The sequence below is a fragment of the Mesoplodon mirus genome (assembly GCF_964341445.2).
Source record: "Mesoplodon mirus genome assembly, chromosome: 2".
Classification (NCBI taxonomy): Eukaryota; Metazoa; Chordata; class Mammalia; order Artiodactyla; family Ziphiidae; genus Mesoplodon; species Mesoplodon mirus.
The window spans coordinates 120713184-120857362 of NC_138977.1; the positions used below are offsets into that span (position 1 = coordinate 120713184).

Below are 144179 nucleotides of genomic sequence, written 5' to 3' on the forward strand. Positions count from 1 at the left end.
CTTTGCCAGGCAAAGGGGAACACAGCGGGGTCAGGCCCCTCAAAAAGTATGTGTCCCGGGCTTCCCTGGTGGCGCAGTGGTTGAGAGTCCGCCTGCCGATGCAGGAGACACGGGTTCGAGCCCCGGTCCGGGAAGATCCCACGTGCCACGGAGCGGCTGGGCCCGTGAGCCATGGCCGCTGAGCCTGCGCGTCCGGAGCCTGTGCTCCACAGCGGGAGAGGCCACAACAGTGAGAGGCCCACGTACCGCAAAAAAAAAAAAAAAAAAAAAAAAAAGTATGTGTCCCAAGCCGGGAGGTTTTGGTGAGGAGTTTTATAGCAAATAGTTCAAGGGTGGGGTTGCTGATAAGATTAGGGTGTATGCAGGACCTGCACTCCTTTAATCTGGCCCCAGGTGGTCTCCAGATAAGCTTCTCTGGTTTTCCGAGGCTATCAATCCAGTGACCTTCTCTCTGGAAGGAGGATTGCTTCATCTTCCATTTATTGGAGTTTTAGTTCTATAAAGAGTCCAAAAGATATTGTTGTGTGAATCCCTTGAGGGGGAACCAGAACCCTGTCCCAAGGCTGCACTGTTGTTTCTTGGCTGCTCCTCCCTTGTCTCTGCATCCCCTTCCTTCCCTGATTAGCAACTGCTTGGATCTGCCCATTGGAACTCAGGGAAGGTCATGGAGGCTGAATGAAGGCTGTTTCCTGTAATCAAAGAAATAGGGGGACACAGAAAGGCTTTGTGCCCAGGAGTCCCACAGGGCTCTGCTCGGTATCACAAACATAGCCTAATCCCTCTGTCTAGGGATGCAAAGCAAGGAATTAAATCTCTAATAGATTCCCCTTTTTTTAATTGAAGTATAGTTGGTATACAATATTGTATATGTTACAGGTACACAGTACAGTGATTCACAATTTTTAAAGGTTATACTCCATTTATAGTTATTATAAAATATTGGCCATATTCCCTGTGGTGTACAATATAGCTTATATATTGTAGCTTATATAATAGACTCCCTTTTGAAGCAGGGTATACTAGTCTTTATTTCCTCACCCTGTAACATCCCAATCTTGCCAACAGAGAAAGAAGTCAAACTTGATTCTGACAGGAACCAAATCTATCAATTTGTACAAGATGCAAGAGCCAAAAACTCTTTTGCAATTCCTTGACATCCTGTGGTCCCTGGTCCAGCTGTTATTCTCACAGAAATAATTCCTGCTGACGCAGACTCCTGCTTTACAGTAATTTACCTCTGTTCAGTTTTCTTCTCAAACTCTTTGCACTCTGACTCGCATTCTCTCTTTTTTTTTTTTTTGGATTTACCTTTAAAGGGAGACAATTAATATGGACTCTCATACCTCATGGATATTGTGAGTCTCCCTCAGCATTTTCCCAAGTCTTTAAGGCAAACCAGATCCTGTAGTCTTTACCCAAGTCTCCAATGTTTGTTCAGTATGTTGACCTTTTACTTTGTTTTCTTTAAAAAAATATTTATTTAATTTAATTATTTGGTTGCGCCTGGTCTTAGTTGCAGCAGGCAGGCTCTCTGGCTCCTTAGTTGAGGCAAGTGGACTCTTAGTTGCGGTATGTGGACTCTTAGTTGAGGCATGTGGGATCTAGTTCCCGGACCAGGGATCGAACCTGGGGCCCCTGCATTGGGAGCGTGGAGTCTTAACCGTTGTAGCACCAGGGAAGTCTCAACCTTTTACCTTGTGATCAGCTCTTACAGACTCCCTTGTTCTCCTAAAGGGACCAGCTGAACGAGGCCATAAAGCCTCCAGATCTAAACTTCAATGGGTGCAAACCACTGTTACCTACTCAAGACATGAGATATTTCAGGGCATTCAAAGGCTCACTCCAAACACCTGGAGAGTCATTGTTGTCCATCCCTCTCCCTAAAACGAAAAAATGGTTACGTAAGTTTTTAGGGGCGGCTGGTGGCTACTGCTGCCGATAGATGCCTAATTCTGCAGCCCTTGCTAAGCCTCTGTAGGCACGCCTCCCAGATGCCACTCCAGAGCCCATTTCCTGGCCTCCAGAGCCATGCACCTCCTTTGAAGCCTTAAAATATTAAGCTTTATCCACACCCCCAGCTCTTACCTACTTTTGACAAACTTCCTCATCTATACCACCATGAAAATGATGGGATTGCTGCAGGCATTGTAGGACAGGCTTGTGCCTCTCGGATCATTTCTCATGGCAGTTGCATCCCATAGCATCAGATTTGCCCCATATGATGGCTGCAGCTGCCACCAGTGCTGTAACCTTAGACCGCATCCGTCTCCGTGTTCCCCAGGCTGTGTCTGCCGTCTTACGCGTCCATAGGACACGCACCTCTCTACACAGCACAGACCACTTCTGGGCAGGCTCTTCTAACTAACCCTCCATCCTCTCAGTCTTGTAACCCGCTGACCCCAGGTCCTCTGCTGCACCTCCCAGATTACAGAGAACCCACTCTCTCCCATATGATCACCCTGCAACCACAGAAGTGGTCTCTAAGCCACGAGATGATGTCTCAGACGGCCCTTTAAACAATCCAGACTCACTTCTGTTTCATGAGGACTCCTCTAAGCGAAATTTCCGGGGAAACATAATACCTGGTTATGCCATAGCTTCCCTGATGAAACTCTTGAGGCTTATTCTTCGTCGACTGTGAAATCAGCCCAAGCTGCTGAACCCATAGCTCTTCCTAGAGCTTGTACATTAGCGAGAGGGAGAACTGCCGCTATTTGCCCAGACTCCAGAGACGCTTTTGGAGTCTGCCATGCTGTTGCCACAACTGGAAATCCCGCGGATCATTAACTCCTATAGCTAATGCGCATGTAATTGCTGCCCTATTACAAGCTATTCACCTGCCTTCTAAAATTCCTATTGTTCCTTGCTCAGCCCCTACTAAGGACACAGATGCTGTATCTTTAGGAAGTGATAGGGCAGACAGAGCTGCTAAATATGCAGCTCTATAGGGAGCCCCAGATCCTTTCCCCACCCAATTTTTAAACCAGCCTTTATCCCTGACTGACATTATTGACTATGGGGCAAATGCCCTGCAATCTGAAAAAGACAAATGGATACAAAAGGGTGCCAAATGAGGGACCTCCCTGGCAGTCCAGTGGTTAAGATTTCACCTTCCAATGCAGGGGGCCTGGGTTCAATCCCTAGTCTGGGAACTAGATTCCCACATGCATGCCACAACTAAGAGTTCACATGCCACAACTAAGGAGCCCACGTGCTGCAAATAAGACCCAGTGCAACCAAATTAAAACAAAAAATTTTCATACCCATATCATCCTCAATCATCGGGGCAAGTGGAACATAAAAATGTAGACATAAAAAGACTTGAGGGAAGTTTTGTCAAGAAACTGGACTTAAATGGCCAGAAGCTTTGCCCTTGGCCCTTGTAGAGATCAGAAAACTCCAAATAGGAGGCATGGATTGATGTCTTTTGAACTAGTGTTTGGACAACCAATGCCTACTGGCATCTGTAAACCTTCCATTCCTGGATTAAATGAATATTATGGAGTCTTACATGAACAATCAATGCTATGACTAGCTAGATACAAGAACTAACAAGTGTACTTGAAGCACATCACCAACAGATAAGAGGGGCATGGCCGCCACCGACTGACAAGGCTCGCCATCCCTTTAGATCAGGAGACTGGGTGTACATCAGGGTCTTTAGAAGAAAATACACTCCAGGAGAGGTCCAGTGTCATGTTCTGTCTTCTTTGTGGATGGTCATTTGGACCCCAGAAAACTCTATAGAAGCCCAAGGACTGTCTGTCCCTTACCCAGATAAGGGCCATAGGTGGAAACTTTCCCCTTTGCATTGAAAACAAACATGACCCTGGACCTTTCTTGGGTGACATTCCAGGACAATATTGCAATCAAACTCTGCAGTTTGAGCCCACAGGTGGCATCCTCAAACCTCTCAAGAAAGCTGTGAGTGACTCTAACACAAACGTCTGCCAAATCACCACATGTTCCAAATGGCTCACAGCCACCCTTGAACAACTTAGGTATTGTAGCTACCCCCCATGATTAAACTGTCCAATACCCAAACTATATATGGGTGGATCAACAATCTGGACTTGGGCCTTCTCTGGTTGTCCAGTGGTTAAGAATCCGCCTTCCAATGCAAGGGACGCGGGTTCGATCCCTGGTCAGAGAACTAAGAGCCCACGTGCTGTGGGGCAGCTAAGCCCACGCGCCACAACTACTAAGCCCATGCACTCTGGAGTCCACATGACACAACTAGAGAGAAGCCCGCCCTCCATAGCTAGAGAAGCCCACATGCCACAACAAAGACCCGACACAGTGGGTCAGTGGGCCTCAACTAAGACCCAACACAGCTAAATAAATAAATAAATAAATAAATATTTTTTTAAAAACCTGGACTTAACTTGGTTAGGTGGCAGAACCAAACTTTACAGCTGCCAAAACCAGATGACAGGCCTCTTGTACTGGCTCTTTTGCATTCTGTTTTTTTCTCAAAGATTGACAGAAGCACATGGGAAATGGAGGTTTGGGGACACCAATGACAAAGGCCATAGAATGCTCCAGACACTGGGAATTACAGATTCCATTCTAACCTTGTCTGCAAACCACACTGGTTTTTTAATTTTATGTGGCAACAAAGTATATAAGGTGTTCCCACCTCAATGGTCTGGATGATGTAGACTTGGGCACTTGGCTTCTTCTGTCACCAAATCCTCTACACCAAATGCCAGCCAAGTTACAAACCTGGGCTTCTTTGTTCATGAAGTTCTGCTGCATAAATGTGCCAGTCAAGAAACTGTAGAGAATCTCCTTGTGTATCACTACTCCAAGTTCTTTTCAGCATTGAGGGTCTTATTCCCAAGCTTTAGAGGTTATGAATTGGAAAAGGTAATCTTAAATCTCTCCATGGTAATAGAACAAGAGTTCAATACCAGTATGCAAACTTTGAAAATACTCCAGTTCGAAGTTAACAACCTGGCCTCTGGGGTGCTCCAAAACAGCATGCCCCAGATACACTGCCCAGCAAGGAGGAGCTTGTGTAATCATTGTGGAAAAAGTTGATTTTATGTGAATCAAACAGGGCAAGTAGTGTCTAAATTACATCTACCAAAAAAAAGTTTATATCATCTTTAATTTCTTTCATCAGTATCTTATAGTTTTCTGCATACAGGTCTTTGTCTCCTTAAGTAGGTTTATTCCTAGGTATTTTATTCTTTTTGTTGCAATGGTAAATGGGAGTGTTTCCTTAGTTTCTCTTTCAGATTTTTCATGATTAGTGTATAGGAATGAAAGAGATTTCTGTGCTTTAATTTTGTATCCTACTTTACCAAATTCATTGATTAGCTCTAGTAGTTTTCTGGCAGCATCTTTATGATTCTCTGTGTATAGTATCAGGTCATCTGCAAACAGTGACAGCTTTACTTCTTCTTTCGTGATTTGGATTCCTTTTATTTCTTTTTCTTCTCTGATTGCTGTGGCTAAAACTTCCAAAACTATCTTGAATAATAGTGGTGAAATTGATACAGCCACTATGGAGAACTGTATGGAGGTTCCTTAAAAAACCAAAAATAGAACTACCATACGACACAGCAATCCCACTACTGGGTATATACCCTGAGAAAACCATAATTCAAAAAGAGTCATGTACCACAATGTTCATTGCAGCTCTATTTACAATAGCCAGGACATGGAACCTAAGTGTCCATCAGCAGATGAATGGATAAAGAAGATGTGGCACATATATACAATGGAATATTACTCAGCCATAAAAAGAAATGAAATGGAGTTATTTGTAGTGAGGTGGATGGACCTAGAGTCTGTCCTACAGAACGAAGTAAGTCAGAAAGAGAAAAACAAATACCGTATGCTAACACATACATGTGGAATCTTAAAAAAAAAGAAACATTGTTCTGAAGAACCTAGGGGCAGGACAGGGATAAAGACGCAGACATAGAGAATGGACTTGAGGATACGGGGAGTGGGAAGGGGTAAGCTGGGACAAAGTGAGAGAGTGGCATGGACATATATACACTACCAAATGTAAGATAGATAGCTAGTGGGAAGCAGCCGCATAGCACAGGGAGATCAGCTCGGTGCTTTGTGACCACCTAGAGGGGTGGGATAGGGAGGGTTGGAGGGAGGGAGATGCAAGAGGGAAGAGATATGGAAACATATGTATATGTATAACTGATTCACTTTGTTATAAAGCAGAAACTAACACACCATTGTAAAGCAATTATACTCCAATAAAGATGTTAAAAACATTTTAGCATTTTCCATTAGATAAATGAAGCTGAAACATTTCATTGGACTGGCCCATTCCCAGGGTAAGGCCTAGGTCAGTGGGGTGTAAGGAAATGTGCTCTGGCGGCTGAAAAAAAAATGCACAAGGGACTTCCCTAATGGCGCAGTGGATACGACTCCATGCTCCCAATGCAGGGGGCCTGGGTTTCATACCTGGTCCGGGAACTAGATCCCACATGCATGCCACAACTAAGGAGCCCACCTGTTGCAACTAAGGAGCTGGCGAGCCACAACTAAGACCTGGTGCAACCAAATAAATCATTTTTTTTTTTAATGCACAGTATGAGAGTCGTGAGTTAAGTTTTATTTGGGGCAAAATGAGGACTATAGCCCAGGAGACAGTGTCTCACATAGCTCTGAGGAACTGATCCGAAGAAGTAGGGGAGAAAGTCAATATACATGTGATTTTAGTGAAGGGGGTGTGTGCACTTTAGCACACATTTCGGCAGAAGGCTGTTAGTCATGGGGAGCAAATGTTTCTGTTAGTGATGTTAGTGTTTCTCTAGATGTGAGAAGATGCTAGAATTGGGCTCATAAAATCTTCTGCTGAAAATATTTATCTGAAACCCTGCTCTGCCAGTTTTTCCCAGAGCACAGAGAGCCGCATTCCTGATCTCTGCCCTGAACTCTTTCCGGGGGGTGTTGAAGGTCAGCGATGGCAGTGGCCAGTGACGTCATCCTTGTAGAGGCAGATGACAAGGGACAGTCTTTAGGTGGCAACTCTGTTCTTTTCTGCTGGTTGATCCTCATTCCAATCTACGTTTTTTTCTCCCTCGGCAGATTCCTTACCACTTGGTTATATACCATTTTTCTCTCCACAGCCACCAGCTCTGCTTTTTGTGTGTGAAGCTTCCAGGGAAGTTTCAGAGGAGGGAACTGATGGGGCTCAGGGCCGCCACCCGAAGATGTGTCATTCCGGCTTGCAGATTATTTTGAGATGAAAACAATGAAGGCACAAAAGACTCAGGAAGAACCTTTGAACGTCCCCCCTTGCTGCCTGAAAGAGGAAAGTCACTCCTTCAAAGCCTTCCTATTTTCACACAATAAGCAAAGATACCATTTTGGTACGACTGGGTTTATTAAACTGTGGCAAATGAGACAGCCTTTGGGATGTAGGTAAATGCACACAAATTGCTTAGTAAGAGAAACAGCCTCACGACCAAAGGTGATCACTGGGTACCAGTTCCTGCCAGTATTTGTCACAGATGCCAGCTGTCACAGAAGTGCGCCTGGAAACATCTAGTAAAGAGTTGAGTTTGGGAATTGATAGTAATATTCTATCATTTCCATTGGAAGGAGTTTTCACAACAAGGGGCTGACTTTTTTTTTTTTTTGTCATTTGGTTGTTTTGGTTTTTTTTTACATCTTTATTGGAGTATAATTTCTTAACAATGGTGTGTTAGTTTCTGCTTTATAACAAATTTAATCAGTTATACATATACATATGTTCCCATATCCCCTCCCTTTTGCGTCTCCCTCCCACCCTCCCTATCCCACCCCTCCAGGCGGTCACAAAGCACTGAGCTGATCTCCCTGTGAAGGGGCTGACTTTTAATGGGCCAATTGCTCATTTGAGCCCATGAGAGACTGGTTTTAGGGGCCTCTCTGCAGTTGTGCTGACCCGGCTTAGCCCTCAACCAGTTCACCAGAAAGCCCAGGCTGCCTGCCCCAGCTCTACCCGCCCTGCGACTTGGTGGGCACACCAGTTCTTGGGCTTACCTTTAGGCAGACACTGCTCTAGATGTGGCAATATTGCAACGAACAAAATCACTCCTCAGGGAGCTCACTGAGCTCAGACATAAATTATTAACCCAGACATCAATAATGCAATTCCTGTGATGACAATGATTGTAAAGAAGGTAAGGTTGGGACTTCCCTGGCGATCCAGTGGTTAAGACTCCACACCACCAATGCAGGGGCACAGGTTCGATCCCTGGTTGGGGAACTGAGATCCCACATGCCGCACGGCACGGCCAAAAATCTTTTTAAATTTTTAAAAATCAGGTAAGGCTGTCCTGAGAGGGGAGAGGTGGGCAGGGCTCCCCTGGGGTGCGATTCCAGCTGAGATTCAAGTGGTGAGGGACCTCTGCTCCAGACTGAGGAGAAAGCACGCTGGGGGCGGGGGTACGGGACAGCACTGAGAGTCTGTGTTCAGGGGACAGAGACGGTCAGCATGGCTGGAGCCCAGCGGTCAGGGACGGGCGCAGGGTGAGGCTTACAGAGAGGCAGCAGCTGGCTCATGGGAATGGCTGCCTTTGGGGACTTTGACTCCGGGAGGGAATATGATGTGATTTGATTTACACCGAGAGCTGAGTGAGTAACAGATGGACGGGGCAGCAGGGGAAGCAGGGGGCCTAGTCAGGAGGCCTGCGGGACGAGCCAGGCACACACGAGGCCGAGTTTTGGGGCACTGCTGGGGACAAAGTGCCAGCAGTGCCAGCATGGGATGCTGTGCTTGGTAGAGAGGACGTCTGGATTCTCCCAACCCAGACGTCCTCTCTACCAAGCAGTTGGGAAAGCAAACACTTTTATTATTGAATAAGCATTTAAACCAGAGTGTGATGGGCATCACAGGCGTTCCGCTAAGGGACTGCAAAGACAGGAAGCAACCTTGACTTTTTATGCAGATGAGCAGATACAACCAATCACACATATGTTCTCATGATAAACAGTAACTAGTCCTCCCGTGAGGGGGCCTGACTGCGCCACTGGTCACACAGAGTTCATCCCAGCTTTACCTGGTATTTGGAGAGCCATCTGTGTTGGCTACTTGGCCTCATCCAGAGGAAAAACAAACTCTCACATCTTTATGGCAGGAAGTGGTTTTGCAGCTTGGAGCCAGGTGCCCACTGAACTGGAGGATAGGGCACCATCTCCCTTAATGCTTGTATTTCAAAAGGAAGAGAAGGTATTTACAGTGATGCGTTTTCTAAGGTAAATGCCCTGAGGAGAAGGATGGGAGGGGACTCTCTTCCCCATTCTCAACAGGAAGAATTTTAGACTTTTACCTGTCCTTACACAGGGTCCGCTGCGTGTTGGGAACCAGGGTCAGGGGCGCAGGGAGCAAGCATCATCAATTTCCTGTTGAATGGGGGTGAAAGGCCAGGGAGCGGGTGGGAAGTGGCAGCCAAAGGGCAGTGGGAGCCCTGCAAGGTAGTTGATGGAGAAATTGCAGAAGCCGTGGGCTCCAGGTCGGGGGAGGGTCAGGCTGCCTTTGCTTTGCCGTTGCTGTGAGCCTGGACGAGTTAGGTCCGCGGGGCCCTCCTCTCTTTCCCCAGCTTGCTGGCTGAGAACCACGCCACCAGCTGACCTTTCATGAGTGAGGGCAGCTAATGCTTAAACTACACTCCCTGCAAGCCAGGCTCTGTTCCAAAGCCTTGCGTGTGCTCACTAATTTAATCCTCAGAACAAACCAGAGACAGGAATTTTTCTACTGGGGATTACAGGGTATACAGAAATGTGCCAGGTATGTTCCCGGACCTTAATTAAAGAATATAGGATGCAAGAGCAAAAATAATCCCTGCCCTGAAAGAGCTACAGGGCAAATAGCACACGCTATACTTGTTCTGTGTACCGTGTTATGGAGAATGAAATGAAGAAGTAGATGTGAAGTGCTTGGTAAAGACGTCAAGTACATCAAAAGTGCTTGGTAAGTGCCAGTATCTTATTAGTGTTGCTAATATTTCACTGGTTACATCTTCGTGTGTATAAATATTACCTCTCCAGCTTGACGTAAGACCCTTGAAGGCTGGAGAACTTCCTGTATTATATGCCTCCCGGCATTAGGTCAAGATCTTATACAGAGTAGGTGCTCGATAATTATTCACAGAAGAGGAGAATTGTTGGTTCCTTACAAGTGGAGAGAACTTGCCATTTTCCCACTCAGGCATGGTGTCTTTTGGGGGGTAGAACTTTGACTGAACTTTTTATGCCCTCCTCCGTTATTTACTTAGCATTTCTATTTCTTCTTGAGCCTGTATTGATTATGTGGATTTTGCTAGAGAAATGTGACATGTCATTTAGGTTTTCCCCCTTCATGGCATGAAGCTGTATATAGTATTAGCTCCCAGTTTTCCAATCTCTTCTGTAACTGTGGTCTGTTTATATGTGCTCAGTAAATATTTGTTAACAGTTGATTGATAGTTTTAGATTATGATCGTGGAAGAACTGAGTGCAGTTGGATATCTGCCTCCTGGGGAAGACATCTGGGATTCCCAATTTGGATGGTTGGTGCTATGAGATGCTCTCTCTGCCCTGGCCTGGGGGACCGCCCAGTTGGGCTCATGTACGAGAAGCAGTTCCTGGCACGGGGGATCACTAATGTTCTGGGGCAGGGAGCTAAGGGGAGTTGTATTTTCCTACTGTCTAGAATCTTTAGGAGGAGAGATAGTCCTTTCTGGGTATCATACCTGGGCACCACTGGTGTGGTTTTCGGGCTCTCCAAGGCCCACTGGGGTGCCTGGAAGTGCCACCATCCATCATTCAAGGTACAGACAATGGAGAGGGCAACCTTGACTTGAGAAGGACTCCATGACATGACCATCTAGGAGAGAGAGAGAGAAGGGAGGACTTTCAGGTGTTTTGTCCAAATTACTTATTCCTTACTCAGATAGCCCAGGTGTCTTCTTGGAAAATATTTTGAGATCCAAGGGAATGGTGAGGTGGGAAGACAAGTGTTGGGGAGACATGGTAGCTGGGCTCAGTGAGGCCCTGTTGTGGGAAGAGTAGGGGAGACAAATCTGAAGACAGGAGAAAGAAGGGGATGGCTGACCCTGGGTCATCTGGACCTCTGTGAGTCTTTCAGTTTGAAGAACACCCACAGATGACTCTTTATTGAATTATGGAACAAGGATGTTTAGAAAGGATGCCAGAAGAGATTTATTCACCCATCAGACATCCTACTGCTGTTTAAGGATATAATAAAATAATGTAAGTGGTCAATCGAACTAACTGTTTTCGTTTGGTGTTGCTTTTTAAAATATTGTAAGTGCAAACCAAATCGAGCTCTCTCCCACCTTGGCTGGTAGGGTGACATGTAAGGCCAAGCCTTATGTCCAGTTGGCTTGACCATCTGCCATTGAACCAGTTGTAAGGCAGCTGGGCCCTCTCATGGTGAAGAGGAGCAAAGGGACTGTGGTGGGTGCTCTCCTCACACAGATGTTCAGGCAGGAGGAACCATTTAGCTCTCTGCACAACAGCATGGGGGTTGGGGGCACCCAGTGGTGCCTGGGAACCCCCCTCCCTGCTGCTGTGGCCGCCAGCCTCCCCCACAGACCCACAGTGACGGGCTCCCCCAGGCTGAGTCCTCCGACTTCTCCTCCTTTGCAGTAGGAAGGCACTAATATGTCTCTTTCCAAATCTCTCTGCCATGTTCTTCCTAGAAGAGAAACCGATCATTAAATAAATATTATTTCTGGAGCTTGGTTTCATAAGAGATAGCATCTCAGGCTCACAGCACAGAATTTCTACCATCACAATGCTGCGCTTCAGTGGAAAAACGGTGACAACATTTTTCCATTTCAACAGCCACGTCTTATCTAAACTTATTAAATGGTGAGTGGAACTGTCCTCCGTAGACTTTTCCCAGCTGCGTGAGTGCCAAAGCAAACACCTGGCGTTCAGCCACCTTGCTTGCAGTAGTATAAGGGCAAGAGAATCTGAATGGAGAAATGGATTTAGAAATAGTACTTTCTGTATCTGCTTTCACAGCACCTCACTCTACTGACACAGAAATGTCTCCCCAGGCCTGTCCAGGGCCATTCCTGAACTAAGGAGGCACCCACAAAACAAGCAGAATACCTGAGAATGTGCCATTTTATTATATTTTTTAATAAATTTATTTATGTATTTATTTTTTGGCTGCGTTGGGTCTTCGTTGCTGCACGCGGGCTTTCTCTAGTTGCAGTGAGCGGGCTTCTCATTGCAGTGGCTTCTCTTGCTGTGGAGCACGGGCTCTAGGCACACGGGTTTCAGTAGTTGTGGCATGCGGGCCCAGTAGTTGTGGAGCACGGGCTCAGTAGTTGTGGCGCACGGGCTTAGTTGCTCCGTGGCATGTGGGATCTTCCTGGACCAGGGCTTGAACCCATGTCTCCTGTATTGGCAGGCAGATTCTTAACCACTGCGCCACAAGGGAAGTCTCGCCATTTTAAATAAGAATATTGTATGCACTTTTATATGACTCCTGATGAATTTTCCTTGAAAAATGTATTTTCTGGAACAAAATCCATTAAGCCAATTTAATTCCTTAATCAATTTCTATATACTTGGTTAAATCATTTTTATTTTTCTAAAATTAATTAATGAAACATTTTCCATTTTGATTTTTCAAAAGTACTTTTCATCAGGATAAATTCTTTTCTGTTTAGAGTTTATAATGAAGAGCTGATTAATCAATTAGCTTTTGTCCTTATCAAATTTTCCTGATTATAACTTCTGCCACTGAAAGTTTTCTTTTATGGCCAGATACAAAATTTCCTTTTGTTTTTCTTTGTTTCCCACCCCACCTTGGTCAAATCCAGTTTCTAAGGCTTAAATTTTTTTAAATCAATTTTTTACTTTTTAAAATCAATTTTCAGTTGGTGACAAAGTATGTAACATGCAGTTTTAGCCATTGTCTGTGGATAGGCTGTGTAGACTATTTCTACCTGTCATATTCGTTATGAGTTGAATAAAATATGTTATCTAATTTGTGCGTGTCATTATATTCAGAATTCCCTGAGTAGTCATCCCTTCATGTAGGAATGAAATAATTAAATTATACATGAAATAAGTGCTGTAAATACAGTACATGTTTACAATGCTGATTTTTAAATAAAAGGAGAGAATATACAAGTCTAGATTTATCGCCTCTGTCACTGGCAATCTGAATTAACAGAATAGGGGGTTAATTAGGGGTTAGGGGTTAGGGGTCAGCAAGATTTTTCTGTAAAGGGCCAGGTAATAAATATTTTAGTCTTTGCAGGTCATACGTTCTCTGTGACAACCATTCAAGTCTGCTGTTGTAGCCTGAAAGCAGCCATAGACCGTATGAAAACTACTGAGCATGGTTGTGTTCCAATAAAACTTTATTTACACATGGTCCAGATATGGCCCTTGGGCTATAGTTTGCCAATCCCTGGAATAGATGTTCATTCTATTTGCTTTATAAAAGTATCCTTTCTGGGCTTCCCTGGTGGCGCGGTGGTTGGGGGTCTGCCTGCTGATGCAGGGGACATGGGTTCGTGCCCCAGTCTGGGAAGATCCCACATGCCGCGGAGCGGCTGGGCCCGTGAGCCATGGCCACTGAGCCTGCGCATCCGGAGCCTGTGCTCCGCAATGGGAGAGGCCACAACAGTGAGAGGCCTGCATACCACACACACACACACAAAGTATCCTTTCTTTGCCAAGATTGACCATAGACTACTATAAATAGGGAGGTCCTGGAATACACATTAGAAATGGTTTCTTTTCACCCAGTCATTCAGGATGGCAGCTGTTATTAGAAGACTGTACGCCAGCAATGTGTGCATTGTCAGAGTCATACCTAGTTTTCTTAGAAGACCTCAACACCTTGCAGTGCTAAATTAAGAACTATAAACCTCCTGGGAATGGATATAGGGAAGGTAACCATATTCCCATCTTACTGAAAGTGAAGGCAGAACGATTGTCCAGACCCTCATCACAGGGTTAATTATATGATAAAATAAAAACTAATAGCAAAGCAAGGTATGACTTACCTTGTTATTCATTCAAGGTTTAGAGTCATTAACCTCATCTGTGCATAGCAGATTAAGTTCTGAACTTAATTGGGAAATTGCTACACTTCATTATACTTTGCATGCGTCCTCAAAATTAAAACCAACTGAAACAAATATGAAACAGAAAACCCATTCCAAAGAGGCTGAAATTTGACAGGAAATATGCTATACTCCACAGAGTTGAATTTTTAAAGAATGCTCTTCTGGCCTCTGGGTGGGAGTAAACGTTGTATTCTTTAGGGGTGTTTTCAGCTGCACATAACCGTCTAAACATGCCCCTAGTTGGTCCAGACAAGTAGAGGTCAGAGACGGGCAGTTGTTGGTACTAGTGTAGCAGCTCTATATGTCGATCAAAAGGCCAGGTGTTTTCCAGCGCTCCACTCAGTCATTCTTGACTTGTTGGCCTTTGGTCCTTACGTTTGTTGTTTCATGGTTGCGGGATGGCTGCTCTGTCTCCAGACATTACAGCAACATTTTTTTTTTTTTTTTTTTTTTTTTTTTTTTGCAGTACGCGGGCCTCTCACTGCTGTGGCCTCTCCCGTTGCGGAGCACAGGCTCCGGACGCGCAGGCTCAGCGGCCATGGCTCACGGGGCCCAGCCGCTCCGCAGCATGTGGGATCCTCCCGGACCGGGGCACGAACCCGTATCCCCTGCATCGGCAGGCGGACTCTCAACCACTGCGCCACCAGGGAGGCCCTACAGCAACATTTGAGGGAGGAAGAAGAGGTAGAGTCTGAGCCAGTGACTCTGCTAATAAAGGAAAGCAAAAAGCACTTCCAGAGCCCTCAACAGATTTCTGTTTATGTCCCACTGGCCAGAACTCTTTTATTTGGCCACTAACGGTTACAGAGGAGGCTAAGAAAGTGAGTATTTACTTTTCTCAATTTCTATGTGGATGTGGACAAAGGAGAAAGGTGTAGGGGGAGAATGTGTTTTTGGGGTGCATGTGTTTTTTTGAATTATGGTTTTCTCTGAAAAGTGGTAATAAAGTTTATGCCAAGCACTATTTACAATAGCCAGGTCATGGAAGCAACCTAAATGTCCATCAACAGACGAATGGATAAAGAAGATGTGGTACATATATACAATGGAATATTACTTAGCCATAAAAAGGAATGAAATTGGGTCATTTGTAGAGACGTGGATGGACCTAGAGACTGTCATACAGAATGAAGTAAGTCAGAAAGAGAAAAACAAATATCGTATATAAACGCATGGATGTGGAGTCTAGAAAAATGGTACAGGTGAACCACTTTGCAGGGAAGAAATAGAGACATAGATGTAGAGAACAGACGTATGGACACCAAGGGGGGAAAGCGGGGGAGGGGGTAGGATGAACTGGGAGATTGGGATTGACATATATACACTAATATGTATAAAACAGAGAACTAATGAGAACACACTGTATAGCACAGGAAACTCTACATCACTGCACGGTAGAAACTAACACAACATTGTAAAACAACTATACCCCAATTAAAAAAATACTTTATTACTACTTTTCAAAAGAACATGCAACTAAATTCACTAATTGTATCACCTCATGTTAAAATTATAGGGTCAAACAACCCCCTTCTTATTTATAAAACTGTAATTGGCGACCAAGAAAAGCCATCAGTGTGGCTATAACTCCTGAAACATGGTCCAATCACAAAATTTCCCAGATCTCATTATCCCAAATCACCATCTTCTCCACTCCATGGTTTGCTGTGTCCGAAGTGGCAGCCACACTTCTGCCAGACAAAGGCGGCCTGCAGCAGTCTGCAGGGCACGGCCCGGAGCATCCTGAGATGTCTAAAAGGGCTACATGGGGAGCAGATTCCTCCTGGGGGAATGGGGGAGCTGGGACTGTTTTGTTTTATTTACCAGAAATCTAAAGCTCATTTGAGCCAACTGAGAAAACTCTTTGTATGTGAGTGTTCTTTATGAGAAAGAAGTGGACTTTCCCCTAAAGAGCCCAGGTTACAAATGCAGAGCCCTCTGGTCTGCCCCAGCTCTCCTGATGCAAGGGAGCAGCAATGAGGACTCAGGAGGAGTGGAAACTGTCCTTGTCATAAAGGGAAAACCTTGGACGTAGGACAGCGAGCCCCTCCCCACCCTCTGGTTCCAGTAAATGATGAGTTTAGTGGCCACGTGTCTTGCACAAGGCACGTTCATGGTAAAACAGTCTGATCCAGGCAGAAACAAATCCCCTGTGAAACAATTAGATTTTTCCTAGACGCAAAAATGGAAACCCAGTTCCTGTGTTGACCTCTCCTTGTTTCCTTACCTCGTGCAAGCTGGTTCCAAGCAGGATTGCCTCACATATATCAATAAAACACCTCCTTCTCTCCTGGTTTGGCTCTGTTTTACTTCCCAGCAGGAGTCTATGTGTGTTTGTCCCATGACTAGCTGGTTGGTCAGGAGCTGGGAAGGCGGGGATTCTGGCTTAGATCAACCTTTATCTCACAACCACAGAATAGACTTGAGCCACACAGACATGAACATCATCAGCCCGAGGGGCACCTTCTGACCAGTATGTCACCACATCTGCCGACTGTATCCATGGCTGGGTCCCCGGTCCGACTCTGAGAGAAGTCTCCTCCACAGCCAGCGCTTACTTTCATTCAAGTCTTTATTTAGCCACAGATAAACTGTCCCCAACGTCCACTGCTGGAATGAAAGCACAAGAAATAGTACCTATTGGAAAGAAGTTGTCCTAAATCTGACTGGGTCAGAAGTCTGTGGTTTGTTGGAAGTGGCTGCTCTTTCCAGGGATAATTTACATTCTTGATAAAATGCTCTAGCAATTTTCTGATTTATTTTAATGAGTTTAAAAGTCTCGCTTAGAAAACCCACCCAGCTGATAGTCACCCTTGAAGGTTGATTAAGGGCCTTGAACCAATCCTGCAGAAAATACAGGCAGACGTCCTTTTATTGTGTCCAACCCGACAACGATTATTTCCTGTCATGTCATTACCAAGAGAGAATTTTCTGCCTTGTTTTAGAGCCCCACTCCTCATGACAAGGCTGAAATGAACTTTGACCTGGGTTGTGATCCCTGAGAAGCTGCTGCAAATATAGTAAAAGATGTATGATCGTGCGGCAGGCTCCCTCAGGGCTGAGGGGGGCCCTCGCCAAGCGGAGTTACACCAGGGCAGGGTTTGCAGAAGCTCCCGGAGCAGCTGGAGGTGACCTGGGTCTGGGGGGTGGGTGGGCATGGCCGAGGCTAGAGGTGGGGAGGAGAGCCTTTGGTCTGAGGGCTCAGAGGACTGGCCTCCCAGCACAGGCAGGAGCTGGTCCAGGCTTGAACTGGGGAACCAGCGAATCCACAAACAATAAGATGGATAGATGGGGCAGGACCAGCAGAGCCTGGACCCAGGGAAAGCCTGGAGAAGAGAGGAGGGAACTGGGCAACGTGGTGTCTATTCGCCTCCAGCCGACAGAGAGGCTGGGGAAGAGGCCGGGAGCCAAAATTCTGGGTTGGAGACCCAGGGAGGCGACGTGTGCACAGAAGAGACACGGGATGGGCAAACACCAGTCAATATGCCTAGCTCTCCACCACTGCACACATCACAACACACACACACACCCTACTGCACACGTACATACACACAAAAACATACACACACCACACACATACACACACACCCCACCACACACATACACACACACCCCACCACACACATCACGTACCACATCACACACACAGACCATCACATACCACACCCCACCCACACCCAAACGTATACACATGCGTCACACCATACCCACACACCACTCATATGTACACACACCACACATGTGCACACACACCCCCACACACATCCTGCTACACACATACAGTGAAGGAAACCTTGTGCCAGGCAGCAAGAATGATCCCGTTAGTAGATGGCCTTCCTAGAACTGGGATACTCCATAGGCAAAAGTCCTGGAACTACTTGGACATCTGGTCAACCCCTGGTGTCACTTGGGGGATGAGTGCACTGAAGGGGAGAAACAGCAACCAGGGGCCACACAGGTCATGATCCTGCCACCCTGCCGGTCCCAGGCACCAGAGAGCTTAGAACACTTAGAGGAAGGTGCCCTGGAGCGTGGCTTGTGGGATCTAAGGGTGGCGCTGTCGGGAGGCCCCTTCTAGTTCTGTGGTCCCAAGATTCAACTCTTCACACCTCAGTTTTCCCACTGCCGTTGGGCCATTTTGAGATGATGCAGTAAAACCTAGTTGCACACTTATTTGGGGTTCAGGGCCCCTCCCCAAATTCACTAGTTTAATTAAAAAAACCTGTGCATTATGATTTGTCTAGATAGCGGATGTCTTCCACCACCTCTTGATACCGTCATTTTTGTGAAACATTTGTGGTCCTTTGAGAGCTGGGCTAAGACCCATTTCAATGCCACATCAACAAGCACAATCTAAATTTTATCTGTAATGCCCAAACTAAGTGCCTGAGGGGCAAGTGGACTGCCCAGTGGGAGAGCACTTTTCTCAGCCCAGACCTTCCCCTGGGCTGGGTGCATCTTTCTCTCAGTGCAGGGAAATCTGTGCGGCCAGGTGAGTTGACAGGCAGGTAAGGGACTCCTAGGGCTAGAAGGGTGCTTGTGGTCACTCAGGGCAGAGAGAGGAGTGAGGGGCAGCTCCCAGCCCAGCAGGACAGAGACCTGCCCAGAGGACTATGTCGTCCCTTGGTCCGTCCTGTCTCTGCGAGAGTCGTAGACTATTAGACGTGGGTCCAGGTTGACCCCGGCCAGTGCAGGTCAGGGCCCCACCAACACTGCTCCCGTGGCCACTCCCGCTCACCCTCAAGGCCTTGCCCTGTCTTCTCCTTTCTCAGAGTGAGTCTCCCTGACCATACAGGCTAGATCAGGCTTCCTGTTCTATCCTCAGGTTGCACACGACTCTTCTTCTTCCTAACGTGTATCCAAACTGCAAATAAATCATTATTTATGCAATTACGGATTAATTCTGACACTTTGCAAAACTGTAGGTTTCATGAGGGTGGCGACTGTGCCTGATTTGTTTCCAGTTGTCACCTCAGAGATGAGTCCCATTCTTGGCATGTATTCTAATAGGTTTTCCATAAATAGTTGTTGGGCAAATGAACAAAAGTGGTAAGAAAAGAATGGGTGTTGGGGTCAGACAGACCTGGATTCCTTCTGGGTGACGTTTAGCAAATAGCTGAGCCTCTTTGGACCTCAGTTTTCTCTCCCTAGGTGGTGGGTAGAGTAAAATTTATACTGCAGCCATGTTGAAAGATTTATATACCTGGCATGCAGCAGCTGCTCCATAACTATTAATTCTCTCTTCCTTCTCTTTTAGAGTTGAGAATACAGAATAATGCCTCTTCTTTCATTATCACGTTTCAATAAAGAGGAGCTCATGGGATTTCCCTGGCGGTCCAGTGGTTAAGACTTCACCTTCCAGTGCAGGGGTTGTGGGTTCGATCCCTGGTCAGGGAGCTAAGATCCCACATGCCTCGTGGCCAAGAAAACCAAAACATCAAACAGAAGCAATATTGTAACAAATTCAATAAAGACTTTAAAGATGGTCCACATCAAAAAAAAAATCTAAAAGAAAAAAAAAAAAGGAGCTCACAGTTCAATCTGCCCACTTCTACTTCCACTGTCTTCTCAAACCATCTGCGCCTGGTCCCTCCCTCATCTTTCCCTGAGGCCGCTCTCCAACTTGCCCATGACCTCAACCCACCTCCTCTTGGCCTTTGACGAGCGCTAAAGGGTTAGTAAATGATTGATCAAAAATGCTTTGTGTGGACACATCTCAGTACCAATGAGTCTAAGCCATTATGACATGCTGCTCAGAAGACCTCTTTCAGGCCATAACTCCTCACTTCTCAGAACTGCCCCCTGGCCTCTGGAACTCCACCTCGTGCTTCTTGCACTGCCCCCTTGGACCCCTCCTAGGCTGGCTGACTCCTATCCCATCCCCCCTCCCCCTGGATTTCCCTAGCGGCTCCTCTCCTCACTTTGACTCTCCCTGGGTAAAACACCTCCTCCCACTGGCCTTGGATTACATGCTGGTGGTACGCTTGTCTCCCGCGTCTGCGTCCCCAGCCTGGACCGCCCTCTGGAGCGTCAGAAACGTCTCCCCAAGTGCTCAGCACTGGGTTCCGATAGACACCTCAAAAGAAACCCATCCAAACTCAAACTCTGCACAGTCCTTCCCCAGAGCTCTTGTACCTTCCGTGTCCCTCTCGGGGGTTATTGGTTTCATCATTCTCTCAGTAGCCTGAGCTTGGAAATGTGATGCCTGTACCTTCTTCATATTTCCTCCAGACCTCCTATGACGGTATCGCTGTTAGAGTGAATTTTTTGAAGGAGAAGTCCAGCATCATGCCCCCCGCTTTGCTCAGAGGTCTTCAATCCCTCCCTCTCCGGGCGTTGCCTCTACCCTCCGAAGTGGTCTTCGGGCTCTAACCAGCATCCTTCCTTCCCTGTCACTCACTTTACATGGCCCAGAACCAGGATGGCATCTTGTGTGTCAACTCCAGTTCCTGCAGAGTTTGGCCTGAAACTCTGTGTCTGGGGGATTCTCGGTGGGGGGGTGCAGCCCAGGAGCAGCAGCCGTTTGGCTGCCATCACTGCCCCCTGCTTCCAGCCCCTGGGCTGGCTGGTGACCCCCAGACAAGCCCCATGCTTCCCCACCTCTGTTACTGTCATATCTGTCTCCACCCTTGAAAAGCGCTTCTTTAACCTCCAAGTCCAACTTATTTATCCTTCAAGGTTTGACTCGAGTGACAGGGAGAATCCTGAGACCCTCCCCAGCTTTAAGGGATTGATCTGTCTCACAATCTGAAAGTATTTTGTGGGCACCTTCCCACCTGTCTGAGTCTAGTTGGTGTCTAATGGTCTCCCCAGATAAATCACAAGCTTCTAGAAGATGCTTTTGCTTGGTTGTGTGTTGCTGCCCACGCCTGTCAGAGGTCCTCGCGTGGAGTGGGCGCCCAGTGGCTATTTGGACAACAGCTGGGCCGCTCAAGGCCGTTGGGTCAGGCCACCCCCAGGCCACCTGAGCGGGCCTTTCCCCTTCCCGCTGTGCCCATGAACCCGCACATTCTTGGGGCCTCTAAGAAGCACACCCCAAGGGGACTCCAGCCCAAGGCTTGGGGGTCTGGCCTCAGGCCAGCACATCTGGGGGCCGAGACGCATCACACCACCACACGGGACACTCCGCAACAGCCTCTGCTTGGGAGAACTTCAGTAAATGTGTAACTCGACCATGTACCGGCTCAGTCTGTCAGAGGCAACAGCGTGCATCGATCTCCCTGGCTTCCTGGATGGAGGCCCAGCATAAGAGTTGCCTGGCCTGGCGTCTGTCCCTCTAGGCGGGCAGCTGCCTGAGGCTCCCACCCCCATGGCCCGGCGCCGTGATGCAACCCCTCCCCCGAGCCTGAGCACAGGGCGGCCTGGGAACAGCACGGTCCCCACCCTTCAGACATAAATAGGGCCTCAGTGGCCCAGCCAGAGGAAGAGGCCACCCCCGTCTTGGGGACGAGAGCAGAAGGTAAGCGGGAGCCTTCTCCACACCTACCCCTCCCCAGCTCTCTCCCTGTGGGGGGCTTGTCCGCTGTGGGAAGAAAGCTGGGGGCTCTGTTGGGGGCAGGGGAAGAGCTGCTGGAAGGCCACGGCTAAACAGCACCCAGGACGCAGGCGCCAGGGGCCAGTGGTGACCTGGGCTGCGGCAGACATTAGCACTGAAGGCGCTGAGGCTGTCTCTTCCCCCAGGCCTGGGCTGTCCTTCCTCTGAGCCTACCCTGGGTCTCACCAGGGGACCTGCTCCCCTCAGCGACAGGCAGGATGGCCGAGTCCTCCGCACCCTCTGAGCAGGGCTGGGTCCTGCGGGGCTGGCCTGGGAGAAGACTCACTGGGGTCAACAGTCCACTGGGTCCTCTTCTGGCCAGAGGGGCAGCAAGGCTTGTGCAGGCACTGGAGCAGGCTCAGTGAGCCCGGGGCTGCGTCCGCACAGGGCTCAGGGGAGCAGTGGCCTCGTCTCCTGCAGCTCTGTTGAGGCAGTGCTGGCTCTGGTCCCAGGCTCCCTGAGCCTTGGTTTGCTCATCTATAAAATGGAACCAATGGCAACACCTGGCCTCCCTTGCTCAGGGACTGTGCTATAAATTAAAGCGCTAATACCACCTGAAAGTGCTTCATAAACTTTAGAATAAACGAAAAAGACACGGTCTTATTATTTTGACTCATGAGTAGTATAGATTAGTGCTTAAGAGTGTGGGCTGTGGAGTCAGGGGCTCTGGGTTTGAATACTAGATCTGTCTCTTACTGGCTGCGTGACCTTGAGCAAGTCTCTGAACCTCTCTGTTCCTCTGCAAAACAGCACTAACCCATTCATTTAGTCACTACTTGTTGAGTACTTGTTGGCACATTTTGGGGAATGTGGGACACATCAGTGAACAAAACAGAGCAAGAACCTCACTCTTGTGGGATTTGCATCCATTGTTTAGTGTGGCAGTACACGCTAAACAGAAGAAATAAAAGAAAAACAGTGATACAGAGTGTTGTAGGTGACCAGTGCCTTGGGGAAGGGAAAGGAGGGCAGGGGGGGGGTGAGTTCAGAGTGCCAGGCATGTCGGGGCCAGTCGCAGCATGAAATCTGGCAGCGGCGAGGCGTGGGCAGGAAGGTAGGGCTGCTGTGAGGGTTGGAGGACTTGATCCTTGAAATCGCTAGAACAGCGATGCTCCTTATATACGCCTTAGCTGCCGTCCTCACGATTATCCTTACACATGGGGCCCTGAGAAGTAGAAAAGCCTAGGAGGAGGGGCTGGTGAAGGGGGAGGCCAAGGACGGGTGGGTGGAAGAGAATGGAACCCAAGGAGAGGGCGTCAGGCCAGGCCGGCCGGGTGCGGACTTAGAACCAGGGCTGCAGCCACGGACCACAGTGAGAGCCAGAAGCAGCCTCGGAAATCACCTGAAACGGTGCTGTGCCTCCAGGAAGCCAGCATGGGGCTGCGATTACCTGCCTGGCCCCCACCCGGGACCCTCAGGCCTGTCACTGAAGGAGTGCTCCACGCTCGGGCCCCAGCGGTTTCCCCGACGACTTGACTTACTGTGGCCTTTTATATCCTTTTACACGAGACGTCAGCTGGCAACTTGGACCCGCTTAACAGGAAGGCCTATGAAGAGGGGAGAATCTTCTGTCCCTTGTTTCCGTGTCATGTGGTTCCTCGTGAGAACAGTGGGTTGTGTCAAATGCCTTGGAAGGAGGGGAGGCAGGGGCTGAGACCAGAGGTCAAAGTTCCCTTGGCAACTCGGCGCCTAGAGCAGGGCGAGCACACAGTGCGTGGGGGCTGGATGCCGAGAGCAGGTGCAGTCAGCACGCCTGGGGCAGGAATGCACGCTGGCCGGCCGGGCATGGGTTTGCAGGAACCGTCCAGGCCTCAAGGTGACCTGGAGGCGGTGGTCACGTCCCACAGCTCCAAGGAGGCCCAGGCCAGCTCTGGGAGGGCAGCAGGGAGGGAGGGGAAGGCTGAGCAGTAGCCTGCTAGCACAGCACACACCCCTTCAGAACCACGAGGGAGGTGTCATGTAAAAATGGCTAGAACTGAATGAAGCCGTCCAGGCAGCATTTGTCCTCTCCGTGAGAACCATCACAGAATAAACGAGCAGAGCTGGCCCAGGGGCCTCCTGTCCCAGGGCTTCGGCCCACTCCCGTGCTCTTGGCCAGAGGTGAGACTGGGGCAGAATCGCATGGCTCTTGAGCCAGAAGGGTGCTGGAGACTGTCCCGCCCGCCCAGGGTGACCCGTGTCTAGGGAGAGGTTCTAAACCATTGCGGCACATCCGTGTCGCCTGGGAGAACGCGACACAGATGAGTGAGATCCGGCTGTTGGTGGGTGGGGCTTGGCAGGGTGACAGAACTCCTCAGTGATTCCACTGGCAGGGAAGAGGGAGCTGGTGTGGGCTGGACGCAGGTGAGGGATGCCTGGGCTTCCCCGGGCTGAGCCCACGGTGCTCAGTCCCAGCTGCATGTTGAGACCACTGGGAGACTAAAATCCCCTTCCCAGACCCCTCCCCAGGGCCACTTAGCTAGCATCTCTGGGGGTGAGGCCCAGGTTTTCACAGTTTCTAAGGCTTCCTGGGTGAGTCCCTTGAGCACCGGGGGAGAGTAAAGTAGGTTGGAATCGGTGGTCTGTTACATCCTTGCTGTATGACCTTGGGAACATTTCTCCACACCTTAGAACTCCCCTTTGTGTGTCTGCAAAGGAGGGAAACAATTCCTTCCTTACGCGATCGTGTAACGGTTAGATAGGATGATCTATGGGAAAGGGCTTTTGTGAACTGCCCCATACCGAATAAATATGAGGTCTCCATTCTTGGATTATACACCATACCTGGGAAACGAGGGGAACATTCCCCAGAGGATACTACACAGCTGGATTGTTCTTGCCAGGCTGACTTATAACACAGGAAAAACCTCTGTGTGTGTTAGTCTTGTACTCCAAGCTGGTTTACCACCTACCCTGGGGCTTGGAGGCCCACAAAGGCCTGCTGTCTGCCCCACGTTTTGTTCTCTGGGGAAAACTGATAGCCATAACCATGTGGGCATATTAGCGCCGTGGGCTGCCACAAGTACCACACGCTGGGGTCTTAAACAATGGAAATCTATTTTCTCATGATTCTGGAGGCTGGAAGTCCAAGATCAAGGTGTTGGCAAGGGTGGCTTCTTCTGAGGCCTCTCTCCTTGGCCTGCAGGCGGTCGGTCTCCTGGCCGTCTTCTCCTTGTATTTTTGAGCGGCCCTCCCTCTGTCTGTGTTTTAATCTCCTCTTCGTATAAGGACACCAGTCAGATTGGATTAGGGCCACCCTGATGGCCTCATTTAACCTACACTACCTCTTTAAAGACTCTGTCTCCAAATATAGTCACTTAAAAAATTTTTTTAATATTTATTTATTTTTATTTTTTTGTTTTGGCCGCGTCGGGTCTGAGTTGCAGCACATGGGATCTTTCGTTGCTGCGAGTGGGCTTCTCGCTAGTCATGGCGCGTGGGCTTAGTTGCCTCACAGCGCGTGGGATCTTACTTCCCCGACCAGGGATCGAACCTGCGTCCCCTGCACTGAGAGTCGGATTCTTAACCACTGGACCACCAGGGAAGTCCCTAAATATAGTCACACTTTGAGGCACTGGGGGTCAGGACTTTGTTGACGAAAATAATCAATAAACAATCTATATTAGGAATAGAAAACTCTTTGATTTGAGCCAAACGGAGGACTATAGCAGGGAGACATGGATACAGGAAGCACTTGAATTGGGTTCTACCAGGCAACAAAATAGAGGAGGCTTGTAAAGGCAAAAACTGCAAAATTACATAAGCTGTTTGTCAAGAATTAGGATTGGAACTGGCAAGAAGTAAGGGTGTTTGTTTAGCAAGGGTTGGTTGGGGTCCAAAAAGGTTGCAAAGTTACAAGGGGAGACCTTGAGACCATAAGGTTGCAGCTGGCAGCTGCTAGCTGATATTATTTTGAGAATGGCTGGTGGTGTCCTTGAGTCTGATAGAGTTCAGAAAATTCAAGTTCTCAGTGATGCAGGAACATGTCTGAAACCACATCTGCAGTGGCCACCCAGCTCCATTTTGGATAAGCCAGAATGACTTCCCCATATCTCAGTATGTAAACATTTCTCCCATCAACTTCAACATTTGAATTTTTAAATTTTTGCATAAATATCATGATACTTTTTTACTCAAAGTGTTCCTTTCAAAATAAGTTAAAATGTTTCCATATTACTCTTCTGTTAAACATGTAATTATTGACTAAAGCATCATATCACTAATTAGCACAAGGTAAAAATAATATAAGCTACTCACATTCTTGAAGAAAAATGCTTGCGATATTTTGTGAAAACATTTGTTTACATTTTTTACTTGACTTAATGAACCATTTCATATTTTTTCTTTAAAATCTACAAATGTCTTCATATTCAGGCATCCTCACCACTCTAAACTTTAAACAAAACAAAACCCAAACCCAACCCCAAAATAAAACCCCACGAAAGCACAACTCAGCCCATGACAGTGCAGTTTGCACCTGGATCATATACATAGATATTTTCCACAGAGCTTTGAACCACTTCCTCTCTGACATTTGTAAGACATGGATGGATTTCTCCTGTGCTGACTGGTTGTAGGGAATATTGCTAGAGGGCATTCAATAATCCTCTTTTACCCTTCACAAAATATTTCAGGGTCCGCAGAAGTGAGCACCCCGTCAGAGATGGCTCCTGCTGGCCTGAGCCTGGGGGCCTCCGTCCTTTGCCTCTTGGCCTGGGCTCGCCTGGCCACTGCAGACCGGGTGTATATACACCCCTTCCACCTCCTTGTTTACAGCAAGAGCAGCTGTGACCAGCTGGAGAAACCCAGGGTGGAGTCACCCCCAGACCTGACCTTCACACCTGTCCCGATTCAGGCCAAGTCGTCCGCCGTGGACGAGCAGGCCCTGCGGGAACAGCTGGTTCAAGCCACCCAGAAGCTGGAGGCCGAAGACCGGCTGCGGGCCGTGAAGGTGGGGATGTTGCTCAACTTCATGGGCTTCCACATGTACAAGATGCTGAGCGAGACACGGACCGCGGCCAGCGGGGCTGTACTCTCCCCGGTGGCTCTCTTTGGCACCCTGACCTCTTTCTACCTGGGGGCCTTGGACCCCACGGCCAGCAGACTACAGGCGTTCCTGGGTGTCCCAGGGGAGGATCAGGGCTGCACCTCCCGGCTGGATGGTCACAAGGTCCTATCCGCCCTGCAGACCATCCAGGGCCTCCTGGTGGCCCAGGGTGGGGCCGGCAGCCGGGCCAGACTGCTCCTGTCCACGGTGGTCGGGCTGTTCACGGCCCCTGGCCTGCGCCTGAAGCAGCCATTCGTGCAGGGCCTATCTTCCATCACCCCTGTCACCCTCTCCCGCTCGCTAGACTTGTCCATGGACCCAGATCTCGCTGCTGAGAAGATCAACAGGTTCATGCAGGCTGTGACGGGGTGGGAGATGGGCAGGCCCCTGACAGCGGTCAGCCCAGACAGTACCCTGCTCTTCAACGCTTACGTCCACTTCCAAGGTAAGGCCAGCCCTCGGGGGGGCTCTGCCCTCGGCCAGTGCAGGAGGGTGGCAGTTCTTTGTATGGACTTAATGTCCGATGTCTCAGTTCAGCTGAGCAGGGCTGGGCCTGGAGAGGGGCAGGGTGGTAGATACGGAGAAGTACCTGGGGCCACCCTCACGGAGGACGAAGTGGCTGCCCCACTGGGCTCCTTGGATGGCACTGGCCGAGCATCTGCCTCCCCTGCTGCTGCCCTCCTATGTGCAGCTACTGCACTGCATCCTTTTACTTTCATCACTGAATCCCCTCGTGATGCGGTGAGAGGTGTGATTTGCCTTTGTTTACCAGTGAGGAAACAGACTCACAGAAACAAAGGGACCGCTCCCGATGGTAGAGCCACAAGCGGGGGTGCCGGGTTCTAAACTCACGTCTCGTGGCCCTGTGGCCCAGCTCCATGCTCAGAAGGGATGGGTTCCTGTCTCTTGAGAAGCTCAAGGGTTCTCGTCCTTGAGAAGGTCACTGTCCCATGTAAAAATAACCAGTTTGCTTACATCACTTTCATATTGGGAGAGGTTATTATCAAAAAAAATCCCTAAGACACAGGTTGTTCATTCATTCAAAAACAATCGTTGAGGATGTAGTACTTGTAAGACTCTGAGCTGGCGCCTCAGAGGGGACAAGCAGGGAGGCTGCACAGGCCCCGCCCTCAACTTGCTGACTGTGGTTTACCAGAAAGCTGGATCCCGCGGGCCAGTGCCTCAGCCCCAGAGCTGCAGGTAAGGTGCTCTGGGAAGGTGGCCCAGGGCTCAGCGCACTCGGCAAGGGGCGTCACCTGGGAGAGGACAGAAGGAAGGCCTGGGAAGTGGCACAAGGCTGCCGGTCAGGGCAAGGAACCAGAACAGGAGCGGCTTTGTTTGGCCCGAGCTCAGAAGGAGAGAATGGGACCAGTGTTAGGCAAGGCCACAATGATGGGTCAGGGCCAGGTTTGAGACTTTGGATGTGATGCTGGGAGTTTGGAGCTGTGGGTGTCTGGGAGCTGAGTGGCAGACTTTCTGCTCAGAGGTCATCCCTGGCCTGCACTGCGGGGACTGGAGGCCGGGAAAATGGTTGGAAGGTTATGCAATCGCCCAGCAAACTCTCCTGGGAGCAGGCCCTGAGGTCTCAGCTCTGTGAACGGAGCGGTGGGCTGAGGAGGGCTGCGCGTGAGGTGCTATCAGGACGCACAACCTAGCAGAGCCGAGAGACAAGGAAGCAGGTGGTCGGAGGGCAGGGCCGTGGGGACAGGGGAAGGCTGAACAGAGTGTGGTCCTTTCCTTACTCTGACAATATCCTGGAAGGCTGAAAATCTGCAAAGAAAAGGCCTCCAGCCTGCCTTTGGGAGCAGGGGGAAGGTGCTAACCCCAGGAGGGCTCAGGTCCCCGCGCTGACAGGTCCCAGGAGCAGAGTCCAGGCAGGGGCCATGCAGCCAGGGGTGGCTGCACCCCAAGGAGGGTGGAGGGGGCCTGTGAGCTCGGCCCGCTGTCCCTAAGAGGAGCCTGGAAGGAGAGCTCAGTGCGAAAGGCCTGCCCCCCAAAAGGCAGAGGCAGAGAGCCAGTGGCGCCAGAAAGGGCCACACCAGCTTTCCTAACCTGGCGAGACGTCCTGAATCTCTGGATGAGGACAGGGTGCTCTGGTCTCAGTGGCGCAGAGGGCAGCGGGCAGCCACCTTCGTGTCAGACTTCCGTATCCTTTTTGGAGGCAGCATCCTTCTTTCCCTCTTAGTTTGCCGGGGGGAAAATTTAGTCCTTCTCTCCCTATACACTAGCAAGCCTCCTGCCAGGTCTGTGGGCCGGCGTGGAGGTCCCCTGGGGAGCCAGAGGACGGACACTGCAGCTCCTCCTGAGCAGCCCTCCCGGAAGCCGAGCTTGTCTGTAGACACAGGGCTCCGAGGGTGGAGGATAGGGCAGAGGCTGGGTGCCCTGGCCACTCCCTCCTCACAAGACCCAGGCTCCTGCCCCCAGCTCCCTCCCCCCTCTCTCCTTGGAGACCTCGGGCTCAATAAAAAGGGACCCCTGACTCATTTAAGTCGCCTCTGCTCAGATCTCCAAGTGCCAGGTGCCCCGGGGCCACTCTGCGATGGGCTCATCTCTCAACCTCACCTGTTCTCCCAGGAACAACCACACACTGGGCTGTTCAAGGGGACTGGGATGACCGCAGAGGGAGGGATATGCTGGTGCGCCCCCAGGTGCCAGCGCCTTCAGCAAGCTGCTCAATAACAGCTGAGCCGGCTGGCAGCTCAGCTCCGCAACCCCCATGCCACAGCCCGCCCCTGGGGGTGGCAGGGGACAGGGAGGGCTCGCCCCCCTCAGGGCGCAGCACAGAGGTAGCACGTAGCACTTCCGCTCACATCCACTGGTCACCGGATTGTCTGTCTGTCCCTAGCAGCAAGCAGTACCGAGAAACGTGAAACGATTCCGTACGCTAGTGTAACGGTGGACACGTCATTGAGTGTTTGTCCAAACCTGTAAAACGTCCAGCACCAGGCGTGAACTGTGTGAACTCTGGAACTCTGGGTGACGATGATGTGGCCACGTCGGTTCCTCAGTGTTACCCAACGTACCGTCTAGCGGGGATGCTGGTCGTAGGGGGGCTGTGTGCTGGGGAGGGGGCAGTAGCGGACATATGGTGAAGACCTGCACTTTTCTCGTAATTTTGCCGTGAACTTAAAACGGCTCTAAGAAATAAAGTGGTTCTTCTGGTTTGTTGTTTGTTTTTTAAAGTGAGCATGGCAGAGCCCAGGCTTGGGGCCAGGAGAGCTCTGGGTCTGAGTTTACCTGGTTATTAGCGTGGTAGGATCCTCGAGCTGGTTTCCTTTGTGGGCCTCAGGTTGGGGCCTGGTGTGGACTACGCCTTCAACATTGGCAGTTGGTGGATTTTGCAGGAGGAAGAATTGATGGTCGGGGGTCCTGGGGCTGGTGAACTTCGGGGGCCAGGAAAGTACAGAGCAGCCTGGAGCTGGGGCAGGGGCGAGGCTTTGGCGGGGAGGGGGAGGGGGAGGGGAGGGGAGGGGGAGGGGAGGAGGAGGGAGGGGAGGGGGAGGAGAGGGGGTTTGCGGCCCAGCCCTGCCTCCCGACTTCCCTCTCCCGACTCTTCCCTTCCTGTCTCCTGCTGGGTCCCCAGGAAAGATGAAGGGGTTCTCCCTGCTGCCGGGGCTCCAGGAGTTCTGGGTGGACAACACCACCTCAGTGTCGGTCCCTATGCTCTTGGGCACCGGCACCTTCCACTACTGGAGCGACACCCAGAACCACCTCTCCGTGACCCGTGTGCCCCTCAGCGCCAATGCCTGCCTGCTGCTCATCCAGCCGCACCGTGCTCCCGACCTGCGGCAGGTGGAGGCCCTCACCTTCCAGCACAGCTTCCTGACCTGGATGAAGAATCTCTCTCCCCGGTACGGCTCCGGGAAACTGCTTGGACCCTCCTGGGCTGCACCCCTGGAGTGGGGAGCTGCATGGACGGCTCTGCCCGGGGCAGTGGGGGGCACAGGTGGGCACGGGTGCAGTGTGGGCCGAGCCCTGGGTACCCAGCGGGTAGGGTGGCGATGGTGCCTGAGCACCCTCCACCTGCCAGTGCTCCCTCCATCCGTGGACCCAGCTCTTGATTTCTCTTCTTTCTCTGGGTGCAGGAGAGGTAGGGGAGGAGGAGGCCCGCTTTTCCCCATGCTTCCATTTACCCACAGGCTTGGGAGGCCCACGGTCAATATGCCCTCTGAGAGGGGACCTCTGCTGTGTGTGATCCGCTGCATTCCAACAGCTTCCTGGGGACTGACTTTCCAGGAGCACTGGGACCCCTTCAAGAGCCTTGGGAGTAGGCGGGCTTTCTCGGGGTGCTACTCTTGACTCCAGGACTCCCCTAGTTTGCTGCCTGGGCCATCTGTTCCTCTTCCCTACTGCGACGGGAATAAAGTAATTCCCCTCCACTGGGGCATCAGACTTGCTTACGTATCAGGCCCAGAGCAGCGGGTCCAGAACTCTGTTCTGAGACAGGCGCCAAGGGGCACAGAGGGCCTCCTGAGGGCAACTCTTTTTAAGTCATTTTTTAAAAATTATGGTAAACACATAACATAGAATTTACCACCCGAGCCATTTTTTAGTGTATATCTCTGTGGCATCAATACCTTCAGATTTTTGTGCTACCAACCATCCCTCTCCAGAAACTTTTCATCTTCCCAAACTGAAGCTCTGTCCCCATTAATCACTAACAACTCACTTCCCCTCCCTGCAGACCCTGGCGACCACCCTTCTACTTTGTCTCTCTGAATTCGACTCCTCTGTGTCCCTCCTATAAGTGGTATCATATAGTATTTGTCCTTTTGTGTTGGGCTTATTTCACTAAGCATAATGTCCTCAAGCCTCACGCACGTTGTATCATGGGTCAGAATGTCCTTCTTTGAAGCTGCATAGTATTCCATTGTGGCATCTGCCACAGTCTGTTTATCCATCCATCCGTTGATGTACACCTGGGTCACTTCCACCTTTTGGCTGTTGTGAATAGTGCTGCTCTGGACATGGGTGTACTGTCAACCCTGTAAGGGTTTGGTGCATCGCTGGAAACATCTACGGGCTCTCAGGGTTGCCCAAGGAAGGCAGAGGTAGTACATGGAGGTGAACTGACTTGACATAAGTGACATGCCCGGCACAGAGGCTGACATGGTGCCTTCTCCCCCTCCCACGGGGAGCTCACCACTGAAAGGTAGTCAGTAAGAAACAACGCGTTACTTTAGAGGACAGCGTTTTAAAATTAACCAACGAGTACGCTTTCAATGCAGCCAACCTAAAAAAGGAGTAGAAAAAAGAATAGACAACTATTCACATCAACCCCCAGAGAGCACTGTTGTTAAATACTGCACATACCTCCTACAGAATTTCAAAGAAAATGAAGGTTTTTTTAATTGTATTTGTTGCTGAAAATTTTCCCGAGACACCCTAGATGGGTGAGGCTGGCAAATGCCCCCTCCTTCGGGGACACATGCCACCTGGCTTCCCAGGGTCTTCCGTGAGTCCAGTGTGGCCTGGGGCTTCACAGCAGGAGCTTGGTAACCGTGTGTCATCTCCCCAGGGCCATCCGCCTGACAGTGCCCCAGCTGACACTGAAAGGGTCCTATGACCTGCAGGACCTGCTTGCCCAGACCAAGCTGCCCGCCCTGCTGGGCGCCGAGGCGAACCTGGGCAAAATCAGCGATGCCAACCTCAGAGTTGGAAAGGTACCGTGCCACCGGCGTCCGTGCCTGACGTGGGCTGTGTGTGTTCCTGGAGTCGGGAGGCACGGGTGGGAGGGACACAGAGGCAGCCCAGGGGCAGGTGGAGAGAGAGGAGGGCGTGGCCGGGCAGCTGGGGGCCCAGGGTGGCAGAGAAGTGACCAGAGCTCTCTGAGGCTTGCCAGGGACAGCTGGAGAACGGCCAACCTCTCCCCACATGTTCTGGGCTCTGCCCCGCCTGCCCAGCCTCGGGTCCTCCTCAGATCCTACAGCAGGGTTGGGACCAGGACCCGGGGAGCAGTGCCTCTAGGCCGGCTGCCGGCCCTGCCACACGGCTCCTGGCTTCAGGGATGCACTTAGCAGTAGACGGACGGTCCAGGGGCACAGGGGGTGACGGACGCCCGCAACCGAGAAATGCCTGCACGCTGGGAGGGAGGGGAGGCCAGGTGACTCACAGTCCTGGGCCCCGAGCCCTCTGTGCCGAGTTCGCAGAGAGAAGCACCTGCCAGGGACAGCAGGGGAAGGTGGAAATGGGCGGGTTTGGGGGACACTTCGGGGAGGAACCGTCACATTGCGTGAGTCGGGCCGAGGGCGGGCGGGCAGGCTGGAGAGTGGTCCTCCCCCAGGCCCGGGCCTTCAGGAGCGACCCCCTGGCTCGCTGCTTTGCAGGTGCTGCACAGCGTTCTCTTTGAGCTAAAAGCAGACGAGGGAGAGCAGCCCGTGGAGTCCGCACCACAGCCGGCTGGGCCCGAGGTCTTGGAGGTGACCCTGAACAGCCCATTCCTGTTGGCCGTCTTGGAGCGAGACTCGGCCGCCCTGCACTTCCTGGGCCGCGTGTCCAACCCGCTGAGCGCCGCGTGAGGCCTGCCGCCCGTGTATCACCGCCGGTGTCACCACCCGTCCCCGTTCTCTTCCACGGGGTCCACCTGGGGCCGAGAGCGGCCGCTCCTCCTGGGAAATGCGCGCTGTGTCCCATGAGCATCCTTCTCGGGTGGCTGGGGGGATGCAGGGCCATGAGCCCGTGTTCGGTACAGGCCACTGCTCCTGAAAGAGCTTGAATACACCAGCTTGTTTCTGAAACCGAAAATAGTTTCCTTTTTCATCGAGGACAGAAATCGGGCTCTAAAATTAAAACATCCCTTTCTCATTGCCCCAGGCTCACCTTTGGCTTATTGAGTGTGACGATGACCTGCAAGTGGTTCACGATGCGTTCCTTTCTCTGGGTTTCTGTTTTTCTTTCCCCTAATACTTGCGGTTTTTGAAAAACACATTACAAAAAAACCCACAAGCGTCTGAATGTACGTTAGACTGTAATCCCATGGCTGACTATCCCTCCGTTATTAATAAATGTCTTTCAACAATAAGCAAAAATGAAAAACTCTTTCACTCGGCAGCAGCAGGACAAATGTGTGCAAGGTAGCTGACAGGCTGTACGGACAAAAGGGCCTTTTAGGCTTTGGAGCCGTGTCTGGATGGGGCTTTCATGGAAAGCACAGGCTGTCCTCAGCCTCATCTGGACAAGTTCCAGGTGATGCTGACCAGCTGCGCAGAGGCTGCCGGGAAGCACTGGGCGGCGGACAGCCAGCGCTCGTCCTCCTGGACACCTCCCAGGATTGCTGCTCACACAGTGCCTGGGGTTGGAAGATGGAGAGAGAAATCTTCACCCATGAACGTGGGCACAGCCCTCTCTGTCTGCTGAGTGCCTGGCTGTCCCCCAACTTTCTAAATCTCAGGCAGAGCCCGAGAGGGAGGTGGGCCCTCGCAGGCTGGCCCATGCTGCTCGCCCCGATCTGTGAAATGCACGCAGAGCACCTTTGGTCCCTGCCTTCCATGAACACTGAAAGGACTAAGCTGTCTTGAAGCGTGGCCACTATCCATAAGGGCCAAGGAGCAGGGGAGGGAGCCGGAGGTTTGAGGGCTGGGAGTGGGCAGCATCTTTGCTCTGCTTGTAGGAGCTGCCCCGCCCACCCCAGACTGGGCCCCTGCAGCCGCTCTAAGGGCCCGGCTCTTCCAGACAGAACTGTGGCGACGGGGTGGGCGTCTGCTCCTCAGACCACCGAGGCCAGCAGGGGACAGCAGCTCAGCTTCTCTCCCCACACGCCCAAGCCCCCCTCTGTAGTCTAAACACCTCTCCCTAATTTCGATGTCAGGGGAGACCACTGTCCTTCCCAGCCGTCCAGTCTGCTGCACCGGGCACATGAGAGGCGTTCCAGAGATGGGTGGCGGGGCAGGAAGCCCAGCTCCAACACTTACGAACTGCTGTGTGCCCCAGATCCAGCTACTTTGCCTCTCTGGGCCTCCCTGCCTTTATTTGTAAAATGGGAAACACCTGAATGAATAACTGAACAATAACCACCAATACGTCAGTGGCCCTCAGTCCACACAAAGGTCACGACCTCCCTGTCTGGAAGTCCTGCTCCACAAAAGTACGGCAGGAAGGGGGGTGCCTATCTGTGCGCAACTGTGGCAGGCTAAGTAATGGCACCCAAAGACACCCAGGTCCCAATCCCTAGAACCTCTGAATGTGACCTTAGATGGCAAAGGGGGCTTTGCAGATGTGATTAAAGGTCTTCAGGCGAGATGGTGATCCTGGATTATGTGGGTGGGCCCTGGGTGCAGTCACAGGCCTCCTTGTAAGAGGGAGGAACAGAGAGACTGGAGGAGGAGAAGGGAGATGTGACACGGGGCCACAGGGCAAGGAGTGAGGACAGCCCCGAGAAGCTGCACAGGAAGGTCAGGGTCCTCCGCTATCGTCCGGGGGAGCACTGCCCTGGTAGCCCAGGAGAAAGGCAGGCCCGCAGGCCCCGCCCAGACCTCCTGAGTCGGAATCTGTATCTTTGCAGGAGGCCCGGGGATCACCTAGAATTTAGGAAGCACTGCTTTAAGCGATGCTCAAAACCTCCCCTCCAAGCACATGCTTCTAGATGGGAACGTGGCTACCACCTGTCAGGACCCACCACTTGGAGTTAGGGTCTCGAGGGGACAGACACATCTGCAAATGAGAACCACAACCATCACGGTGTCTTCTGTAATTCCTAAAACAACTTCAGGCGAAATACGGTTTTTATTTTCAAAACAGGTGCTGACTACTGGATTCAGAGCTGCCTTTCAAAACAATCCCCCCAGCACATGCCTTCTTGCATCTGACAAATATTTGTGAGGGCCGCTGGGTGCCCAGCTTTGGGCTGAAGTCGCCTGGATAGACCTGGGGCAGCCCCACCACGGCAGCCAGAGGAAGAGGATGTTTGTGCTCTGGCCTTATTTCCAAAAGCAACTGGCAGTACACTAATGGACTTGCTGCTCTGGAGCTCTTTTACAAATGCGAAGTTGGCTCAGGATGCTACAAGGATACTCAGAACTGACGTCTTGTGGATCACTTGACACAAAAATATTAACGGATTAATGGTAGGGGTTTGTTTCTCTTACACATTTCTGCAGCCAACCGTGCGTCTTCCTGGGGTTGTGAAGTGCTTATCCAGTGACAAGGTCATCATCTGACAACTACAGGTCCCTTCAATCTGACATTCCAGCTGGGTACGAGCTCCGGCCCAAGGACAGCCAGGGGACGTGCCTCACGGCCCCCGAGGGATGTCATCAGATCCCAAACCTGTTACCGACTCAACTCCTTAATTTCTGTTTCCTCACCTGCAAACTGGGAAAAACAGTGCTGGAGTTGGAGGGGCTAATAAACTGTATCGCTGTCCGCCATGTCCTGAAACAACCGATAAAGGCAGAGCAGCCGGGGAGATGGGGACAGCGCCTGGGTCTATCGCTGACTGAGACCGGGCCACGTGGCTGCCGAGGCAGGTTGTGTCAGGCGTGCACGAGGCTGCTGAGGCCCCGAGGGAGGCCGCGCGATGCGGAGGCAGTGATGCAGCGCGTGCAGTGCACCCCCTTACACCGAGCTGCAGGCCGCGCCTCAACTCCCGGGTGTGCGTGCAGCTCCGGGACAGCGCCGCGGGGCCGGCTCTCCCCACCCCAGCCCCTGCTGCCCACGGGCCCAGCACTGCACAAGGGGGTGCCGGCGCCCCCGGCCGAGCGGGCTCAGCCCCTTCGCGCCAGTCCCTCCCGCAGTCTCACTCGCCCTCCTGTGCCTCTGGCCAGCTTCCTAATGTTGCGCAGTTAGGACGCCCATCCGTCCAAGGGCGGGGCCCTCCCTGCGGGGAGCGGAGGAGGCCAGAGCGCTGCCCAGCTGCGCCCGCTGCCCTCCCGGGGGCTCCCCTCCCCTCACCCCCTCCTGCTCTGGCTCTGCCGCCCAATCCCCGCTGATGCCTCCCAGGTCTGCTCCCTTAACTCCCGGTCACCCTTCTCCCCCCCCAGAGCTAACCTTCGAACAGACTGAACCATGAGGAAACGCAAAGGCAGAGCAGGAGGCGTATCTGCTCTCGTATCGTCGTCGGGCTGAAGGGGCCCATGCCACAGCCTGGCACGGGCGCTCGCATGTGCGTGTGAACCTGCAAGCCGATGAACCAGCCACGCCCTTTCAGTACCTCTTTCCAGCACTCCCAACTCTTCTCCCTCCCTGACATGAAGGCGTCAGTTGCTGGGAAGGTGCGTTGGGTCACCCTCCCCTGGACCAGAACTGCCACGCGCCTGAAGGGAGGCTCTGGGTGGACAGGACCCTGCAGGTGCCAAGAGGGGACGTGTCGTCAGAGGCATGGCTGCGGAGGAGCATCTGACTTGTGCGGAATTCACACATTAGAGGTACACAGGCTTTGCAGACTCTTCTTTTATTTAGGAGACCGACCCCCGCCCCCGCTGGTTCTTGCTCCTGACAGAGGCCTGGGTGACCTGCACTGCTCCTGAACGCCTAACGGGGGAGTGGGAGCCACCAGGACTGCGTCTTCTAGAAAGTCAGCAAGTGGGCAGTTACTTTCATCGTGGAGAAGGGCGTTTGCACACAGTATGGTCACCCCTCTGCAGCCGGCCACTTCTAACTGCAGGATCAGGGAGACGACTTTTTATATTCATATATATACTTCCTTCAATCATATTTTAGAAATCAGCTCTGCCACGCTAAGATTTACAATAAAAATAAAATAATTTGCTCTGTAAACTATAGTAGAAAGTTTCAAATGTCTTAGTTAAAAACTATCTTCCATACAACGGAAAAAGGCTTTTGTATTCCTTTTGGGTGAAAGAAAACCCAAATATGCTGCGGTGGGAGGCTGTCCTGGCGTGTTGCTGGGACCCTGTGCAAGCACTTCTTGGCTGCAGGCTGTGAGAGAACAGAGCCGCTTTCTTCCCTGCAGGCGCGAGGCCCGACTTCTTCTTCCCTGGGCTCTTCCAAGATGCTTAAGGCTGCTCTGCCGTTGCCTGGTCCTTCGCAACGGCAACAAGCTCTGTAAGAGCTGGAAAGCTTCTTATGTCCTTTGTCCGCAGGCCTATCTTTTCGATCTGCAAAGGCCACGGGGATGAATCAAGTTACTGTGATGTCAGCTGAACGTGGAGAAGACCCTTACAAAGAAGAAAACAAAACATCCACCCTCACCTCACCCTCCGCGGAACCAGAAAAAGGCAGTTCTCTAATGACTGGTAGGATATTTCTTACTTTAAAATAAAGGAAGTAAAAAAAAAATTCCTTATTGTAGAATTTATTTCAGGGGGTCATTCTAAGAAGACAGTGTTAAGTTATCTCAGTTCATTAAATCAGACTCTCACCAGGATAAGAGCCTCTTTTGTGGACTGGAAGAGAAAATTCACACTAAGAGAAGTAATAAAGTAATTTTTTAACTGAAGCATTTTCAAAAAACAACTGGCCTGAGACCTTCATTTCTTAGTGTGTCACCCACAACCTTTTCTTAGAAGCTGATGAAGTCAAACAGCTTTGCACAGCAGCTGCTGTGGATCATTTCAGTGACAGAGACGCAGCACGCAGCGTCCTTCCCACCTTAACCCAACAGCCATCAGGAGCTACACGCGCACGCATGCACAAGCGGACCTGGAAAAACCTAGACCAAGTATTGAGTCTCTGCTGGCACGCTGTGGCTCGTCTGGGGGCTGGGGTTGAGGACTGCCTTTTCTTTCCCTCCCCGGCCCACAACTCTTTTGCTTGTTTGCCCTTCATGTGTCTATAACCAACTTTGCTGCCTGTCAAAAGACTTCTAAGTTTCTCTTGAGAAATAAAGAAACAAGGCAATGGACTTCTGCCAGAATCATCTCTAAATTCACCCGAAAGGGGAAAAATTTAGATTTTCAGTGATGACCCTGAACTGTATGAAAGAGTGACTAGAAAACAAGGCATCTTCTGATGGGAATGTTATGATCCCACTTCTTTTTCTCTCGGAAAAAGGTCTTCCTTGAGGATCTACTGCTACAGAAAACCTAAGCAGTTGACAAAGCCAGTTTCTGAACACCCCAAAGCTCTGACAGTCTGTGAGGATGGAAGGCCCTGTGCGGAATCCACACCTGCCCCTACGTGATGGTACCTACGTGAATGTCCACCCACACGCCGTGACATCAACATCTGTGTTTTACAGAAAACCTACAAAACGCAGGCAGGGAAGCAAAGAAGCTGTGCTGAGATATTTTTCAAGCACCGCACTGAGAAATCAACGGCCTAATGTTTCTCTAGTTATTCTAAAGCCAAACTAACTAATATCTCAAAAGACCCTCATCTGGCACCCGTGACGTATCAGGCACGTTCCAGGCAGTGGACCAAAAGGACACCATCTCTGCCCATGGGCTCACACCCAGCGGCTTCGGGAACATGAATGCCAGCGAGCCAAGAGGAGGTCAATTCCCTGGACCTCAGAAAGTCTGTCTTTCCTTTCTCATGTTCCCTAGGGGCCCGTCCTCTTCCTTCAAGCGTCTGGGGCCCTGGCCCTCTTTTCTAGCACCGGGAATGGAGTCCCGGTCCCTCCCAGCATCTCTGGGCTCAGGCGCACCACCAACTGGCTGCCGGGCCCTCGGAATGTAGAGTCAGGCCCCCTGGAAGGACGGTGGCGCTCGGGTCACCTGCTCTCCTAAATATGCGACGTCCAAGGCCAACTGCAGCCTGATCTTGTCATCGTCACTCATGCCGCCGCCACTGGGCCCGGCGGGGGTGGCGGGAGCGGTCCTCCTGGCTTGTTTCAGCCTCTTCAGGCTCTCCTCCATCTTTCTCACGGAGTTCAGGACGTCCGACACGGTCTCATAGTACCTTGAGCATGAGACACACAGACTGATGAGAGACACAACGCCAAACAAGCCCACGAGCTTTGTGGACCAAAACGGGGATTTTTAAGATAAAAATTCAATTCCAGTAAAAAAAAAACCCAGCCATGGTAAATACTGTTTCTCAAGACTGAAAGAAAAACAGGGTCTTGACTGTCTAGCACTGCATCCTCTCGGAACATAAGAACTATGTACAGGAATTCTGTCTAAAATGTCAGTCTTGAACACTAAGCAAGAACCACGGGCCAAACTGTCTTTCCATATCGAGGGTGAACAGCTGCAGCTCATTCCCCAAATGCAAGGAACAAACTCATTTACCATCAGTTCTAGGAACAGCTCATCTTTTAAAAAGTAATTCCGAACTTTTGAATAAAACTAATTGCCTTTAAATAGTTTCAATATAATTTCCAAATTACAAATGAGTTATATTTCAAAATTTTGTTCACAAGCTGGTTATTTGGCATTTGGAATACATTTCCCCACAGAAACAGTATTATAACTCATTGTTATGTTCTAAGTTAACTCACAAATGCTGCTTAACTCATAACTGGTCGAAAGAAACAAAACAGTACTGCAAAATTAATAATTAAACAAAATCCAACAATAAAATCAAATAATATACTTTCTGACATAACTCAGTGCTGGATTTGGGGAAAAGTAGGGGGAATTGGAAATGAAGAGATGCTCGACCACAGTGATACTGAACACCTCCCCTATTCTCATTAGTTTTAGGATTCTGACACCCATCCTTCAACAGTTGTAATTACACTGCACAACGAGTGTTTCCGCTTCCTTGATTACACTGGTCTCCCCAGCGCAAGTCTGCCGATTATGTGGCATGACTGGAGCCATCATGGACTGACAGAGCTGAAGAGAAAGGACCTGAAAGGAGAAAGCATGCCTGGACTCACAGAACATTCCTGCATGAAGCGACGTTAAGGACAGTCCAAGGCAGTGTGCTGGGGGGGCTGTGGAATGTGCCTGGGCCCCGAAAGGTGTGTGAGCTGGGAGAGGCCAGGCAGGGCCTTGGGTGGGGTGCAGCGAGCACAGTCGGGAAGGGACTGAGTGCCCGCACCCTGCCTTGTCCAGCAATGAGGGCACTGGATGTTCTTACTACCTTATCTACAGGCAGCCTGTGATGGTCCCAGTGATCTCTGACTTAGGGCTTTGCTAAGAAAGTCCAGAATAGTCCGTTTTTAAGTTACTTACTTATGCGTGCTCTCAGAGAGAGCGCCTTCTAACCACTGCTGAATTATGGCTTCTTTGAGCTTATCCTTGTGCCCACTCTGAAGCTGGTACAACGGCTTCAGAGCACTGTCCACGTAAGAGGAGGCTGTCGTTGGCACCTCCTGGAATAACGTTGGTGGGGGTTAAAGATGAACAGAAAAAAAAAAAAAAGAAGAAATAGAGTAAGTTACCCAAACCTCTCGTTCAAAAGGGCATTACGCAGGTACCAGTTTTGAGACACACACAAGCGTTGTCCACAGAAAGACCCCTGGAGACCAAGAGGGAGCCGTGGAGAGACAGCCGGGGAGGATGATGCCCGGAGCCGACTGGACTCAGGTTCCCTAACTTGGTATCCAAACGGATCACCTGGCCACCCCGTTAATTCCGGGTCTGATTCGGTGTGTGTGTTGCAGGCAGGGGAACGGGGCCAAGTTTTGAGATGGCACCTTTCTAACAAGCTCCCACCAGCGACCATCCGCTACTGGTCAACAGACCACCATTTGAGAGGTTAGGATCTAGGGTGTCTGACTTTTCTTAGCTTTGGTTTCTTCATCTGTGAATAAGGACACGGGTGCTCACTCTGTAGGACTAATGAGGGTATAAAGTCTTTAGCACGGTGTCTGACCCACGATGCAAGCGCTCGGTAAATGTAACACCCCGTTGAAGAGAAAGGGAAAAGTTGCTAGATTCCTAAAGGAAAAGTAATGAATTTGGCAGTATAAAATAGGTCTCTCCCACTTCAGACCAGAAAATTGGGAGATAAGGTACTCTCACTAGAAATGGGAATTCTGCTGCGTGTCCCAGATTTTAAAAGGAAAAGGAGAACAGCCCCAGCGGAGGTGAGCTGGGTCTCAGCTCAGCACTCAGCCCAGCCGCTTGCTGCACCCAGAACACGGGCCGGGCGGGAAGAGTAACCCGGACAGCAGACCAGGACGCAGGCTCGGCACACAACAAAGACGCGGCCCCGCCCAGGCGTGTCTGTAGGAACTCTGGGATATTCCAAAGGAACACAATGCTGCAGGAGATTCTCACAGTTCCTGAGAATAATTTCAGTTGTAAATGGCCTAAAATCCTACTATCCAACTGGGAGAAAAGAAAATCTATAGGGAAAATAAGTGAGAACTGACAAGAATGAAATGAGCGTAAATAAACACATGAAAATGGGAGTTCAAGAGGGAAAACTAAAACGCTGGTAAAAACAAATCCCCCAATCCCCATTCTACAAAGTGAGGACACAGAACTCGACTTTGAACACCAGTGCGAGCTTAATTTTTCACCTTATAAATGCCTTTAATATTTTTTAATGCAGCTTTCTATACCTTATCCAGTAAAAGACAGGAGAAAGCAGGTACTTCCAATGACAATATAAAAGAAATAAGGTAAATTCAAATATTTTCAAATATAAGATATGAAGACCAAAAGAAGGGTAGGACTTAAAAATATTTTATTAAAACGCCTTCTTTGAAAATACGATTTTTCCTTAAGGCCAGAAGTCCATGCTGTGCAAGTCCAACTACCTAAGTTGTGTCTGTGCCACATCTACTGAGGAGCCCCCTTCTCACAAATAGGGTTTCTCTCCATGAGACGGATTCTCCCCCCGAGAACCTATTTCTGTCCCTCGCTTAACCACTTCCTCCCTCTCTGGCCTTCCTGATATATATTTCCCCACCTCGAAATCCTTTTCAGTGAGGGCACTGACCTTATTGGTTCTTCGGTACAGCCTGGGAACCTCCAGGGCACTTTTCAGGTGACTGAAGCAAGACTCACTCAAGTCCTGGGTGACTCTGTCACTCAAGGCAGGCACACAGGCAGACAGAGACAGCCGGGAGTCCTCCAGGGCCGCTGCAGAGACAGAAGCATGTGTTTAATCACGCTGTCCAGGCCCAGGGGTGAATTCTATTTTAAATACCGTCAACATATTTAGAGAGCGTACTACAACAAACCAAATCAAATCAAGTTATTAGAATTAAACAAAATATCTCATTCAAGGAAGTTATAAACACAACAGAATACAGAAACAACCAAGGACTTACAACTAGAGAAGAAAATGGTTAGTTAAAATTTATCCTACAGTCTCTAAAATTCTATTGTAAATTATTTCTTATTCAAAGATTTGCTGAATCTAAAGATTCATTTTTACCTGAGATAGATGAAAAATTCTTAAAGCCAATCACTTCAAGTTTTGGCCTGATTGTTTCCAAGAGTTCTGGAAGCTGAAATAAATATGCATTTTATATATTCAGTTACTTTTTATAAATCAAAAGAAGAGTCAATTCTTTATGCATCTACAAACTCTAGAATATTATTAATGAACGATAAAACTAAACTTAGAACTTCCAGTGATTTTCATCAGAAGAAAACAAAATTCCTAATTAATGCTTTCACTATGAAAGAATCCAACAACATGGAAAACAGCATTTTCACGGCTATTAACAGACCCAGAAAATATGCGAAATCATTTTCTATTCTGTAGCTCTCCTCAGTACCAAAAAAACTCATGGTAAAGACACGTTTTTGCTCCAAACATACAATATTTGTCCAAGCACCACAAAATATTCAAACTTGAGAAAAGCAGAATTACATATCACAGCACTTAAACACATTCATCCCACAAAGTTCTGTTAATGGCAAAAGCAAGAACATGGAATCTATGTGGAGAAAACAGGAAGAAGTGTCAGCACTTTCAAAGTATAGCTGAAGATTACATATTACCCTGAAATACTGGGTAGGTGAATTAGAAATAATTAGAATCCAACCCACTTAAGGTCATGCCTGCACAGAGTAAGCGGAGCTAATGCAAAAAACAGCGGTGCCTGGCGTGCTGCTAGCCTGTGGCGTCACTGCTGGAAGGGAAGCCGAGGCTCCGGGCTAGCACATCCTAGGCGGCACTGGTAAGCAAGGGGGAGCGAACACACCGGGCAGGTAAACGGGAGCAACACCCAGAAGGGAGGTGAGCGGACGTGCTCTCGGGGTGCCCTGGGCCCACAGTTCTAAGCCCCGTGAGGACCGCCGTTGCAAACACTGAAGCCGGCACTTAGAAGTCCTCCGGGACACAGGCTCACCTGCTCCTGAAGCCTGTCCAGGTCTGCGACCACGTAAACAAGCTGAGTGCTGGAAACGGGGACCACGGGCTTCGTTTCGGAAGGGCCGCTTCCTCGGTCTTCGCCATTTCCTTGGGCGACGGAAGGATCTTTGCTGCCAGTTACCGAAGGCTTTTTCATATCCTTGGCACTTTCATTAGAGATGGGCCTGAGTAAAAGCTGAACAAAAGGGTTTCAACGATTAAATGTGTTTCCACCAGCAAGATACATGAGCATTTATACAGGTCAATGACTCACCACAAAATGCCAGCTGTCTACAAAGGATTCAGTGAATGTTTACTCATGAGAAAACACCACAACCCTCTCCCCAGGCAGGTGTGGAAAATAGAGAAACAGGACAAACTGCAACCCCATGTGCATTTCCCCTCCTTGACTTAAGTAACAGGCAGAAATGAAACAACAGGCCCCTAAACTAAAGGAAAATTAAGCTCTGGAACATCATAGGTTTTAAAAAATTAATTAACTGCTTAAGGTAAATAATTTACGGTATCTGCTTAATAAATGTATCATCATCATACGGGTAAAAAAATCAAAATCTAAACATCAATTATGCTTCAAATGACACAAATGACAGAAGTGTTCTTTGCATAATGGATTTTTGCTACAATGGAAAAAAACCTACGAGATGTGCCCTGGGATCGAGAAAAGAATGGAATATTCTGGATGTGAGAAGAACTGCTGGCTAGCATCTTGCCTGGGCGTGGCGTAGCAGGCCCAGGCCTAACAGAACTGTACCCACCCAACCGTGTCCCAGGAACTGCACGGTCTTCGTGAACGGTTTCATGGAGCAGGGTAGGCTCCTGAGACCCCTCTGAACAGAGAGAGGCAAAGGCAGAGGCGGAGAGGAACTTCCGTGGAGCACCGCTGTCTGCCAGGCCCCTTGGTTATCAGTTTGCTGGTCAAATCTCTGTCTACTCCTCACGACAAGCACAGACAGAAGCTGTTTTCCTACTTTACAGATGAAGAATCTGAGACTCAATTTCCCTAAGACCACAAAATTAGGTAGAGAGTGGCAGAGCCCAGGTCTGACGCTGTCTTGCAAGCCTGCGCTCTCTCCACTGAGACCCTCTGCTCCAGCTGACAGAGTGCTTTCCTCTCTATGGATGAGGCCTTCCTCATGTCATCTTCCCTAAGCTTCCGCTCACATCTCTTTTATACTCATCACCTTGCCGTGGCCGGGGGGTGCGTCTGTCACTGAGCTGTCTATGCAGCAGGCATCTCTGAGACGCGGGTGCAGGGCCTGCCGGGGCTGGGGGCTCAGCAGCGGACCACACGAGTACTCCCGTGGCTTTATGCACAATATCTAATAAACCATCAGAGGCATGCGGACACTTAATGCATCCAACTACTACTTCTGAAATGGAGGGAAGGGTAATTAATTTTACTACCTTTTAATCTCAACCACTTGGAGTTTTTACACTTCCAAAGACTAGATACTAAAGTACACATTTTAAAAATCATTTTCATTAAAATGAGCATTTCTGTTTTAGTCTGGAGGTAAAGATCCTGGTTTTCAGAAGGGAAAAATGAGGTGGCCGGTGAGGGGCTTTCCCAAACGACAAAGCACTGACCACGTGACCGCAGACGCCCCTCAAGGCCACACGCGCGCGAGTGAAAAGGAAACCCAGAAGCGGAATTGGGTAGCAAGTGAGAAGCTGGCCTGCAGTCCCCGCATAAACCTCTCATGACAACACGGCCTTTAAAACTCTCAGCACGTTCGGCTTCGCCCATCTTTAATTCGTTTCAGCCTCGATGAGGGATGAGCCACCCGCCAGCCCTCACCTCCTTGACAAACACGGAGTACCGCGCCAGAATCTGCAGAGTGAGTCTCCACAGACGAGGCACCAGCAACGGCAAGAACATCTGGTCAGACCAACACCTCTGCAGGCTGCTCCACGTCCTGTGAGAAGCCAAGAGGCAATACGAACTTCCAGCTAGACAGAAAACACACGGTTAAGGAATCTCAGCTGAAGGGCTAACGGCTACAATCTTCAACGTACAACCTAAGGGTGAAGCCAGCAGCCTTCTCAAGAACCCTATGTGCTCAGCAAAGCTTCAGGGAGGTGTTTCTAATTTTACATGACTCCCCCCCAACCCCAGCCATCTGATAAACATTAAACATCAACGGCATTCAGAAACCGCCAGTTAGCAGGCACTTTATACCAAATCAACAAACACGAGCTGGGGTGCCAGTCACTGGCAAGGGTTTTCATCTTCGGTTCTGAGTTTGTCCTGTCTTCTCCTTCCCTCCCGCATATGCTATTTCAATACAGGATGTCGATTACATATGGCCATTTTTGGCAAAAACAGCTGGAAACTAACTTTGAGGCTAAAAGAGTGCAGCTTAGATGGAACTTGGCTGCACGAAAGGGAGCAGAAAGTGGAGTGGAGCTGCCCCAAGACCCTTGTGGCTACAGGAACAGCCACCTACTAGGTGAGTGGCCACCGGGCATGGCTACAACGTGACACAGATGAACGAGGCTGTAGGGATGCAAATGATGCAAACGTGTCTGCAAAGTGTATCCTAACCCCGGTCACCTGCGCACTGTCCCAGGACCAGCCCAAGCGCTCTGGAGGCCCGGGGCAAGAAGCCCCAGCTGTGAGCCATCCCCCAGAGGGAAGGCCACCCTGATCCTTCACCTCCACTTCAGAGAGAAGTGAAGCGTGGCCACTTGGCTACAAAAAGGGCTGCTCCCTTAACCACAGCAGCGGTTATATCCCCTTGACACGTTATACTGAGGAATGAAAATGAGGTCTCCTTCCTGTGTTCTTAAAGCAGACTTTTTATCATCTCTGTACAGCAAGAAGCTCTATAAACCCTTTTTTAAAAAAGAAGTTAAAGTACGTCTTTGGGTCTAACTTACGGAAGAAAGGAAAAGGTGAAAGTGCCCCCAGGGTACTGAGATCCCCAAGATGACTTGGTGAGCCTACTTAACTCACTTAGTGACATTTGTCACTTTGAGGCAAGTTACCTGGTGCGTCTTCCAGGACATCTGTAAGTGCTGCTTCTAAGGATCCCGCTATTTCTCTAAATCTGAGAGAAAAACAAGAGTGTAAACTGTTGTTTTCTCTGCTGCAGGCAGCTGTCCCACCCATCCTCCCCTCTCCCCACGAAAACAGGACCTTCCTCCACTGGCTTGCTGGTGAGGCCAGCGCTGTCAGAGATGCCGCACCAGCCCTGATGCCTGTTCTCCAGACTTTTTTTTTTACCGAGCAGGAAATAAACGTGTCTCAATTAATCCATCAGGAAGCCATTCCTGGCAAGTCCCACCGGCTATAATCAGGTAATCACTTCAAGGCCGTAAGACTGGTTTTTCCAATCCTCTTACATCAGCCCTATCAGAAGAAAGTGAATGTCCCCCAAACTAAGAAATGGGAAGGCTGTATTCTGTGTCTTTGTTTGCAGCTTGAGAAAAATCACTGAAGGCAGGCAGTTACACCAGAACAACTGCCTAGTGCTCTTCAAACGTCTGCTGCCGGTCTCTCGCGCTGCCATGGTAACTGGCCTGCCGGCCCTGAGGCTCAAGACCTGCTTCCTGGATGGGTTTTCTTTTTCCTCTGCTGGCCCACTTGTCCCCTCATACCATCCTGTCACAGACTTCTATTTTAATGACTAGTGTGGACACATTTTTATGACTCTGAAAACTTTGTGTGTGTGTGTGTATTTCCTTAACTAGCTGCTTACGTCGCATCTTTCTTCCCAACTATATAACTCTTCCATCTTCATACTTTCTTCACCATACACTCTTCTGTCACCTGCTAGTTCCTTTGCTAGCAATAAATTCTGACACATGCTTCACATCAATTTACTGAAGTCATAATTCTGGTTTTTGGATAGCACTCACGTGCTTTTTAAAAGCAGTTCAGAGACTGGTTTTCAGGAGTAAAAGCACTTCACACAAGGAGCAGCTGCCCTGCCCGCCACAAAGGTGTGAGTGGCTGACAGCGGAGGACTCTGGACCGCCCTGGCCACTGGAGCTGGCCGGTGCCCGCAGCGTCCCTACACCACAGGGAGGGAAGGGACTCGTCCTCTGCCCCGTGAAGCCTGCGAAAGGCTCGTCTCTCCAAGCAGCAGGGAGAGGCACAGAGGGAGCAAGTGACAGGAGGCAAGCGGGGAACAGAAGAGAGCGCCGGGGCCCAGCGAAGGAGGCGGTGGCCCCGAGCACAGCGAGGAGGGGGCGGGGCTGCCCCGCAGAGGAGGCAGCAAACCAGCACCTGCGTCAGCCTCAGCCCCAGCCCCTCAGCCCACCTTTCCTCCAAATCCACACAAAACACGGAGAAGGCCTGACAGCTCACACAGCGTTGTTTACAACAGGGAACACTGGGCCCCAAGGAAGGGAAGGGCCTGTGACACACAGCACATCGACGCTGAGCGCAGCATGAAGGGAGGTCAGCTCGAAGCTCTGCAGCCGTGAGAAGAGCAGGCATAATTCAGTGCAAGTGAAGACACGGGATAAAATTATATGTACATCTGTGACAATTCTGATAAACACACAAACGAGAAAGTGCAAGAAAAATGCAGCAGACCCGACACCAGTACATTTCACACAGACGTGCTGACTGCGTGGGACCAGCTGTTGGACCCTTGAAAGGAAAGCAGTCGATGTCACGTGACCCAGCTGTCCCCTCGGCCCCCAAGGGCCAAGAGCCCAGCACCAGCCCCTGGCACAGCCTTGCCGGGCAGTAACTTCCAGGACTGAAGTGATACGTTATACTTCTTAGAAAAGAAACAAAGTGAGACATTACTTTGGTGGAATTTGAAAAGTTGTGCTGTAGTCTTCATGTGTATATGGGATGCTATTCTACTCTTGATAGGAGATGTGGAAGAAAGGCAACCCCAAATACAAACACTCCCAAATTCTTACACTTGGGTTTGGGGAGGGTCTGGAGACGCACTTCCCAACGCACGTCTCTACTTCACGTGTGCACACACTTGCGGACGGTGGAGGGAAAGGAAGGTACGTTAGTGCCACACGGACTCCACGTCATAAAGGAGCTACACCATGCTCAGCGCGTGCTGAATGTAACAGACACAGAACACACATGTGACCGTCCTGGGAGCATATAACATTCTAGCGAGATTTCAATTAAAAAAGACCTAACACTGCCTGTGGCATTTAAGGGGCGACCAGCCCAGATTCCAGGCAGCCACTGATTCGCTACCATTTGAGACTGTTCTGCGCACGTGTGCATTTAATCTCTTCCTATGAGAAACAGAGTCCTAACCCTACTTTCCAATACTCCCATAAGAACAAATGAAGCGCAGACACAGTAGGGTACCCGGGGCAGAAGGGGTGTGCAAGTGCTCACAGAACGGTGTGTGTGGGCCAGGGCTGCCTTTTTCCTGAAGGTGACAGAGATGCAGGCATAGAGTCAGGCCCGGGAGCATCCACCTGCTACTGAGGGTGCAATATTAATACTTCTTCCTAGAAACATGTCAACACATCACCACCCCACTGGCTTTAGGCTTACTTTAAATGACCCTGAAGTGAATCAGGTAACACTACAACTCTGACCCCAGCAGTGTTTGCAGAACATTCTGTCATCCCTCAGAATAAACAATCTAATGCCTGATAAAAATCAACAGAACGGTGTCCTATAAAGTATTACTTGAATTTATTTCTTAAACGGAAAAACAAATGTATTGAAAGTTATGAAGTTCCACACTTCATAACTCAAACATAATTTTTAAAAATTTTATACATTTTAAATAAAACTGTTTACAAAGAAAAGTTAACCAATCCCTTTGAATGCTATGGCTAAAATCTGCTGAAGGTGAAAACGTCTTTCAGGGAACCGGCTGAGTTCCGACAGAGTTTAAGGCTCAATCACCAGCTTTGAGAGAACGTATGAGAGGAGAACCTGCCGAGGCCGGGCTGTGCCATCCCTGCGGGGCCCAGAGCTCCAGGAAGCAAGGTGACAGTGCAAGATTACCAAGCATGGGGCCATGGGGTCTGGGGAAAATGACTAGAAAAGAGGGGTTCGGAGGCAGTAGACGGGAGTATGGGCTGTGACGGCATTGGATATCTAAAGCAATCTAATTTTGAACCTGGACTACAAAAGACATGGGACAGTTGAAACATTATTTCTCTACTGCAGTCTTATGCTATAAAATGATGCTGCACCATTTTAAATTCTTCTCACAAACCAAAAGGGCTTCTTGCCCTGGCTTAGTGTTGATCATCACATAACGATTACTTCCCATGCAGTCCATGAGTATCTTAGACAAAAAGAATCCTTAATTTCCTACCTACAGGATAATGTAACCTTGAAAAATTAAGCATAAAACCCAGTATTGTATGTTAAAGGGCATCTTACCAACAGTCTGACAGCTATGATTTCATTATCAAAAGATGATTACATACATTCTCAATCATGGCGAGTAATTACAAATCAAGGTATCTAATTCTTAGTATATTTCCCTCTGAATTATTCCTTAGAACTCTGGGGAAGGACTGCATCATAATTAATGAAAACATCCAACAATTTAAACAAAAAGCCTATGAGTCTTTAAAGAGCCTTCTAACTAAAATGCTCTCGTTAACACCATTCTATGGACGAGCTGACTGTGATCTCATTCAAGAGAATCTGCAAAAATGGCTGTTATCATCTAGTTTTCTAAGGGAACACATACTGTTAAGAATTTATCCTAAATTTCCCCCAATAGTCTACAGAACCACTTATTGACATAGGTGAAATCATTATGACATCTGGAAGAAAAGTGTCACCATTTTCCAGAATAGAGAGAAAAAATGTCACAAAGTATTATAAAGGAATCCAAAACAATAGATAGAATTATTATCAATTGATAAGATGGAATCAGCTACAAAGACTACTTTAAGAAAGAATACTTCTCCCGACTCCCTCTGAGGATAAAAAATGTTCCAGATGAGCAAAACAACAAATGTAGGGTAGATCTGCTATTTGAAGCAGGTGATGAGAGAGGAAAACGGAGAGAAAGAGCTTCTAGGTGACCTGCTCTTTCTGTCTCTTCACGACGAACGAGGACGTAGCATGTGGGAATGAAGCCGGGCCTGGTCTAGCTCGCTCTGAGTCTAGTGTTCTCAGCTCTCTGATGACCAAGGAGTAAAACTTATCTTTCTGTCATACAAGCCAGAACTCTGGCAATCACGATACTTCCTGTGCATTTCCACTCTAAATTTTGTTTCCCAAAGAACAGTATGATGATCATCAAGAAGGGGCTGTTAGTTGGAGCCAACATCCTTAACTGGTGTTCAGATTCTATTTTAGAAGGGTGGAGGCGGGGGGGAATAAATTACTGACCTTATTTGAAAATACACAGGCAAGTTCCACTTATTATTGAAGCTGTGATAGGCGGGATGTGCTCTTAATCTTTTTACACTGGCCTGTGATCCACATTGCCGTTCAAATGTTCTTACAAAATCCATACTTATGGTATATTTCTAAAATAAGAACAAACAGGTGGCATTTTCATTTTAAGTGAACTAACCAGAACTGGGATCATATAGTGAAAACTGTAATCAAGATAAAGATCAACACACAGAATCATAGTTTCTAGATCTGATAAGGACCTTATGGGATCTTCCTTCCAAGGTCCCCGCTTAAAGATCAAGTAATGCCCAAAGTGGTTCTGTGACGTGCTCAAGGTCTTAGGTGGCAAGCCCATCAGGAGACCCAGGCATCCTAAGTCCAGTGGTCTTTAAGCGACAGCTGTCCCCCATCTTCTAGGGCACCCCTAACCCAGTCCATTGGAATCACAAGAGATTGCAGATTAAGTGGTATAATTTTCATTGCCTCTCCAGAAGAAGAAGTAGAAAATTTTAAAAAGGAAAGAAAGATTCAAACCATGTGAGTAATTACATCCTTTTTATAGATGGCACAACATGAAGACTGACAGGAGGAATCTAACAAAACCATTAAGAGCAGAAGCTAACACTTAATATTTATCATCCTCACACAGTGCTTAAAATTGTATTACTTACTTTAACCCAGAAAACTGCCCTACCCGGTAACTACTTTTATATCATCCCCCATTTTATAAATGACGCTTCCTCTTCCGCTTAGGCTCAGAGAATTTACCCAGATACAAAGCAAGGAAATAGGGGAAACAGAACCCTCGCCAGTCAGCAGTGCAAAACTGCAGTTGCACATTCCTTTGGCGAGGGCTCTATTCCCCAGTCCCCAGGCTCTGGGGAGGACACTGCAGGACTTCCATGTACTTCTCATTAAGAGGGACTCTGTTCTGGGTCACCAAACCAATCACCTGAATATGATGATATCTGTGCTTATGTGGGAACTTTAGTGCAGTAAGACTACCACAGGTGTTCAATTTCTTTCAACTGGTTTTGAGCTACACTTACTGAATCCCCTGAGTGTGGTCTACATGTGTGGAGTTGAGACAAAGAAAGGTATTACTCATCCCTTTTGGGATAAAACTATACCCCTGCATATAATGGGTGTTAAAAAAAATACAAAAATATTTTTCTCTTCACAAAAGCATGTCCCATAAAAACTGAAAGCTGAAAGCATTTCTTGCAAAAAATGTTTGTACCCGCAAACATTAAGTATTGGTTTAGAATTCTAAAGTTGACATTCTATCAGAAAGCTTTATTTCTGAGCTGAAAAATCTCCTGAGCCTAACACTATCAAAATGATTCTCTAAAGAGGAATGTAAAGGGTCTTAAACTGCTAATGCTTAAGACCTCATATTGTTCAACACACTGTAACATGGGCCAAGAGAACAGATCAGTGGTATTTCTGGGATAATAAAGCTCCCAATTTGTTGTCTTAGCTGTTTTGAAGTCTAGCAGGCCCCAGGCTCACCACACTCACCTTGTGCCTCTCTACACTTTAAAAATTAATAAGCAATTTGACCAAAGCAGAATTAGAAAAAGAAGCAAATAGAACTTCTAGAAATGAAAATAAGGGTAAATTGGAAACAGGTGAAAAGGAGTTTAGACAAATCTGAAGAAGGAATCAGTGAACCAGAAGAAGCACAAAGAGACAAAAAATTTAAAAGTGAATTCAGGAAACACAAAGGATAAAGTGAGGAAGTCTAATCAAAAGTTCTAGAAGAAAATAACAGAGGAATGAGAGAGAAGCACAACTGAAGAGTTAATGAATAAAAATGATACAGAGCTGATTAAAAAAACACCAATCCTCAGATTCAGGAAACCCAACAAATCCTAAATACAATAAATAAAAAGAAGCCCACACTAGATTATCATAATGAAACAGCATACTAAAGTCACAGACAAGATTTGGGAAAGAAGGCATTATAACTACAAAGAAACAACAATAACTATTTTCATAACGGAAGTCAAGAGACAATGTTCAAAGTGCAGAGAATTCTACTTCCATCAAAACTGCCTTTCAAACACAAAAGCTATAAAGTTATTGTCAGACATACAAACTGAGGGTTTATCATAAAAAAGTGAAATTTATTATCAACAGGCCCTGCTAATAGATGAATTTCAGGATGAAGGAAAATGATCCAAGAAAAAAGGTCTAATATCCAAGAAGGAAGAGTACGCAAAGGAAATGATAAACATGTGGAATAATTCTGAGAGGAGAATGACCACCATGTAAAACAATAAAAATAACACCCAATTTGGGGGATTAAAAAAAAGTCAAAATAGAAATAAGACCCTGGAAACAGTAATAGATACTATGGAATGGGGTGACTGTCATCAAAGTACTCTAAGATCCCTGTGCTGTTTGGGAGAATGAAGAACACGAGTGAGCTTTAGATTCTGTTAAGTAACCACTAAGGTTACTTAATACATAAAGAAATAAAGGGTAGAACTTCCAAATTAGTAGAGGGGAAAAACAGAATAAATGAGGAAAACAAATCCCCAAAAGTCCAAAATACAGAGAAGGCGGAAAAGGAAAGAAAAAAAGAAGGGAGAAAGGAAAAGAAGGAAGAAAAATGGGACAAATAGGAGGAACCAAAGAATATATCAGTCACTACGATCACTGTAAATTTAACAAATTACCTAATTAAAAGACAAAGACTGTCATGTTGAAGAAAACAATCGAAAAACCAAAAATCAAAATCCAGAGCAGGAAGAAGAGGAGAGGCACCGAGGGGCTGAGCGACACGAGTACTGAGCAGGAGAGCTGGGCACGGACTCAGGCCGCCCGGCCGAGAGCCTTTATTCTTCTCCAGGACACTACGTACTATCTTTAAAAAATGGTACAACGGAAAATTAACATACAAGTCTACTTCTGAAATATTAACCATGAAGTCTTTTAAATGATTTTTTTTAAAAAATGAAAATATCGAGGCCTCCTAATCTTTCAAATTATAGAGGACACTTACATATTCAATTTAAAATCCAATCCGTTTTCCTTCAAAATGATACAGTAGAGATCTACAAACTTAATTTTTCATGGAAAACAACTGCAAACAGCCTTGTTTTTAATGGTCCTTAGGATCTTTTTTAAAATTAGAATACTCAGATCTAGTCACAACTGCATCTAAACTGAATTTTACTTTACATTCTAAAAAATATTCTTAGTCCTTGAAGTTATCAGAGACTATGACTTGAATAAAACAGTGTGTGTTTTAAGGTAAATGCTTGCTACGTAACTCAGACTGTGGTTTTTCCTAAAACCACAGAACCAAGACTGTGCAGAAAAGATATGATTATCCTAAAGTCTCAGGTTAACATCTTCAAGAATCAAGACGATGGAGGAAAAGGTACCTGGTGAAAGGCATCGGGATTCCCAGGATTAAAAAGTGAGGGCAATTTTTCTTCTAATCCTCGTACTATTTCTGGCCAGACAGAATTCACCAAAAAATCATATCCGGGAACAGTATTGCCTTTTTCACTGTAAGATAAGAGGAAAATTTCAGTCAAATACACCGGAATCTTCTACTTCCAAAAAGCAAAATTCCACTGTGGTGTTTTTATTAAAATAAAAGTTCCTCAGCCTTAAAATTTATTTCAACCTTTTTAAAAAAACGATATTTGTCAATTAGTTTGTTCTTAGACCCAAACTTCTATTTCACTCCTTGATTTCATTCTCATCTTGAACCTGACACATCCTCTGTGTCCTGACTCCTACATCTATCTATCAAGTAGTAAGCAAGCTGGGGTCAAGGATAATGGAAAACTACACCGACTTAACTTGGCACAATTTTCTCCCCTAAAATAGGCTACCATGTTTGTACTCTGTCTTGAAAAAGAAGCAGTTTAATACCACAGGAAAAGCAGTCTTTGTGGGACTTCCCTGGTGGCGCAGTGGTTAAGAATCTGCCTGCCAATGCAGGAGACACGGGTGCGAGCCCTGGTCCGGGAAGATCCCACACGCCGTGGAGCAACTAAGCCCATGCGCCACAACTACTGAGCCTGCGCGCCGCAACTACTGAAGCCCGTGCGCCTAGAGCCCGTGCTCCGCAACAAGAGAAGCCACCGCAATGAGAAGCCCGCGCACCGCAACAAAGAGTAGCCCCCGCTCGCCGCAACTAGAGAAAAGCCCGCGCACAACGAAGATCCAACGCAGCCCAAAATAAATAAATTTATTTCTTAAAAAAAGAAGAATTATGTTACATCTACTCTGCCTGTGCTCTGTAAATGGAACAATAAAGCCTACAGTACAGCACATATATTTTTTAAAAAAAAGAAAGAACAAAAGAAAAGCAGTCTTGTATTCAGCCGTAACACCACTCAACTCCACAGCACTATAAATCACGCTAACTGCCCAATTACTGACAACTTTCTGATTCATCCCTAAGATTACCCTCAGTTCTAAAGTTCTATGACTATTTTACGTAAAATCTCGATCACAAATCTTAATACAAAAAACTGATAACGGTCATGCTTTTTGTGTGTGCATGCTTTATTCTGCATTTTTAGCCAAAAGGCTGGACTCTGGGTTTCTAATCCACAAACTTAGATGAGAGATAACACTGAGATAAAAGCATGCACTCGGGAGCCAGAGTACGTGAGTTCAAATCTTGGGTCATTTAACTTCTCTGTGTTTTGGTTTCTTCATCTTCAAAACAGGGATGATAATGATACCTACTCACAGGGTCATTCTATGGATTAATATTTGTAAAGCATTTAGGATGGTGCCTAGCACACAGTAAGTGCTATGTTAATAGTGGTTAAATACACAAGTACATAAACAAAAAAGGCACGTTCCTTAAGTTTCTCTTGAACTTAAAGACCTGTAAGTAGCTTTAAGCAACACCATCTCACTGTTCGACCCACTTTGACTGCTCCATTAACGATATGCTCTATATTAAGATAATTGTCTTTAAAATTGATCATCCATGCAACATACGGTCTTATTTTTTAGCAAAACGGGGAGTTGTGTAGCTAAGTGGTGATAACAAATTGGCATTTAACATTCTGATAAGTATTAAAAATAAACAGTAAAAATTTTTCATAATTTTCCTGCTTAGCAAAAACTATCAAGACAAATAGCTTATTCAGCTTTACTGTCCAGAAAGAGCTATCAGATAATCTCATTCTATAATAGGTAAGAATTGACGAGAAATTACTGGCGGGATTGGAGGAGGGTCCAGGAGGGAAAGAAGATGCCTGTGTCCCACACACCCAATTCCACGTATCATATCATATACTTTTAATCATAATAAGAACTAGCTCTATTAAGGTATCGGAAGAAGAAAAAACAGAATTGAAGGTTTTAAAATACAAATGCACAGAATCTGAACAACACTGAAGGACAAGATCACCTCATTCCCAAAGTAAATGTCTAATTAAAGCCCCAAAGAAAAAATTTAAATCTGTGAGATCAACAATTAGAAAAGCTAATCCACATTCTTCGGAAGATAAATCTTGAATGTCGCTGGTGTCCCCAGTTATAGAGGGCACCCGAAGGCAGAAGCTGAGCAAAGGAAGGTCAGGAGCGCAGGACAGGACGATGGGGCCTCAAGCAAATGCAGATGGCCCACCAAGGTACAGTTTAGATTCCTCACATTTCTGAGGTTTCTACATGAATTCTGCCACACTGAAAACCATGGAAAAGAGCATGTGAGGCTTTGTAACTTGACATTTCAGGACCAAGACTAGGTTTGTCAAATCTAATGACTGGTTGTTTCATAACTGTGGCTTCTTTAATCTTACCCCATGACTTCTATTAAATTCTTACCCCAAATACAAATCCAACTAAATCTTCATGATTACTAAGCAAAAGTGGCAAAACAAGGCTTCATTTGAAATCGTGTAGTGGAAATAGGGTACTTCACAAGTCAAGCAGCGTATTTGTTCCCCAGATTTTTTTTCTTTTCAAAGAACAAAAATTCAAGACCAAATATAATGTTTACTTCATGAAGACAGGGACCTCATTTGCCTTTCTAATGCTGTAAATAGGTTAAGTCTTTCATCCTGCAAACATTGGGTAGTTACTGTCTTCAAGACACCGTGCCAGGAGGGAGGTGTGGGCCGTGCAGGAGGGGAGCACGCTGTTGAGATGGAAAAGGTGAGAGCAGCATGCAATGGCCTGCAGAGAACAGGATTAAAGGGAGATATCAGGATAAAAGATGGTCTCTTGAAGGAAGTGGCATCTGAGCTGGGGCTTCACATGGAGTGACTGGTCAACAAAAAGAGGGAACGGGAAAGGCGGAGGGGACTCTGAGGAAAAACACAGACCCGCCCAGCGTGTGCTGGGGTGGGCAAGTGCAGCTGTGTGCTGGAGAACAGCAGGGCGAGGGTACCACAGAGCAGAGTGCCCCACCCGAGGACCACCGGGGCCAGAGCACAGAGGGCCTTGTGTGCTGATCAAGAAGCCTGCATTTTCCACAATGAGCAATAAGAAGCCACTAAAGACTTAGGAAGAAGGCAGGGCATGAATCTCAGAACTGTGGGTAAATGTGCTAGCAGAGGGGCAGACTGAGACGTGAGAGCAGGTGGGGAAAACCTGTTACTGTGGACAGAAAAATGACAAAGGCCTGGACCAGGACAGTGGCAATGGTGGAAGGCAGTGGGGTATTTACAAAACAGAACTGAAAACCATGGAAATCAGACAAAAGGAGGGAAAACTGAAGATGACTTTAACCACAATTAACATCTTATAAAACCCGCTGAATTAAACTGAATTGATATTTATTAACAGATGATGACATTAGAATAATGGAAGGAAACCAACTTTTATTTCAAACCTAGTTTAGGGAAATGACAGTGTAGGAAAGGGCAAAGCATAGGCTGTGGATTCAAGAGAGACACACCAATCACCTCCGTTGCACCCACTACAGTTTCCTTCTCTGTAAGACGAGGCTAACGGCCCCTGCCCAGCTCAGAGCGCTGTGCTAACACACAAACAGGAAAGGGCATCTGAACCCAGTCCACACGAGACTGCAATCATCAGCAGGGCACGAGCGGCTCCCAGGAGCAGCCCCTGACTGCGGGAGCTCTGAGAACAGCTGCTCAAACTACCTTGAGGTGGCTCCTCCTGTGACCTCTCGAAGGAGGCGGCAGTGGTGGGGAACGAACTCCAGGAGCTTACTGTACATGAGCTGAAGATCACTCGGATGAGCATCGACAATCTGCTCTACGATCACCTAGTAAAAGGAGCATCATTTTTAAAAAAGACAAGCATGAATTACATATCACAAGGAAAAGAACAAAGAAAACCTTAGAAGTGTGTTTCCTCTCGCCTCCCTCCTCCCCAGCTGACGTGTTTTCTAACAGTAATAGCCTGACTCAGAGCTAGTTCCAGGATTCGGGTGCATAGCCCTGACCTGGGGGAGACACAGGCTGGGTGACAGACACTGGCCTGAAGCTGAAAAGCCAGACACATTCACCTGTTTCCCTCCTGAGCTTGAAAACGAAATAAAACGATGGTTTCCCATGACAACAGCTCCTTGCTGTCTTGACCGTGGCCTTTTCTTCTAAACACCATTATTCAGATTAGGGGAAGGTTTGAGACAGAGAAAGATGGAAGGAAGTATATTTTATTTTACTTTATTATTATTTTATCTTTTGTGTTAAGGTTGAGAATCAAGAGGCAAATGACAAGCATATGAATTTAAATAAAATTAAAATGTGGTCATGGTTTATTTAATATGCCACTGAAACATCAAATGTTTCTTTAATTTAGCACATTAGGTTCAGTTCAATGAAAACCAAAGGCATAAATTAGTAACCATTTTCACTGAGTGATAAAGAAATAGTGTAGGTAATTTGTCTTTTTCACTCCTATAGAGAGACAGCTATGAAATACAACAGGATACAAACAGAGGAAGTTGACAGATCATTTATTTTTAGTAATCCTAATGAAAGCTGACCAGATTATTGAAATTAATCCTTAAGTTTCATTTTTATCAATGACATTCAATTTTCCCCATTTATAAATGGGAGACTTTCACCCCAAAGTCATGGTGAGTAGGGCTTTGTACTACTGGACAGAAAGAGCATCCACACTGATGTGGCAGTGAAGAAAGTCTGCCAACACTGAGGACGGGCCTGTGACTTCCATCAGTTTGAACCAGACAAAGCTGCCATTTTTGTGTCGGAAAATGTTGAGTATTGGCAACTTCATATGGTACAATCTGTGATATATTCTGGCTGTTCAAAGGCAGAACATGCTTACTTCCCAAATTTTAACTGCATCCTCGTAGGTGAAGGACACTGGATGGCCAAGTTCTGGGTTTAAGGTATTACGCTGCTAATTTGCCTATGAAAGCCCTTCATCTGTGAATATTCCCTCCCTCCCACCTTCCTGGCCCACACACTCCTCAGCATGTCTGTGAAGACAGCCCTCCACGCAGACCTTCCACGCTCAGGGCTCTTGGCCCGCTGTCCCACCACGAGGCACTTTGAGCTGCGGTGCTGGCATCTGCTTTACTTGTTCCATTCTACCCACTAGACCAGTAGTTAAAAGATTCGTTTTAAAAACTTTATTGGCAAATAATTTACATAGCATAAAACTGACCTAAAAATGTTCTGATACACACCTTCTCCCTAGGGAAGACCTGCCCCCTACTGAATTAAAATGATCCCTGGGCTATGGCATCACTAGAAAATACGAGAGAAGGTGCCTGACTCCTGCATGCTGGTTGTAACCACCAGGGACCAACCTTTTCTTACAACTGATGCTGCAGTAACTATGAGAGTCTTTACAGAAGGACCTCTGATCCACCCTCACGCCCAGTGAAGCCTCCAGGACACAGCAGACGCTCTATGAACACCTGCTCAATGAAGGCCTGGGGGTGCACAAACCTCATCCACGTATGGTTTCACTAGGACTTGACCAACTAACGCCTCCGCGTCCCGTGCCTTGTCAATCGTGGCGTAAGTCCGTAAGCAGTGCCGGATCACATCAACACTGGAAGTCCGAAGACCTTCCAGAAGGAGGCCTTCCAGTGACTGCTGTAACATGGCTGTAATGCCAGCTATACGCTGCAAGAAAAACAGGTAAGAAAGCAGCTGGAACAATGTCTAAAGCCTCAAATATATACATAACAAATCTCTGGCGGCACTAGAAGAGAATATATGTAAAATTAAAATATTAACATTTTCTGGACCGTAACAATGAATCTCTCCTCCACCCCACATCTCTTTATAAGTAAATCTTTGCTATATCAAAGGATTTAGACAGAATTGCAGAATGAGAAAAAAAGTTATTTTCCTCTTAAGCTACAGAGTAAATCTGACAAACATCATGAATCTAAAGCCCAGTCGAGAGTTTTGGATAAATTAACTCTGACTACATCATACAGTGTGTCAAGTTACATGGAATTTAGAATTAATTTTACCCTTATAATTCAGAGAATATGCCTGTGTTTTTACACAAAATCTACAACATGTAACACTTAGGGGCAGGGGTCCAAAAAACAAAAACTGAAGGAAAAAATTCAAATCTAGTTTCAAAATCCTGCAGATCAACAATTATCACAGGCATTACAGGCATACCTTGGAGATACTGCGAGGGTGGTTCCAGACCACAATAAATCGAGCAGTATCACGAGAAAGCGGGTCACTGGGATTTCTTGGTCTCTCAGTGCATGTAAAAGAAATGTTTACACTATACTGCAGTATATTAAGTCTGCAATAGCATTATGTCTAAAAAAACAAGGTATATACCTTAATTACCTCAATTAAAAAATACTTTATTGCTAAAAGATGTTAATCATAATCTGAGCCTTCAGCGAGTGGTAATCATTTTGCTGGTGGAGGGTTTGAAATATTGTGAAAATACCAGAATGTGATACAAAGACATGAAGTGAGCAAATGCTGTTGGAATGGCACTGGTAGGCCGACAGACTTGCTTGATGCAGAGTTGCCATAAACCTTCAATTTGTTTAAAAAAAAAACAAAAACATATCTGTGAAGTGCAATAAAGTGAAGGGCAATAAAATGAGGTATGACTGTATCAGGTAAAACCAAAATTATTTAGCAAATTCCTAAATACCAAAGTGTGAAAATCTAAAACAACACTTACTGGTCTTATTTTGTCCAAAAGAGGCATGCCTTTGCTTTGAACAGCATGAAACTGTAACTGGTTAAATTCTGTGGCAATTCTCTCCAAAATCTGTCCAGTCAGAAGTGGGCTAGTAGAGACAATTAGAGAAATTTAACTCCTAAAGGTTTTAAATTTCCAAGAGAACACATCACATGATTAGCCATGGTGATGCTTCAGCACCCACTGTTTTTCCACAGCCCCCTGTTACAAGGTAGAAGCTAAAGCATCCTTCATACCATCAGCTTTCGTAAGTCACACGCAAAGCATGTTCTAGGACAGTGGGCCACTACTTCAGTATAAGCCACTGACGCTGCCTGGCCTCAGCCACAGGGTCCAGGAAAGACACAGGAGCTGGACCAGGCCAGTGCGGGTGCGACGGGTATTGCCACCTCCTGCCCCAGGATCTCCCGTCCGGGGCCTTCTTCATCTTTGACCTCCCTTCCCCCTCTTGCCCCACCCTATTATTTACACCTGAATCCCCTTCTACTGCTCCGTCTCACTCTCTCTTCCTCTAAAATACCTCCAGTGCTTCTAACATACCCAATACTGCGGCCTCCTTAATAAAATAAAAGCGGCCCTCTAGCAGCGATACATCAAATAAGTCAGAAGAGCTCTACATTTTCTTTTACCAAAGAGCTGAAAGAGCAGTCAATCTGTATTCTCTGGGTCCTAGTGAGAGGACATTCATTGTGTATCTGCCACAAAGTGTAATAAATGCACTTTTTCCCTCTAAAATACATGGCAACAATACCACTCAAAAGGAAGCTAAATAGCAAAAGAAGAAAAATGTAAAAGCACTGAAGCATCTGCTGGGCTTCTCTTGAGGCATCCTATATCTAATGGTGACCTATCGGTGAGTGAGGGGAAAAAATCCACATCACAAGGAAATGAAATGCTATCCATTTCAGATCTATCCAGTCCTGCATCTACAGCATTCAAACTAGTTTAGGGCTCCCCTGGTGGCGCAGTGGTTTAGAGTCCGCCTGCCGATGCAGGGGACACGGGTTCGTTCCCCGGTCCGGGAAGATCCCACATGCCGGGAGCAGCTGGGCCCGTGAGCCATGGCTGCTGAGCCTGCGTGTCTGGAGCCTGTGCTCCGCAACGGGAGAGGCCACAACAGTGAGAGGCCCGCGTACCGCAAAAAAAAAACAGAAAAACCCCTAGTTTAGAGGGAGAGCAATTCCCCTGCAAGACAACCCAAAAGGTTAATCCCTCTTTCCTGAGTAACCTAGTGTGGATCTATTAATTATAAATTATCTAAACGTTTCTTGGACTAAGAAGCATGCTGTAGTTACCATTCACTGGTTTTCCCTTCTCTACAGCTCAAAGTTGCTGATCTGAATTTTTAAAAAGTACTCAAAGGTGATTCTGAGCAAGAAACAGCATAATATCTATTACATTAAAGATGGAACATTGAGGGACTTCCCTGGTGGTCCAGCAGTTAAGACTGCGCTTCCACTGCAGGGGGCCTCAGTTCGATCCCTGGTTGGGGAACTGAGATTCCACATGCCGTGCGGTGCGGCCAAAAAGGAGAAAAAAAAAAAAAAAAAAAGATGGAACATGGCAAAGGAATAGTATCATAGAAAAAGACATCAGTGAGGAAGGGAGTAGGAATGGACCCAAGCGGAAAGAAAACAGGGAGGCAGGTATGGCGGATGTCGATTGCGGACAAGTCGGCAGGAGCTGCCAATGCTGCTGAGGGCAAGAGAGACGCGGAGCAGCTCAAGACAAATGGCTCCACTGGATGGGTCAAAAGGGACGACAGCGGAGACGCTGGCCAGCGCAGGTAAGGGCAGGAGTGCAAGGGCAGTGGGCTGAAGGGACAGAGACGGCAGGTGCTAACCACTTGTTTGTACATCTTGATTATGAAAGGAAGTAGAGACCCAGGACAGGAGAATCACTTCCTTTTTGGATGCCGCATTCCTCAATCTATAGAACGAGAGATATGGAGCATACTGTCTTTAAGGTGCTCCCAAATCTAACATTTTGATTCCTAAAATTAAGAAATCCAACATGTCTTTATCGTATGGTAAGACTTTGGTATAGGTATATTCAATTTAGCTTTGGTTGGTTTTGCAGCAGATTATCCAATATTACTCAGGGGAAAATGTTACGGCTGTCCACGTGACTTTAGGAGAAGCTCTTGTCAGACCCAAATTAGATGTGTGAGGGCCTACTACATGCCAGGTGCGGGCTACCGAGCTGTCAGACAACCCTGCCAGTGGAGTTACTATTAGCCTTACGCTGCCCATGACACAGGGAGTTGAGGTTCCATGACTCAGGCTGCCCGATGGTAGATGCAGCACAAACTTGTGCTCCTCCCATGGCACCATGGTGCTGGTATGATCTACTCATTTTCTGAGCCACTCATCTACCTGGCTGATTTAGAATTCACACTAGGAAGGTAATAAGACGGTCACAGTGTAACAACGGAAATGGTCATTTTTTTTCTAATTTCACAAGCTTTCTTCTCCCTGTTTATAAATTTTAACTAAGTGTGTCCTATACTGTTTCTTAACGCTACAATGCTAGTGCAAGATACATGAATGGTGATACTCTGGGCATGTCTACATAAATTTATGGAAGATGAAAGCCATTCCATACCCGGAAGACCAAAGCATTTTGCCAGTGCTTACATAAGGCAATTCCAAAGATAAAAATCTTCCACTGAAAGCACACTCCTCTGACTCCCTGTAAGGTGATGTGTTGGAACAGTGGTCCATCACCACAAAGGTTTTAGAAGGATGTATTATAAACTTTACCATCTCATGCCCTCCACTTTTCATAAGCTACATTCAAAAACACTGAGCCTTAGACTTGGCTTTTCTTCTTTTTCAGAAATGAGTTTTAACTAAAAAAAAAAAAAAAAAAAAAAAAAGTAGCCTGGGTGTGAAGTATTAATTTTTGTGATATTTAGTATTTAGTAAAAAATACTTACCTGCTTGTTTCTAGTGCAGATGTCTCTTTAGAATGTTGAGAATTTAAGATTTTTTCAATTTTCTCAACTGATCGAATAACCTGTATAAGCCTCAACACACATATCTATGAAAATAAAAATGAAGCCAAAAAAAAGTTATCGTGATGTTTCATCTTAATTATCTTATTTCCCCATTCTAAATGCAGGGAAATACAAAGCCAAAAGTCACCTTAAAGTATGTAGAGCACCCTACATTTTGAATACTTCTACATGACACTGAATTCCCAAGAATGTAACTCTTAATTTTAGCTGCCTAGAAGAAGCATATTTCAATATTCTATTACAAGTTAATAGTTAAAAAAAGAAAAAAACTAGACTTTTTTTGTTTTCTCATTACCTGCACTTTTATTGCTTTTTTCCCCATCTTGAACACTTGTATGGGCACTACATTTATTTTCTTATGACCCTTTTTTCATGTTTTAATTTTAGTTTCTGATCATCTTTATCCTCTCTATTTACATGTATACGACACAATTAAATGCCTAAGCATCAATTCATTGAAGACATTATTACACAATACGTATTATCAGAGAGGTTGAGGAACATTATAAAAACTCTCATCCTTAAAAGAACAAAAAGAAAGTCATTCATTAAACAAACAGTTACTAGAACCTACTGTACAGCACAGGGAACTCTACTCAATGCTCTGTGGTGACCTAAATGGGAAGGAAATTGAAAAAAGAGTGGATATATGTATAACTGATTCACTCTGCTGTACAGCAGAAACTAACACTACACTGTAAAGCAACTATACTCCAATAAAAATTAATTTTTTAAAAAAAGACCAAAAAAACAAAACAAAACAAATAGTTACTGAGCACCTATTTTGCACCAGACATTCTTCTAGACAGTGAGGACATGAGTGAATAAAACAGGCAAAAATTCCCTGCTCTCACAAAGCTTACAATCTTTTCTAGAAAGGCACTGCATTCTTGAAATCTTTGGACAAAAGCTGATATTTAAAGGAGAATTAAACAGAAGGTTTCTAAAATAGGTTTCTCTCCCTTGAGATTTTGAAAAATATGCTAATAAATTGAGAAAACACTGACAGATCATCAGGCTAGAATCAGAAGTCTCAAATTCTAATCCTATCTCTGCCATTACATCCTTAAAGTCAGATAATAAAATTAAAACACAGGACCAGTAAAATGTAAAAGTAGTGCATGCAGAGGTACAGTTAACAAGTGGAAACAAAAGAAGAAATAAACGTGGCAGAATGAGAGAGCAACACACTACTTTTTCAACCTGCAGTAGAACATTGGAAGACTTGGTCTTAGAAAGCCCACTTACTCCCTAATCTCTAAAATTTTAATATTTTCTTTATAGGGGTGCTGAGAAATTAGTTATATGCCTGTTAAACTGTAAAGTGTTTCACAGATACCAGTTATTACTGTTTCTTCTTTTGGAAGCATTGAGGAATGTTAATTTTGTGACCACTTGGGTACATCTACAATTCTGTCTTACTATTTCAAACAGTTGACATGACATTATAAGCGTAAGTATATACTGATACATAGCAAAAGGCTTTGAGAAAAACCACTTTCATGTACTGAAAAGTGTGAGAAGACATGAGGGAAGGGCTTTTAGCTGGCATGCAGCATAAGAAATCTACAGTTTTCTTTAAAAATTTTAATGCTGTCATGAATAAATTAATGCACAAGAAGAATATGCAATTTTCTTTGTCTTTTTCTTCTATTAGTTACTTTAGCATACCCCTCTTATTAATAGGACCTTAATCAGCCCAGGAGTAAGAAGACCAGGCCTCCAGCTCTGGCTCGACCCCTTGTGAACTTTGCTGAACACTGATGCCTAAAAATAAGGAGAGACCCCACACTTCCTCTCTGCAAAGGTACCAAGAGAAATAAACCAGACCACGTGCGCGGAAGTGCCATTAACTCCAAGGTGCTACCATGAACCCATGTGCAACCTACCTTTTTTTTCCTAATGTCCTCTTGTTTAGACATTCGTTCATCTACTGCCCGAATTCCTTCACTGACAGATGACCTAAGACTCTTTAAAAGAATAAAGAAAACGTACAGCAGAAACTGTTTTGTGACATTACGAAACTTACACATTTAATTAACTTCCACAGAACTTAATTATCTTCGGGCCGGTAATATGCAAATATTGACAAAAATACATAATATCAGACACAACTGCTGTTGAGGGTACTCATGGTTTGGGGGCAAAATAACACATAAAGCCAAGGTTACGGAGGATTAACAGGCCGAAAGAATAATAATACATGTACAAGCAATGTCGTTCAAGAAATCACCTGAATCAAAGGATAGGAGAGTCTGGCACAGGGGATGGGACTTGAGTCTGACCCTGAGAACCTGTGGAAGCTGACGATGGTGGAGAGGAGGTTATCAGAAGACAAAGGTGGGAAGATACAACTGACGGCGCACACTCAGGGTGGGTGAGGCATGCACCCGGGCGCACTGCAGGCTTCATTTTGCAGAGAAGTAGAAATAAACAGGGAGGGGTTGATTTAGGAGGACTTTAGATTCTACACACTTTAGGGAACTAGAGAATCCCGAAGCACTGATATTTCCTGATGAAATGCTGTTTGGGGGATGGTAGGAATCAAGAAGTAAGGAACAGAATGGCCAGGAAAAGGCAGAGGTCATAGGTGGAGAAACATGTCCAGAAGCTAATAAATTAAGCCAAGTATGAAGAATTGAGGCCAAAATGAAGGTAATGGAAACAATCAGAATAAACTAGATAAATCACAAAAATTTTATAGAAAGGTGAATTCATTCATTCAATAAACATCATGAAATGTCTATTAAATGTCAGCTACTGTGGTAGCCAGTGAGGCTACAATGATGAATTAGACAGAAACAGTCTTATCCCTCAATGATCGTAGAATCTCAGAATAGCGTCATGAGTTGAGGTCAAAAAGGCAGCTGAGGTCTGTGGCTGGTGAGGTGAAAGGTGGCTATAAAGACAGCTGCAGAATAAGGGAGGGGACGTGGTACTGGCAGGTGGCAGGGCAGGACTAGAGCCCGGAGGCGTGAGAGCAGCCCAGGAAGTTCAAGGCACAGGTCAGCAGAGCGGAGAGAGCACAGGGGGAAGAGTGGGAGGTTAACACAGGCTGAGGCTCAGGAGACGTCAGCCACAGGACTGGGAGGTGAGGGGGAGCACCAAGAAGGAGGCAGGAGAGCCATGCAGAAGCTGCTGTGCAACCCAGAGGGGACCACAAAACCCCCTTCCTTCCATTCTAAGGAAAAGCGCTGTAATGAGTTTTTGTAAAATTCAAAGACATACACTTTCAAACACATCTGCTAGTTCAAGGCACAGATCAAGACCTATCTCTTTTATGAAGTCTTTCCCGCCTACCCCTCCTCGGGCCTTCTCAGCTCTGACACTCCCATTATCCTGCATTTCCTTCAGTTCTATCCAGGCAGGGCCTCTTTACCTACGTTACCTACTGAGAGCCTCGCACGTGCCAGGCGCTGTCTCGGGGGCAAGGTGCATGAGGCCACTTGGTCTGGCGTGGTCCAGTGGTGACACACACAGGAAGCGATGGTGCAGTGCATCACAACTAAGGGACGATGGAGGTCGGGGTGCCCAGCACAGACGAGCGGGTGAGGGGAGGGCAGGCCACACGGTCCCCTGTGAGAGGTGATGCCAAAACTCCCCCCCCCACTGTTCATCCAGATGGGGTCCCTGTCCTCAGGGCTTACAGGCAGACAGTCCCATTCCCACGGGAGAGACTTTCTCCCAGAAACTAGGCGTCACATGATATTTATATTATCCTTCAGTTACATACAGGGGTTAAACAGCTTTTGTAGACTGGTCCAGGAACCTAACCACATGTAAAACACTGTCTGGGAAAACACTTGTAAAATTACAAATTTTAAACCATAAGTCAGCCAGTTCTAAGTTGGAGACCACTTACAGATGGGGGAGGTCGTATTAACAAGTTAAATTTTGAAATACCCTTCTTTTCCTCCCTGACATTTAAAGGTGTCTACTCTTTGACAATCTGTCGTCTTCAAACCAAACACGTGTTTAGGCTGTAACATCACATGCAAAAAGTAGAGAATCATTTTCACCAGTTTTGAAGGTGAGTACTATAATCACGGACCATTAAACAACCACCTCAACAACCTAACACATTAAAGGAGTTCTTGGAGAAGGCAAACGAGCGTAACGTGCCTTATATATATATAGACTGTTTGCCGGCACCTGGGGACTTACCAGAACCTCTTCCCGTAACTGTCCCAAAGGCACAGAAAGCTGGCTGAGGGCTCTGTCCATGCCAACCTAAAGGCAAAATCATGCAGGCACAAGCACGTCAGTCAGGAGTGACAGTGAAGCTTCTGTTTAACGAGCAAAGCAGTACTAGACTTAGGTTATTCTTTCCGTACAATCACATATTGCTAATAACTAGATAAATAACAGAAATGTTATCTTACCACAAATATTGCTCACAGAATGTGAAAAAATCTGTTGATATACATGAAACTATGCAAATAGGGAAAGTCATAATAAATCAAAGATTCCTCGTGTACAACTTGCCTCTGGATGAAACTTTAAATGAATTAAAAAAACTTTAACAGGAAAAATAGCTATCTCTGCACTTATGCTGTTCAGCCACCTGATGTGAAAGTCTGATGAGCTATATCTCTCCTAAGCATTATTACAGCCTTTGAGAAAAATCCAAATTAAATAGAATGGAAATAAAATTTTCAGGGTTTCTAATCCTACTGGAACATCTATCTTACTGGTGTACTTCCCAAAAGCAAACATGGCTTGTTATTCTTAATACTTCCTGAAATTCCCATGGAGATGGTGACTTTCTATACTTCTTTGGATAAACAGATTTAACCACAAAATAAGGTATGAACAAGAAGACTTTTCCAAGTATTAAAACTCAAGCATTTCTAAACAACTTCTCCAAGTAACTGATGTGCTTCTCACAAACCATTCCTACATTTTTATAAAACCAGGCCACCTAAAGATTAATATCGGCCAATGTTTCCTCAACCTATGTCTGGCTAGCACAGTACCTGAAAGTAAATTAAGCATTTCCTTAAGAATAGTTGGTATCTGCTCTAGCAAATTAGTCTAAACCAATGAGATTTCATGGTAATCACTTAGCAACTAACAAAAACAACCACTCTTGAGATTGTTATCCTTTACTTTTCACTACTTCTTAATAAGTTATTCAAAAAATAATCAAACTAAACTCAAAACAAAAAATGTGTATCAAGAAAGTTTAGTTCTTTTATTAATAAGATTAGTAATCTCTCCAAGTTTCTGGGGGAAAAATCAACTAAAAGATTTCTAAAAACACTCAGCACTTTTAAGAATAAACATGAGTGAGAAAGAAAGTGTGTAGTATGTGTGTAAATACACTGACTGGTAGGGACTCTGGATTTAAAGTTTACCAGGTTTGTTGACAGGTTGACGAAGTCTGCGTAGTCCTTGTTGATGAGCTCGACCATGGCCGTTTTAAGTAGCTTATAGTAGAGCTCCAGGTCATCTCTCAGTGATTCCAGCTGGACCCGCTTCCGACAGTCGGACACAAAGTGATCGACATCGAAGTCTTCCTGAAAATAGAAGCAGAAAAAAGAATTACTGCAACGATATCACATTTTACACATAGAAATAGAAAAAGAGAAAAGAATAAGAGATAAACGCCATTCTACTCATTTGAAAGGCTACACTGCCATTGGGAAAAAGTCCTTTTAAGTACACATGACATAAAGCTGCTTGTGCGCTATCAAGGTGCCAAGAGGGTGGCCCCTGACCAAGAGCATTCTCTCCTGTTGCCTAAATTCTACAAGGGATTTAATTTTTTTTAACTACACACATTAAATAGGCTCCTCACAAAACAGAAATTGCTCCTTTTCCCTTAGTTTTAAAAGTAACAAGTGTTCACTGTGAAACTTTCAACCAACAAAGAAATACAGCCATCCTGCAGCATCCATGGGGGCCTGGTTCCAGGACCCCCTAGGACACCAAAATCTGGGGATGCCCAAGTCCCTAATATAAAATGGTGTAGTATTTGCGTATACTTTAAATCATCTCTAGATTACATAATACCTAATAATATGTAAATGTTATGCAGATAATTGTAAATACAATGTTAATACTATGTATATAGTTGCCAATTCAGCAAATTCAAGTTTTGCGTTTTGAAACTTTCTGGAATTTTTTTTTCCAAATATTTCTGATGCATGGTTGGTCGAATTCACAGATGTGGAACCCGAGGATAACGAGGGTGGACTATAATGACACAAGACAGAGAGTAAAAAAAAAAAAAAATCACTCAGTCTTGATGCTCTACAGATAGGCACTATTAATGTTTTTCTCACTATTTAACATCGTGATTCACATCCTTCCAGAATTTTTTGACTTTCTCTTTAAAATATAAATTATTTTTTAAATTGAGATACAATTGACATATAACAGTATATGACATATGGTGCACAACATAATGATTCCACATTTGTATCTGTTATAAAATGATCACCGCAGTAAGTCTAGTTAAAATCCATCACACATGGTTTCACATTTCCTTTTCTTGCTATGAGAACTTTTAAGATTACAAAGTGAAAAAAGCTAATCTGGAAAGGGTATAGCCTATATGATTCCAACTATATGGCATTCTGGAAAAGGCAAAACTATGGATGCAGTAAAAAGATGAGTGGCTGCCTGGGGTTAGAGGGAGAAAAGGATGGACAGGCAGAGCACAGAGGGGTTTTAGGGCTCTTATATATAATACTGTGATTGTAGATACATGTCATTATCCATTTGTCAAAACTCATAGAATGTACAACACCAGGAATGAATCTTAATGTAAATTATGGACTTTGGACGATAATAATTGTACCAACTCTCCACTGCCTAGGATTTGCTGTTGCTGCTTTATTGTAGCTGTTATCATTTAATGACTTTTCTAAACAGACTGAAAAAAAAAAAGATTCACTCCCTTCAACTTTCAAATACACAACACGGCATTATTAACTACAGTCACCATGCTGCACACCACGTGCCCAGGCTTACTTACCTAATTAACTGCAAGTCTGTACCATCTGACCCCCTTTGCCCATTCTGCCCACTCCCCACCGGCTGCCTCTGGTAACCACCCACCTGAACAGTACCTGTGGGTCCATTTTTTCTTGCTTTGCTTTTTAGATCCCACACACAAGTGAGATCATGATCACCTTTTCTCTAACTTATGTCACTGAGCACTAATGCCCTCAAGGTCCATCCATGTTGCTAACACAGAGGGCAAGAGTTCTTTCTTTTTCGTGGCTGAATGACATCCCAGCGTGTGGTGTGTGTATCACAGTTTCTTTATCCATTCATCCATCCATGGACACTTAGGCTGCTACCACGTCTTGACTATTGCAAGTAATACTGCAATGAACACTGGGGGCCTACAAGCGTAAACCTCACTGGCTACCAGAGCCAGGTGACCTAGAGGTGTCCCCAGGCAGCAGCTGCAAAAATCAGGGCACCAGACCAAGTATACAAGTTCCTTTCCAGGAGATACTGTTGAGCCCAAGCAAGGCAGAGAGAGAGCAAAGATGGCCCCGCCACCGCCGGCCTCCAAGCCCCCAGATGGGGGTTAAATTAGAAGCCTGCCCCTCAGGCCGATGCTTTAAGATGAACAAGCCTCTTTCACAGAAAGTCTGGGCCCTTTTCAGTTGCTGTGTCTGTGTCAGGCCCTGGGGAGGGTAAGTTCATGCTGCCCCTTCAAGAACTGTTTCTCAGGTCACTGTAGCCTCATGGGTCTTCTAGATGCCAGCTCCATCGACTTTCAAAGCTAGATGTTTTGGGGGCTCATCTCCCAGGTGCAAGTCTTGAAAGTAGGGGTGCCAGGGGTGGGGTCCACACCCTTCACTCCTTGGGGAGCAGCCTGGGATGGGAGATCCCCCCTGACTGTGGGTCACCACACTGGGGGAGGGGTGTATGGTGAGACTGTGTCTCAGCCTCTCCTACCCACTTTGATGTGGGTTTTTTCTTGTTTGCCAGATGTGCAGGAGTTGCTTTGGGGGTTTTTCTCAGAGGAAACTGTTCCATAAGTAGCTGTCGATTTCGTGTGTCCATGCGAGGAGGTGAGTTCAGGATCCTCCTACGTCACCATCTTCAACGAAACCCCAGACCTTTTCCTGTGTTCACACACACACACACACACACAATCTTAATAAACCTTTTCTAAGCTCCTTTTCCCCATATAAAAATATAACTTCAACGTCTTTTCATAATACATATAAATTTGTACTGACATTTTATATGGATGTTGAGTATTCCACTGAACAGATGTTCAGAATCTTTCAAAACCAATTTCCAAGTACTGGTCTCACAGGTTCGCTATGCCATCTCCCTCCATAACATTCTGATGCCCCTGGTAGGCAGACACGCATTCAGCCCGCAGGTTACTGTCTCTTGCACCTATCACTCTGCTACTAGCTGAGCTGTTTAGTCATCAAGAAGCAGATGTGACGATTCCTTAACTTGTTAGGGTCACTTGTACTTATCGGCAAAATTACAAAATTTTATTGAACATTATATAAACCAACAAAATATAAGTGCAAGAAGATAACGGTTCTCATGAAAACTATGATGCTCTGCGAAGACCTGATACTGAGAAATTGATAAGACAATTTTACTGAATTATGTATCACAGGACCATGAACCAGGTAGCACAGCGGGAAGGAGGGTCATACAAATCTGGAAGCGTTCTATACCAGATTCTTTGCAGATGCCTTAGGGTTCTCATCCGACTTAAAGGACAATCTAGAAATCGAACCAGCAGACAAATTTTCAGAGAAATGAGCTTGGTGCCACATCAATGGAGAATCAATGTACACAAGTATGATTGAAAATAAAACGTTAAGTACTCAAGCACCATCCCTTGAGTACTTTTAAAAACTGACTTTCTTAATTAATCACCCAAACACCTGCTCTGATAGTGTCAGATGAGAGGATTTCTTACCAAACTGTAACTTCACCGCCACCTAGTGAAAAACCATCTGCTTCTTTACCTAGAGCCAGAATTAGCCTAGACATTTTGCTGCTTGAGACGACCTCAGGTAACACCTTACATTCATAGTTACACAGCAATCGCAGCAAGAACGTGTGGGCAGGCCTCAGCCTGACATCCTGGCCTTGCTATTAACCAGCTGTATGACTGGGCGGAGCACTCTGCTTGCCTCAGGTACATAATCTTTGAAGGTATGAACTTCAGATGGATGAAGTTCAGGTATGAACTTCATGGTGACATTCTAAATCATATAACTCAGCTCTCACAAACAAATGTTATTAGGTAATATTAGTGCTCAACTTGCCATTTATATATTTGTTCTTAGATAAACAAGCATTGGATTGCACAAGACTAAATTACTTAGAATATCTGTGAATATTGGATTAGGCAGCTTTTGCTATGACAGCAAACAACCCCAAACTCAGTGGTATGTTAACAACTGCCACATTTCATTTATCAGAAATAGTTTTACTTTATACTGTAGATTTCCTAAACAGTTAAAAAAGAAAGAACTTAAAACCCATACATTTATAGTCAATTGATTTTTTACAAGGGTGCCAAGACCATTCAATGGGGAAAGAAGAGTCTCTTCAACAACTGATGTTAAGACAAGAATATCTACACGGGAGAGAATGAATTTGGACACCAACCTCACACCATAAACGAAAACTTAACTCAAGATAGATCAAAAGGGCCTCCCTGGTGGCGCAGTGGTTGAGAGTCCGCCTGCCGATGCAGGGGATACGGGTTCGTGCCCCGGTCTGGGAGGATCCCATATGCCGCGGAGCGGCTGGGCCCGTGAGCCATGGCCGCTGAGCCTGCGCATCCGGAGCCTGTGCTCCGCAACGGGAGAGGCCACAACAGTGAGAGGCCCGCGTACGGAAAAAAAAAAAAAAAAAAAAAGATAGATCAAAAGACTTCAACAGAAGAGCTAAAACTATAAAACTCTTAGAAGAAAACAGGTGAAAGTCCGTGTGACCTTCAATTAGGCAGTCGTTTCTTAGATATGACACAAAAAGCATCAAGATAATAGACAAATTGAATGTGATCAAAATAAAAACTTTTATGTGTCAAAAGACACTATTAAAAAAGTGAAAAGACAACCCACTGAATGGGAGAAAATGTCTGCAAATCATATATGTGATGAGGGTCTAATATCCAGAATATACAAAAACTCTTACAACTCTACAGTAAAAAGACAAATAACCCAATTAAAAAATGAGCGAAGGATCTGAACAGACATTTCTCCAAAGAAGATACACAAATGGCCAAAAAGCGCAGAAGGAAGTTACAACAATTGGAGCATTTGGCTGTAATGTGGATGAGCGTGACAGGACAGACTAGAGGCAGGAGGGTCAAGGGGAAGAGACCAAAGCAAGAGTGTGTTTGAAAGCCAATGGGGAGAGTGCAAGAGGGCCTGGGCTCCAAGCATGGGTGGAAAGAAGGAAGGAAAAACCCCCTACAAAACAGGCGAGGAGGAGAAAGAGAACGGGCACAAATACAAGAACGAGCCGTGACGGAGGAGTCCCCATTTGAGGGCACTATTTTTTCTATAAAACAGGAAGCGAAGTCATACTATGGGCTAGAAGGGGAAAGCTACGATTCCAACAGCACCCCTAGGTAAAGGGATCTAATTTATCTTTGTTAGCAGGCCACTTTCTCTCCCTGCTACCAAGATCTTAGGTCCTGTTTCATCTGATAGTTGGCTATCAACGTGCGCTCAAGATTTCTGCAAGGTGACAAAGCTAACGGTATGATGTCACCACCACCTCTGCTCCAAGTGATTCTTCCATCTGCCACTCCTGTCTTTTGATCACCTCCATCTTCCACAAATCTGTCCCCTCGTCTTTCCCATTAGATCTCACAAGGACCACTGAAATAACTTTTTAGTAGCCTCTTTTTTTTTCTGTGTTCAGAAAGGTAGTTTGCTATTTATTAAGAATTTATTACTTTCCCAAAGGTCTGAGACACCACTAAGACACTGAGTTAGGACTGAAACACATGTGCAAGAATGGCCCGTATCAAAATATTAGCTCATCAGTTCAAACACAACATAATTTTCCCTTGAGCTAGAACCCGATATTAACCTGAAGTAACCAGTGGCACAGCGCCCTCTAATGCTGCTCCAATGCAACAGACATGCCCATGTAATCTGCTTTAAACGTGACGGCGGCTCATCAAGCACAAGCTGCTCAGTGTAGCACACAAGGCCCAGTCCAACTTGCAACCCTCCCAGCTGCCCTCCTACCTTTCCGGTCGCACTCCTGGCCAGCCTTCCAGCCTCTGTGGACTAGGTCGTTTCTGAGCACACACAGTGGTCTTCCTGTGACCATACTGAACAGCCCAAAGCATATCTTAGGTTCCCTCATACTATCCCGTCTAGATTGCTGGGTGACACAAAGCAGGTGATCAATGAATGACTGTTTATTAAGTGAGCAACTGCTACCACTGTCCTAACAGGCCCTCGTCATGTCTGGCAGACTAATGACACAGTTTCCAACCCAACGACTGGATTTCAAGTAATCTCGACTCTCCTAATGCAAATCGGACATTCCCTAACTTTCCCACAGGGACAAATTACAAAATGTGCTGAATGAGACACAGAGATAGAAATATAACCCCGACAGCAAGCTCTCCACCCACCATTTCTGCCATGGAACTAAAACTTATAAAATGTCTCTTTGAAGGAAACACAAATTGCAAATAACCTTTATCTCCAGGTCTCACCTAGAAAATCAACAACATTTAACACAGGATAGCTGTCCTAGGTATTTTTCTTCTGTGTGTGAAGTGGTCACATTTATTAGCACTACAAACTGTAGGGCACATTCAGAGGCTTAGGAGCCATGAAAGAATATGGCCATTCCAGCCACCTTCCCAGTCTGCCCTCTCCTTACTGCATGTTCTACTTTAGAACTTATATTTTGAGGTTTCTGCTTTCTGAAGCTGCTCTTGCCAAAGGCATTCTGCCATCTCAGAGCAAGAAACATGGTGGGGTTAGCAAGTCCGAAAGAATGCTGGTACTTAGCCTGAAGGAAGCCTTGAAGAAGGCAAAAGTTGGACAAGTTAAGTTTTCTGTATTTTGAGACTCCTGAAATCAGAAGTCAGAACAAAGCCCCTGATCTCTGCTTGTGCCTTTTCTTCTTCCAGTGAGCCTCTTCTCATCATGGTCTTTCTTTCTACCCTCGCTCCAGGGCAGCTCTCAGCCAGGGGGTGGAACAAAGCGTTCCTGGATCAGCAAGTTCACTCCGCAGTCCCTTTCAGACATCCCTGACAAGTTACGCTTTTCCTTGCTGTGGTTTAGCAGAAACACCACTGTACAAGAACAAGAGTACATTATTCCAGGGTCTAGACAGTCCCGCATACTAAAAATGATACGGCCACACTGGAGAGAATCCAGATGTAAGTACTGTTTTTTACCACATTTTTTTTTTTTTTTTCTTTTTGCGGTATGCGGGCCTCTCACTGTTGTGGCCTCTCCCGTTGCGGAGCACAGGCTCCGGATGCGCAGGCCCAGCGGCCATGGCTCACGGGCCCAGCCGCTCCGCGGCATATGGGATCCTCCCAGACCGGGGCACGAACCCGTATCCCCTGCATCGGCAGGCGGACTCTCAACCACTGCGCCACCAGGGAGGCCCGTTTTTTACCACATTTAAAAAAAAATTTTTATTGGAGTATAGTTGACTTACAATGTTGTGTTAGTTTCAAGTGTACAGCAAAGTGATTCAGTTATACATATATCCACTCTTTTTTGGATTCTTTTCCCATATAGTTTATTACAGAATATTGAGTAGAGTTCCCTGTGCTATACACTCTGTCCTTATTAGTTACCTATCTTATACACAGTAGTGGGTATATGTCAATCCCAAACTCCCATCTTATCATTTCCCCGGCACGTTTCCCCTTTAGTAACCATAAGTATGCTTTTGAGATCTGTGAGTCTGTTTCTGTTTTGTAAGTAAGTTCACTTGTATCATTTTTTTAAATTAGATTCCACATATAAGTGATATCATATGATATTTGTGTTTCTCTGTCTGACTTACTTCACTTAGTATGATAATCTCAAGGTCCATCCATGTTGCTGCAAATGGCATTATTTCGTTCTTTTTTAGGAACAGTATAGAAGTGCCTTAAAAAGCTAAATACAGAACTACTATATGATTCAGCAATCCCACTCCTGGGCATGTATCTGAAGAAAACCATACTTTGAAAAGTTATGTGCACCCCAATGTTCACTGCAGCACTATTTACAATAGCCAGGACATGGAAGCAACCTAAATGTCCATCAACACAGGAATGGATAAAGAAGGTGTGGTACATATATACAATGGAATATTACTCAGCCCTAAAAAAACCAGATATAAATAATTTTAAAAACCAAAGATGTGATCTGAATACAAATATCAAAAAGAGATAGACTGATGAACCTAAAGTAAGAAAAAACATAGTATGACTTAAAGTCATCAAAAAAGAACAGTAAGGGACTTACACTCACTTCCTTAGCGTCTACTGAGCCAAAACGTTTAACTTTTTAACACTGAAAACAGCCACTTAATGGTATCAAAACCCCCAATCCTTAGATATAAAACATAAGTATGTTTCTTGGTAGTTTAAGTACAGACCGAGAGGGTTACACCAAATAGGTATGCAAAGTTCCTCCTAGCTCTGATTCAAATCTTGGATATTTTCAAAGCTGTGCCTGATGAACCTTTATTATCCATAAAATGTTTTCGGCTTATATTGCTATTCTGCTTATGTAAGTTTATGTCCTACAATGACCTGCAGACCAACTTCGAGGTCACCTTATAAAGAGAAGTAGGGCAACTTTAGAAAAGGAGAATGGCTTGCTTTGTTGTTTCGCAACAAAATCAGAAGATTCTCATCTTTTAAATATCTCATTCAGAAGCTTTAGGTGAACGTTAAGGAAAAACTTTCGATTTAGTGCCTTTTCCCCCCACCTGATTCCTGGGTATGGACGTGGGTTCAGAGATTTGGTCAATGCATTCGTACTGAGTTTTTAGGTGCAAGGCGCTGGTCAACAAGCTTCTGTCTGGCCAAGGAACTGGCAATCCTACTGCACTACATGCTAACGGGGTCGGGTAATAACAGGGGCTTATTACACTTAGCTCAAAACCACTTGCACACAACTTCAAGGCCTTTTCGCTCACTACGCACGATTTCACAGTGGTGCTTTCTCCAGGCTGCCCCGGCCACACCTGAGGCCAAGAGACTCACTGCGAAGAGCAGCGAAGTCCCGCCGGGGGCCGGTCCAGGACAGGAGCGGCCCGAGAAGGCCCCGGAGCGAAAGGAGGGCAGGCCCCCCGCCGCCGGCTCGGGAAGCGGAGCCCCAGCGCGCACCTTCATGAACTCGTCCTTGTCGAAGCAGAGCGTGTCCGGCCCCTTAGGCAGGTTCATCCTACTTTTCTCCATCCCGCCGGCCGCCGCCGCCTCTCAGCGCCGAGACCCGAACGAGGCGAGGAAGCAGGACGCTGCACGCACGGACTCGGCGGCCGCAGCCACGGTATAGAAGGCGCCGCTTCCGCCAACATGGCAGCGCCCGCGCCGCGGCCAATCAGCGAACGCGCCGCGGGCCGGCCTCCGCCCGCTGCCGCCAAGAGGGGCGCCGGGACGGCCGCCGCCGCCGCCACGCTGCAGGTGCTGCTGCCCCCGTTCGGCGGAGGGCGGCCCTGCAGCTCGGGCCGGCTCCGACCTGGCGGTCCAGGGGGGCTGAGCGCTAACAGCACGGACTGGAGGACTCCGGGGTTCCCTCTCGACCCACTGGCAAAAATTGGCCTGCAGCGCCCTTCCAGGGCGGAGGGAACAGCCACGGCTGCAGTCGACCCTTCGGTTCTCAGGTCCAGGGTTGGGCTCAGATCCAGGTGCGCAGTCTGAGTGCAACTTTGGGTCTTCAAGGTTCTTAAAGGAGCGCCTCATCACCTGCCTAGTCGGGACACAGCCGACAAATACATGTGCATACATATTCATTTTTAATGTAAACCAGGAATGGGCAAGTTTTTGTGTTTGTGGCCAGTATCGGTGCGATTACATCCCCCCCGCCCCATTTCTCAGACTTTCTCCCTCCTCCTGCCCTCGTACATCCCAGTTTTATTTTGACGGTTTCTTTGTGTTTCTCTTTTTCCCATTGTCCCTCCCTCTGGCTGTGAATACCATGATCAAATGATGATGATTCATTTCTCTTTTTTTCTCCTTGAGACCCTGATAACCCTAACCACGAACTTCAGTAAACACTCTTCACCCTGCCACGTCTTTCCTTCCTGCAGCCCGTGGCCTTTATACACCAGGGTGTAGGCTGCTCCTCCCAAGGCTATTTTCTCCTTGGAGATAACGCTAACCCCTAACAGTCCTTAAAAAGAAGATCAGCTCAGTGCTTCGTGACCACCTAGAGGGATGGGATAAGGAGGGTGGGAGGGAGGCTCCAGAGGGAGGGGATATGGGGATGTGTGTATACATATAGCTGATTCACTTCGTTATACAGCAGAAGCTAACACAACATTGTAAAGCAATTATACTCCAATAAAGGTGTATTAAAATGAAAATGAAAAAAAAAGAAATGGCAAGCCTACCGGGAAAAAAAAAAAAAAGGAGTGGGACAGAGGAAAGCAACACCTTAAGATAAGACACTTGCATTCAAGTTACTCCACATAGGAAACTGGTCACATTTTTAAAATGTAGGTATAGAATCCAAAACAATATACTCCCTACCACTGGGCCTGGCAAGTCTTGTCAAAGGGAATGTTCCCTGCTAATGTCTAGAGAAGCTGATGGATAGGATGAGAGGTGGGATCTATCTGGAAAATCAAAATAAATTGCAATCATGAAAAGTACATCCTGCTATTCTTTTTAAAATGTGGAGCCAGAAAGGCTCATTATTTGTTTTTGGTTTGTTTACTTTTATTATGAAAATTTTAAAGCATGCACAGAAGTCTGGAGAGCACAGGATACCTCACCCCCTTCCACATATTCATCACCTTGCTTCAACAATCATCTGTCTTCTACCACGGCACTACCACTCCCGTTTTTTCATCTGGAATGCATTTTAAGACAAATTGCAAACACCACATCATTTCCTGCTCCCCAAATACCTCTGTTTACACATCAAAGAAAAAGAAGAAAAAAGATACTTCCTTACAAGCCCCCAATGCCATCATCACACCTAATAAAAATCACCAGTTCTAATACTGGCTCTGAGAGGTGTGACTTTTAGCCCAATGCTACAGGGTTACTGAGTGACAGCTGCAAACCCAGGCAGCACAGACTGCAAAGCCCACACCCTTAACCAAGGCACCAAGATGGGGGGTTGGGGGGAACGTGCTGGGTAGACCAAGTAAAAATGTCTGGGAAACGCTGCCTTTTCTAGAGGTCTAAATGAACTAGAACTTGAACTCTTTCCTTCCTTCATTATAATTGCCTTCTGAAATTGTTCCCAGGCCTTTAGTAAAGAAATGTAGCTAAATTTATACAGTCTGGTGTGCTAATCGTGGGGATGCTGAAGGGATAAGGGGGTAAAGGAGAACAAGGGTCCCTGCTGCTGCCCACTCTTCTCCTCAGAGGGGGCAGGTAACACCCAAGACCCCATATAGCAGGCTGCCACTTAGAGCCATAGGCTCTGGCTGTGGCCCTACCCACCAAAGGCCGTGATTTCGGATGCACGCAGCAGTGAGCGAGCAGCGGCCTGAAGCGAGACCTTAGTTCCCTGACCAGGGGATTGAACCCTGGTCGCCTGGGTGGAAACCAGGAATCCTAAGCGCTAGACCACGGGGGCCAGCGGCTAAAATTTAAACACCCAGTCCTTGTCTACCTTGAAAGGAGGAATCTGACAAGGAGACGGAAGGTATAGAGGAAAGTAAAGAGTTTATCAGAAAAGCAGAGTACATGTGGAAAGACGCACGGGCGAACTCAGCGAGAGAGTCAGGAGAGTCATGCCTTTGGGAAGTTTAAATCCTTTCTAAGGGGTCAGTCTTCTGGGTCTTTGCCTTCTTCTTGGCTAATCGTCTTGCTTTGACCCCATGGCTACTTTGTCCTGGGACCCTCCCCTAGGTGAGCATGCACCCCTCAGTCAAGATGGATTTCATTGCAAAGGCGTCTGGCATGGGCAAAGGCAACACTTATTATGGTCTGGCATCCCTGTCTTTTTGACCCCATGAGGCCGTTTGGGCATGGGTAGTGTCTCCCTTGCCCCAAGGATGGGAAATATGTGATCTCTTGATCTCTTAACAGGCTTTAGCCCCTCTCTCTTCCTGCCATAAAAGTGTCCAATGTCCAGTTATCTACCCTATTCCTGTTGTTGTTTCTTATATCAAAGTGCAGATCTTTAAATGCAGACACGAGCCTGGTCATAAATACGTAGCCAGGAGCCCCTTTGTCTCTTGTCTCAGGAAATGTAAATAAGAGGCTGGAAGTGAACAGTAGGCCTGCGGCCCATCTTCTTCTCACCCCAGGAGGTGTGAACAGGAGGCCGGTTGTAAATGTCTAGTCTGGAGCCCATCTATCTCCGGCCTCTGAAGGAACAGCAGTGAAGACCCCTGATACTAGTACAGCAACACGGAGAGGACAAAGTGAAGAAGGAGATTAAGCCTGAACCTGCCCAGAGGACAGGTTTCACTCAGAGCTGATATTCAGTTGGTACACATCATTTCACCGATGCAAATGTTGGTGCGTGGCCTTTGTCTAGAGCCTGCTTCCTGTCCCCTTGCTGCCTTGAGCCCTTCCCAAGATCCCTACTGTGGCCTGGGGAGCCAATTGATAAAGGGTTAAGGCCTGGCTCAGCAGAGGTCTTCTGGCCAGCTTCTGATTGGTTCATTGTCTGTGCTGCTAAATATTTGAATATCATCTTTAGTGAGATAGCTATTTCATAGGAAATAGGAACTGAAAGATTAAATTAAACGTAGATGTAAAGTTCCTAATCAGTGCCAGACATAATAAGCAGTCAGTGTATCCTAATTTTCTTCCCTCATTCTCCTTTATTTAAAAATATTTATTGATTTATTTGCTTGCACTGGGTCTTAGTGGCAGCAGGCAGGCTCTTTAGTTGTGGCTCGAGGGCTCCTTAGTTGTGGCACGTGAACTCTTAGTTGCGTCATGCATGTGGGATCTAGTTCCCTGACCAGAGATCGAACCTGGGCCCCCTGCCTTGGGAGCACGGAGTCTTAACCACTGTGCCACCAGGGAAGTCCCCTTTTCCCTCATTCTTTGATCTGTACTTTTCGTAAAAGCAGGACTTCAATTTGACACATTTTTCTATCTTCAAGTTTCTCTCTTCTGTTCCCTAATTTCACTCTTCTGCCTTTCGTTTCATGCTAAAGCTCATGTCTGCTACTCCATTTTTAAGTAAATATTAGCCCCCTTTGACTTTGAATCTCAGGAAAGTTCTTAGTTCCCTATTTTCAGTGGCGTCGTGACAGGTCCCCATTTTTCCTTCCCACTCTTCCCTATTTATACTTCTCACACTTTTGGCAGACTTGCCATGGAACACTTAAAACTTGCAAAGAGAAATACTGTGCTCAGGGAATTCATATGAGCATTTTCTCCAGTAATCATCAATGTGCTCTCTTTCTGATCCCTCCTGAACCATGGTGCTAGAGCCGCGAAATCTTCCAACAGCCACCGGAGTCATCCTTGTTCACTACCACGGGAGAGGACGGTTTCCATTTTTATATGGATCATACGCTTGAACTGAAGGCTAAGTATATAGTCTGACACTCTTTCATTCCAAGAGGAAGGCAGGCATGGGCTGGGGCAGGGGCGGGGGCCGAACAAGCTTCATGGTCCGGGCCTCCAACCAACTTGGCAAGCTCGTAGTGAGCCAACAGGACCATTTCAACATCTTCTGTATTTGATTGATATCCCACTACATTCCACAGTAGATTTGAGGTGGTTTGGTTTGATTCTTGGAATTTCCCATTCTAACTAGGAGATGGATTAATCCTAAGGTATCCCAAATTTGGCCTCATCTCCCTAATCAATTAGTACCCATGTTTGGGTATGGTAGTACTGGAGTATTCTTCCATGTGTATTTTATAACAGACCCAACTAATAAAAGTGGTAAGGATAACTCTTTTTTTTTTTAACATTATAGGGAAAAACATGAAAGACTTTGAAATAAACGTGAAAGGAAAGGAAAAATAGGTGCTTCAAAGGAAAAATAGGTGTTTTCTAGCACACCCTTCTGGGCTGATTCTCTGGGAGTGTTGTGTGCCTTTCTTGTCTTTGAGCTATGGACAATCCTGTAAACTGTAGATAATTGATATCAATGCAAATTATTCTTATCTGTAGCTATACAAATTAATTTTGTCCATGGGAAGTACAATTGACCCCCTCTTTCCTTTGGAGGAATCCAGTTTTGCATCTACTTGCATCTATAAAAGCAAATTCTTTTAAGCATTCCTGTTTGTTTATGTGTCTGCTCTTTGGATTCTCCCTTGGAGTGGTGGTAATGTCTTACTGACTTCCTTGTTAATTAATGAATTAAATAAAATCTTTACAAGTGTTCATTTTATATTTGTATGAAAGTCATAATTTTACCTTCAAAAAAATTTTCCCCTAGCAGCATTTCAAATAATAAGCTGTGATAGGATTCTAGTAAATGAAAGTGCAGAGAAATCAAATCAGGGTGAATTTTAGAATTAACTTCTGTGTGGCCAGCACTATGCCAGAGGTGGGGAATGAATGAGGCTCCATACCTGGCATCTGGCCCTGGGAAGCTGTGACCTGCTTTGTCATTGTCATGCATGACCAATGATGTGACTTTCCCATCAGTGTTCCTCCAGGCTCAGTTAACCTTCCTCTTCTGTGTTACCCTCTCCTGTAGTGATCTTAACTATGCCTTTGGTTTCAGCTCCCATCCACAAGGCAGCTCCTCTCCCATTGCCTCCCCACTATCCACTTCTTTCTTCCGCACCATGCCCAAGTAATGGACCACCTACTTGTGCTATTTCCCGGTGATGTCCCATCGGTGCCTCAAACTCAGCATGTTCAAACCTTGATTCATCATCTATTCTGAAAGACCTGCTTATCCTCCATTTTGTTTCTTGATAAATGGCTTCACCAAATGCCAGCTGCATAGGCCAGACACCCAGGAATCACTCACATAACTGAGCCAACCTGCTGTACCGTGACCTCAAATGGATGCTCAGCCCTGACTGTCAACTTCTCTATCTCTCCAGTGGTTTGCTTCTTTTCTAATAGAAATGACCACTTCCCACCTAGGGGTTAGCCTCAACACCTAACCCCACCCGCACCATCAGATAAAATCTATAGCGGCATCTGTACCCATTTTAATCTTTTTTTTTTAACATTTATTCAACAAATATTTATTAAGCACCCACTGTGTGCTGGCTACTGCCCTGAGTGTTGGTAATTCAGGGATAAACAATACGGAAAAGTCCCTGTCATCATGGGTTTACATTGTAATCAGAGAAATGTACCATAAACAAAGAAAAAAAGGGTGTTTGCTAAAGATAAAGCAGGTTGATGGAGAAGAGCCGTGATGGACTATTATAGGGGAGCATGTTTCCCAGCTCTCACCAGGGGGGCCCTCCTTGTGTTTAGGGTTCATTCCTTCCAACCCTTTCAAGGCTTCCACGCCCAGAGTTAACATCAACGTCTCCTTTCTAAGGGAGCATTCCCATCAGCATACAAACCAGCTTCCATCTTAAAAAAAAAAAAAAAAAAAAAAGCTTCCTTTGACCCTACATCTTCTCATTCACCGTATAACTTCTAAAATGTTTGCCTATACCTGTGGTTGCCCAACTAGGGTAACACGCACTTGAAAACTCTCTAAAGAATCCTGTGAACACAGCAAAGGAAACCATCAACAAAACAAAAAGACAACCTACAGACTGGGAAAAAATATTTGCAAACGATGCAGCTGACAAGGGATTAATTTCCAAAATATACAAACAGCTCATACAGCTCAATAGCAAAAAACAAACAACGTAATAAAAATGGGCAGAAGATCTAAATAGACATTTCTCCAAAGAAGATATACAGATGGCTAACAGGCACATGAAAAAAATGCTCAACTTTGCTAACTATTAGAGAAATGCAAATCAGAACTACAAGAGGTATCACCTCACTGCAGACAGAATGGCCATCACCAAAAAGTCTACAATTAATAAATGCTGGGGCTTCCCTGGTGGCGCAGTGGTTGAGAGTCCGCCTGCCGATGCAGGGGACACGGGTTCGTGCCCTGGTCCGGGAAGATCCCACATGCCGCGGTGCGGCTGGGCCCGTGAGCTATGGCCGCCGAGCCTGCGCGTCCAGAGCCTGTGCTCCGCAATGGGAGAGGCCACAACAGTGAGAGACCCAAGTTCCGCAAAAAAAAAAAAAAAAAAAAAAAAAAAATGCTGAAGAGTGTGTGGAGAAAAAGGAACCCTCCTACACCATTGGTGGGAATGTACAGCCACTATGGAGAACAGTATGGATGTTCCTTTAAAAACTAAAATTAGAGCTACCATATGATCCTGCAATCCCACTCCTGGGCATATGTTCAGAGAAAACTACAATTCAAAAAGATACATGCACCCCAATGTTCATAGCAGCACTATTTACAATAGCCAAGACATGGAAGCAACCTAAGTGCCCATCACCAGAGGAGTGAATAAAGACGATGTGGTACTGGGACTTCCCTGGTGGTCCAGTGGCTATCTGTGCTCCCAATGCAGGGGGCCTGAGTTCTATCCCTGGTCAGGGAACTAGATCCCATGTGCTGCAAGTAAGAGTTCGCATGCCGCAACTAAAGATCCCACATGCTGCAACTGAAGATCCTGCACATGGCAACAAAGATCCCATGTGCTGCAACTAAGACCCAGGGCAGACAAAAAGAAAAAAAGATGTGGTACATATATACAATGAAATACTACTCAGGCATAAAAAAGAAATAATGCCATCTGCAGCAACATGGATGGACCTAGAGATTATGGTACTAAGTGAAGTCAGACAGAGAAACACAAATATCATATGATATGATATCACTCATATGGGGCATCTGATAAATGAACTTATTTACAAAACAGAAATAGACCCACAGACATAGAAAAAACTTATGGTTACCAAAGGGGAAGGGGGGGGTGGATATATTAGGAGTTTGGGATTAACACATACCCACTACTATGTATAACATAGATAACCAACAAGGACCTACTGTATAGCACAGTGAACTATACTCAATATTTTGTAATAACCTATAAGGAAAAAGAATCTGAAAAAGAATGTATGTGTAATATATATGTGTGTGTGCATGTGTGTATAACTGAATCACTGTGTTGTACACCTGAAGCTTATAGGACATTGTAAATCAACTATACTTCAGTTGAAAAAAAAAAGAATCCTGTGCACAGATCATTTTGAGGGAGTCCATTTCCAGATTCTCTACTCCTCTAATGCTCTTTAGTAAACCTGATATGCCCAAGTCAGGCATCACAATTCTCCTTCTCTCACTTTACAAGAGAGCAGTACACCCCCTTCCTTCCAAATCTTATTACAGTGTGTGCCTTGGGGTGACCCCAAATTTGAAATATTGGTTTCATCTCAAGTAACCTCCTTCAGTGGTTAATCTTGGTGGCTCCCACCCTTAGGGCTTCCTCTTCTTCTAGTTAAGGTTGAAAGTTAACATCAGAAAAAGGGCATTTGGGCTGATGTTGAAAGGCTGTGAAATCAGAAAAGCAGAATCAGTTTGGGTCAGTGACACTGATTCTTTTAAACTCTATTGTTTTGAGGGATTAAGATGTTTCTAGATACAATAGGAAAAAACACAAACAAGCATTTCAACTGATTTCTTTCAGATTCAGTGTGGCTTAGTACATAATACAGTAGAAAACTAGGTTGTTGGTATTTTTAAAAACTCAAACTGTAACAGGAAAATTTTATTTCAATTAAGTCAGTCCTTTCCTATTTCATTTTTTAATGCTTAATATTTCAACCTCTAATCAATAAGAATATGTAAACTTACGATGAAAAGTTTGTGATGAAAAATTTCAGGTGTCAACCTAGAACTGTTTGCAGTGGTGCACAGATTTTCTTAGCAAGCACAGGCAGGCACTCGGGGCTCCAGGCACTCACGTTCCCTTCTCTCCTTAGTGCCCTCTTGTCCTGGGTTTCTCTTCTCATCATCTGGACCTTCATTCTCACCCTTCTTCTCTAACTGGCCTCTACACTCTTAAATACCCTAGAGCTTGATCCTGGGTCTTCTCCTGTAGCTGTGTTCTCTCTGGATCAGGGTTGCACAACCTGGGCACTGTTGACACTTGGGACTGGATTGTTCTTTTTTATGGGGCCGTCCTGTGCTCTGTAGGGTGTTGAGCAGCATCCCTGGCCTCCACCCACCAGATGCCTCTAGCACCTTTTCCCTTAGCTATGACAACCCAAAATGTCTCTGCATGTGCCCTGCAACAACCCCCCTACCCTCACCCCCCAGTTTAAGAACCACTGCTCTAGATGATGTCGTTGAGCTCTAGAGGATTCCATCCAGCACCGTTGATTTAAGTACTTTCTATAAACTGAAGTTAGTACTTCAAACCCTAGCCTTTCCTTGGAGCTGAGACCCGTATGTCCCACTGCCCACAGCGTGGCTCCATACACGATAGCCATCTGACTTTCAACATAATTTCTAACCTGCTCCCTCCACCTCCTGTTCTTCTCCCAGTCTCCCTGGTATCCCCACCTGCTTAGTGGCCAAAGCCTCAACCCCCAGGACGATTCCTCCCTTTCCTTTATCTTGATTTTGCCTCCAAAACAGAAATCAGACTCTGTCACTGCTCTTCATATCCACTGCTCCCATTCAATTTTTTTTTTTTTTTTTTTTTGCAGTACGCGGGCCTCTCACTGTTGTGGCCTCTCCCATACGCGGAGCACAGGCTCCGGACGCACAGGCTCAGCAGCCATGGCTCACAGGCCCAGCCGCTGTGCGGCACGTGGGATCCTCCCAGACCGGGGCACGAACCTGCGTTCCCTGCATCGGCAGGCGGACTCCCAACCACTGCGCCACCAGGGAAGTCCCCATTCAAATATTTTTTAAACTCAAATACTGCCATCAGGCTCTGGCCCTGCTCCCATGCTTACACAGGTGTTTCACAAGCTCACTAATAACCACCACAGGGCCAAATCCAGTGGCCCTGGATCTAATTCTCAGATCTCAAATGACTCCACCTGTCGGTCCTAAACGACAGGCAGCCCATTCATTTAAACTTGTTATATGTGATTATATTGTATGCACCTGGCGCTTCTGACCCTCCCTTTGTGTCCACTTTGTCCCTTTCAGTCTTCTTTGTTGGTCTTCCTGGAACTTCCTGGCCTTTAAACATCGGTGTGCCCTGGATGAGGGCATTCAGGTTTAGTTTTCCGTGGTGTTAAAAAACAAAATTCAACTGAGTAAGTTTTAGAGCTCTTACTGGCTTTATTCAACAATTTGCGAGTTGGACAGCATCCAACCAGGCAGATAGAAAGGAGCTCCGAGGAGCTGTACAAAGTAAAAGACTTTTATAGGCAGGAGGGAGCGGGAACAAGGAAGTTATTCTAGGCAAAAATGGGATCGGTTATTGAAAGGTGGCTTTCCTTTAGGGGAGGGCAGGGGTCTATCGGACAGATGACCTCACTAGTGCTGATCACGCGATTCCTGACTTACTGGTTTAAGATTCCATTTCAGGGAGAGCAGAAGTTGTAATTACGTTGTTTTTGTTTGGTGACATGGGGCTTAGCATAAGCGGCTCCATGTGGGGCCTACTGTCCTGTTATTAACAGTTACTTCATAACAAATAACTACAAGCTTAGTAGCTTTAAACAGCAGACATGTATCGCCTCATAAGTTCTGTATGCCAGGAGTCAGGGCACACTTAACTGGGTCCTCAGCTCAGGCTCTCACTCAAGGCAGAAATGTAGATGTTGACCAGACTGCATTCTCATTTGAAGGCTCGACCAGGGAAGAGTCTTCTTCCAAACTCACTTGGGATGTTGATAGAATTCATTTCCTTGGACCCGTATGATTTGAGGTGGAGGGAGCTTTCTTCTGGCTCTTAAGTGGAGACCGTCCTCAACTCCTAGAGGCTGCCTGCAGTTCTCTGCCACATAGCTCACTCCACAGGTGGTTTGAAACACATCTCTTTGCTTCTTCAAGTCCAGCAAGAGGGCCTCTCCCTCCAATCAGCAAAAACAGAGTCTTATATAATATAATGTAATCACAGAAGTGACAGCCCCTTACCCTGCCAAATTCTACCGGTTAGAAGGAAGTCCTAGATTCTGTACACTCTCAAAAGACATATAACAGAAGGGGACAGCTGTCACAAGGCTGTCTTAGAATGCTCCCCAACATACCTTCCCTGATAGGTATGTATATTACTTTGCTTATTGTCTGGCTCTCCTCTTAAAATGGAAGCTTCACGGGGGCAGCAACTTTTTCTTCTTTATTACATCTCCTGGCACAGGGTAGGTGTTGCATAAATACTGAAGAATAATTTGTTTCTATTTTTGCCTTCCTTCTATTTGTTCTCTACATAGCATCCAAAGTGATCTTTTAAAATGTGAAATGAATCTTACCAGCATCCACTGACCCAGGGTAAACGCTTTCCATGACCTTTCTTTTCTTCTTTATTCCCTCCCCAAGGGACACAAGAGGGTGCTACCTAGTCCAGGCTGTGGACTTGGTGTCATGGGAGCTACAGAAAAACCTGGCCCCTCTTGTCTGGGGCTATGTCAGGATTTCCTCGGCTTTCTGTTTTTTAACTCGATCCACAGTAAGAAATAAGTTTTACTTTGAGACCCAGTATATGTATTCATATTGTGTGTGTATATGTAGGTAAAGATAGGTGTGTATATATATATATATATATATATATATATATATATATATATTTACACATATACATATATACATATACTGCAATAGCTAATTGTATGTGTCAACTTGACTGGCCATGGGGTGCCCAGATCAAACGTTATTTCTGGGTGTGTCTGTGAGGGTATTTCTGGATGTGATGAGCATTTGAATCTGTGGACTCAGTAAAGCAGATGGCCCTCCCCAGGGCAAGTGGGCACCGTCCAATCCATTGAGGGCCTGAACGGAACAACAGGTGGAGGAAGGGGCTTCCCTGGTGGCGCAGTGGTTGAGAGTCCACCTGCCGATGCAGGGGACACGGATTCGTGCCCTGGTCCGGGAAGATCCCACATGCCGCGGAGCGGCTGGGCCCGTGAGCCATGGCCGCTGAGCCTGTGCGTCCGGAGCCTGTGCTCCACAACGGGAGAGGCCACAACAGGAGAGGCCCACGTATCGCAAAAAAAAAAAAAAAAAAAAAAAAAAAGGTGGAGGAAGGAGGAATTCACCCCTTTTCTCCTCACTGCTCAAGCTAAGGCATCTCATCTCATTTTTTCCTTCCCTCAAACTGGAATTTATAGTTTGGTAAATCCCCTGGTTCTAAAGTCTTTGGACTCGGACTGAATCACACCACCAGCTCTCCTGGTCTCTAGCCTGCAGATGGCAGATCCTGGGACTTCTCAGCCCCCCTAGTTGCATGACTCAGTTCCTTATAATAAATCAGTCTCTCTGTCTCTCTTTGGTAAATATATATTTGTGTATGCATTAATGTCTCTATCTCTAGCTCTCTCTCTCTCTCTCTACCTATCTAACTGGACCCAAAATTACAAGGTTTGCAGTGAAAACCATGAGAGTAAGTGGTCGATAATGTCCCCTCCCCCTTTTTAAGATGTAATTTATTTAAAGTAAAAAACAAACAAAACAGCTTATCCATTTTCCCATCCCCTACTCCCTGCTTCTGGTATCCACCAATCTGTTCATTTGTTCTCTGTATCTATGAGTTTGGTTTTCATGTGTGTGTGTGTGTATATATATATATACACACACACATATATGCATACACACACATATATATTCACACATACATATACATGTATATATATTCCACATATAAAAGGTTGAATGTAATTTGTCTTTGTCTGACTTATTTCACTTAGCATAATGCCTTCAAGCTCCACCCACATTGTTGAAAAAGGTAAGATTTCGTTCTTTTTTATGGTTGAGTAATATCCCATTGTTCTATAAATATATGAGACAATTTCTTTATCCATTCTTTCATCCATGGCCACCAACCCTGGTGGCCCAGGTCATTTCCCTGGTTTTTGTGTGTCCCATCTAATCCATCACAATCGCTGGTGTTTCTCTCCTCTGTGCACCTGTCCAGTCTGCCTCTGTGCCACCTCCATGCCATCACCCAGGGCAGGTCACGTGGAAGCGCACCAAGGTCACTACAGTAGCGTCCTAACTGCTTGCCCCCGCTGCAGCTTTGCCCCCGCGTGACCGAGTCCTTACACTGCATCCACCACACATCAATCTGATCACACACGTTCTGCTGAGAAACCCGCAGCGTCTCCCTGGGGCCTGTGGACAGAGCCCAGGCTCCACGTGCACTGAGCTGTCTCAGTGTGGTCACACCACCGCTGAGCTGGGGACCGTGGGGCTGACCTCCCTGAAAAGCCTCACGGAGGCCCTGCTTGAATCAGACCCCTCCCCCTCCCCCTCCACCAGACCCAGCATCTTCCCACTCTGGCTGTGCTGGCCTCCCTCACCTGGCCTGCGCACTCCTCCCGTCCTGTGGGGTCCGAGACGTGGAGGTCTGTGCAGGTGCTCCCCCAGCCCCCTGTCCCCCCTTCCAGTGCAGCGCACATCACACTTGGGTCTGCACGCCCTCCAGATGCTTGCCCTTGTACCTCCACAGCTGAGCACAGGGCTAGTAACTAACAGTAAGCACTCAAATATGCTGAATGAATGAATGAAATGAAGCCTTGATCCCAAACTCTGATACTAATAAATCAGGCCTGAGAGGTACAAAGAAGGACTAACTGAACAAGATTCTGAGAGGAGAGAAACTAAGATTGATGGAGTACGCAGCACTTTCATGTTATTTAGTCCTTACAACAATTCTTTGAAGTAGGTAGTACTACGTCCACTTTACTAGCAGGAAAACTGAAGAATAAAGACTGAACGCCTGTCTCTGGGTTGCAGGGGCCAGCCATCCCCTTCAGATTTCTTACCTCTCTCCTGTACCCTTAATCCTCACTCCGTGCTTTATTCAGATTTCCTTAGTTTTGACTAATGCCCCTTTTCTGTTCCAGGACCCCATCCAGGACACCACATTGAATTTAGTAGTCATGTCCCCTTGGCCTTTTGGCTGTGACAGTTTCTCAAACTTTCCTTGCTTTAGATGACTTTGTCAGTTTTTTTAAATTGAAGTATAATTAACCTACAATATTTCATTAGTTCCAGGTGTACAACATAGTGATTCAATATTTCTATAAATTACAAAATGATCACCATGATAAGTCTAGTAATCATCTGTCACCATAAAATGTTATACAATATTATTGACTATATTCCCCATGCTGTACACTTCATCCCTGTGACTCATTTATTTTGTAACTAGAAGATATACATATATATATCTTCTTTATCCATTCATCTATTGATGGGCACTTAGATTGCTTCCATGTCTTGGCTATTGTGAATAATGTTGCAATGAACATTGGGGTGCATATATCTTTTTGAATTAGTGATCTTTTTTCTTCAGAAAAATACCCAGAAGTGGAATTGCTGGATCATATGGTAGTTCTATTTTGAAGTTTTTTGGGGAAACTCCATACTGCTTTCCACAGTGGCTGCACCAATTTACATTCCCACCAACGCTGCACAAGTATTCCTTTTCTCCGCATCCTAACCAACACTTGTTATTTGTTGTCTTTTTGATGATAACCATACCAACAGGTGTGAGGTGATATCTCATTGTGGTTTTGATTTGCATTTCCCTGATGATTAGTGATGTTGAGCATCTTTTCATGTGTCTGTTCACCATCCATACATCTTCTTTGGAAAAGTGCCTTATCAGGTCCTCTGCCCATTTTTTAATGGGGTTGTTTGTTTTTATGATGTTTATTTGTATGAGTTATTTGTGTATTTTGAATATTAACCTTTTATCAGGAATATGATTTGTAAATATCTTCTCCCTTTCATTAGATGGCCTTTTCATTTTCCCAATACATTTCTTAATTTGCAAAAGCTTTTTAGTTTGATGTAGTCCCATTTGTTTATTTTTGCTTTGTTTCCCTTGCCTAAGGAGACATATCCAAAAAACATTGCTAAGACTGATGTCAAAGAGCATACTGCCTATGTTTTCTTCTAGGAGTTTAATGGTTTCAGATCATATATTTAAGATCATATATTCAGATCATATATTTTGAGTTTATTTTTATATAGGGTGAGAGAAAGTGGTCCAGTGTGATTCTTTCACATGTAGTTGTCCGGTTTTCCCAGCACCATTTATTGAAGAGGCTGTCTTTTCCCCATTATATATTCTTGACTCCTTTGTCATAGATTAATTGACCATTTAAGTGTGTGTTAATTTCTGGGCTCTCTACCTTTTTCCCTTGATCTGTGTGTCTGTTTTTATGTCAATACCATACTGTTTTAATTACTATAGCTTTGTGATATAGTTTGAAATCAGGGAGTGTAAGACCTCCAGCTTTGTTCTTCTTTCTCAAGATTGCTTTTGCTATTAGTGGTCTTTTATGGTTTCATACACTTTTAGGATTTTTTTGTTATATTTCCATGAAAAATGCCATTGAAATTTTGATAAAGATTGCATTTAATCTGTATATTGTTTGGGGTAGCATGAACATTTTGACAATATTAATTTTCCAATCCATGATCATGGAATATCTTTCCATTTATTTGTGTCTTCTTTGGTTTCTTTCGTTAATGTCATGTAGTTATTAAATTTATTCCTAGGTATTTAATTATTTTTGATGCAATTATAGATGAGATTGTTTCCTTAATTTCTCTTTCTGATAGTTTATTATTGTATTATCTGGTGCCCCAATTCTTGTGGCTGTGTCCTAGGGGACACCACTTTATTTCCTGGCTCTGGAGGCTGGGGGTGCTTGCATTCCTGGTCCCATGGGACTTTAATAACCGGTGTCACCTGAAAGGCACTCATACCCTTGTCTGGTGCCCTGATTTTATGACTGATATCAGGGGACACCTGTACATCATCTAGCTCTAGTGGATAGCAGGGTTTATACTAATGGGTCCCCAGGGCTGTAACCAATGGAGAAAGAGTTCTTAAACAACTACCATCCCAGGGCACAGCAAGAGGCAGCAGACCCAGGAGCTGGGTCTTTCTTTGAAGGAAGTCTGTTAGCTGATCATCATGACTGTGCCCTGAGGGGCAGGATTATAATTAAACACACATTTAGGGGCTTATTGAAATCCTTTCCAGAAAACTTGGAGGGTGGGTGTTACCCTTGCACTCATTCTCTGCCACACTCCAGAGCACCACTGTCTTCTGGGGGATGGGGAGGAAGATTTCTATGTATCTAGTGCCCTGGTTTTTATATCTGGTGCCCCAGTGTTTGTAGCTGCAGCCCAAATGACACCCCTTGATCACCTAGCTCTAGTGGTTGGGTGGGGCTTGCATTCCTTGGGGTCCCACAAGACTGTGGCAATTGAAGAGACAGTTCTTGGCAGGCTATGCCCCCAAAGTACTGCACAGACAGTGGACTGAAGCATACTACACTGTTTTTCTGTGAAGACAGTCTCTTTGTTTATCTTGGAGCTTCAGCTGGAGGGGCAGGCTTCAGGTTTGGCACACATTTAGGGGCATATGGAGCTGCTCTCCAGGAACATAGACTGTGGATGCTCTTCTGGTGCCATCTCTCTGCCTTGCCTCAGATCACCAATATTACCCAGAACAGAGATTATATACTCATCTAGAGTCCCAATTTCTGTAACTGCTGCCCAAGGCAGATTGCCTGGCTCCAGTGGCCAATAGGGCTTAAGCTTGTGGTCCCACAAGACTGTATATACTTACATACCTTTAAAAGCTGATGCCTAAGAGTCTGCTTTCTAGTCAGCCTGAATCTAGGTGCTGAGATCCTCCCAATTAGGACACTGACAGGTTTAGCACATCCTCAAATACTGGGAGCTATTAAAAATATAATAGGCTGGTTGGAAAAACACAAAGGTTTGAGAGACAACCAAGAGCTGGGGCAGGGTTGAACAACGAGGTTCATCTCTTACCTGGTGCCACACTTTCACGTCTAGGAGAAGTAACTGTTTCATCTACTGTATAGAAACCAGCACAGAGAGTCAAACAAAGTGAAGAAATAGAGGAATATGTTCCAAATGAAACAATAAGATAAAACCTCAGAAAAAACCTTAATGAAATGGAAATAAGTAATTTACCTGATAGAGTTCAAAGTAACAGACATAAAGATGTTCACTGAACTGAGGAGAAGAATGGATGAATACAGTAAGAACTTCAAAAAAGTTATGGAAAATATTTTAAAAGTATCAAATAGAAGTCACAGAGCTGAAGAATACAATAACTTAACTGAAAAATACGCTAGAGGGATTCAATAGCAGACTAGATGAAGCAGAAGAAAGGATCAGTCAGCTTGAAGACAAGGCAGTGGAACTCACTCAGAGCAGCAAAAAGAAAAAAAAATGAAAAACGTGAAGATAGCTTAAGGGATTTATGCAACAACATCAAATGGATTAACATTCACATCATAGGGCTCCCATAAAAAGAAGAGAGAGAGAAAGGGGAAGAAATCTTATGTGAAGAAATAATGGATGAAAATATTCCCTAAGCTGGGGAAGGAAATGGACATCCAGATCCAGAAAGCCCAGAAAGCTCCAAATAAGAGGAATCCAAGGATATCCACACCAAGACACATTATAATGAAAATTTCAAAATTCAAGGACAAAAAAAAGAGGATTAAAAGCAGCCAGACTATAAGCATATTTTTCAGTAAAAACTTTGCAGGTTAGAAGGGAGTAGCATGAAATATTCACAGGGCTAAAGGAAAACATTTCATTAAAGTATACCCTACTCAGCAAAGTTATCATTCAGAAATGAAGAATAGATAAACAGTTTTCCAGACAAGCAAAAACTAAAGGAGTTCATCACCACTAAACTGGCCTTACAAGAAATGTTAAAGGTCCTTCATTAAGCTGAAAAGAAGGGATGCTAATTAGTAACAAGAATACTTATGAAAGAATACCCCCAAACCCATCTATATGCTGCCTATAAGAAACCCATTTAGATGAAAGGACACATAAAGACTGAAAGTGAAATGATGAAAAAAGTTATTCCATGCAAATGGAAACCAGAAGAAAGCTGGAGTAGCTATACTTATACCAGACAAAATGACTTTAAAATAAAAACTGTCATAAGAGACAAAGAAGGGCATTACTTGATGTAAAGGGGTCAATCCAGCAAAAGGATATGACATTTATAAATATTTATGCAACCAACAGAGGAGCACCTAAATATAAAAAGCAAATATTAATAGACCTAAAGGGAGAGATATACAGCAAAATAGTAGGGGACTTTAGTACCCCACTTACATCAATGGATAAATCATCCAGACAGAAAATCAACAAAGAAACTTTGACCTTAAATGATATATTAGACAAGGTGGACTTAACATATATCTACAGAACATTCCATCCAAAAGCAACAGAATAAACATTCTTCTCAGCTACACATGCAACAATTTCCAAGATAGACCATATGTTAGGCCACAAAACAAGTCTTAATAAATTTAAACTGGAGGATTGAAATCTATCAGGCATCTTTTCCAACCACAACGGTATGAAGCTAGAAATCAATTACAAGAAGAAAACTGGAAAATTTATGAATATGTGGAGATTAAACAGCATGCTACTGAATAACCAATGGTTCAAAGAAGAAATCAAAATAGAAATTAAAAAATACATTGAAACAAATGAAAATAGAGATGTGACATACCAAAATATACAGAATGCAGCAAAAGCAGTTCTAAGAGGGAAATTCACAGCAGTAAATGTTTACCTCAAGAAACAAAAATGTCTCAAATACAGAAACCCAAAGTTAGTACAAAAAAGGAAATAACAAAAATTATTTAGAGCAGAAATAAATGAAATAGAGACTAGAAACATAAAAGATCAATAAAACTAAGAGCTGGTTCTTTGAAAAGATAAACAAAATTTACAAAACTTTAGCTAGACTCACCAAGAAAAAAAGAGAGAGAACTCAAATAAAGTCCAAAATGAAAGAGATATTACAACTGATACTATGGAAATATAGAAATATAAAGAATCATGAGACTACTATTGACAATCATATCCTGACAAAGTGGACAACCTAGAAGAAATGGATGAATTCCTAGAAACATAGAACCTACCAAGACTGAATCATGATGAAATAGAAAATCTGAACAGACCTATTAATAGTAAGAAAATTGAGTCAGTAATCAAAAACCTCCCAACAAACAAATGTCCAGGAACAGTTTCACAGATGAATTCTACCAAACATTTGAAGAAGAATTAATATCAATTCTTTTAAAACTCTTCAAAAAATAGAAAAGGAGGGAAGTCTTCCAAATTCATTTTACAAGGCTAACAGTACCCTGATACAAAAAGTAGACAAGACTCTTTCCACCATGTCAGCGGTCGGCAACCAGAAGAGGGCTCTCACCAGAACCTGACCATGCTGGCACTCTGCTCTTGGACTTCCTAGCCTCTAAATCTTTGCTGTCACATATTTCATGGAAAGGCTGATGGCAAAATCCCGAGGGGGAGAATCAGAGGTCCTGAGTTTGAATCCTGGTTCGCCCTCTGCTTGCCGAGTAACTTTGGGTGGGCATTGCATGTAGAAAAACTCTGGCATTGAACTATTAAAAGATTTATTAAATTCAAAATGAGCTGATCCTAGTACCTTTAATGATTGCACGTGTTGCAATATGTGGTCCAAAATCTCATTGCTACATCTTGATCAAAACCGGGAATGAGGATTTACAGCCAATGATTCATGTATGGAGTCAAGATAGCAGAATAGGAGGACATGCAGTTTGCCTCTCCTTAAAGTACATCAAGAATATATCTACAAATGGAACAATTCTCACAGAGCACCTACTGAATACTAGCGGAAGACCTCTGACACCTAAAAGGACAAGAAAAATCCCCGTGCAACTGGGTAGGAGAAAGAAAGAAAAAAAAAAAAGAAAAGAGGAAATGGGATGGAACCAGCACCCCCGGGGAGGAGCTGAAGAAGAGGAAAGGTTCCCACATTCAGAAAGGCCCCCTCACGGTGTGATCAGCTGGGACAGAGAGAGACCTTTGGGGGATCAGAGGGGAATGCAGCAACTGGTCTGTGGAAGGCAGGACAGAATAAGACCTATGTGCATGGTCCCTGCTGCAGCCCTGTGCACCCAGCCTGATTCTTGTGTCTCTTGGTGTGAAGGAGGGCTGGGTTCTGGAAAGTGGGATTTGGAGAGTGGACACAGGGAGGGGTCAGCGCTGGTGGTGAAGAGACAGCCTGAGGGGACGGGAGTGAGGAGCTCCACAGCCAGGAAGGTATGTGGAGGAAACCTGGGCCACCATAGAAGCAAGGTGCCATGGTTGAGTGGTGCGCAAGGGGCAGGGCTGCCATTGTGATGCCCTTCCCAACCCGCTAGCCCTGGCCTCCATGGGCAATAGCAGCGGTGCGTGCCTGAGTGGCCTCACCCGCCCCTCAAGCCAAAGCCTCTCCTGCCCACCTAGGCCCCAGGGGGCCTGAGCACTGTCCCCACCAAAGCTCCCTCTGCACAAGCCCAGGTAGGCCCATGAGCAGCCCCCATGAAAGCCTCCTCCAGCTGCTCCGGCCCCAGCAGCCATGCCCATCGATGCCTGTGCCCCTGCCACCTGCTCAGGCACGTGCGCTCCGGGACGGCTTCAGGAGCAGATGATGGTGGGAGGAACGCACACAGAGGTAGGGCTGACACAGAGGGTCCAGAGACCTACATAGAGGCCTTGGAGGGCCTCTTGGGGTTAGCTGTAGCTCACCATGGGGTCAAGGACACTGATAGTGGAGGCCCCAGGGAATTTTTGTTGTTGTTGTGTTTTTTGTTGTTTTATTTTTATTTTTAAATATATTTTTATTTTTCTATTTTTATTTTATTATTTGTTCTTTTTAGCTTGTTTTTTTGTGTTGTATTTTCTTTTTTGCTGTTATCTTTTGTTTTGTTTTTGGTTACTTTGATGTTTTGTTTCATTTTTATCTTCTTTTTTTGTCATTTTTGTGTGTTTGCTTCCTGTTCTCTTTGCTATTTTTCATTTATTTTTTGTTTTGTTTTTCCTTTTTGTTGTTAGTTTTGTTTTTATTATTTGTTTTGGTTTGGGGACTTTTTTTTGGTTGGTTGTTTTCTTACTTTTTGCTTTCTTTGTTTTTTACTTGTTGTTTGTTTTTGTTCTCATTATTTGTCTTGAGTTTTGTTTGTTTTCTTTTTTCTTTCTTTCTTTTTTTTCCCCTCAGATATGGAGTTGTTTTTGAATGTCCTAGTCTTTAATGTATGGCTCCCAAATGGGAAAATAGAGAAAAATGAAGGGAGAAAAGGAAGGGCCCTTAAAATCCCCTAGAAGTCCCTTCAGCCAGATGGGGAGGAGCTTGAAGCAGCGAGAGGACGGATACCAATGGCTGCCTCTGCTTAGTTTGCACCTTTGTAATCACAAGCAGCAATCATCAATGAGAGCACAGATCCCCAATATTTGGAGGACAGGGTCCCTTTTGTCCAGCCTGGCTCTCACAAGCTCTGGGCAGGCTGCTCCATGAACACTTGCACAGCTGCCTGCGGCAGGGTGGAGGTGGGTGATGGGAAGCTGCTACTGTGCTAAGAGCTGAAATTAATTGAAATTCCCCTGGAAGTTGCAAGCCTTCAATAGACTCTAGAGTTCCAAAATAGTTATAGCAGACAGATTCTGCCAGTAAAATTATTGTCTTGATGGGGAGTCAGATTCCTAGTGCTTCCTGCTCCAACATCTTCCCAGAACCGTCCCTGCTTGCTTATTAATTTTAAAGTCCAGAGCTAAGGTAGGCTCTAGGCAGCTTCAGAACTCCAGCTGTTCTCAAACTGGCCCCTTCTCTGTACAAATAAGCAGACAGCACAGTTGTGAAAGAACAATGCATAGGTACAGTCGAGGTATACAAGAAGGGGGAGTCAGATCCACTGGGCAAAAAGGTCAGGAAAAACTTTTTTCTGTGAAAAACATGTAGAAGAGTCTTGACTGAATCTTGAGACCTGGGTATGCAATCTTCAAGAAGTCAGGGGGGCCCAGTGTAGTAAGAACGACAGGGTGCCAGAGTCAGAATGACAGGGTTCACATCCTGGCTCCACCTTCGGTGGTGTGACCTTGGGCGAGTTGCACTCCACTGTTCTAATAGTTTTTGTCGTCTCATCCATAAAAAGGGTATAATGGTTGGATTGTTAGTCATAGCTAAAATGTACTGAGTGCTTATAATATACCAGGTATTAGGTAGAACACTTTAAACGTGAATTTATTTCCCTATGAGATGAATATCCTTACTGCTCCTATTTTCAGATGAGGAAACAGAGATTCAGGAAGCAGTTTTCTCCATCATAGTTAGAGAGGGTAGACCAAGGATACAAACCCAGGCAGATTCACATATTTAACTATATAGTTCTCCAGCTTTCTATGAAATATTTGTAAAACACTTAGCACAATGTCTGACACAGTAAATACTCAGTAAATGTTAGCTGTTGCTACTGTTGCTTCTCTTTTTGCTATAATTACTGTTGTATCTGATCTCCTTGAAGCACGCCCTGCTCCAGCCAGTTCAGCCTTCACATCTATCTGTACAGCGGCCTGGCTAACAGCAATCCCTGTCTTCCACCATATCATCACCTACTGTCACTCAAGGTTTTGAGACAGGTATTGTCCTCTGTGCTTTTCACAGAAAATTCAGTTCTATTGGCTTCTCAGCATTTCTTGAACTCTCCTGACAAGCTCTGATGAAAACAAGGTGAAAAGTAGCAAATCCAGCAGAGAAACTTTTTCAAACGGATCTGTTTACTTTAAAAGTCACATAGGGTTACCTTTAAGGGGTCAGATTTCTCATAAAAGAAGGGGCCTTGGACTTCCCTGGTGGTGCAGTGGTTGAGAGTCTGCCTGCCGATGCAGGGGACACGGGTTCGTGCACCGGTCCGGGAAGATCCCACTTGCCATGGAGCGGCTGGGCCCGTGAACCATGGCCGCTCAGCCTGTGCGTCCGGAGCCTGTGCTCCGCAACAGGAGAGGCCACAAAGAGTGAGAGGCCCGCGTACCGCAAAAGAAAAAAAAAGAAGGGGTCTTGGTTTGGGGCCCCCTCTTTCTGGTGAGGAGTGAAAGCTTACACACCGGCCCTTTGTTCTGGGGCCCGAGGTGTCTGAGGGCATTCCCCCAGCTTGGCACCCGGTGCTGCAAAGCTCACTTCCATTCCCTCCTTTTCTTCCCACATCCAGGAGGATGTCTCTGCATTTTCCATTCTGCTCTAATGTGGCCAATTGTTCCTCCGTCTGGAGATTTGAAATATACAAAAGATCAGTACCTGAAATGTTCATCTGCTAGGAAGAAGCTGTCTCCTGTGTCACCGTATGGAAGTCTTGTGGGAGGGAAGATCCAGCCTTGAAGATGACTTGGTTTCTCCTGAACTGTTTTATTCCACGTGGAAATCTAGTTCAGATTCTAGTTTGTTTACCCTTCCTCTCCCATTGCTCTGCTAGAACAGAACCTCCGGAGTAAATAAGCCTCAGGAAGAAGAATCGCTGATTTTTAGGACAATATTAAGGGTTGGCTAAATAGAGCAAGGCAAGAAATAAATGTTTTAACCCCGTAACACTGTGATTGTTTACAAGGGTTTAAATTTGAACTATATAAATAATATATGGATACAGTTTCTTTGTGAAAAATGAAAATATTACATAAAAGGCTAAACTCCCCTGTCACCACCATTCTCAATCCCAATTCTGCCTCTGCCTCTTCCAAGGGAGTCTTTTATCAGTTTATCAAGTTTCCTTTACAGACCTTCTTCTACGTAGAAACTATAAAGTATTGTTTTACGTGTGTGTGTTTTTAATGTAAACAGTATGCATTATTTTAATAATTTACTATTGAATAAATTTGACATGTAACATTGTGTAAGGTTAAGGAGTACAGTGTTACTTTGATACATTTATATATTGTAGTATGGTGGCTGATATAGGGGTATTTATCACATTACATAATTATAGTACAAGAGTACTATGTTTATTATACAGTGCATTAGATCTCTATGTTTTATTTACTGCTCGTTATAAATTTGTGACCTTAAACAGCATCACTCTGATTCCTCTCCCCACCATCTCCTGGTATCCAGCATTTTACTCTCGGTTCTTTATAGGTTTAACTGTTTTAGATTCCACATATAAGTGATATCATACACTACTTGTCTTTCTCTATCTGACTTATTTCTGTTTGTATAATATGCTCAAGGCCCATCCATGCTGTCATAAGGATATCCTCCTTTCTCATGGTTGAATAACATTCCATTGTATATATAACCCACCTCATTTTTTTTTTTTTTTTTTTTTTTTTTGCGGTACGCGGGCCTCTCACTGCTGTGGCCTCTCCTGTTGCAGAGCACCCGCTCCGGATGCGCAGGCTCAGCAGCCATGGCTCACGGGCCCAGCCGCTCTGCGGCAGGTGGGATCTTCCCGGACCAGGGCATGAACCCATGTCCCCTGCCTCGGCAGGCGGACTCTCAACCACTGCACCACCAGGGAAGCCTAAATGAACATTTAATGAATACATGAGAGGACTGAAAAGTTCAAGGATCCATCCATTCCTTCAGTCAGCTCCCACCTAGGAAACTCAGTGGGAATTTGGTCTGAGGAAAGATTGCCATATCAGACATTGATTCAGCTAAGGCCAACCCATTTCAAGGTGCCACCCATTCATTTGTTGACTGCAAATAGGAATTTTGCCCAAGGCCATAACTCACAACTGGTCCCAGGTGACCTGAAGTAGATTTCCACAAATGCCTGGGAAATGGGAGTCTCCCTTTAGGATGTCTCTCCTTGGTCCACTCTTTCTTTCTCACCACACAGAGGCACACACGCACACACACACACCTTGACACAGCCTTAATTTCCTTTCAGCCTATGATTATTTTTCAATTTAGCATTGACACTGTTCATATAAGACGGTAGCTTGACTTATCTCCAAAGAACCCCAAATGACAGATGGAAACAAAGATAGAAAACACACTCAGGGAGATTCGTTATTCTCTAAAAGCAGGAAGATTATGGGCTTCAGTCATAGCCATGCGGTGGCAGGAACTTGTCCACACCCTCACGTGCCTGCAGTCCCATCTCTAGCCCCATCTCTCAGGGACTGAGTCTGCATCTTAAGTGCCTGAAATTAATTGAATTTATTCATTTGATAAAATTTTGAACTTTCACATTAAAAACCATTATTTCCCAGTAAAAATTTTAGTTAAATAAGAAGACTTTATTCATTTTTAGAATTTTGATAATTTGGAATGTGAGGGCTATATTTTTTAACTGACAGAAATCCAAAAATAGCTACTCCTGTCGTAAACAGAGCAGGTATTCATAGGTGTTTGTTGTGAGGATGGCTGCAGTTACGTCCCTGGGGCACAGTGGGAAGTGTTGGAAAGTTCCTTGAGCTCAAAGAGAAGCACAGGCGACCTTGAGAGAAGAAGAAGAAACATGCTTCTCCCCTGTGTTCTCTACACATTGCAGGGTGCTACCATCAACACAGCTACCAAAGCCAGGCAGCCAGAAACCAGAAGATCTGCTGATTTTTCTCTGTTCGTACCACACATGTTGTCCCATTGGGGTGGGTTGATTCTACCATCAAATACTGCTCCAGGTCAACCCTCTTTTCTATCACGGCCCCCCGCTACTCTACATCAGCTGTTTCTTCCTGCCCTGAAGACAAGGGCAGTAAGCATTCTTGAGCATTGTCTATGTATCAAGCAGTGTGTTTGGTGCGGGGCGTACAAATAGGACATGGCTTTATGTCTTCAAAGATTTGTCCTAGAGGGAGAGACAAGCAGTTAAGAATGTTACTCAAGTACTTAATACGTGCCAGGCTCTGTGTTAGGTGCTGGGGCAGGGGGCAGATGGGGGACAAATAAAACATTTCTCTCCTCTTTTTGTTGTAAGTAACAACAAACTCTCCTCCCCAAAGCAAGCAAACACACAAACCTACAAAAACCAAGGAAGGGCGGGGATGTATCTGAGCCTCAAAAATACAAATATCCCCAAGATGATTTTCCATCTCCTGACTCTATGTGTTGGCTTCATTTCCTCCTCATGGCAGCGAAATTCGCTAGAGTTTCATCCTTACACCTCCCTCCACCAGAAATCATCTTTCTGTGACCCAGTTTGGATCCTGGAGTAGGAGTCCAGGTGGTCCAGCTTGCCTTGTGTGCCCACCCTGGACAAGTAAACTGTGACCCGGGGCAGAGACGTGGGAGCATGGGGGTCCTGGGCAGCCTGGAGGGGCTCCTGGCAGAAGAGGAGACAACAGGGAGGACACAGACACCCACCATGCTGCGGAATTGAGGGGCTAGAATGCCGTGTGGGGGGGTACAGCAAGAGAGATATTGAGGAGATCTAGATATTGAGGATGCCAGGGTAGAGGGTCTGAACCCAGGCAACAGTTGTAATGGTGGCAGATTCCAAAGGCTTAGGGGATGAGGTCATTTGGACATGCTGAGCAGATGTTTCCACAGGACATCCACGTGGAGATCTGGAAAGGTTTGGGCTGAAGATAAGGACAGGGAGTTATCACAGCCATCATCTTCAGTTAATAGCTGACTCCAAGGGGGTGGCTGGAATTACCAAGAGAACAGGGAAAGCAGTAAAGGGCTATCACCAGTCAGCCTAGTGTTGGGAGAGTCCAGATCTAATTTCTGTATGAAACCCCAGAAAAACTGCTTCCTCGTTATTGCTTCTTGCAGAAAGCAGAACTCTGACATTTTAGTGGCTAATGAGCATTCCCAGATTTCTCCTTCAATCCCTTTATTCAATAAGATAGGTAATTCAATTGAAATGATATGCATTTTATGAGGCTCAGTAATTTTTATTTTGGATGAAAAAAATTTTTTTTCAGCCTTAAGCCAGAGCACTGAATCTAGGCTTAAAACAATAAATTCCATGACCCACTGGAGCCCAGGAATTTGGGGTCAGGGGCCTGGGAGTGATGATGGTATTCTCAGTGGAGCACAGGATAACTATAGGTCGAGCTAGGACCCTCTCCAGAGCCCCAGTGAAGGGCTGTAGAGTAGCTAATCTAAGGAAGGTTTAAGCAGGTGGTGGTATAGGAGTGTAGGAGGGAAAGGGTGTGTTGGTGACACTTCTTTTGTGCTCCCCTAAGACTGTGTGACAGTTTAGAATTGGAAATAAGCTGAAGTGACTGATACTAATCACTACTGTACAAAGGCCATATTCCCAAGGGCCTCTCCAGGTAATTAACATTTTATCCCCTGGGGACTAGGGAGCCTTGGGAGTTATACCAGGAAATCTACTGGGCTTCAGTAAAAGGAGAATGATTAAGTTTCAGAGGTTACATCCCAAAGGGCAAACCTTGGCTCTCTCATATGTATGCCCTTCTCAGAAGACCCAGGATTGAACAGGAAAAGCCTCAGGTCAAGGGACAAATTCCCAGTCATCATACCCATAACCTTGTCTGTGGTCCCCTGGAAGCGGCGTGTAGAATCGCCCTCCAGTGCCATCTCCTAGTCAAGAACTCCCGCCGGGCCCGGTGTGGCCAGCAGTACTTGGTGGTCAGTTTTCTCAGCATCCACCTGGATGTAAAATTCCTGTTTTCCAGACAGATGGGTTGCAGGCTGTCACCGTAAAGAGATGTGACAACTTGTCACAGGCAAGACTGGCATGTTAAACCACCTAAAGTGACAGGATGATAGCACTCCAATGCTGGGCAGACCCTGTGCCCATAACAGAGCACTGTGGGGTGTCTCCCTCTGAGACCACGAGTCCCGCCCCTCCTCTTGCTGGGTCTAGGGCTTCTGAAAAGACCAGAGTGAAGGTCTAGCATCTGGATCCTTTGAACTGTCCTAGGGTTTTCCTAGATCTGTGGTGATGGAAATGGAAAAGTTGAGGGGGGACCATACCTGCCTTCTACTGGGGCTTTACGTCCATTTCCAAAGGGAGACAAAATGCCTCTGGGGAACGTTTTCACCCTCCCTTCACTCTCCACATTTCGATGGGCAGAAGGTGAAAGGAGGCCATGTTGAACCAGAAGAGGAGCTATTTGTCCAAGACAGAGGAGTCCAGGTGCTGCAGAGTGGGTGTCAAGGGCGGCAGGCAGGGAGGGCAAGAGCCCAGCTCCGGTAATTCCAAGCAGGAGCAAAGGCCCCGGCACCCACCAGCTATTGAGATTCGCCAGCACATCGGTCACCTGGGAGACCAAGGGGCACGGTCCATAGGGGAGGAAAGTGTCAGCACAAGTTACACCTGGGGACCGGTGGGGGGCCCTCATCCTCTTCTCCTCAGCCGTTGTTCTATGCCAAGGGGAGGGGCTGGAGTTGGAGGAAACACTGGTGGGGCCGTGCTGTAACTCCATCACTCAACAAACAGTGATGGAGCAACCTCTATGTGCCACAAAATGTGCCAGGCAGTGGGATATCCTGGTGGCCACCCCCACGGAGTCCCCATGTCAGGGGGAATACTTGCTTCCCAAACAAAATAAACAAGTGCATTAAACAGTGACAAGTCGTGGTAGGCTGTGAAGGAAATAAACAGGGCACAGAGTGGAGAAGCGGGTGGGGTAGTCTTCTTAGACATCTCTGAAGGGTTGTGAAGGAGAGAGAAGGAGAAGGCACTCGCCGTGCAAGTGAGAGGTGGGCAGGAGTCGGGAAGGGAGGGTGCGGCAGGTGCAAAGGCCCTGAGTGAGCAGGAAGAAACGACTGATGTGAGCAAAGGGGGGCGGGTGACTTAAGATGAAGTTGAATAGACAGGGGCCAGATCATGCAGGACCTCCGGAGTCAGGGGAAGAAGTTTGGATTTTATTATAAGGGCAATGGGATGCCACTGAAGGGTGTCCGGCTGGAGAGAAACTTGGTCGTTCCCTTTCACCTCCGTATGGTGAATGAAATGGAAAGTAAGGCAAAGCTAGGGAGGCAAAATGGATTTAAAAAAAAGGAAAATGACTGATAAGGCTCAGGATCAGTGAGGAGATATAGAAACAGGTGTGCTCAGAACCCGTGGAAGTATAAACTGGCTCAGTATGTTTAAGGAGTTGGCAATATTTATTTAAATATAAAGAGCATATGCCGCCAATCCAGTAAATCCAGTAATTCCACTTCTAAGTTTCTCTTCTACAGAAATACGTGCATGTGCACTTAAAGGTCTGTGTACAAGTATGGCACTGATAGTGTGGTTTTTTTTTTAAGGGAAACTGACACCTCCATTAAGCGTGAAATAGCTAAATAAATCATGGAATACTATTCTGCTCAGTTGTTTGAAAAAGGAGATGTTGATCTAAATATACTGGCAAAGAAATATGTCTCGTCTATTCTTCAGTGAAAGAAGCAAGCTTTAGACTGTTATGTACAGTGGGACCCATTTATGTAATCCTGTAATATTTGTGTGTGTGTTCTACTATTGTTCGCGGTTTACTCCCTTCCTCAAGGCACTTAGACGGTTGGTAATTTCTTGCTTTAGTGATTTTTGCCGGTAGAAAACAGAGGTCCTTAGAAGTCAACACATTCAGTGAAGAGATTACACGAGGGCGTGGTTTGAAGGTAAGAAAAGAGAGAGAGAGAGAATGCCTCATCAGAGCCAAGAAGAAGACAGAGATATCCCTCCAACTAAAAAGCAGCAGGAGGTAGGGGTTTAGGCCCAGAGGGAAACTCGATATTGCCCCCAGGATGGCAAACCTCAGTGAGGGTAGAGCCTGATGTGCCCTGTGGGGCTGGACCCAGGGAACCCGTATCTGTTTGTCAAAGATGCCAGTGTCCCAGCCTCCAACGAGGCACAGAATCCGGAGAGGCACCGGACCTCAAGGGACCCTGTGGACTCACACAGCAGCTGATAACTCCTTGGCTGGCACAGGACCCTGGGATCTTTGGGCCACTCTGGAGTGGAAAAGCCCCGGTGATGGAGGATGGGGGCTTGGATTCAGATTTAACTTGATTAAAATACTAATAAAGGAATCTAGCATTTCATATGACATCTGATTTGGAAGACGGAAGTCTACCTGTTTCCAAATACCTAGAAGACCAGAGAGGTGTATTTACACAGTGGTCACCCCCGGGGAGAGAAGGGAAATTGCTGGAAGAGGAAGGCAGGGACTTTTAGTTTCACGCTCACACCTCTCTGTTGTTTGAATTCTTGACCTTGAGCATCTATCACGTTTGCTATTTTTTACAATGAAGGAGCTTTCCAGTTCTGCGTGATCCCAAGTCCCTCCCATCTCACCACGAGCACGCCGCCTCGTCCCTTAGACTCTCCGGAGCCACCCCGCCTCGGGCCCCCGATGCCTGCCCCAGCCCTGACTCCTGACCATCTCAGCCCTTCACTGATGACCCACCTCTCTGCAGCCACCACCCACGCTGACCCAGCCGCCCGGCCCAGGGCTCTGGTCCGCTTTCCTCGCCTGCTTTCTGTCCCTGCTGCTGCCGAGACAACGTGAACTGTAGCTGCTGCCAGCACCCGACAGCCTCCAGCCTCCAGGAGGCAGCATCCAGTCTCTGCGTTACAGGAAGTTCCCGGACTTGTTTTCACAACGTTTCTCCCCGGTCTAGTCAAATCAGCTCCTTTCTTTCGCTTGGAAAAATACAGCATCTGCACGGGTTTTTCTGGAGAGCAATGGTGGAGAAGTAGAGGCTCTGGAGCTTTATATCAGGTCTCCTCTGCCAGAAGTCGTGGCCCTTTGGGGATCTTGGAGTAACGTAAGGGAGGTGATGACGCGTCTGGCTCCAGAATCAGAGGGGATTGTACGGTGCCACTGGTTAGGGTGGACATCACTGCACCTGGGGTTTGGATGCCGGAAGTGGCGCTCTGAAGTAAGCCCTGCGTGAAGGAGGAAGCCTGCTTCTCCCAAATGCCACACCTTACGTCCTGCCAAAGAGTAGCTCACTTTGAGAACCGTCACCACCTGCATTGCCTGACAGCCTGGCGAGAACTTTAGGCGGAGAGAAGGGAGGGCTTGGTGCAATGCTGGGAACTTTGCCTTTTGCTTGAACATGTTTGTTTTGGGGGGTTCCCTTCTAGCTTCTCCCGGTGAACCCCTTTTACTGGGGATATTCAGCCCAACCTCTTGGCATTTGAGTTCCTCTTGCAGGCAATCTCCAGAATTACACAGATCCCACATCACCAACCAAGGAAAGGGCCAACATCCTTCACAGAGGTAGTGTCTGGGACGTAATCACGGAGGGGGAGGGGACCCCAGGGGGTTGCTGCACACTTCAGTCTGCAAAGCTGAAGCCAGACCCGTGCTGCCCCTTTCGGCGTGGGGGGGGGGCCGCCCTCAAGAGCATCAGGTGGATTTAAATCTGTCTCTACCTCTTAGAAGATGTAACCTCCAGGCAGTTCCTTCTCTCTCATAACCTTCCTGAGATAGGTCGCAGGTGTGCTTCCCGTGTCTGAGGATTAATGAAGAGCAAAGAGGCTGCAGGTGCAGAGCAGGTGCTGTGCATGTACCACTCCCCTTCCCCGGCATCTTGGAAAGCGTTCCTCACAATGTCGACTGGTCACCCCGATGTACAGCCTGGAGACAGGCTGTACACTGACAGAGACGCTCCAAAGGAAGCAGCGACTCTTCCCTCACACTTTACGGGACAAGATTAAATAAACATGAGTACATTCGATCCTCAACCACTGCTGGACAGGACCAAGGTGTCCTCGACCTGTCACAGGGAGACCCCCTATCTGTTGCTCATGGGCCGTGTTTTCCCACTGTGTGTCTTTACAGAATTTCTACTTCTTTGATTATAGTATTTAAACAAGAAAGCATCAACTGCTTCCTCTGAATTCCTGATTCACTAGAAAGATCTCTTCATCTTTTTTTTTGTTTTATTGTGATAAATATATATGACAAAATTTTCCAATTTAACTCTTTTTGTGTACAGTTCAGTGGCATTAAGTACATTTACAGTGCTGTGCAGCCATCACCACCATCCATCTCCAGAACTTTCTCATCTTCCCAAACTGTAACTACACACCAACAACTCCCATTTCCCTGCCAGCCCCTGGCAACCACCGTTCTACTTTCTGTTTCTATGAATTTGACACTTCCAGGCACCTCCTGTCAGTGGACTCCTACAGTGTGTGTCCTTTTGTGTCTGGCTTATTTCACTCCAGGTCCATCCGTGTTGTAGCACGTGTCAGAATTTTCCCAGCCACTTTTTCAAGGAGAACTGGTTCTCTGTGTAGTTGTCCATGCCCCAGAATTAGCTCTGTTCCCTTCTACGGTGAGGGAAGAGGCGTGGAGAAGGATGACTGATCCACACAGATCCTGCACATCTGTTTCCTGCAGGGCTACTTTTTTCCCAGTTATAGATGGGTTACCTTGGCAACCAATCACTTCTCTAATTTTTTTAAGGTTGTGAACAGATGACCAAATTACAAGAGCAAAAGTTCTTGAAGACTGAGTTTACGTATATGGAAGAGGACATTGTCATAATTTTTTTAAAGTACAAGGTGATTGTGACACTGAGACCTCATACTTAGTCCAAGAAACATGTCTTGAGCACCCTACTATGGCCCAGGCATGTTGCTAAGTTCTGGGATACATGGTAAGCAGAATGGGACATAACATCCATGGAGCCCACAGTCTACAAGGGGAGAGACATTAATCCAGTAGTTACAAACACAGGTGAACTCTTTTTTTTTTTTTTTTTTTTTGCGGTACGCGGGCCTCTCACTGTTGTGGCCTCTCCCGTTGCGGAGCACAGGCTCCGGATGCGCAGGCTCAGCGGCCATGGCTCACGGGCCCAGCCGCTCCGCAGCATATGGGATCCTCCTGGACCGGAGCACGAACCCGTATCCCCTGCATCGGCAGGCGGACTCTCAACCACTGCGCCACCAGGGAGGCCCACAGGTGAACTCTTGAAAGGAAAAGATCATAATTTTATGAAGACATAGACCAAAGGCATCTGACCTAGACTGGGGCACGGGAAAGGTTTCCCCAAGGAATTATTAATACATCAACCGGGATCTGAATGATGAGTGGGAGTCGAGCCTCAGTTGGAAGGGGAGGGGTGGCCTGAGGTGGCCGAGGAAGTGAGCTGCAAGGAGCCTGGACACGACACTCACATCCTGCTAAGAACTCCAAGTCCTCCGGGAACAAAGGACACAGTGCTTTGTCCTCTACAGGTGGAGGCCGAGGTAAGGATGACAGTCGGCTGGAAAATATATTTTGGCGGTTTAGCCTGTCCTGCCCCCTGATTCAGTATGTTTTAGAGGAGGGACTCTGGGCTGCTTTCAACCACGGCAGTGATCTGGAGGCACTGGACTAGGCCAGAACCTGGATCAGGGTGGTCAGGATGGCCTGGGGGCCCCTGGGGACACGGAGGAGTGGCCCCAGCTCTAGGGAAGAGGGGAACCAATAAGTAAGAACATGGTCTGGGCCTTAACCATTCGCTGGTGGTTAGGGCTGGGCTCCATTTCAGCGGGGGAGGGGAGACTTCAGTGTAACTAGAAAATCAAAGTAGAAGCTGTCTGCCAGACAGATTGGGTGGACATTGTGGGGACACAGTGCCCCGGCCTCACACTATTATACATGGGAGTGAGATGAGGCTACATCACAAAAGAACCCACGGTCACTCTGACTGCTTGGCCAAGAGCGACCCTGGGCCTGGAAGGTGCTCGTCTTGGATTTTTCAGGACTCAGAGATCAGCTAGAAGGAACGCAAGTTTGATGAAAGGGAGTGGAGGGCAATGTAATTCACAGCCTGGGGCTGTTTGGAGGAAGATCATCTGGGTTTGTGCGAGAACGACACTGTGGTCAGGGGTCCCTGAGGCCACCCTCAAGTGAAACAGAAAGACCACCCTCGGATAGAAAGTTTGCCAATGATTCACTAGAAAGACTTAGAGAACTCAGAAAAGCTGTTACACTCACAGTTACAGCTTATTATAGTGAAGGGATGCAGATTACAACCAGCAAAGAAGGGAAAAGGAGTGAGGGGATGGAATCCAGGAGAAACCAGGCTCAAGGTCCAAGTGTCCTCTCCCCCTGAAGTTGTATAGATAGCACTTACTTTTCCCAGCAAAGATGTGTGACAACATGTGTGGGTCACTGACAACTAGGGAAGCTCCCCCAGCCTTGGGGTACAGGGTTCTTATTGGGGTTTTGTCACATAAGCATGGAACGCCCACAGGGCTGACCTTAGTTCTCAGTCTCCAGCTACTTCAGGGCTCAAACGGTTATGGCATGGCCCAAGGACCCCGCCATAAATCACACTGTTAGCATAAACTATATGGCAGGGCCCAAAGCTTCAGGTACACAGAAACAGTCTTACCAGGCAGCATATTCCAAGGAACTGAAGCTCATCTCCCAGGAGCCAGTCAAGAGCTAGTTGGAATGTGCAGGGTTTGAACACCCCCAAAGCTGCTGAGTTAACCCTGTGCTGCACAAGCATAAATGGTCAGTATCAAAAAATTGAAGAGGAATGTCCATCGTAAAGGGAGGAAATATGTCCTGGATAGTTATCATTAATTCCAAAATTTTGTTTTGTCTCACCCTTGAATATGGGCTCCTTCCTGCCTCCAAAATGCCCATCACAGCTGCCACGTGACCTCTGTCAAGTCCCCTCACCCTCCACACCCTCATCTTGCCTGGAATTGGGCTAAGCTGAGGAGGGGCAGGGAGGCATCAAATCAGCTATGATCACACATTTGATCCCCTACTTTGAAGTCACTATGAAACTAGGCTGACTCTGTAACGATGCACATGGAAATTTGTGGGTTGCTTTCAGGGTTCATCCCAGCATTTGCTGTACACAACACACAGATGGTGTGTGCAAGATATTTTATCCCCCGCTTTGTAATCACTGTCTCACCTCCTCTCCCAGCATATACTCCAATCTCCCCCACCACCAAATACTGCTTATTTTAGCATTGAGAAAGATTTCTTTATTAAGTTACGGGCCTCACATTTTACCAAACTGTTTCTACGTGCAACTTCTTTAAGGCAGCTAACCAAAGAGACCAGTTATTTTCCCTGCGAATGTTTTAAATATATTTGAACAAAACAAAATGAGTTTTAAATAGAATAAAAAGTCATTTTCACCAGCTCTACTTTACTCTTCCTTTCAACAAAATTTTCCATCATGTATCTCATTATTATAGGAAGCCACTTTGCAGTGAGATAATTTTTTGTAACAAAAATGCCTATGACTTTGCCACTTACTTTATCCTTTCTCTTAGGTAAAGCTTTCTAGAAACGCAACACCATAATTCACATGCACAACTGCAGTTATAGGAGTTTCTGGGTTAAGGCCTTTTGATATCTATTAAATCATTTTACCTTTTCAGCCTAAAAGTGAGGCCAGAGGTTAGCACGAAGTGGCAGTGACATTTAGCTGGTGCACACTAGTACGGCATGCTGGTCACTGTCTGTATGCTTGGTTACTGCTCATGCCTGCTGATTGAATGTCACGCTGAGCTCCACGTGGGAAGTGTGAGCTTGGGAGGCCCTGAGTCATACCCTATTCAGTGAAGCATATTATAAATGGATAACAAGATTTTCTTAACCAAAAGTTAGCAGAACGAAAGGCTTCACTCTGAGTGCCATCAGCAGATTCTAGAAGAGTAACAACTCCAGGGTGCTTCATAAAATTAATCTTAGTATTTATAATGGCCTACTTATTTCAGAGTTTTATTTTAGAAACTTTGTTCATCACTCACAAAAATGACAAAAATGTGCATATCCACAGCCTATATCGTGTTGATGAGGATGAAACTCTTCTCCAAGGCACATTGCTAATCAGGGCTTTAAGTTGTTAAGGAAAAAAGGCTATGGCTATCTCTCCATCTGTCAAGTGAATAATTTCCTATATGAGCATTTCTCTGCAGGATAGGTAGACTGAAAAGAAAATTCACACTCAAAAGTGTTTGGAATACAGACCCTGGCGCCACTGCCAGCTTCCACGTGCCCATGCCCTGGACCTCTGCAGCCACTTTGCACGTCTGTGCCCTAAATCCCAGGACCAAGAGGGATCGCCTTGGCTGTGACTACCCCTTGTAGAAGAAAAGGGGAGCAGAAGGATGCCAGCAGCCTTCACCACCACTGCAGACACTCCCAGCCTTGGCCACTGAGAACCTCTGCAGCCTTCACCAATGTGGCTCAGCTGATGGAGCTCCCCAAAGTCTATGCTACTGGACTCCCCTGGAGCCAGAGCCACCACAGCACCTCCTTTAGCTGGAGCTGCTGCACCCCACCCAGCTGGTGCCCTCACACCCACCCATGGATGAAGGTCTTTCCCCCATGGAAGCCCAACCATAGAGTCTGAAAGACATAACCACTGTTTCAAATGTGCAGACAGCAATGCAAGGCTACAGTAAGATGAAAAATCAAAGGAACATGACACCGCCGAAAGAACACAATAATTTACCAGTAACCAACCACAGAGAAATGGAGATCTATAAATTGCCCAACAAAGAATTCAAAATAATTGTTTTGAAGAAGCTCAGCAAGCTACAAGAGAACCCAGGCACTCAGAAAAGTCAGGAAAACAGTACATGAGCAAAATGAGAAGTTGAAGAAAGAAATAGTAATCATAAAAAAAAGAACTGAACAGAAATTCTGGAGCTAAAGAATTCAATGAATGAAATGGGAAATGCAATAGAGAGCATCAGCAGCAGTCTCAGTAAGGCAGAAGAAACGATCTGCATTTCCAAAGACTGGAAATTATCCAGTCAGAGGAGAAAACAAAACAAAAAAAGAGTGAAAAGAGTAAAAACAGCCAATGAGATTTATTGGTTCAAAAGAACCAATTTATGCATTTGCAAGTCCCAGAAGGAGAAGAGAGAGAGAAGGGGGGCAAGCTTATTTAAAGAAATAATAGCTAAAACTTCCCAAATCTTGGGAGGGAAATGAACATCCAGATTCATGATGCTGAAAACGGCCCAAACAGTATCAGTCCAAAGGAGACTACACCAAGACACATTATAATCAAACTGTCAAGGGTGAAGAGAGAAATTTGAAAGCAATATGAGAAAGGTGACTTGTCACAGATAAGGAAATCACCATAAGACTATCAGCAGATTTCTCAGCAGAAACCTTGCAGGACAGGAGAGAGTAAGATGATATATTCAAGGTACTGAAAGAAAAAAACTGCCCAACAAGAATACTATACGTGGCAAAATTATCCTTCAAAAATGAAGAAGAGTTAAACTCTTTTCCAGACAAACAAAGACTGAGGGAGTTTGTCACTCCTAGACCTGCTTTACAAGAAATGTTTAAGGGAGTTCTTCAAGTTGAACTGAAAACATGCTAAAAAGCAATGCAAAAGCATATGAAAGCATAAATCTCACTGGTAAAGGTCAGGTAAATATATATACAAATACAGATAAACGTAACAGTATAGTGGTGGTGTAATTACTTTTAATTCTAATATATCAGTTAAAAGATAAAAATTTGTTAATGGATACACAATACAAAAAGAAGCAAACTGACTACCAGGACACAAAATCGGGGCAGGGGGAAAGTGGAGAGTTTTTTGTATGCAATTGAAGTTAAGTTCAATTTGAAATAAATGGTTATAACTACAAGATATTTTATGCAAGACTCAAGCTAACCACAAGGAAAAAATGTATCATAGATACACAAAAGATAAAGAGAGAAGAATCAAAGCAAATCACTACAAAAAAAATCATCAAATAATAAAGGAATATAACAAGAAAGAGAGGGACAAAACTCCAAAAGAAACAGAAAGCAATTAACAAAATGACAACAGTTAGTCTTCATCTATCAGCAATTACTTTATATGTAAATCAATTAAACTCCCCAATCAAAAGTCATAAAGTGGCTGAACAGATTAAAAATAAAAACAAACAAACAAGCAGAAAAACCCAAGATCCAGTGATATGCTGTTTACTATAGACTCGCTTTAAATTTAAAGACACTCATAGGCTGAAAGACACTCATAGGCTAAATATATAAAACAAATATAGATAGATCCAAAGGCAGAAACTGACAGCAATACAATAATAATAAGGGACTTCAATACTCTATTTACAATACTGGATAGAACACCCAGATAGAAAATCAGTAAAGAAACAGCCAACTTGAACAACATTATAGACCAAATGACCCTAACAGACATATACAGAACTTTCCAAAGAACAGCAGAAGAACACACATTCTTCTCAAGCACATATGAAACATTCTCCAGGACAGATCATATGTTAGGTCACAAAACAAATCCTGACAAATTTAGGAAGCTCTGTACCATTCAAAGTATGTTTTCTGACCACAACAGAATGAAACTAGAAATCAATAACAGCAAGAACATGAGAAAATTCACAAATAGGGGAACTAAACAACACACTCTTGAACAATTGCTGAGTCAAAGAGGAAATCAAAAGGGAATTTTAAAAGTATCTCAAAACAAATGAAAGTGAAAAAACATGTCCCCAGAAGTATGAGATGCAATAAAAGCGTTCTCACCACACACGCACACACACGCAAAATCACCACAATCAAGATAAATAAACACTCCTAAGTTTTCTAGTGCTTCTTTGTAATCTCTCCCTCACTCTCCTCTTTGGTCTTCCTCCCCATCCCCAGGCAACTACTGATCTGCTTTGTATCACTATAGTTCAGTTTGCATTTCATATAATTTTATATAAATGAAATAATACGATATGTAATTTTTATGGCTTCTTGGGAAATCACATCTTAATTATCTCTTTATTCCTAGGGCTAAGCACAGACACCCAATCAGTGAGTCAACAAATATTTTAGAGTGCCTACTATGTGCTAGGTTTTGACCACACTATTCTAGGAACATAACACATGTTCAAAAAAGGCTTGATGAATGATTCTGTGAATTCAGGTAGCAGAGACTCTTAATTTTTTCACTGAGATACATTCATATACCATAAAATTAATCTTTTTGAAGTGTACAAGTCAATGGGCTTTAGTTTGTTTACAAAGTTGTGCAACCATCACTACAATCTAATTTGAGAACATTTCCCTCACCCCATACTCATTTGTAGTCATTCCCCATTTCTCCCATTCCCCAGCCCCTGGCAACTACTAATCTACTTTCTCTATACATAGATGTGCTTAATCTGGACATTTCTTAGAAGTGGTATTATTACACTATGTAGTCCTTTGTGACTGGCTTCTTTTGCTCAGCATAATGTTTGCAAGATTCATTCATGTTGCTGCGTATGTCAGGGTTTCCTTCCTTTTTGTGGCTGACTAATATACCACTTCGTTTATCTATTGAACAGCTGATAGACATTTGGGTCATTTCCACTTTGGGGCAATTATGAATCATGATCTCATGAACATTCAAGAATATGTTTTTGTGTGAACATATGTTTTCAATTCTTGGATATATACCTAGGAGTGGAATTCCTGGGCCATATGTTAACTCTGTGTTTAATTTTTTGAGGAAATTCCAGACCATTTCCCAAAGTGGCTGCATCAGTTTACATTCCTAGAAGCAATGTTTGAGGGTTCTAATTTCTCCACAACCTTGTCAACACTTGTTATTGTCTGTGTTTTTTATTCCAGCCGTCCTAGTGGGTGTGAGGAGGTATCTCATTGTGGTTTTTACCTGCATCTCTCTAATTACTAAGGATGTTGAGAATCTTTTCACTTGCTTATTGGCAGCAGAGACTCCTATTAATTCATTAATTTATTCATGTATTTGAGCCCCAGCTTTGTCAGTTCTGTGTAATCTTCAAAAAGTTACTTAGCTTCTCTGGACTCTGTTTTCTCATCTATAAAGTGGGAATAATAATCTCTGTCTGATGGGATTGTTGAGAGGACCAGAATTAATATGTGTAAATCTCTTGGCACAAAGTAAGAACTCCATGAAAACAGAACAGATGTGAATCAATATGCTGAGTAAGTCAGATGATGTTTGAGTATTTGACTAGGTAGAGATGGCAAGAAAGGAGATTCCAACCAGAAAAATGAGTGTGAGCAAAGGGAAAAAGCCAATGGGATGTGTGTGAGGAATTTAAGCAATGCATCCACCTGACTAGGGCAGCAGAGGTCTCGTTCAGGAGGAGAAATGGCAGAGAAAGTAGAAGGAAGGATGGGTCCAGCTCTGAGGGCAACAGGGTCAGGGCAAGGAGGGTGCCTCGTTTGATCCCATGACGTGCTGCGCCGCGGTTGTCTGGGCACACTGGGTGAAAGTCAATATTGCCGCGTGCTCGGGACCACGGAGACCTTGTCAGCATCAGCTTCGCTTGGATAGCCCTGCATAGTCTTACCCCCGGTGTCTCAGGCTATCTCATTTAGGGCAGCACTTCATAAGGTGGGCTTAGTTGACTCCTCTGAGATGACAGATCTTCCTCCGGGGCCATGGGCAGGGGGTCCTCACAGGTAGTCCTTCAGGTCAGAGGATGTTTGCAGGAGCCTGCTCTGACCCACCTGGTTGGAGGCCAGTGAGGAACAGCAACTTTAGAATTTGACCCAAGGTACCCCTTGGGTCAGTCTGCTGGCTGGCCCTGGCTGGACATGGGTTGGGCAGATACAGTCAGCCCTTTCTGTATCCTTTTTCTGTTTCCCTCCTAACAGGGACCTGACCAGACAAACCCTGCGGGAAGACCTGGTATCACACCTCAGTATGGGTCTAAGCCAGTGAGCTGTTATTTCTCTAGGGGTACCTTCACCCCAAACAACCCTTCCCATTACAACTAGTTAGAGAACTCACAGTCCTCACAACTTTCCCAGACCCTGTGAAGATGGCTCCAGGAAGACGTCGACCATAAACAGGGCCAGAGACTGGTTTCTCTTCTCCCTACGTGTTTATAAACAGTCTATAATACAAGCACCAATTACTGGTGTGGGTCCGTGTGGACGAGGGGGTCAGGTTAGGGGGCAGAGGCAGCAGATCCCCCCATGACCTCTAACTGTCACCATGGGTGCTCCCCAAGCTTCATTTCAGAAACCACCCAGGACCCGCTACTCTCACGTCACAGCAGCAAAGGGCAAGTTAGAGCCCGAGCTTGTCCCTGCGCCCACTTACATTTTTCTGGTTTTAAAACCTGGAGTCCAGACCTGGAATCATACATGTGGCTGCTCTGTTGAAGGGGCTTTTACGGAGTCCACGTCTTCAGAGAATCAAACGTCTTTTTCCACACGGGTGGTAGAAAGTCCAGGACAGGAGATCTGTGGAAAAGGAAGACAAAAATGCTCATCTGTCCTGGGCAATGCTGTTGGCAGTGCCAGCTCTATCACGTTTCCCCTGGGGGCCTGGGGGGACAGGGAGACTGTGCCACAGCTCTGGCCCCTGGGGCCGGCCGTGCCCGGGCTCCCCCGAGAAGCAGGCGGAAGGGAGGCTGGCATGGACGTGATGGAACAGGGCTGACTTCCCTGAGGGCTCGACCCAACCTCGGGACACGACGTTCCTCTGCCTCCCGGGCTGAGGTCACCTTGGGTTGGAAGCAAGTTCTCCAAAACAAGTTGTTAGCTTCTCACACCATGCAGGAGAGCACGGTGGGTCCAGAACATGTATGTCCTGATGGTAACAGAAACAGGAGCCCACGCATAGGGGACTAGCAGGGGCTGCGGAAGTGTTGACATTCCAAGTCAGGATCCCTGGTCATCGAGACTCAGATAGTCCTGTGTTTATCTTTGCCAGGAAGGGACTCACCCCTATGGCTCAGAACACTCAGAATTACAACCCCTGATGAAGCCACTGGATGCATGAGGGCACCTTTCCAACGCGGCCACCGCGCACACCCAGCCCAGAGGGAGAGAGCCGACGCACGTATCCACTGCACACCGGCCCCTTGGGTCAGAGGTGCCGACGGCAGCTGTCACACACAGGCTAAATGTAGCTACAGCGCCGTCCCTCCGCCTGGTGCTTGTCACTCAGGCAGAGAGGCATCAGAGTCCAGGGCTCCTGTTTGACGTTCCCCCGGGGAGCCCCCCTTGGGTTTGGGGAGCTGGGCCTGGGACGCCCTCTCCTCTCCCCAGGCCCTGTTCATCCCCAGCTACAGTCAGGCTGCCCAGCGCACCTGGCCCTCTCCACGCTCATTCTGCTGCATTATTTATTCAAACCGGCGAGGCCTATTTATAGCTCCTCTGAAAGGCAGCAGCTGCTCAGTTCCAGGGAAACTGGAACACTGAGACATTCAAGAGTGTTTTCATTCATTTGTTGATGGACACTTAAGTCGCTTCCATGTCCTGGCTACTGTAAATAGAGCTGCAATGAACATCGTGGTACATGACTCTTTGAATTATGGTTTTCTCAGGGTATATGCCCGGTAAAGAAGATGTGGTACATATACACAATGGAATATTAGCCATAAAAAGAAACGAAATTGAGTTATTTGTAGTGAGATGGATGGACCTAGAGACTGTCAGTCATACAGAGTGAAGTAAGTCAGAAAGAGAAAAACAAATACCGTATGCTAACACACATATATGGAATCTAAAAAAAAAAAAAGGTTCTAAAGAACCTAGGGGCAAGACAGGAATAAAGACGCAGATGTAGAGAATGGACATGAGGACACAGGGAGGGGGAAGGGTAAGCTGGGATGAAGTGAGAGAGTAGCATTGACATATATACGCTACCAAACGTAAGGTAGATAGCTAGTGGGAAGCAGCCACATAGCACAGGGAGATCAGCTCGGTGCTTTGTGACCACCTAGAGGGGTGGGATAGGGAGGGTGGGAGGGAGGGAGACGCAAGCGGGAGGGGATGGGGGATATATATGTGTATGTACAGCTGATTCACTTTGTTATACAGCAGAAACTAACACAACATTGTAAAGCAATTATACTCCAATAAAGATGTTAAAGAAAAAAAAGTGTTTTCAAAAGAAAAAAAAACATCCTCTCACCTACTCAGGAGGTTGCTGTCCCGATGCATCTTCCAAAACTAGGCCTCCCTGACTGCACTCCCCAGCCCCTGCTGCTGAGAGTGAGAAAGCTCAGCCCTTCCCAGCACCTCCCACCACCCAGAGCCCCGCTGGCACTCCCTGAACATGCGTCCACCCCCTTGAAATGGATGGGGCAGAGAGAAACGACTACATAACAAATAGCAAATCAATGACAGTGATTCTGGACGCTCTGTAGCTCTGTTCTCCACAGCATCTCCAAAAACCATTTTATTTTGCTCATTATTTTTTTTTCAACCATCTTTATCACATGTGTTTTTAAACAGTCCTCCTCAGGCAGCACAAAGTGGCTATGAGATCCATTCCCTGAAATAACACTCTCCTCAACGGAGCAAGCAAGTAGCCAAACCCATTTTGTTTTATTTATTTATTTTTAAAACTGTTTATTTATTTGGCTGCACTGTGTCTCAGTTGTGGCATGCGGGATCTTTTGTTGCGGCACGTGAGATCTAGTTTCCCGACCAAGGATGGAACCCGGACCCCCTGCACTGGGAACGCGGAGTCTTAGCCACTAGACCACCAGGAAGTCCCCAAACCCATTTTAAATATCGCCTCTTTAATGTTTTAAGCCTCCTGTGAGGAAGTCCAGACACAGTGATTTGCCTGAAATCTCACAAATTTGTCTGATGCTTAATGAGAATGCCGTGACTCCAGACAGGTTCTCAGGCAATCAGGGCACTTGGGAGCTGGGTGGCAGAAACCGTGTGCAGAGTTTGGAGACAGGGCAGCTGAGTGAGTCCAGCTGGAGGACGTAGGACAGTTGAGCTGTCAGTAGACAGTGTGGGCTCGAGGGGCAGGCCATCCAAGACCTCGGCCCAGACTTCGGAGTTACTGGCATGTGATTTCAGGCAAGTTGCATACGTCTCGTAAGCCCAAGGGTCCTCACGACTTCATATCCCGTTGCTGTGTTACACGAGACAGTCCGGGCCCCGGGCCCGACACATGGGAAGAGTGGATCCTGTGTTCGTGGTTACGAGTAGCGCTGCAGATGGGGAAGCCAAGGTATTGAGGACCCAAGAGACTTGTCCAAGGCCACACAGCCCCAGGACCAGAACCAGGACCCCCGATTCCCAATCCAGGCTTTATTGTTTACAACTGATTGATTGTGGTACCAGGCTGGTAAGAGGGCTAAACAAGGCAGGTGGCCCAAAGTCCCAGGCATCTGTGAGCACTCAGGAACTGACGATAAGAAGATACATGAAAGAGCAAGAACCGTGGAGGGCCTTGGTGACTCGGGCAGCATTTTGGGTCAGCTCAGGTTCGCACATCTCTCCTATTGTGAATAAAGCCCGTCCCCAGCTGGCTAATCTGAGGCCTTCGGGGAGGTGGAAGGGGACACTCTTAACTGCAGGAAAAGGAAGGAGGCAACTCCAGGCCCCAGGGCCCTGAGAAAAGTGGGCCATCTGGCTAGGCCTCACCCTCAGAGAGCTAACCAGCTAGAGAGGCCAGGCAAGACAAAACATGAAACTGTGAAAGAACAATGCAAGGCAGAACCTTGTGCTAAGGGGTGTGAGCTCACTGCCCTGAGCAACCAGGGAGGGGAATAAATCGTCATTCACGGCTTCATAAAGACAGGAAGACTTAAGCTAGCCTTTTGTATCAGAAAGGACCTAATAGTTGACTGCAGCTATCAGAACGTCAGCTCAAACCGGCTGAAGTACCGAAGAGGAATGGTTGTATTTTGGGGGATTTTTTTTTTTTTTTTGGTGTGGACCATTTTTAAAGTCTATATTGAATTTGTTACTTTTGTTTTAGCTTTTTGGCCACAAGGCATGTGAGATCTTAGCTCCCCAACCAGGGATCAAACCTGCACCCCCTGCATTGGAAGGCAAAGTCTTAACCCCTGGACCCCCAGGGAAGTCCCAGGGGTATTTTTTTTTTTGCGATACACGAGCCTCTCACTGTTGTAGCCTCTCCCGTTGCGGAACACAGGCTCCAGATGCGCAGGCTCAGCGGCCATGGCTCACGGGCCCAGCCGCTCCGCGGCATGTGGGATCTTCCCGGACTGGGGCACGAACCCGTGTCCTCTGCATCGGCAGGAGGACTCTCAACCACCGCGCCACCAGGGAAGCCCTGTATATTTTTTTAAGGAAGTGGTATACCATAACACACTCTTGCACTTTGGGGTTGTTTCCAATTTCTAAAACATAAATATGAGACACAGCCGACACAGAGCCCACCAAAGGTGGGCAGTGTGGCAGCAGGAACGTTGAGCACCACGCTGCCCGGCCCGGGGCGAGACTGGACTCTGCCAGCTGTCACCGTGCCACCCTGGGCAACTAGGACTTGATCTCAGAGTTGGTTTCCCCTTCTGTAAAATCATCCTTTCCTGAGGCCATTAGGAAGACCAGATGAGATGTTTGTAAAGCAATTAAAGAGCTCAGGGCAAGGGCTGAAAGTACCTTCCCTCTGTCTTGCCTACTAACACCTTCGTATGTAGAATTTATCTGTGATTCTTCAACTTGTTGCCAAAATTCCCTCCAGAACTGCTGAGCCAGACTACTCTGCTAACTGCCCCGCCTAAGGACACTCTAGATCATCCCAACACACTGCGCCCAGCACAGCTGATGCTGCAGGTCGGGGACACCAACAGAGCCCTCTGGATGGCTTGTCTCTGCTCCCCTAGGACCAGCCTCAGCGACAGGGTGTGGGGAGGCTTCAGTAGCTGAGACTGGAATGTGCATAAGTGTCTTCTCTTCCTGAAGGTTTCCCTGCTGGGAACCTACCTCAGCTGGGTAGCCAGGGAAGCTCTCAGCTCAGTGAGTGCTGTTGACAGGGGCACCCGGACAGGGAGTCCCCAAGGGGCCCAGGTTTCCCAGAGCAGAGCAGCCCCTGGGCTCCAAAAGCAAGTCAAAACAGAGAAGTGGAAACAGCATGGCCTTTCATGATCCGGCCACTCCTGCCATTCTGTAGATGGAAAGTCACAGTCTCGCTCAAATTCATGGGGAGGGGACAGAGACCCCAACTCACATGGGGGGAGAGCCCAAGAATTTGCAGCTAGTTTTCATAAACCACCACAGAGCCCTTGGGCAGATGGAGGGAGACGTGGACCAGGACACAGAGAAAGAAGGGCTGCCGCCATTTTTGCCTTGGGGACCGAAGGGAGGACACTCAGATGTTAATGAGTTCTGACCCCCTTTACTGGGAACTAAATGCATTATTTTATTCCTTCCAAATATATGCAGGATCCTCCACTATTTGGGGTCTCAGTTTCACCATCTGTAAAATGAAGGGGTTGAAATGGATGATCTTTAAAATCCTCTTTGACTTTAAAAACCTAAGATTCTGTCAAGCCCCACCCCTGTGATTTGCCCAGTGAAAATCTCTTCCGGATTGTTCTAGCTGAACTGGTGTAGCAGCATGGGGACCGCCACTCACAGCTCTGAAATTCTTTTCGGTGCCACAGAAATCTCCTTCTACAACCCCTCTCCTCACCACCCCCTCACCAAGTGAATCAGACTTAGACCTCCGGGGTCCCTTTCTGAGGTTCTCCATGCAACTACCCAGCTCTGCTAAAAGGCTCTCCATTCTCTGGTCTTCTGGGGCCAGCCCTCCTGGAAGCACAGAGGGGAGGGATGCTGAAGCACCTCCCCGCCCCCCAGGGCAGGTGCGCTACCTGGTGTCAGAAACTATGGTCCACTGGACCCTGCCCCGCCCCGTCTGTTTTTTCTGAGTTTCCCTGGTACTGCTGATGCCAAGGGGGCATACCCAGGAGAGTGGAACCCTTTGATGTTTTAAAAGCACCTGGAAAAATACACCTATTCTGTAGGGGACATAAAATGCATAATAATAGCTCATTTCGTTATTAGATTTGAACATTGTATTTTATCCATTGGCGTCATACTGTCAAACACAAGATTCTGAAATGCCATTCTGGCTTACTTTTTCTGAGAAAGAAATTCCAGAAAGTGGTTCAGGCATGTTTTCCCTCTGAAATAGCGCTGCCTGCAAGCACTTACTGTCCACGTCACTAACGTGACAAGTACACAAATCTGCTGAGCGTTATAAGTACTGTCATATACAGAGCAGTTCCTCCCATAGTAGGCGGGGTGGGGGGGCGTCAAGCACTGTGACTTGTATAGCTTCTCACTCCGGCTTTCTTCCCTCTCGGGGACCCTCCTCTCCCTCCCCACCTCACCATTAGATCTCACTCACAGAAGGAGACAGACAAATACATGCCGGACGATGCTGCAGCATCTTGCTGCTTTTGGTGGCCTGTGTCCCTGTCACTCTGCTCTTCCTCTCCTTCTCCCTTGAGGCTTTTCCAGCCCCACCTCGGTCTGCTTTCCTGGGCCCCTGGATGCAAAGGCAGGCAATCCAGTTCCAGGACCTGGAGTCTCACCAACAGTGTGAGGCAGCCAGGACGTGTGTTTATTTCTTCCTCCACCACCCTCAGCATCCCTCAGCCTGTCTCAAGGCTTCCTTCACTCCGCTGGCCACTTCTGTTTGCACAAGATAACACAGTCAAACATCGTTTGGGCACGATCCCAACAAAATCACCGCAATTCCCCCAGCTCCAAATATGAAACAACATTGCTTGATTAAACACAGCCATTTAAAGTAAAAGCCTCATTAATATCCAGGGTTGGGAGCCCATTTCACTTAGATAACTGCTTGCCTTATTCTTTTATTTGATTTATTCCTCTGCCCAGCTCCCATTATAAGGTTTCCTCTCCACTTAATTTAGCATCCAAACAAAATGTGTCTGTCTCGTTGGACCCGTACAGCCTGGAGGAGCACCAAGCCCAGAGGCTCCTCCAAATCTCATTCTTTCCATCCTTTGAACTTTCTCCACTTCTCTCTTGGGAGGAGGGCACCCAGGATATTTTAACCCTGGAGAGAGGAGGAAAACAAAACAAAAGAACAAATAAAATCTTGTTTTCTACATGGACCTTGAAGGCAATTGTCCAAGATGCATCAAACTCAAGTTTAATTCTTCTCTGGGCCCAGCCCCCTTCCAGGGAACTTCACGGACACTCATGGGACTGTTGGGACAATCTTCCCAGAGACAGATGCTGATGCTGATTCTCATACTCTAGCCGGATCCACACTGTTGAAATCATCTCTGCAAGGTCACGGCTGACACGGGTCATCCTGGGCCGAGTACAGAGTTCTTCCCACCTCCCCCTGGATGTCAGGTGGTCTTGAACCTCTTTGGAGAACAGCCCTGCACTGGGCACTACCCTGCATGATGTTGCCCACATAATCCTGGGTTTCCCAGTTTTCCAGATACAAACACAGTAAAAAATTTAAAAATAAAGTCACTCTTGCACTGCCCCTCTGCTGGTTTGAGAGAGCTATGACTCTCAAAATTATGAGGTGGAGAGGGCAGAGCGCTGTCTCCAATTAAATATGAAGCCCTGGTCTGCTTTCCTTCTAGAAGGTTCTGGTTCTCCTCCCCTGGGGCACCTCCCCCCCCCTAATCTCCTTAGAATATGACTGCTTCTGGCCACTGTTCCAGGGAGGACCCGCATGTCCTCCAGCATGGTGGGACACGGGAGGACTCTGCAGGTGGTCAGGGATGCATGCGGTGGGGACTTGCCTTTGCCCTCAGCCTCTTACTCTAGGACGCGTTGGGGAAAATGTGTAGGCAATCGAAGTCCACACCTCTCAATTCTTCTGATGCAGATGTTGAGATGGGCACCAAAAGTCCGCCTTCTATGGGAAGGGGGGGTGCAGAAGACTAAACCTCTCTCTCCCTGCAAGTCAATGCCCTGCAAGTCAATGCCCTGCAAGTCTAGGCAGACGGGGTGCCTCTCCTCCACGTCTTTGAACAGTGAGAAGCTCACGTGGAGGGAAAGGGGGACAGAGCCGCAAAGTGAAGTGGCCCAGAAGGATGGCGGGAGCGACAAATGGGTCTCAGGGGGTGGCAGCAGCTGACAGTTCAGTGATTCTCCGTCACCTGTAGGACTGTGGATGCTTTAACGTTGCAAAAGGAATTAGAGTTGATTTCAGATTACCGCAAGAGAAACGCACACTGACTTCCCGCATTCAAAATACATCGAGAGTGGGAGGGACGGGCTGGAGGGGCGGAGGGCACCCTGCAGTCCCAGCCCAGAGTCAAGGCGACCGTCCTTCCCAGCGGTACCCAGGACGGCGCTCTTTACTGTGCATCATTGCAGGGCCTTTTTTGTCCATTTGCTTGCTGTTCCATCAAAATCGAAGTGCATCCATTGAATCCTGTCAAGCATGTGGACTTCATCCATCACGTGTGACGTTGGCAGGGGAAAAAAATGGTGAAACTTGTTGGTCTGGATAATTTCTGAAGGCTCTCTGCTGACCTGCAGTGGGGAGGGGAGGGCTGGCCTGGGAGCAGGGTGGAGACAGAGATGGTGGTGTGCCACCCACTCGCACTTGCACAAACACGTGGAAGGCCAGAAGAAAGGGAAGCCCCTTCGTCTCATCACAGAATGGCCTCTGGAAAACACTGACAAGCTGCCTAAAATGGCTTTCCTGTGGCGAAGTGGAAAGAACACAGCATTTGGGATTGAAATGGGTCAGGGGTGCTGAGACACAGCCCTGGGCTCTGCCAGAGCTGGTCCTGTGTATTTTCAGAGGCCGGGGGGTGGGAGGAGGGCACACTAAACTGTGTCTTATTAGCACTTTATAAAAGATTTGGGCCAACTGCCCATGCTACTGGGTGGAGATTATGGGGAAGTTAGAGCCCCAGCTGCCGGCTCCGGAGCCTGGGGCAATTTGGGATTCTTCTCTTACTGCCACAACGATGTGCTTTTCATCTGACAAACATGCGCTTTCAGTTGACTCTGCCCAAGAAACCACACTAAGCTTTGGTCTAATGCTGAGGGGGTTGCAGGATTTTGCCTGGTAGTCATTACAGGCTGGCAGAAATCCTATGTTCCTGTCAGATGACCCTCAGCCCACAGCTTCACCCTGTGCCCTGGCACTTCCACCAGCTATAGTGCACCCCATCTGTTCCAACACCTGCCTGCAGCCCTGAACCGGACTTCCTGGAGTGCTCCATCACACAGCCAGCAAGAGTCCTCCCTTAATGACCCAGCGTTGTCCAGCATCGTTGTTGCTATGGTGACAGTCACCCATGAGTACATTAAGAGAAAAATAGCTCCATTTTAGCAGGGATACAGTCCTAGCATGACATACCAGTGCTGGCTTATAAAGCTTTCTACTTTCCCTAAGACTTTTCTTTCCCACAGGACTTTTAAAATTAGGAACCAATATGTAACTGCTAGGAACACAATTTTCCTAGCAACCAGAGAAATGCTACTCCCACCTGTTGAGGGGTTAAAAATAACATTGCATGTACCACTGTAACCAACTAGGATCTCCAAATTACCTTCTGTAACATCCCCCTGATCGTTGCAGATGCCAGACTCCCTAAATCTCCTCTATCATCAAAGGAACCTTTCTAAGGCACAAAGGGAATTCACCTGTGTAGGATCACTCAGGCTTCCTCTTTGACTACATGAAAAAAAATTCACAGTCAGCTCGGTCCTCACGAGCAGGACCGGGACTCCTCTCCTATCCCTTTCCTTCACAGGACCACTGTTCCAGGCATATGCAGCTACTCAAGATTCTCTGACCAGACCGCCTGCCAGTCTGCCTGTTTCCCTCCCACCCTCCCTTTCTTCCTTTTGATATATTAGCATACAATAAAATTTAAAAGTCTTAAGTGATCAGTTCAATGACTTTTAGCAATTATATATGCAAGGCAAGATATAGAACATTTCCATTACTCTGGAAAGCTCTCTTGTGCATCTTTCCAGTCAATCTACTATTCCCCAACCCAAGGCAAACATTTTCTGGTTACCACAAATGAATTTTGTCTGTTCTGGAACTTCATAAGTGAGATCATACAGGATGTATTCTTTTGTGCATTCCATTGTGTGAACATGCCACAATTTAAAAGTCTATTTTTCTGTTGATGGACATTTGAGCTGTTTTCAGTTTGAGATTATCATGAATAAGCCTCTTAAGAATATTTTTGTGCTAGTCTTTTTGTGAAGAGATTTTTAAAAATTTTCTTTTGGGCTAATACCTAGGAGTGGAATTGCCGGGTGACGGAGTAGTTATATGTCTAACTTTACTAGGAACTGCTGGACAGTTCTCCAAACTGATTGGACTCTTCCATCATCATATCTGAGAGTTCCTCACTAACATTCGCTAGTGTCAATATTTTTTATTTTACCATTCTTGTGGATATCAGCATCTCATTGTGGTTTTAACTTGCATTTTTCTGACAACTAATGACGTGAGCATCTTTTCATGTGCTTTTGGCCACTTGCATATCTTCTTTTGTGAAGTACCTGTACAAGTTTTTTGTTCATTTAAGAAATTGGATGGTTTATTTTCCTATTAATGTATTAATTAATAATTTATTCTGAATACAAGTATTTTGTCAGATATATGTTCTACAAATAAAACATATAGTTTTTCCCTATCTGTGGTTTGTCTATTCATTTTATTTATTTATTTGTTTATTTTTAACATCTCTATTGGAGTATAATTGTTTTACAGTGGTGTGTTAGTTTCTGCTGTATAACAAAATGAATCAGTTATATGTATACATATATACCCATATCCTCTCCCTCCCACCCTCCCTATCCCATCCTTCTAGGTGGTCACAAAGGACCAAGCTGGTCTCCCTGTGCGATGCAGCTGCTTCCCACTAGCTATCTGTTTTACATTTGGTCGTGTATATATGTCAATGTTACTCTCACTTTGTCCCAGCTTACCCTTCCCCCTCCCCATGTCCACAAGTCTATTCTCTATGTCTGCGTCTTTATTTCTGTCCTGCCCCAGGTTCATCAGAAACAATTTTTATTTTTTTTTAGATTCCATATATATGTGTTAGCATACAGTATTTGTTTTTCTCTTTCTGACTTACTTCGGTCTGTATGACAGACTCTAGGTCCATCCACCTCACTTCAAATAACTTAATTTCATTTCTTTTTATGGCCGTGTAATATTCCATTGTACATATGTGCCACATCTTCTTTATCCATTCATCTGTCGATGGATACTCAGGTTGCTTCCATGTCCTGGTTATTGTAAATAGTGCAGCAATGAACATTGTGGTACATGTCTCTTTTTTAAAGAATTTATTTATATTTGGCTGCATTGGGTCTTTGTTGCTACATGCAGGCTTTCTCTAGCTGCAGCAAGCGGGGGCTATTCTTCATTGCGGAGCACGGGCTCTAGGTGCGTGGGCTTCAGTAGTTGTGGCTCGCAGGTTCTAGAGCGCAGGCGCAGTAGTTGTGGTACATGGGCATAGTTGCTCCAGGGCATGTTGGATCTTCCCAGACCAGGGTTCGAACCCATGTCCCCTGCATTGGCAGGCAGATTCTTAACATCTGCGCCACCAGGAAAGTTCCACGTGTCTCTTTCTGAATTATGGTTTTCTCAGGGTATATGCCCAATATTGGGATTGCTGAGTAATATGGTAGTTCTATTTTTAGTTTTTTAAGGAAGCTCCATACTGTTTTCCATAGTGGCTGTATCAATTTACATTCCCACCAACAGTGCAAGAGGGTTCCCTTTTCTCCACACCCTCTCCAGCATTTATTGTTTGTAGATTTTTTGATGATGGCCATTCTGACCAGTGTGAGGTGATACCTCATTGTAGTTTTGATTTGCATTTCTCTAATGATTAGTGATGTTGAGCATCCTTTCATGTGTTTGCTGGCAATCTGCATATCTTCTTTGGAGAAATGTCTATTTAGGTCTTCTGCCCATTTTTGGATTGGGTTGTTTGTTTTTTTGATATTGAGCTGCATGAGCTGCTTGTATATTTTGGAGATTCATCCTTTGTCAGTTGCTTCATCTGCAAATATTTTCTCCCATCCTGAGTGTTGTCTTTTCGTCTTGTTTATGGTTTCCTTTGCTGTGCAAAATCTTTTAAGTTTCATTAGGTCCCATTTGTTTATTTTTGTTTTTATTTCCATTTCTCTAGGAGGTGGGTCAAAAAGGATATTGCTGTGATTTATGTCATAAGAGTGTTCTGCCTATATTTTCCTCTAAGAGTTTTATAGTCTGCCCTTACATTTAGGTCTTTAATCCATTTTGAGTTTATTTTTTGTGTATGGTGTTAGGGAGTGTTCTAATTTCATTCTTTTACATGTAGCTGTCCAGTTTTCTCAGCATCACTTATAGAAGAGACTGTCTTTTCTCCATTGTATATCCTCACCTCCTTTGTCATAAATTAGTTAACCATAGGTGCATGGGTTTATCTCTGGGCTTTCTATCCTGTTCCATTGATCTATATTTCTGTTTTTGTGCCAGTACCATATTGTTTTGATTACTGTAGCTTTGTAGTATACTCTGAAGTCAGGGAGCCTGATTCCTCCAGCTCCGTTTTTCTTTCTCAATATAGCTTTGGCTATTCAGGGTCTTTTGGGACTCCATAAAAATTTTAAGATTTTTTGTTCTAGTTCTGTGAAAAATGCCATTGGTAGCTTGATAGGGATTGCATTGAATCTGTAGATTGCTTTGTGTAGTATAGTCATTTTCACAATGTTGATTTTTCCAATCCAAAAACATGGTATATCTCTCCATCTGTTTGTATTATCTTTAATTTCTTTCATCCGTGTCTTATAGTTTTCTGCATACAGGTCTTTTGTCTCCTTAGGTAGGTTTATTCCTAGATATTTTATTCTTTTTGTTGCAGTGGTAAATGGGAGTGTTTTCTTAATTTCACTTTCAGATTTTTCATCATTAGTGTATAGGAATGCAAGAGATTTCTGTGCATTAATTTTGTATCCTGCTACTTTACCAAATTCATTGATTAGCTCTAGTAGATTTCTGGTAGCATCTTTAGGATTCTCTATGTATAGTAACATGTCATCTGCAAACAGTGACAGCTTTACTTCTTCTTTTCCAATTTGTATTCCTTTTATTTCTTTTTCTTCTCTGATTGCTGTGGCTAAAACTTCCAAAACTATGTTGAATAATAGTGGTGAGAGTGGGCAACCTTGTCTTGCTCCTGATCTTAGTGGAAACGGTTCCAGTTTTTCACCATTGAGGATGATGTTGTCTGTGGGTTTGTCATATATGGACTTTATTATGTTGAGGAAAGTTCCCTCTATGCCTACTTTCTGCAGGGTTTTTATCATAAATGGGTGTTGAATTTTGTCAAAAGCTTTCTCTGCATCTATTGAGATGATCATATGGTTTTTCTCCTTCTATTTGTTAATATGGTATATCACATTGATTGATTTGCCTATATTGAAGAAGCCTTGCATTCCTGGAATAAACCCCACTTGATTATAGTGTATGATCCTTTTAATGTGCTGTTGGATTCTGTTTGCTAGTATTTTGTTGAGGATTTTTGCATCTATGTTCATCAGTGATATTAGCCTGTCGTTTTCTTTCTTTGTGACATGTTTGTCTGGTTTTGGTATCAGAGTGATGGTGGCCTTGTAGAATAAATTTGGGTGTGTTCCTCCCTCTGTTATATTTTGGAAGAGTTTGAGAAGGGTAAGTGTTAGCTCTTCTCTAAATGTTTGATAGAATTTGCCTGTGAAGCCATCTGGTCCTGGGCTTCTGTTTGTTGGAAGATTTTTAATCACAGTTTCAATTTCAGTGCTTGTAATTGGTCTGTTCATATTTTCTATATCCTCCTGGTTCAGTCTTGGAAGGTTGTACTTTTCTAAGAATCTGTCCATTTCTTCCGGGTTGTCCATTTTATTGGCATATAGCTGCTTGTAGTAATCTCTCATGATCCTTTGTATTTCTGCAGTGTCAGTTGTTACTTCTCCGTTTTCATTTCTAATTCTGTTGATTTGAGTCTTCTCCCTTGTTTTTCTTGATGAGTCTGGCTAATGGTTTATCAATTTTGTTTATCTTCTCAAAGAACAAGGTTTTAGTTTTATTTATCTTTGCTATTGTTTCCTTCATTTCTTTTTCATTCATTTCTGATCTGATCTTTATGATTTCTTTCCTTCTGCTAACTTTGGGCGTTTTCTTGTTGTTGATTTTTGTTGTTGTTGTTATTCTCCTTTCTCTAATTGCTTTAGGTGTAAGGTTACGTTGTTTATTTGAGATTTTTCCTGTTTCCTGAGGTAGGATTTTATTGCTGTAAACTTCCTTCTTAGAACTGCTTTTGGTGCATCCCATAGGTTTTGGGTCATCATGTTTTCATTGTCATTTGTCTCTAGGTATTTTTTAATTTCCTCTTTGATTTCTTCAGTGATCCATTGGTGGTTTAACAGCATACTGTTTAGCATCCATGTGTTTGTAGTTTTTACAGTTTTCTTCCTGTAATTGATATCTAGTCTCACAGCATTGTGGTCGCTAAAGATACTTGATATGATTTCAATTTTCTTAAATTTACTGAGGCTTGATTTGTGACCCAAGATATGATCTATCCTGGAGAATGTTCCATGAGCACTTGAGAAGAAAGTGTATTCTGTTGTTTTTGGATGGAATGTCCTATAAATATCAATTAAGTCTATCTGGTCTAATGTGTCTTTTAAAGCTTGTGTTTCCTTATTTATTTTCATTTTGGATGATCTGTCCATTGCTGAAAGTGGGGTGTTAAAGTCCCCTACTACTACTGTGTTACTGTTGATTTCCCCTTTTATGGTGTTAGCATTTGCCTTATGTATTGAGGTGCTCCTATGTTGGGTGCACAAATATTTACAATTGTTATATCTTCTTCTTGGGTTGACCCCTTGATCATTATGTAGTGTCCTTTGTCTCTTGTAATAGTCTTTGTTTTAAAGTCTATTTGCTCTGCTATGAGAATTGCTACTCCAGCTTTCTTTTGATTTCCATTTGCATGGAATATCTTTTTCCATCCCCTCACTTTGGTCTGTATGTGTCCCTAGGTCTGAAGTGGGTCTCTTGTAGACAGCATGTATATGGGTCTTGTTTTTGTACCCATTCAGCCAGTCTGTGTCTTTTGGTTGGAGCATTTAATCCATTTACATTTAAGGTAATTATCGATATGTATGTTCCTATTACCATTTTCTTAATTGTTTTGGGTTGTTTTTGTAGGTCTTTTCCTTCTCTTGTGTTTCCTGCTTAGGGAAGTTCCTGTAGCATTTGTTGTAAAGCTGGTTTGGTGGTGCTGAATTTTCTTAGCTTTTGCTTGTCTGTGAAGGTTTTAATTTCTCCATCAAATCTGAATGAGATCCTTGCTAGGTAGAGTAATCTTGGTTGTATGTTTTGCCCTTTCATCACTTTAAATATGTCCTGCCACTCCCTTCTGGTTTACAGAGTTTCTGCTGAAAGATCAGCTGTTAACCTTATGGGGTTTCCCTTGTATGTTATTTGTTGCTTTTCCCTTGCTGCTTTTAATATTGTTTCTTTGAATTTAATTTTTGATAGTTTGATTAATATGTATCTTGGTGTGTTCTCCTTGGATTTATCCTGTATGGGAGTCTGCGTTTCCTGGAGTTGATTGACTATTTCCTTTCCCATGTTAGGGTAGTTTTCAACTATAATGTCTTCAAATATTTTCTCAGACCCTTTCTTTTTCTCCTCCTCTTCTGGGACCCCTATAATTTGAATGTTGGTGCATTTAATGTTGTCCCAGAGGTCTTTGAGACTGTCTTCAATTCTTTTCATTCTTTTTTTTTAATTTATTTTTTATTTTTATTTTTGGCTGCATTGGGTCTTCACTGCTGCACGTGGGCTTTCTCTAGTTGCAGCGAGTGGGAGCTACTCCTTGTTGTGGTGTACGGGCTTTTCATTGTGGTGGCTTCTCTTGTTGTGGAGCATGGGCTCTAGGTGCATGGGTTTCAGTGGTTGTGGCGTGCAGGCTCAGTAGTTGTGGCACACGGGCTTAGCTGCTCTGCGGCATGTGGGATCTTCCCAGACCAGGGCTTGAACCCGTGTCCCCTGCATTGGCAGGCGGTTTCTTAACCACTGCGCCATCAGGGAAGCCCTTCTTTTCATTCTTTTTCTTTATTCTGCTCTGTGGCAGTTATTTCCACCATTTTATCTTCCATTCCACTTATCCGTTCTTCTGCCTCATTTATTCTGCTATTGATTCCTTCCAGAGTATTTTTAATTTCATTTATTGTGTTGTTCATCATTGTTTGTTTGCTCTTTAGTTCTTCTAGTTCTTTGTTAAAAGTTGCTTGTATTTTCTCCATTCTATTTCCAAGATTTGGGACCACCTTTATTATCATTACTCTGAATTCTTTCTCAGGTAGACTGCCTATTTCCTCTTCATTTGTTTGGTCTCGTGGAGTTTTACCTTGCTCCTTCATCTGCTGCATATTTCTCTGTCTTCTCATTGTGTTTACTTACTGTGTTTGGGGTATCCCTTTTGCAGGCTGCAGGTTCATAGTACCTGTCATTTTTGGTGTCTGTCCCCAGTAGGTGAGGTTAGTTCAGTGGCTTGTGTAGGCTTCCTGGTGGAGGGGACTGGTGCCTGTGTTCTGGTGGGTGGGGCTGCCTCATATCCTTCTGGTGGGCAGGACCACGTCTGGTGGTGTGTTTTGGGGTGTCTGTGAACTTAGTATGACATTAGGCAGCCTCTCTGCTAATGGGTGGGGTTGTGTTCCTGTCTTGCTAGTTGTTTGGCATGGGGCGTCCAGCACGGGAGCTTGCTGGCTGTTGGGTGGAGCTGGGTCTTGGTGTTGAGACAAAGATCTCTGGGAGAGCTCTTGCTGATTGATATTACATGGACCAGGAGGTTTCTGGTGGTCCAATGTCCTGGACTCAGCCCTCCCACCTTGGAAGTTCAGGCCCAGCACCCCACTGGAGCACCAAGACCCTTCCAGCCACATGGGTCAGAAGTAAAGGAAGAAAAAAAACACAAAAAACGAACAGACAGAACCCTTGGACAAATGGTAAAAGCAAACCTATACAGACAAAATCACACAAAGAAGCATACATGTACACACTCATAAAAAGAGAAAAAAGAAAAAATATATATATGTATATAAAAGGAAGAGAGCAACCAAACCAATAAACAAATCCACCAATGATAATAGTACCAAATACTAAACTAAGATAAACATAAAACCAGAAACAAAGTAAACGCAGAAAGCAAACCCCAAGTCTACAGTTGCTCCCAAAGTCCACCGCTTCAATTTTAGGAACTTTTGTTATCTATTCAGGTATTCTTCAGATGCAGGATTTATCAACTTGATTGTGAGGATTTAATCCACTGCTCCTGAGGCTGCACAGAGAAGTTTCCCTTTCTCTTCTTTGTTTGCACAGCTCCTGGGGTTCAACTTTGGTTCTGGCTCTGCCTCTGCATGTAGGCCACCCTCAGGATTCTGTTCCCCTCCCAGACAGAGGGGGTTAAAGCAGCAGCTGATTAGGGATCTCTTGCTCACTTAGGCTGGGGGGAGGGAGGGGTACGGTAGTCATAATTGGAATGCAGGGTGAGCCAGAGGCAGCATCAGCAGGTGTGACATTGCAACAGCCTGAGGTGCGCCGTGTGTTCTCCCGGGGCAGTTGCCCCTGGATCATGGGACCCTGGCAGTGGTGGGCTGTACAGGCTCCCTGGGGGGCTGTGGATAGTGACCTGCACTTGCACACAGGTTTCTTGGCAGCAGCGGCAGCAGTGTTAGCGGTTCATGCCCGTCTCTGGGACCTGAGCTGATAGCCGTGGCTCGCACCTGTCTCTGGAGCTCATTTAGGTGATGCTCTGCCTTCTGCGGGCACACTGGGAAGGAATCCCCTCTCCTCGCACATCCCGCAACAAAGGTCTCTTGCCTCTCTGGCAGGTCCAGACTTTTTCCCGGACTCCCTCCCAACTAGCTGTGGTGCACTAGCCCCTGCAGGCTGTGTTGACACCGCCAACCCCAGTCCTCTCCCTGGGATCTGACCAAAGCCCGAGCCTCAGCTCCCAGACCCGCCCACACTGGCAGGTGAGCAGACAAGCCTCTCAGGCTGGTGAGTGCTGGTTGGCACTGATGCTCTGGGTTGGAATCTCTCCGCTTTGCCCTCCGCACCCGTTGCTGCGCTCTCCTCTGTGGCTCCGAAGGTTTCCCCCCCCCCCCGCCACCTGCAGTCTCCGCCCACGAAGGAGCTTCCTTGTGTGTGGAAACCTTTCCTCCTTCACAGCTCCCTCTCAGAGGTGCAAGTCCCATCCCTATTCTTTTGTCTCTGTGTTTTCTTTTTTCTTTTGCCCTATCCAGGTATGTGGGGAGTTTCTTGCCTTTTGGGAAGTCTGAGGTCTTCTTCCAGCGTTCAGTAGGTGTTCTATAGGAGCTGTCCCACATGTAGATGTGTTTTTGAAGTATTTATGGGGAGGAAGATGATCTCCACTTCCTACTCCTCCGCCATCTTGAAGGTCTGTCATCTTTTTTTTTTTTATAAATTTATTTATTTTATTTTTGGCTGTGTTGGGTCTCTGTTGCTGCACGCAGGCTTTCTCCAGTTGTGGCGAGCAGGGGCCACTCTTCGTTGCAGTGCACAGGCTTCTCATTGTGGTGGCTTCTCTTGTTGTGGAGCATGGGCTGTAGGCGTGTGGGCTTCAGTAGTTGTGGCACGCGGGCTCAGTAGTTGTAGCTCATGGGTTTAGTTGCTCCGCGGCATGTGGGATCTTCCCAGACCAGGGCTCGAACCCGTATCTCCTGCATTGGCAGGTGGATTCTTAACCACTGCACCACCAGGGAAGTCCCTATTCATTTTCTTAATGGCGTCTTTTGATGGGCAGATATTTTTAATTGTGATGAAGTCCAATTTATCACTTATTTTTTGTTTAAGGTTAGTGCTCTTTTGTGTCTTATCTCAAAAATCTATTTCTGGGCTTCCCTGGTGGCGCAGTGGTTGAGAGTCTGCCTGCCGATGCAGGGGACACAGGTTCGTGCCCCGGTCTGGGAAGATCCCACATGCTGCGGAGCGGCTAGGCCCGTGAGCCATGGCCGCTGAGCCTGTGTGTTCGGAGCCTGTGTTCCGCAATGGGAGAGGACACAACAGTGAGAGGCCCATGTACCGCAAAACAAACAAACAAACAAACAAACAAACAAACAAAACTATTTCTAATTGAAGGCTGCAAAGAATTTCTCATATTTTCTTCTAAAACCTTTCTGGTTCTCTTTTTTTTAAACGAAGACCTTTGAGTCATCTCAAATTTTATTTTTATGTGTGTAGTGAGACAGAAATTGAGGCTATTTTTTTCTCCATAAGGATATCCAGTATTTCCAGCACTATTTGTTGAAAAGGTTTTCCTTGCACCATTGAATTATTTTGGTGCTGTTGTCAAAAATAAGTTGATTGTAAAAGTGTGGCTCTGTTTCTGGATTCTCCCTTCTCTTCCATTTACCTGTGTGTCTATTCCTCGTGTCTGTACACAACACCACAGTGTCTTGATTATTATGCTTTACAGCAAATAGTGTAATTTCTTCAATGCTCTTCTTGGTCAGGATAGTTTTGACACTTCTAGGTTCTCTAAATTTTCATTAAAATTTTAGAGTTAGCTTTTCTATTTCTATAGACTCACAAGCCAAACAAGGGCATCATAAAATTGTGAGGAATGTCAGATGTCCTCATGTTCAATTCCCTGCATGAAACTCTACTACATTACTGCATGTCCAGTGTGCAATGAACCTGACTGGTTTGGGCCATGACCAGATGTGATGCCCTGGACGCTGCTGTCTGTGTCCATTATCACTAGAGCTTTGAAGGGGCTGCCATCAGAACATTCTGGTTCCTTACTTGAGCAGTAAAGGCCTAGAGTCAAACCCTCTTGGCTAATATTTCCTCCCTTTTTTCTTTAGGTTTAGGCACAATTAAAACACTCTACTTCCTTATTTAGTAAATATGTTGAATGTTTTATCTTTACATTTCTCAATTAATATATAAGATTTACATGATTTTTGGTATCCACACCCATTATAAGCATTGAATAATTTCATCACACTAGTATTAGTAGACCAATATGTGCTAAAAAGCACGCTCCATGGGGAGAGGGATCTTGTCTATTTTGTTTATCCCAGCATCTCTAGCACTAGAACTGTGCCTGGCACATAACAGGTGAACAATAAATATTTGTTGAGTGAATGGCAGGCATTGAGATACAGTGATGAGCAAAAGCAATATTGTTTCTGCCCTCATGGAGCTGACTTTGGAAGGGAGACAAACATCAATTTTAAAAATACAAATAAATATAAAATTGCAATTATTTCTAAGTACCAATGCTCATGGTTCTATGAGAGTCTGTAACAGGGAGATTTGAACTGGTTATAGACATCAGAAAAAGCTTCCTTGAGCAAGTGATCGCTGAAGCAAGATGAGTAGGAATTAACTAGATAAAAAGAGGAAAATGGTTCCAGACAGGAAATATAGCATGTGCAAAGTCCCTGGGGCAGATGATAGCTTGGCAAATACAAGAGACTAAAAGAAGGCCAGTTTGCTGGGCCTCAGAGAATGAGGGCACTCAGCTAGGCAGTGAGGCTGGAGCGGGTGGTGGGGCCAGACCATGCAAGGCTTCATCAACCACATCAAGGAACCTGTCTTTATCTTCTGAGCAATGGAAAGTCAATGAAGGGCTTTCAGAGGAGAGACACACAATCAGATATTCATTTTTAGAAGATCCTTCAGGCATCAGTTTGGAGCCAATTGGAGGTTCCCAGAGTGGATAGTGGAAGGTTAGAGGATGCTGCCATAGTACAGTTCAGAGATCACTGTAGCCGGTGCTGGGCTGGTAGTGGTGAGATGGACAGAAGTGGGTGGATAGTAAATATTGGCTGAAATTATTACCATTTCTTAGCCATTGATATGGGACGAGGGGAAAATCTATTCAATATGGTTGATTCCTAGATGTCAAGAAAAAATCTGAATCTATATGGAATAATTTTCTTACTCACGGGAGGGACTTATGGGTCATAAGATGCCCAAGCCTCACAATGAAATGAAATTTCTGAACTGGGGGAAAGGCCACTCCTCCCATCTCTCTGATACTATCCCACCATTTGACAGCAGGAAGGACTGGAGCTTTAGAGATTTCTTGGTCCACATCTATCCCTTTGACCTAGATGGTGATGGCCCTGGCTTTGTTCATATGCAAATTCGTGACGTTCATCAACTGACTTTGGGGTCTGGTGCTGCCCGCAGGCCCTGTGGCACCACAGCCTCTGCCTGCCCATCACCAGGGCTTTCTTGATCGTAGCAGTCCAACTGCAGGCTCCACGTCTGCCTGCCAGGAGGAGGGAGAGCACATGCTCTACAATCCATCTGTCAGCCACCGCAGAGCCAGGCCAAGGAACACTCCGAGTCCATTGAGCTCCACGCTCCCACAGACATCCCAGCCGGCCCTTCCACACCTGCTCTAAGCTGACCTCGGGAGCAAAGCCCAGCTCCACGCTCTCTCAAAGATCAGTTTTGGTGCATCAGCCTGTGTTCTCAGTTCTCCTTAAAGGGTAGCTCACCCTCACCTCCCAAAATTGTACCCAGTGACGAAAGCTATCACTGTGAACCAAGCCAGTGCCTCTCACCTAGCAGAACCCCCGTAAGTGCTAGTTCCTTCTTCTTTTCCTGCCGGGAGACCCTCATCACATGACGCCTCAGTAGCACTTCTCATGGAAGCCAACTTATGATCCCTTCAGATACTTGAAATCAAAATACATATCACATCTCATTCTTAAAATGACATTCCAGTGAATGCTGGTAGCAAATAAAAAGTATCAATAATTGGGGGAAGGGTCACCTGAGTGCTGAATTGTCCATCAGATATTTCCTTTTCTTCTCCTGGCTGTCAGCTAAGGGGTCCAGTATGGAATCCACCTTGCACGTCCATGCATTGACCCCTCCAGGTGGGTCATTTTCCCTGGTCAGTGACTACATCAGCTGTTCAATCACGTCACAGATTTCCTAAGCACCTAACGTATACAAAGCCCCTCCGTGGACACAAAGTTTCTGTGGGCAGGAACGGATATGCCAGAAAGCAGAAGGATTATTTGTACTTTATGCTCTTTCTGCACCACCTCTACAAATGCAGAGAGAAACACATTCCTACATGTGCAGGATGAGTGCCAGTCAGGCTACCCTTCCGCCCACTCTCCCGGAAGGCTGAGGGGATGCAACAAATGCTCCCTCAGCCAAGCAGTCAGGAAGCACAGTCTCCTCCAAGCCAATCATTGATGTGTTCTGACCTGAGAAGCCCTCTCTCTACACAGAGATGTAACCAGCTCCTGTTCCACTGACATCCACATATACTCCTGTATTTCTCTCCCCTTTATCCTACATTTGTCAATTTAAAAATGTTTAAAGGTCATGGTAGCACTATTCACAAGAGCCAAAAGACAGAAACAATCCAAAGATCCATCAACAGATGAATAGATAAACAAAAATAACAATGGAATATTATTCAGTCTTAAGAAGGAAGAAGACTGTGACTCATGCAATAACATGGATGAACCTTGAAGGGGTGAAGGTAAGTGAAATAAGCCAGTCACAAAAGAATAAATGCTGTATGATTCCACATATATGAGGTACACAGTGGAATCAAATTCACAAAGACAGAAAGTAGAATGGTGGTTGCCAGGGGCTAGGGGAGGTGAACAGAGGAGTTAGTGTTTAAAGGAGACAGAGTTTCAGTTTGGGGAGATGAAAAGGTTCTGTGGATGAATGGTGGTGACGGAGGTACAACAGTGTGAATATACTTCACGTCACTGAACTGTACACTTACAAATGGTTAAATGCTGTGTCTATTTAACCACATTTTTTTTTTTTTTTGTGGTACGCGGGCCTCTCACTGTTGTGGCCTCTCCCATTGCAGAGCACAGGCTCCGGACGCGCAGGCTCAGTGGCCATGGCTCATGGGCCCAGCCGCTCCGCGGCATGTGGGATCTTCCCAGACCGGGGCACGAACCCGTGTCCCCTGCATCAGCAGGTGGACTCTCAACCACTGCGCCACCAGGGTAGCCCACAAGGGGAAGAAAAATTTAGATGAGATCAATAGGAGTTATTATGTTTACTGATCAAAGCAAAGTTAGTCGCACTGTGGGAGAGCATCTAACTGGCTGACCCAAGTCAGCCTCTGCAAGACGCGGCGTGTGTGGCAGGAAGCACCGTCCCACCAGTGATGCAGATGATCTGGTATTGAAAGCATAAGTGGAAACTATAGGATGAACAACTGCTTGGTTATTGGAGCCAGGTCAGAGATAGCACTGGATGGAAGGACACCTGGAGATAAGACTTGTCCGAAAGACCAAGGACTGTGGTAGAAGCTTGGTAGTTTTCCAGTAAGAAAGAGGGTAGAAAGGACCTGAGATACTGACCACTCATCACTAAATACCCGACAGGACACAAATACCAGGCTACTTGCTAGGGAAACCTTGGGAGCCTTTTAGCCCAGCGTTCTTATTAGACAGATGACCCAGCTGAGATACAGGTTAAGGAATTTTCTCAAAGCTACACAGGGGCCCCCCCGACCTCCTGACTCTGTCTAGTGCTCTTTCTACTCTTTCATGAAATAAACCCACACTCTGAGGGAGGCTCGTCCACTCTGAAATCCTTCTCATGGTGGATGCACGCCTCCAATCTTCACCCCAGAGCCCCCACAGTTTACCTTTCCTTTCCAGCCTGCCTCTAATTCCAGTTCTTTCTGGCCATGAAGGTTTCCAGCTGCCCCTGCCCAAGTATAGCTCAACCCTGGACAGTGAACTCCTTGTGTGTCATCTGTGTCCCTCTGCTGAGTGGTTGGGCTCTGCGGGAAGACGTCAGGGAGACGCAGACCAGGGCCACTGAAGAGTGCATGCTCAGTGGGCCCCTTTATTTGTGCTCAGTCCATCCCCACTCAGCTCCCTTCGGTGACAGCTCCAACTGTCCCCCCTCTCCTTAAGCTCCCTGAGACGCTCTACTTACACGTTCAAACTCTGCCACCAACTTGCCCCTGACTTCATACAGGAAGTTGAGACCATTGGGTCTAACTTTCCTCTTTGCCCCACTTCCTGATGGACAGGATGTGTTCTTCTCTGCCCACCCTCCCCTGCAGGTCAGAGCACAAGTGTTCTTCCTCCTGACCAAGACCCTTCTTTCCCCCAAGTTCTGGATTCCCTTTTGCCTACTTCCAGTGGGTTCTCCAGCCATAAATTCTCCCCCGACTGCACCTTCAGTCACATCTTCACTGGGTTCTTGTTCTCAGATTAAAGCTACCTCCAGAGACCTGCCAGCTTGATCCTCCAAACCCTCACCTCCCATTCACAGCTCTATTCCCTCTGTGGCCTGCATATTCCCCAGTGCAGTGGAAGTGCATGGGTGTGTTTATTTTTTGAATTGTTTCATTTTTCTGCAGAATTAGACTCTCCTGACCTCTCCATTCTTATGGAAATCCTTTCCTTCTTGCTTCCTCCTACTTACTTTTCTGACTGTCCCTTCTTGGTTTCCTTCAGAGCTAGCTTTTTCTCCACCTGCCTTGTAAACACTGGTGTTTAAAGAGAGGTGGCTTGGCCCACCATCTTCATTCTCCCTGGGCTGTTGTACCCATTCACTTGGTCTTGACCCCTCATCTCCTAAGTGTGACTCCAGCTCTGACCTCTCCCTCGAGCTTTAGACCAGCGTACACAGCTGCCTTCTAGACCTCTCCAACTGAGAGTCCCAAACCACCTCCCATGAAGCCTGTCCAAAATGGCACTCACCACCTGCCCCACCCCAAGACACTGTTCCTTCTACATTTCTTGTGTGTTTTTAAAAATTTTTATTGGAGTATATTTGCTTTACAAGGTTGTGTTAGTTTCTACTGTACAGCAAAATATGTATTCCTCATGCCTGTTGCTGTGGAAGCCACTTGGAAAGTTGACCTGAATATGCAGCATCAGAGACATTTCAAACTGCCCAAGATGCTTCGACCCTGACCTCTAGAAATCTCCCTGATGGGCAGCACTCAGTACTCAGAACCCAGGTTTATCATGTGCTCCACCCATGAACCTTTGTTTTCCTTTACTGAGAGACTGGTTTCCTGAGATGGAACCATCTACTGATTCAGCTTCTGGACCGTGAAACTTCATACTAGAATTTTTACAGGCAGGACTGCAGGGGAACCCAATTTTCCTCCCAAAGTGTCTCTTGAGCATGCGGACTCTTTCGAGCGGAAAACAATCAAGGCCCAGCAAGAACTCCGCAAGGACCTTAGCTGCCTGAATTAGAATTTAGATGAGGGTGGGGTAGGATGGGGTGTGGTGTGGTGTTTGATGACAGAA

General features: G+C 46.0%; 2 protein-coding genes across 3 annotated transcripts; one reads left to right on the forward strand and one right to left on the reverse strand.

Moving 5' to 3' along the window:
* Positions 1-21422: 21422 nt before the first annotated feature.
* On the forward strand, positions 21423-33710 carry AGT (angiotensinogen). The gene is made up of 5 exons (XM_082630993.1): positions 21423-21522; positions 26211-27068; positions 30207-30474; positions 32142-32286; positions 32950-33710. Exons 2-5 carry the CDS (start codon positions 26240-26242, stop codon positions 33139-33141), a joined length of 1434 nt encoding a protein of 477 aa, XP_082487119.1. The 5' UTR covers positions 21423-21522; positions 26211-26239; the 3' UTR covers positions 33142-33710.
* A 3284-nt stretch (positions 33711-36994) lies between these two features.
* On the reverse strand, positions 36995-78713 carry COG2 (component of oligomeric golgi complex 2). 2 transcript variants are annotated; one of them, XM_082630979.1, is made up of 18 exons: positions 78521-78713; positions 69555-69716; positions 68362-68427; positions 66087-66167; positions 64117-64220; positions 61158-61266; positions 59936-60115; positions 58151-58275; positions 54452-54578; positions 51048-51187; positions 46736-46797; positions 45546-45697; positions 43725-43922; positions 42803-42875; positions 42362-42504; positions 40645-40784; positions 39238-39421; positions 36995-37677 (listed from the first exon to the last, which is right to left on the reverse strand). In XM_082630979.1, exons 1-18 carry the CDS (start codon positions 78590-78592, stop codon positions 37576-37578), a joined length of 2220 nt encoding a protein of 739 aa, XP_082487105.1. In that variant the 5' UTR covers positions 78593-78713; the 3' UTR covers positions 36995-37575. The 2 variants fall into 2 exon arrangements, with proteins under 2 accessions (XP_082487105.1, XP_082487106.1); XM_082630980.1 differs by lacking the exons at positions 51048-51187; positions 54452-54578.
* Positions 78714-144179: the final 65466 nt, after the last annotated feature.

Bases quoted from the DNA above. Each gene is read 5' to 3' on its own strand.
- AGT (XM_082630993.1), top strand. From the start codon at position 26,240: ATGGCTCCTGCTGGCCTGAGCCTGGGGGCCTCCGTCCTTTGCCTCTTG. The intron at 27,069-30,206 runs GTAAGGCCAGCC...CTGGGTCCCCAG, and splicing joins CGCTTACGTCCACTTCCAAG to GAAAGATGAAGGGGTTCTCC. The intron at 32,287-32,949 runs GTACCGTGCCAC...GCTGCTTTGCAG, and splicing joins CCAACCTCAGAGTTGGAAAG to GTGCTGCACAGCGTTCTCTT.
- COG2 (XM_082630979.1), bottom strand. From the start codon at position 78,592: ATGGAGAAAAGTAGGATGAACCTGCCTAAGGGGCCGGACACGCTCTGC. The intron at 45,698-46,735 runs GTAACTTGCCTC...TTTTCTGTCTAG, and splicing joins TGTCCTGGAAGACGCACCAG to CTGGAAGTTCGTATTGCCTC. The intron at 39,422-40,644 runs GTAAGTAACTTA...CTCATGCTCAAG, and splicing joins CTCTCTGAGAGCACGCATAA to GTACTATGAGACCGTGTCGG.